This window comes from Mustela erminea, chromosome 13 (assembly GCF_009829155.1).
Source record: "Mustela erminea isolate mMusErm1 chromosome 13, mMusErm1.Pri, whole genome shotgun sequence".
Taxonomy (NCBI): domain Eukaryota; kingdom Metazoa; phylum Chordata; class Mammalia; order Carnivora; family Mustelidae; genus Mustela; species Mustela erminea.
In genome coordinates this window covers 12762089-12875300 of record NC_045626.1, presented here as the reverse complement: position 1 = coordinate 12875300, position 113212 = coordinate 12762089, and the positions used below count along the sequence as shown (strand labels likewise).

The window sequence follows — 113212 nt, the reverse complement described above, 5'->3', positions numbered from 1 at the left end:
ATTGCTCTGCAGCAATACTTGGAAAAAAATTGAGTGAGCATATATGCACAGATACGTTTCTGGACCTTTCTTCTGCCCTATCCTTTGGCCAAATCACACTTAATTATTTAATGACAAACACTCTCCAAGAGAGTTTTGGTTATTTTTGGCTTTCTGAATCAGCTGGTCAATTTTTTTGAAAAAACAAAACAAAGCAAAAAACCCCAAAACCCAGAAACTCCTGGGATTTCAACTGAGATTACAGTGACCAATTTTGACAGAATCGACATCTTTGCAATACTGAGTCTTCCAAACCATAAATGAAGCATAGTCTTCCATCAATTTAGGTCTTCCCAAGTTTCCTGGATTATGTTTGGGGGGAGGCTTACCCATCTTTCATTTTTACTAGAAATGTGATGTTTTGGGTACTCTTTCAAAGAATACACTTAAAATTTTTTCATTTTCTAATTGTATGTTGCTAGTTTATAAATAGTATTTGATATTTTTCATAGTCACCTTATATTCAGCAATTTTGCTATACTCACCTTTAAATTCTTATAATGTGTGTGTCAATTCCTCTGTGAATAATTTTATTTTGTTTTGGGTCTTGAAACTTATTCAGTTGCGTTGTCACATTTGCTGAATTCATCTTTTTTCCCCCCTATTCTTTCTTCCAGCCCTGGTTCAGTTTTGAAGGGGAGCAGTGATAGTGGGCATACTTGTTTCATTTTTGCTCACAAAGACAAAACTGGTTTTCCATCTCTTTATTTCCTCTATTCCTTTCTATCTATGAACTCTACTGAGGAATGTGTAAGAGGAACATATCCCTGGCTCAGTATGTAAAGCTGACAATATCTCCCACATTGATCTATCAGTTCTAAATGTTCCAATCTAAATCTCCAGGGAAATTTCCATAGGCCTTGGAAAAACTCATCTAAAGGAGATTGTGTGCAAGAATTTCCAAGGAATGTTTAGAAAGCAAAAACAGAGAGAGAGCTTGGGATAGATATGAAGATGCGTGGTCTTGGTTAGCTTCTCTAGAAGCAGTGCTGCAGATCGGAGTTCTTGTTCAGGGAGTTTTCTGGGTGGGGAGGAGAGGAGAGGGTTTCCTTGAGAGAAGCAGGACAGGGAAGGGAAACCTGTTCATCAATCATGTCTCAGCTACAGGCTGGATTCACTCTGATCCTGTGGCTGAAGCTCTGGAGGACAAATTACACTACGAAATGAGTCCTGTTTTGTCGCAAGGGGACTGTCCTGTCCTTTTATATCTTTATGCCAGTGAGTCACAGCTGAGGTGTGCCCTGGCTGGGGGTGGCGTGCTGCATGGCTCCCACTTGAACTGTCAGCCAGAATGGCAGCCTGGTGACAGGAGCACTGGCTGGCAAAGGGAATCTGCTTGGGACCCAGCAGCAGCCATTACATTAAAGGCTTGAAGAAGAAAAATGTCACATGCCAATATCAGTCACAGATGTGCAGAGGTTGTGTCCAAACTTGGGATAGGTGGGGAACCCCTGAGTACTCTGGGTCAGGGCTTAATTATTTTCATGTCCTCACTTGGAAGCACTGGAACTACTTTTATGGTTTCCAAGTGTCAATGTATTTTCTACCGTTGGGACATTTTTGATACTGGGAGGAGAGAGCTGATGAAATAGTAGGTTGGGGAGGGGTCCAGCCATCGGAGGTTGTGATGACATTGAAGATTAGGTTTAGGAAGAACAAGGATGAGAATCTGTAACCAGAGGGGGGAATTTTGGAGGTCAGTAATTTCCAGTAGGAGCAGTTCCTGGTGGTGATGACACCCAAAGGGTGACCATGTATGTGGATCACAGAGGAGAGGGAAGGGGAGGGTCAGGAAAGTGTGAAATGCCCCCAGCATGGACTGTGAAGATATACAGAGGGGTGGTGGGGTTAGAGAAGATAGGAAGAACTTGTGTGTGCAGAGTGGTGGGTGGGGGGAGATATGCTTGGGGAAAGAAGGGGTAAGTCTCTAAGGGGAACACTGAAGGTGATCAAAGGAAGAAATGCTTCATGCGGAGCAAGTGCATGGCACGAGGCATGGGAACCTTGCTTCCTGAACCCAAGATATGCGTAGCGGTCTCAGGGAAGAATGTGGGATGTGTGGTCCGGAGGGGAAAGCTAGGCCTCCCTGTGAAAGTGTCTGGTAGAAATGCATTAGGACAAAGCAGATGTCTTGTGGAGGTAGCTGGGCCATTGAACAGGGGATCTAGGGTCACAGAAAAAGAAATTAGAAGACAAATACTGATAGGGATGTTCAAACATAAAGCATTATTGCCAACTCAAAGATTTCATACCATTTAAAAAAACCCAACATCTTCATTTCAATGGCATCCAGTCTTAACTCCATAACCACGTGCTGATTCTTTCCAAATCTTACTCAATTGGTGTATCTCTCAGTGACAATGAGAAGGTAAAATTAATTAAATACTGTTTTGAGTTTGCTTAAAGAGCTATAATCAGAATATTAAAAAACAGAAGGTGAATTGTGAATGTTGAGATTGGCACATATATTACCTGTGCCCTTAGAAGGTGTATCACTGAGCTACTTCCTTTGGCAGACTTGCAGGTGAGAGGGAAGAGTTAAGATGTCCTTCTATGATTTGTTTCTTGGAAAAAATGACAAATCTTCATACCCTTTACCCAAGACTAAAGCTGAGAATAGTCCAAGAACTGTTTATTTTTTTTTAATTTTTATGTCAATTCATCAATTTTTTATGTCGATTTATTTAACATACAGTGTATTAATATACAGTTTCAGAGGTAGAATTCAGTGACTCATCCTTTACACACAAAACCTAGTGTGCATTACATCAGGTGCCCTCCTTAATGCCCATCACATTCCCCCACCAATCTCCCATCTAGGACCCCTTGGTTTGTTCTCTATAGTGAAGAGTCTCTATGGTTTGCCTCCCTGTTTTTCTCTTGTTTTATTTTTCTTTCCCTTCCCCTATGTTTATCTGTTTTGTTTCTTAAATTCTCCACATGAGTGAAATCATATGATATTTGTCTCTCTCTGATTGACTTATTTTGATTAGCATAATACTCTCTAGTTCCATCCACATCATTGCAAATGGCAAGATTTCATTCTTTTTGATGGCTGAGTAATATTCTCTCTCCGCCCCCCCTACACACACACACACACACACACACACACACACACACATCACCTCTTCTTTATCTATTCATCTGTAGATGTACATCTGGGCTCTTTTCCATATTTTGGCAGTTGTGGACATTGCTGCTATAAACATTGGGTTGCGTGTGTCCCTTTGAATCAATATGTTTGTATCTTTTGGATAAATACCTAGTAGAAACAGTGTTTCTTAAATGGATTAGTAGAGACAATAGGGATACCTCTGGATTAGCAGAAAATAACTGGGATTTGGAGATGTAATTTATTGATTATTTAAAATAGTGTTGCTTTCCTGAAATCAGGGAGCTTGTTGGATGTTTATGAATTATTGGTCCTTAGCCCAGTGTTTGGTACATAGTAGACACTCAGCGAATGTTTACTGAGTCAACTAAAATGAGGGATTTCATAATTCGTGGAAAGAATGCTTGGGAACAAGAGTGGTGGGTGGTGTGTATATGTGTGTGGTCACTGCCTACCCCAAATTTCTCACTAATTTTTCTGGTTCTTTTCTAGCAAGATAGCTTCCTTTCATTTTCTTCTTTTCATCTGATATCTTAAAATAATACAACTGCTAAGTTAACTTTATTGCAGAGACTGGGCTTGTCAGGACGCAACCTTGTACACCCACGGTAAGTAAAGTATGCATTAAATCAGATCTTCGTCAAGCTATAAACCAGTGGTTTCCAACCTTGGCTGCACATCGTAATCACCTGGGGTGATAAAAATTCCAATGTCTTATTCTCACCCTAGAAAATGCTCACTTAAGTTGTCTGGGCATTGTTTTTGTTTGTTTGTTTCCCAGGAGATTTTAATGTGTATCTAAGATGGAGAACCAGTGCTCTGAACAATTTTTTCCAGAGGATCCCTAAGAACACTGGGGAGGAAGGCCCTTTCATAGTCTTTCCACCTGGGCCAAAATTCACTTGACTTGGCCATCTTGGTCCTGAGTTGAGCTCCTGCTTTTAGTCTTATTTTGCTGTCTGGTTGATTTTTATCTCTTTATACTTGGAATTCCAAAATCCTTTTTTTTTTAAATTTTATTTATTTATTTGACAGAGAGAGAGAGATCACAAGTAGGAGGAGAGGCAGGCAGAGAGAGAGGTGGAGGAAGCAGGCTCCCCGCTGAGCGGAGAGCCTGATGTGGGGCTCAATCCCAGGATCCTGAGATCATGACCTGAGCCAAAGGCAGAGGCTTAAGCCACTGAGTCACCCAGGCGCCCACCAAAATCCTTTATAAGGGAATTCAAGAATTTACACTCTATTCCTCTACGTCATAAGGTGCACCCTTTTTGAGTTCCCAGAACAATTAGCTGACAAGTGCATAACTTTATGGCTACGAGTGGAAGAAATAGGAAATCCAATCCTCAGTTTTGTCAAAAGCCTTGTATCCTAATTTTTATTAGGGAAATCGTCATTGAGAAATCAAAGGTTGTTTCACTGGAAAGGCAACAATAATGACTAGGGAGAGGCAGAGAGAGCACTATAAATTTAAGATCTCAACAACTCATGTTACATATGTTTCCTGGTTCCTTGTCAGCCACTCTGTCTCTTCAAAAATCAGGTAAGTTCTTTCTTTGGCTTTAGCTGAAGACTTCTGTGTTTTAAGAACACTTGAGGTTTGTTGATTTGAGAGAAGTAGTTTTGTTGTGCATAGTTTTCCTTGGGCTGGTTTTATTTAATGCAGAGCATACACAGCCATGACAGTGTATCTTCATCTTGTTTGACGGTAAGTTAATTCATTTTATTTCTCAGTTAACTTGCAAGGAATTCCCACAAGGCAACTTGGGGGTTTTAACAGCAGATGTAGAATGCCTTAGCAGGGATGGGCCCTTGACGGCCCAAACCCTTCAAAGTATTTAAGCTTGCAAAAAATTTTATTCTGCATTAATCTCATTCTTGTTTTAGGATTTTTCTGAAAGCCTTTGTAAATTACTTATAACATAGCTGGTGGGGAAGAAATTATAAAGCGTGTTTTATTTATTTATTTATTTATTTTTAAAAAGATTTTATTTATTTATTTGACAGAGAGAGATCACAAGTAGGCAAAGAGGCAGGAAGAGAGATTGGGGGAAGCAGGCTCCCTGCCAAGCAGAGAACCCGATGCGGGGCTCGATCCCAGGACCCTGAGACCATGACTGGAGCCAAAAGCAGAGGCTTAACCCACTGAGCCACCCAGGCGCCCCAAAGTGTGTTTTATTTATTTTGGTAAATATTAATTGCTCTTCAAAATTATTTCTTTTTGTGTGAGATAACGAAAGTAATATGAACTCATGGTACAAGCCTGAAACAATACAGAAAAGTATAGAAGAGAAAACGCTCTCGCTCCTACTTAATAATCCACGGCAAAGAGTTTTATCTTTGTCCCTCAGGGAAAGTTCTGCCCAGAGTCAAGTTTGCATGCAGTTAGGGATTGGGGTTTCAGAGAATGAATGTAACATGCCATTCGCTGCACTAGATCTCAATCTTGAGAAATAGAAAGTATTGAGGAGCCAGTATTGGCTTTATTATTTTAAGGCTGGATTGGAGAACACTGCTTGGACCTGAGGTCGGCAGGGATTCCTAGGCCTTCCCCTGGTCTGACCATGGGCCAGCAGCTGGACAGCAAGACAGGAATAGGCAAGGCCTGGGCCTGCCCGGGGAAGATTAGCACAGGAGGAGGCAGTGGGCAGGCAGATACAGGCAGGCTCTGGGAGAGGACAAGAGAGAAGGAAACCATTTAGGCGTTAACCCTGCTGCCTGGGGAAATGAGAACAGAAACACTGTCTGCTGCCAGACTGAGTCACGTCTCCTGCTCAGAGAAGACCGAGAGAGGGGGGAGAAGCTGACTGCAGTGAGTTTTCCCTGGCAGGGTGAAAATCTCTATTTTTTGAATCACTGCAGGGAGGGGAAGAGAAGCAGGAAGGGCTCCTCTGATAGAAAGCAATTCAAATAAGTGAGATGTTCTTGTTTGGTTTTTGACTGTTGTTCCAGATCTTGCTGGAATCTTCATGGATTCGCCTGGTGCAGCATACACTCAGTTTGGGTTTAGTCTCTTCCAAAAGCTGAATAAAATACAAGATGGCAACATTTTCTTTTCCCCTGTGGGCATTTCAGCTGCCATTGGCATGCTCGTCCTGGAGGCCCAAGAAGCTGCCTTGGTCCAGTTACAGAAGGTAGGGAGGCTCTCACTGCTGTCCCACACGGGCTGGTTGCTGGGGGCAGCCAGCCAGCGTTACTTTGAAATGGGGTTGGGAAACCGAGAATGCATATGAAGACACAGAGCAATTTCAGATCTGTCAGGGAAGTCCTCCTCCTTCTCCAAATACCGCCATGCCATCTGCTCTCTGGTGCTTGAAATTCCTTTGAGTGGGGATTGATGTGGCCTTGTTCAAAGTCATTAACCTCATAATTAAATATAGAGTGTGAAGAACAGAACCTTCTGGAAGATGTTGCGTAGTCCCCACTGGGCCATAAATGACACATCAAATGTCAATACATGAATGGCCAAACCACTGTGGGAGAGATCAAGGGGCAGTTGAGACCTTTGCATGATTTTGCAAAGGAGAGAAATATGACCTGTTTACCACTGATGTTTCTTTAACATTTTACTAATTCTGTGTGAGGATTTCTCTGTTCTGACCACAACCAGACTATTTTCTGTCCCTTCCAGATGCTTTTCTTTGAAAAAGACGCAGAGGGCTCAAAAGTCAAAACTGAAGAACAAATGGTGAGGAGACAGGTGTTGCAACCTTCAGGATGGCTGCTTCGTTGATGTGGGCTCCCTGGGAAAATGTGTAGGAGAGCTAATAGTTTATACTTATTTTTAAGCAATTACAAACACTGCAGCCAAGTGGGGTTGCTGGTATTTTACAATAATACACCCTTAATATTAAGGGAGACTTTTAAAAAAAGATTTACTTATTTAGAGAGGGGGAGAGAGCACGAACTGGGGGAGAGGCAGAGGGGGAGGGAGAGGGAGAGAAAAAGCCCACGATGTGAGGCGTGATCTCAGGATTCTAAGATCGTGACCCGAGCTGAAGCCAAGGATCAGATGGTCAACCGACTGAGCCACCCACGTGCCTTGAGGAGACTTTAAAGCGCTTTGACCACTCTGATGTTAAGTGTTCATAGACTGCAAAGTCCCTATGGCAGTGTGAATGGGTTTAAGAGTTAAACAGATTTGAGTTTAAATCCTGACCCAGTGACTTAATAGCCATGCTACCTTGGGCAAGTTATTTTCTTTGAGCCTCCATGATGTGTCCAGTGGAGTATCTGGAACACACTGGTGACTCACCTGGTAATGATGGTGGTGGTAATAGGCAATGCTATTACTACATTCCATTTTTATTGTAAGCCCCTTATTGATATTTTATTTTAAAAATATATTAGCACAGGACCACTGACTTCTTAGGGTCTCTTCCAGCTCTAGGGATGTAGTATTCCTTACCTAAAGAATAATATGCTCAAATGTGGGGAAGTTCATTGGTCAGGGCTGGAATCTGGAGATGGTTAGAGGTCTCAGGAGGGGCACATCTGCCTGACAGTAGTCATAGCTCAGTCCCCGATGCTCATAAAATCATAGCTCCAATCCCCAGCAATATGAGCTGTTCATTTCACAGTCCCACATGGCCAGGTTGTCTGGTTGACTTAGTGGCATATGTGGAGAGTCAGGCTTCCTCACAAAATTTGTGCAACCAAATTGGGTCACAGAGCTGCTCCACTGTCCACTCAATCAAGAAACACAGTTGTTTTCAGAGCCTTCTCCCTCTCAAGTATAGTAGCTTGTACAGAACCTTTATGGGAATTAGAAAAACAAACACCCCATTGGATAGGTGCCCACTCCTGGCTTGGTGATGGGGCTAAGTGTTGAATTCCAACTTTGTGCAGGTCACAAACTGTATGGCTCTGCATAGCAACTCTGTCCATTTCTCAGGATTTTTCTGTGAGCCACAGAGGTACAAAAAAGAATAGAATTACTGACTGAAAGGATATTAGGACTGGGGCCTGTCTTGGAGGCCATCCACTCTAATCTCCTTTCTTAATAGATGAGAAAACAGATGAGTAGAATGGGCTGCCCAAAGATATGCCAGATGTACATTTGATTATATTACATGAATTCAGAGTATTCTGAGCTTTGCTTTTAAAAACTGAATTTCAAGATTTTAGTAGGAGATCTTGACAATTTTAAGATTTGTTGAAGAAAAACTGCTCCACTACTCACACTTCTGACACCAAATGTGGTTTTTTTTTTCCTCCTCACATTAAATAATTGTGATATTAACTGCCTGCAGTCAGAGCAGACCCCAAACATTAAGGGCTCCATTCCATGAGACTTGTCCTACTTCAGATGCCAATTGCAAGGAAGTGAGTTCCCAGATTACCCACACTTCTCTCCAACTTGGCTATAAATTGCAGGATCCCATTACCCCCTACTTAGGTTTGATAGTTTGCTATAATGGCCCACAGAACTCAGGGAAACACTAGTTTACTGTAAAGGATACAAAGGAACAGGTAGATGAAGAGTTATATAGGGTTAGGTCTCAAATTGTCCCAAGAGCAAGAGCTTCTATCCTTGCAGACTTTGGAGTTATCACCCCCCGACCCAACACATGAATGTTAAACACTGTAGTTCAGGTTTTTTTATGAAAGCTTTATCATATAGGCATGATCAATTATTAGTTCTGTCTCTAGCCCTTCTCCTTTTCCTGGAAGATGGGAGATGGACCTGAAAATTCTAAGCTTGTAATTATGGTTTGGTCTTTTCTGGTGACCAGCTCCCCCTGCACTCCCCCTTGAAGCTGTTCAGGATCCTACCAAGAGTTGTTTTATTAGAACAAAAGATGCTCCTATACGAGGAAATTCCAAGGGATTTAGAAGTTCTGTGTCAGGAACTGGGATCAAAGAGCAAATATTAAAAACAAAAGATGCTCCAGGTACCCCTATCGCTCAGCAAATTACAAGGCTTAAAAATTCTGTTAGGAATTGGAGAAAGAGACCAAATATACATTTTTTAATGTAACAGATGTAAAATATTTTGTTAATTTTTATATATTATTTTTGTTGAAATAATATATAATACTTATATATTATATTAATATATAATTATGTATTATAGTTAAATTGAAAGGATGTTTAGATAGATTTGGTTGGAAAAAAATATAATATTAAATTTGATTCCATCTGTTTCTTTTTACTTTTAAGAATGTAGTTATGGAAAATCTAAGATTATATATGTGGTTCACATTTGTGCCTTGCATTGTTATTTCTATGGGACAGCAATCGTCTACAGTATATACCTGGAAGGTAGGGTTTATGTGTGTTTGACTTCATTAAATATTAACAAATTGTTTTCCAGTGGAATTATACCAATATCTATTCCACTTAGCCGTGTGCATTGGCCAATCTCATACAATCGTAGAGAGAGTGGGACCTGACCCCACTGGCTTTGAAATCCCCAGCATTGATATTCATGTACAGTTGACCCTTGAATAACATGGGGTTGAATGGCACAGGTCCACTTAGATGAGAATTTCCTTTGGATAAATGTAACACAGTACTATAAATGTATTTTCTCTTCCTTAGGATTTCCTTAATAACATTTTCTTTTCTTAAGCTTACTTTATTTTAAGAACACAGCACATTATACATATATATGTATACATATACATATGTAAATATATGTATATACATATACATATATTTATTTTGATTTTGAAGATTGACGAGATTGACAAGACAGAAGAAATACATCACCAATTCCAAGAGTTTCTGGATGAGATAGGCAAACCCACTAGTGATTTTGAACTAAAAATAACCAACAAGCTATTTGGAGAAAAGACATACCTCTTCCTTCAAGTAAGTTTTGCTGTGTCCACCACATCTGTGAGTGGTATTCATGAAGGGCCAATGGCCCTTCTGTGACTGTGGGTCCTGAAGACATATTGCCTCAGCTGATGGCCTGGTTTAGCCCATATCACCGAGTGTGTTCCCCTGCCTGTTCTCCAGACATCCATACCGTTTGGGAGTTTCTTTTTAATTCTGGCAGTCTAATTCTGAGTTTTGCCTTAACCCTATTGCACCTGCAAAAAACATGTATGGAAGTACTCAAAGTGATTTGCCTGGGCCCCAAATTCCCTGCTAACAATATTAGTTATCTTAATGTAGAAACACATTTATTTAGATATGTAAGAAATATATAGATTGAATTTTCGACCTTTGTATTCTTTCTCTGTTCCTCCTGAAGAAATACTTAGATTACGTGGAAAAATATTACCATGCCTCTCTGGAACCTGTTGATTTTGTAAATGCAGCGGATGAAACTCGAAAGAAGATTAACTCCTGGGTTGAAAGCCAAACAAATGGTAGAGTATGGATCAGTCACTGAACATAAAACACTTCTTGAGTATCTGCACTGAGAGAAGACCTGAGCTTGACACTGCATGTGGGGCCAGGCTGTACAAGATTTGGGGAGGTGAAGACTTGAGATAAATTTTTCAGAGTTAGAAGGGCAGCACTGGGCACGAATGGGAGAAGACCCTACAGATGGTGGAATGGTCTCAGCAAATGGGAGGTTGCTGAGGGGCACCAGAGAGGCACCAAAGAAAGCCAACTTCTTGGAAACACATAGTGGAGAATGATTTGCATGAGGTTGTGGATCATGGTATCTTTGGGGCTCCTGAAACTGGACTCCTGTCTCTGTTGGGTTCACTTCTTTTCCTTTATATTTGATCCTTCCTTTCTGAATCTGGGTCCATAATTGGAAATGTCACAGGGTTTATCCTTTTTCTTTGTCAAGTGAGAAACTTTCAGTCTCTTCCCATCAAGACTTGCCTTTTACTACCTGTAGCTGGGGCTGCCCAGGCTTCATCTCCACTTGAGCGTTAAGCAGTGGTGATAAAAACTTTCAGCCTCATCCACAACAGAGAGCTTGACAGAGCCTTCACTTCTTCCTCCCTCTTTATCCCCTAGCATGAGGTAAATGCTCAAGAAATACCAGATGGGACTATTAATACGGAAATAGACCTTAGGGAGCAAGAGCTGATACTTTAGTGTTAGAGTTTCAGAATACATTTTTTTAAAATTCCAGTTATTAGGAAGACATTATTATTTTGCAGTCCATTTTTTTGGGTCTTTATACTTAGTCCAAAAAATGAAATAAAATTTGAAAGAGCAGGAAAAAAGAGGGCCTGTCAAATGGTTGATTGAAGGCAGTATTTAGTGTGGAATAGACTAATCCCAGGGATAAAAACATTAGCACCTTTTCCAGTAATAGAATAAATCTCTAAGTTTTGGGTGGTAACTATATCAAATGGGTAAAAATAATAACAGGTAACACTTACTAAATTCTTCTTAAGAGCCAGATAACTGTAAGTGCTTTACACATATTAAGTCATTTATTCCTTGCAAAAACTCTATGAGGCAGGTTTTATTCCTGTTTTACAGATTTGGAAACTGAGGCACAGCGAGCTTAAATAACTTGTCTGAGATTCCTCAACCTGTAAGAGGCAAAACTGGATGCTAACAGAGGCAATCTGATCCCAGAGCTTGAACTCTTAAACATCACACCTCAATTTATCCAATGGGATAAATAGGAGATGGGCAAAGTGAGAACCTCCCTACGATTCTGCCAGCAAACCTGTTGTCGGCAAGGCCTTCAGGTGCTGACCTGGCTGAGTTTTTAATGATGAGTCAAGTCCATCTGCATCATATCTGCCATGCATAGCACTTGTGATTTTGAAGATGGGCCAATTTTTTTGTTGTTGTTCGTTTGCAGAAAAAATCAAGGACCTGTTTCCAGATGGTTCTCTAAACAGCTTCACCAAGCTGGTGCTGGTGAACATAGTTTATTTTAAAGGGCAATGGGACAGGGAGTTTAAGAAAGAAAATACCAAGGAGGAGGAATTTTGGCTGAATAAGGTATGGTCCTTTATTAATTTATTGTGTTTATACATGGAATATAAAATCTAAAGTCATATTTGAGCAAATGTGGTAGATGGCAAAGGCGACTCTGAGGCTCTGATCTTTAGCATTGTTTTCTGTTGAGCTAATTATTTTGCTAAGCTAACTTGGTCATCTTATGCCTCTTTTGACATGGCATGCTCTGCTACTTTGTTGCAGAGTACAAGCAAATCTGTGCCAATGATGACACAGTGCCATTCTTTTAGCTTCAATTTCCTGGAAGACTTACAAGCCCAAATTCTGGGGATTCCATATAAAAACAACGACTTAAGCATGTTTGTGTTGCTGCCCAATGACATCGATGGTCTGGATAAGGTAAAAACCTTGTGTCTTCCCAATCTTACTTTCATTTCCTGAAGCTTTGAATCCCAAAGCTAGTTTCTAGGTAAGCCTGGAAACAGGACTTCTGATAGGGAGCTGGCATCTGGCAGTGCCAAGCAGAAAATATCTCTATAGATGGATGTCTAAAAGAAGCATTAGATGGTATCAGGTTTACTGGAAACAACCAGAGTTAAAATACTTGGGGATGAGCTAAAATGAACAGTTAAGGTCATATGGGAATTCTAAAGATCAGCCACCTTTCTGAGAAATGGTTGATCTCTATGCACCTTTTTCCTAGAAAAATTGCTTTTGCACATACAGCAAAGTTTGCATCCTGTTCAGCAGGCTATTAGACCTCCTGAATTTCTGTCTTGGGCCATTAATTTCTTTTTAAAGATTTTAATTTTGGGGGGGTCAGTATTAGGTTTACAGCAAAGTTGAGAGAAAGGTACAGAGATTTCCCACATATCCCCTGGCCCTACACATACATAGCTTCCCTCATCATCAACATCACTTATCAGAATGGTAATTGTTTTTAACCAAAGATGAACCTACATCAGCACATAATCATCATCCCAAATCCATAAGACCTTTAATCTTGAACCTCTTGATTTAGTTTTTTGATTTAAACTTAGACTAAGATATCACTTAGAATGGGTCCAGTACATGGAAGTACTCAATAAATGATAGACACTCTATTATTATACTAGATGTTGTTCTGCTGCTGTGAAACATCTCTAGTAGCATTATACGTTGGAAAAATTTGGGACAGCAAAATGGCAATTTATATGAAAGCTTTAAGAGTATTTATACTCTGACCCCCAAAATCCCAGTTGTGAGGATTGCCTTAGAGAAATAATTTGAAAGAAAAAAACTGCCTTCCTCACTGAAATCAGTAATTTCTGCCTTAAATACAGTAGGATACCTAGTTTGAAATTTATCATCATCATCATTATCATCATTATTTTGGGATCTACAGTATCTATCAGCATCAATCATGCTGGATACATACTAGAAGACTGTAAAGTGAATGGATGAATATTTGGCAAAATTTATGAGCTTGATGGACTTATTATCCACCCGTTTGAAGATATTCAGGAGAGATACAGGCTTGTGAAAAGTTTACATTTAAACAAATAACATGGACATTCAAAGAGATTGCAACTATGTAAAAAATATATATAATATATAAATTATTTTAATTATAACATTTTACTTATATATAATTCATATAAATATACAACTTAATATAAAAAACTGTATATCATATATTCAAAGAAGACTACAGGGGAACAGTAAAAAATGAAATAATATATAGTAGATTGATAGAATAAGAACTCATTTCTCATCTTTAAAAATTCATTTAATACTATTGAGTTCTCACATATACGCAGATTATTTATTTATTTATTTTTAAAAGATTTTATTTATTTATTTGTGAGAGAGAGAGAGAGAGTGAGCACAGGCAGACAAAGTGTCAGGCAGAGACAGAGAGAGAAGCAGGCTCCCTGGTGAGCAAGGAGCCCGATGCGGGACTCGATCCTAGGACGCTGGGATCATGACCTGAGTTGAAGGCAGCCGCTTAACCAACCGAGCCACCCAGGTGTCCCTCACATATACACAGATAATTTAAATAAAGAAGTATAAGACAAGTGCCTGCTATATAAAGACGAGAGTCTAGTGAAATAAAATTTCTATTTTTATTTATTAAAATTAGTAATTTCTGATACAAATCAGTGTTGCAGTGTTTCAACTTTGTATTGATAACGTATCACTTTCCCCTCCCCTTTTTTCTTAATAGATTATAGATCAAATAACTCCAGAAAAATTAATAGAGTGGACAAGCCCTGGGCATATGAAAGAAAGGAATGTGATATTGCACTTGCCCCGGTTTGAAGTGGAGGATGGTTATGATCTGGAGGCCGTCTTGTCAGCCATGGGAATGGGGGAAGCCTTCAGCGTGTGCAGAGCTGACTATCCTGGGATGTCCTCGCACTCCAGGCTGCACGCACAGAAGTTCCTGCACAGGTCCTTCGTGGTGGTAACCGAGGAAGGCACGGAGTCTTCGGCAGCCACCAGTGTGGGCTTTGCTCTCACCTCAGCGCCAGGTTGTGAACATTTTCATTGCAATCACCCTTTCCTGTTCTTCATCAAGCACCAGGAATCCAACAGCATCCTCTTCTTTGGTAGATTTTCTTCTCCTTAGGATAGTCATTGCTTTGGCAGAAAACGAGTGGTGGGGTATAATTGAGACTATGGAAATAGCCCAGCCTTCAAAAATAAATTGTTTTACTTGCTTGCATTCCAATCTTACCATCAAAATCAGTGATTTAATGACTGTAATAGGGTGCGTTGTGTTTATAATTGTCCTTAAAAGTAAAATGTCTTTCTGTTTGTGCTGTGTATCAAGTGAGTTAAATCAAGGCTCATTAGTAATTTCCGGTTGATTTCTTCTGAAAGTAAATCAACCTCTTGTAGTTTCGTGCACGGATGGTGAGACACAGACTCTTCAGTAAAGACTATGGACTAATGTTTCTGGGAGTCGCTCTGGTTCTAATTGTGTGACATAATATACAAATAAAACAATAATTTACTCAATTCATGTGTTACTCTCTTCTTTCTCAGCAAATAATGTGGCCAACTGCACAGAATTTAGAAGCACATTAGCAAAACATAAAGCTTAAAGCCAGAACAAAATAAAACAGTGTATCAGACAAAGAGGATTCCCATATTTTTACCCTCTCTTCTATGGAGAGTAACTTATCTGTTGTCAGTTGTGGAAGCATTTTGATATTGTGAAACAAATGTGATTTTGAGAAGATAAATATTATAGGTGATCACTATTTGTACCTGTCACTTTTTTTAAAAAATATTTCTTTTCAGCATAACAGTATTCATTGTTTTTGCACCACACCCAGTGCACCACGTAATCCGTGCCTTTCTAGAGTTTCATTCAAATGGACTCATATAGTATGTCCTCTTTCGTGCCTGGCTTCTTTGGTTCAGCACTGTGTTTTTGAGATTCATCAATGTTGCTGAGATACTGGTAGTTTGTTGCCTTTTATGGACAGAGAGTATTCCATTTTATGGATAAACCACATTTTGTTTATCCATTTACCCAATGATGAGCTTTTGTGTTGCTTCCAGTGTTCGGCCATATGCATAATGCTACTAAGCAAATGTGTGTGTGTAAATCTTTATACAGACATATGTTTTCAGTTCTTTTCATTTAGACATGTAGGAGTGAAATTGCTGGGCCATATGAGAAGTGTATATTTAAGTTCCTAAGAAACTGCCAAAATGTCCTTCATGTTTCACTCCCACCAGCAACATATGAGCATTTCGGTTGTTCTGCATCCTCACCAAGGGTCGGTGTGGTCAGTCTTCATTACAGACGTTCTAGAGGTGTGTTGGTATTATCTCATTGTGGTTTTAATTTATGCATTTCCCTTATGACTAATGATGACAGGCATGTTTTCATGTGCATATTGGCCATGGGGATATCTTCTTTTGCAGTGTCTGTCCAAACTTTTGCTCATTTTTATTATTTTACAGTTATGGATTTCTAATTGCTTTTAATATATTCTGAATAAAAATTCCATGTCAAATATACGGAATGCTTTTCTTTCTTCCTTGTCCTCCTTCCCCCAGGATCCAGTTCATTCTGTCTTAGGGAGATGGTCCTGAGAGTGGTGGGTGCCATCCTGTGCTAGAGGAGGGAGGGTCTGAGGGCCAGGTGAGGCTCATGGTGGGATGAGGGGGCTAGGGCACCAAGCCCCTGGAATGCCCTGAGGCTAGGCAGAGGCCTGGAGGTAGCTGTAACAGGCTGTGACAGGTGCCTCTGCTGCCCAGAGTAGAAGGCATGGGGCTGGGAGTGGGTCATAGACCCAAGCCACACGGGTACCCCAAGAAGCAAGGCATAGGGTCGTGTGACACAGAACGTGACACTGAGGCACACAGCTCATGAGGCACAGGCCAGAGGGAGGCCTACCCCTGGCCATACACCTGGACAGAATGGTGGTGTCAGACCACAGGGGACACATGGTACCACAGGACTCGATGGCCACAGGTGACTGACCCAGACCGCACAGTGCAAGGGATAGGGAGAGGGGGCCGTTTGGTGGGACTGGTCTGCAATCATAAGAAGACAGCAGGGGCTGGGCTAGAGGCACCAGTGCCCCCCCCCCCCCCACCGCCCCCGGCAGAGACCCTCTGGGGCTCAGTCAGCCCTCCACACTTGCCTGAGTTCCACCTCATCACAGATGACCAACAGGACGGCCACGTCCCTGTGGTCCCAGCCCAGGCCCAAGCGGGGGTCACTACCCTTGGAGAATGCCTCAAGCTCTTCCTCCCTCACAGTGCGCAGGCGCCGCCCCATACCTCCAAGCTTCCATGCCCCGCATCCGGTCCCGAGCATCCCGGGGTATGTTCACGCGAGATCTGGGAGCAGCGCGGGAGCCTCGCACGGGTCAGGGCCTCGTGGAGTTTTCTCTTATGTCCCCGCTGCGCTGGGACGTGGTGACTTGTCCCCTTCCACCCTTTTCCCCACAGAATCTCCATGACCCCACGAAAGAATCCTCTGGATTTGGGGTTGGAGGAACCTCTGGTAGTGAGTGGACCTCACTGTGATCTCCAGGAGGCGCAGGACCACCTCAGCCTCGGCCCCAGAGCTGCTGGCAGTGCTGTTGCCAGGGCGCCAGCGAGTGGCTGCCGAGGGATGGAGCATTGCGACCTGATGGCCACTTTGGGATGGAGCCACGGGACCCGAACTGTTGGCACGTGCAGTCCCGGAAGCCCAGGTACACCAGTGCAAGCGGCCCGCGTAGCTGCAGCTGCCTCTGCGCGTGCTCGGGGTGGGGAAGGGGTGCAGGATGCGATGCCGCCTCCAGGCTTCCTGTGGGGACAGGGCATGGGGCCTCCTGGCTGCCCTGCCCGCTGCCAGCCACCTTGTCCTGGCCAGGCACGGAGGGGCGGGGCGAGAGGAGAGACCAGCGCCCCCACAATGGGATGGGTTACGTTTTGGTGAATTCCAGTTCACTACTTTTTCATCTTTTTCGTTAAGGGCTTCTTAGTGTCTCCCCCTTCCTCACTTTGGTTTTACTTAAGAAATCTTTGCCTATTTCAAATTTGCTGAGACTACTTGTGTTTTTTTCTAGAACTTTTATGGTATTAGCTTTTACATTTAGACATGTGATTTATTTTGACTAAGTCTTTGTCAAATAAGGGTTAAGGCACTTTTTTTTTTCTTTAAATGTGGATATTCAGTTGTTCCAGCATCATTTCTTGGAAAGGCTATCCTTACCCCAATAATTAGTTATCTTGGAAACTGTGTGACATATCCATGTGTGGGTCTGTTTCTAGGTCCTCTGTTCTTCCAGTAATCTATATATCCATTATATGCCAATACCTCCCCATCCCTGATAACGGTCTTGTCCTGAGGTTTAATTTGTCTGATATTAATAATATAACAACTCGGGCTTTCCTGTGACTAATGCTGGCGAGGTATTTTTTTTTTTCCACCCTTTCATTTATCCTAGATGTGTCCTTATAGTTTAAGTTTTTTTCCCCCCCAGTAGACATCATATAATGGGGTGTTGTGATTATCTTATGGAGGTAAAATGGACCTTTCTCCAAAAAAATTGAGACTGATAATACTAGGCCCACACCAAGATTTATTACTCCAATAAAGAGACTTTCTGGGGAGAGGGTGGTATGGTCCCAGGCTTCAGTACCAGGAGGGCTTTTCTTGTGGTTAGGAGTTGGCCCTGGATGAGAGTCCCTGCACATCAGGGCTTGCTTTGTTTACACTTCTTGCGGGTGCCAAGGGAGGGAGCTCAAGCGCTTTCTCACCAGCTAACAGCAGCTGTGGGGTCAGAGGGAGAGAGCCCTAGGCCTTGAATGCTGTCAGCAGTCCAATACCAGAAGTGGAGCTGGGCTCTTTCTTACGTTGGGTCTTGCTCTTTTATATAGTCTGACAATTTCTGTCCTTTAAACAGAATATTTAGATCATTAGTGTTTGCTATAACTATCATTGCATTTGGGTTTAAATCTACTATATTGCCATTTGTTTTCTGCTTGTTTTACTTGTTTGTTGTTTCCGTTTACTGACTGAGAGTATTTAGTATTACGCCTTATCTCCAATATTGGCTTACCGGTGGTTGCTTTAGAGTCTATACTATGCATATTTAAGCCTTCACTGACTGTCTTCAGGAAATGCCGTATACATAATTGTTAATGTGACAGCTTCAAGAGAGAGTACTTCCATTTTATCCTCTCATCTCTTTTGCTATTGTATGGACAGATTTTATTTCTCGGTTTCTTATAACTTAAAATCCTTTTTTTATCCTTTTTTTTAAATCCTTTTTTTTTTTTTTAAAAGATTTATTTCAGAGAGAGAGAGAGAGAGAGTGTGTGCACATAAGCAAGAGGGGCAGAGGGAAAGGAAGAGAGAGAATCTCAAGTGGACTCCCTGTAAGGCATGGAGCCTGTGGCAGGACTCAGTCTCAGGACCATGAGATCAGGACTTGAGACGAAACCCAAGAGTCAGTTGGAAGCTTATCCGACTGTACCACCTAGGTGCCCCTATTTTTCTGTTTCTTATAAACCCAGCAATAGATTGCTATTGTTTTTTGCTTTAAGCAGTCAATTATCTTTTAAAAATGAGTAAAACAGAACCTCCTTTCTTTGAAGTTATAATTATCACACACATTTCTTTTTTTTAAATTTTTAATTTTTTAAATTAACATACAATGTATTATTAGTCCCAGAGGTACAGGTTTGTGAATCTCCAGGTTTACACACTTCACAGCACTCACCATAGCACATACCTTCCTCAATGTCCATAACCCCACCACCCTCTCCCTACCCGCCTCCCCCCAGGCAACCCTGAGTTTGTTTTGTGAGATTAAGAGTCTCTTATGATTTGTCTCCCTCCCGATCCCATCTTGTTTCAGTTATTCTTTTCCTATCCCCCAAACCCCCACATTGCATCTCTACTTCCTCATATCAGGGAGATCATATGATAGTTGTCTTTTTCCACTTGATTTATTTCGCTAAGCATAATACCCTCTAGTTCCATCCACTTCATTGCAAATGGCAAGATTTCATTTCTTTTGATGGCTGCATAGTATTCCATATTGTGTGTGTGTGTGTGTGTGTGTGTGTATCTCACATCTTCTTTGTCCATTCATCTGTTGACGGACATCCAGGCACTTTCCATAGTTTGGCTATTGTGGACATTGCTGCTATAAACATTTGGGTGTACGTGTACCTTCGGATCACTACATTTGTATCTTTAGGGTAAATACCCAGTAGTGCGATTGCTGAGTTGTAGGGTAGCTCTATTTTCAACACTTTGAGGAACCTCCATGCTATTTTCCAGAGTGGTTGCACCAGCTTGCATTCCCACCAGCAGTGTAGGAGGGCTCCCCTTTCTCCGCATCCTCGCCAGCATCTGTTATCACACACATTTCTTTTACTGTCCTGTGGCAGGGTTCTGGTGGAATGAAGCATACTCTTAATAATTGTGGAAAGTGTTGGGGAAATACAATTAAAAATAAAGTCTTCTTTCAACCCAGAAATTCTCTTGACAGAGGTAATAGAAAAAGAAGACACTTTTGTTATTGAATAAGCATTAAACCAGGATGTGATGCATATCACAGGCAATTTGCTAAGAGACTGCGAAAGCAGAAGGGAATCACATCCCGTTACATATCCAAGCAGATGTAAGGTATAACGACGGATTCCGAAACAAGAAACACTAGTCCTCATGGAAGGGGACTTCAGCCCCATTTGTCACACATAGTTCATTCTAGATTCATCTGGGAATTGGGGAGACCATCTGTGTTAGCTAATTGGCTTTATTCAGAGGAAAACCAAACTTGTCCTATCTTTAAGATGGGAGGTAGTTTTTGAAACCCGGCCTCTGACTTAGTGCCTGTCCTTCTACAGAATCTGGGAGATGGTGCTGGAGCCCATGAAGTGTACGTTTCAGAGATGCTTCCCAGGTCCTCGAGAAAAGGCATTCCTCAAGCAATGAAGTTAACGAGGCTTAATTAGTTTTCAAAAGGATATGAAGTCATTTCAAAGAGGAGAAAGTACTAGAATTCCAAATTTTCTTAGAGTAAATGTTGTGAGAAAAAGGAAAGGAGAGGAATCTCTTACTGTCAACAGGAAGAATTAAGCCTCTTGTTTTTAATTTGTATTTGTCCTTGGAGTTGTTGCATTGACTTTGTGTTTTTTCACTTTATATTAGAGCAATTAGCCACAATCTGATTGTCACAACTGTCTCTTAAAATTTTCTGTAAAACAATGTGGTTATTAATATACTTTCAATTCTCTTTTTCTTTGCACTCATCACACTGTTTTCTTTATTATTGTGCTTATTATCTTGAACTGGTATTACCAGATGTTTGGAAATAGTATCCACCAAACTCGTTTATTAGAATTACAGAGCATAGAAAATAGCCAATCTTTGGAGACTGTAGGATAATTGCAGAGTATACTGCTCTATTTAATACGAGTCATGTCTTACTCTAGCAGCAGGTATTTATTTTGTACTTGGTTCCTGTCTGATAAATATGTATATTAAAGCAAATTATGATACTGCTCTAAAGCTATACTAAAATCATACTAGATCCTTTAACATATTAATCATAGTTATTGTAAAATTCCTCTATGATCGTTCCTACATCTGCATTATGTCTGAGTCTGGTTCTGTTGATTGCGTTGTTTCTGAACAGTGTGCTATTTTCTCCTTTGTGAGTGTTTTGTAGGTATGCATGTCTCATAAATTTTTATTAAATACCAAACTTTGTGTGTAGTACAGTAGAGACTGAGGGAAATAGCATTTATGTCTGGAAATAGGCATGCCTCTTCTGCTATGCAGTTAGTGTGAAATATGGAGTCTTTCTAGGCAAGATTTGAACTGAGCTCGGATGTAGTTGCTGTGATTGTCTTCAGTGCAGTCACGGCTTAAATTCCTGTAGGGTTGTCTTGTGTTTAGTTTGGAGGCGCGATTGCTGGAAAGTTTTTTCCGTGTTTTTGCTCCATCCTCGGCTTCCAGTGTTCCTATGCATCTTGACCTCAGAGAGGGTCTTTCCGCTTGCTTGGTGCCAGCAAGCCTGGGTTGAGAAGGGTGGTTTTTTCTCTCCAGAGACCGGAGGCCTCTCATAGTCCCCATATAGAAGAGGGTTTTTTCCCTTTTCCCTTATGGAGTCCACTGCTGCTACTGGAGTGATGGGGTTTGCTGCCTTGTCTCAGTGGCTAGTGCCTTTTGGTTCTAGAAGAAACAGGTGTGGCTTTTTGCCTGTTCTGCTTGTGGCAGCCATGTTCTTCCTGCAGACCCCCACCACTGAGGATGCCCTGCCCTGTCTTTCTCTGGAAGCCCCAGCGAACCTCTGCCATGAAGACCGAGCGAGTATGAACTCCCCTTTCGTCTCTGGCTCCCAGGGTTTGAGCCCTTGTGCTGTTCACACTTGACCTTTAGTACTTGTCTGAACATCGCTTGTCCTCCTCTGAGTTGTGCCCCAGGCAAGTCAGCGCTGTGTCTGTCTGTCTCTTCTTGGATGTGTTTGTCTTTCCTTAGATTTCAGGCTGGGTGATTCCCTTGCAACTATAGTTCTCTGATGAGTTCAGGAATTTCTTCCTTGTCCAGATTTTCCTGCTAGAGTGGACCAGCACTCTCTCTGGCTTTCTTTTGTCACAGTGGAAGCTGGAGGTGTGCCATTCCTTGAGATACCCGTCTCCTCCGTGCTCCTGAGCCAGGCCCAGGAAGTTTCCTGCCGACCCTGCGTGCTTTCCAGAGAAGGCATGCTGTTCTCTATATTCAGAGTGAGGCTCTTTCCTGGGGGGAGTGTGCTGCTGCTAAGCCTGGGCATTGCTCTTCTTGTTGTTCTCACTTCCTCCAGGGCTTCCTGTGACCTAGCTGCTTTCCTCCTCTGCAGCCGTTACAGGAATTGTGAGGCCGCGAGTTGTACCTGCCCCTAACTACTGAAAAGGGAATTTACAGATGTTTCTATTCCTTCCTTCCTTCTTGCGTTCCTTCCCCTCTCTCCTTCCCTCCCTTCCTTCCTTATAATTCGCACAGGAGAAGTGGGAGTAAGATCCCGATATACTGGTATATACTGGATACTGATTTCCTTTTCTGTTGGAAATCCCATTTTAATTTTTTCTGTTCTTTCATTGACAAGATGAGTATCTCATCTACAGCTTGATCTGTGAACTTAAGCAACAGGAAGGAGTTCTCAGGGATAGCTAGATAAAATTTATGGTGTGATTTCCTTTATAAATCAATATAGTGATATCCCGGGTTTTGAAATAAGTAAATCAGACAGTTCTGGGTTTGGGTCATGTGAAATTCTTCTCCAGGAAGCATTTTTTGTTTCTCCCAAACTATTCTACCCAATCCAGTCCTCCCAGAGTACTTGGTGAAACTCTTTTATACTACCAGCTGAATTGTATTATTTTGATATCAATATATTGTATATATATTGATTTTTTTCTGTATATACGAATCTCCACTGCTAACTGTAGTCACGTTTGCATGCTCAGCATATAGACCAGTGTCTGGAAATGCAAGTGCTCAAAAATCTGATCAGTTCCTGGTTCTTGCACATCTTTTTTTTTTTTTTTTTAAAAGATTTTATTTATTTATTTGACAGAGAGATCACAAGTCGGCGGAGAGTCAGGCAGAGAGAGAGAGAGAAGCAGGCTCCCACTGAGCAAAGAGCCCGATGCGGGGCTCGATCCCAGAACACTGAGATCATGACCCGAGCCGAAGGCAGCGGCTTAATCCACTGAGCCACCCAGGCGCCCCTCTTGCACATCTTATATCCAGTGTTCCTTCCACCGACTTCTTGTGGGAGTAGGGAGACCGCATCTAATGGCGACTTATCAGTGAAGACTGTAACTGTCCTAAAGAAGTGGAAATGTTTAAATGCCACATAATCTCTTTGTTGCGAGCTACAGTATATTCAGCACGGGGCTTGTTGATGATGCCAGGGGTAAGTGGGTTTGCGAATGGATACCCTCCGGCTTATGCAGTCAGTGCTTTCTGGGGACAGCAGATCAGGATAACAGAAGGGTGGCAGCATGACATGTAGCATTAAATTGATCAACCCAGTGGAGGAAGAAAGCAAAGTGATGAACCCTAGTTTGGAGTCAGGAAGCTGGTTTCCGTCTCATCTGACCTGACTGTGGTCTCAGAGAAGGCAGCTTATTTCTTTGGAACTTTGTTTTTTATTGCTAGTGAACAGAATTATATAAATGATCTCTAATATCACTTCTAACATTATATGGGTGCATACTCCCTATGAAATTATCTTCTGTCTAATTATACTGGAAAATCATTCAGACATGAAGAGGGATTTTAGCAACAGAAACAAATTTTGTTTATGTCCATTTCTGAGTCACTCTACGTGCCAGCTTTAGGATCATACAACTGAATATAAATCTGGGCTTTGGAAATAGGCATATGGCCTCAAGCAGGTTAGTTCATCTTTTTGGGCTTCAATTTCTTTCTTTTCTTTTCTTTTATTTTTTTGAAGATTTTATTTATTTATTTGACAGAGAGAGATCACAAGTAGGCAGAGAGGCAGGCAGAGAGAGAGGGGGAGAGGAACAGGCTCCCTGCTGAGCAGAGAGCCTGATGCAGGGGTCAATCCCAGGACCCTGAGATCATGACCTGAGCTGAAGGCAGAGGCTTAACCCACTGAGCCACCCAGGCGCCCCAATTTCTTCATTTTAAAAATGAATTTAAGACTTTCTACTTTATTGAGCCATTGTGAGGATAAATGGAATACGTGCTTATTAAAGATCTAGAACACGGCGTGTATCCAGCTGATATTAGCTGCCATTTTTTTTGCCATCATATCACCAGTACCAGCACCAGCGCCAGAACCACCAGCACCAGGAGCAGCCACAGCAGCATCCTCTAACTTTGCTGGGAGACCAAAGCATGGCCAACTTGTCCTTAGCCACCATATCGGAACCTAAGCTGCTGTTTCATTAGCTCTAAAGTGTTTTTTGGATTTCATGTAGAGCAGCAGTTCTCTCCCTTGTCTTACATCTCTACATCAGCATTTGGAAATGAGTGTTCCAGGGCACCAATATGTGTATTAAGCACATCAGGGGTTTTTAAAAGTTCTGGATCACTAAGTTTACACTGATGAATCCCCTGGATTTTAAAAATATTTGCTTATGATACTATATCTGTGATGCATTCTGCATCTCCAAGCGGATTTTACCTCACTGTCATCAGGCTTTCCAGGATGTGTTCTGAGCTGTCTCAGTGTGCATTCAAGGTCATTGATGTGCTCCTCTTGCAGTGGGCATAAGCATTACCACAGAGAGATGAAAATGCAGATAGTGCTTCATTTGTCGTGCGCAATTTTTTTTCGTTTCACTTTATTCTGACCACTTAAAGTGGAAGCTGTTGTTTTTCTTAAAATTATTGTTAGATAAAAACTTGAGGTGAAAGAGTCCTTCTTAGGGAGAAAACAATTGCATTATTAGTCTCACGTGAAATATGAATCATCTTGGGCAATATTTTGGATTATGTGTGTTGCTGGTTTCCACCTATTTGGGTAGACAATGATCAGGAGCAGAGACAATACAGTTTTAGATATTATGATTCTAGAAGACCAGGGACTATCCCTGGGTTTCTGTGCTCTGAGACAGCCCTGTCCTCTGGGGAACCACACATACACAGCCACTTGGGAGGGTAGAACCCTCAGTGAATTCTGGTCTCTTGTGTCTTTTATAAAACGTCTTTCTGAACTTAGAAGTTTGCCTTTTTTATGGGATCCTTAAGCTTTTCAGATTTCTAGTTTTCTGATTGCCCACCAGCTATTTTCTGACTGATCTCAGCTACTTCCATGGAATATGTTGCATTCATACTGCTAGTCTTGTTCCAGACCTTTAACTCTGCCTTGGTCATTAAGATTGGGGCATTTCCTTAAGTTCTGGTCCACTTGTGTTCTGAATTCAGTTCCCTTATTCTGGCTTTTAGGATGCTTGGTTTATTTATTTATTTTTGGGTCACCCTGTATATGAGAACCTACCATGTAATCCAGGATGACATATTGTAGGTACAGAATAATTGTTTGTCGAATGGCCTACACTATGCTGCACACAGTGAGACAGATAACACATTTTTTTGATGTTTATTATGTCTTTTGTAATAGAAATACAAATGAGTTCTTATAGAACAAATGATGGGCTCCCAAGTGACTTAGGGAAATGACTCAATCATCCATTAATTTTTTACATAGTCGCTGGCCACCTGTGTGAGCTCCCAGGTGTACAGCATAAGTAATCCTGATAGATGCCCCATTCTGATAGAGTCGATAGGATTGTACTTTGAGGGTTTTCCCCAGAAAAGGATGATACCGTTTCATAAAGGAAGAAGGTATCTATACTTCCATTGATAAACAGAAATAGTTGGTGAGGCGTGGCTTTCATCTTTGACTATTGTGAAAATTGTATGCAAAACTGACACAAAAATAGCTTTACATTTTAAAATAATATATTTTATCTAATGCTATGTAATGGAAAATTGTCTAGAAATGAATTTTCTCATTAGACTCTTTCAAATCTCAAATTAAAATTAAAATTTGGTAATTTTTAATGTCTTGATCAGTAAAGGCAGCTTGGAGATCACACATGGCAGAATTTTGCTTTTTATTTTGTAGTTTCATGATTCTTGTTGCTCCATATGACAGGAATACTGGTATGTAACTAAATAGGGTTAAAAATATATGAATAAATTGAGAATTGGCCCAAGTTGCTCTTAAAAACATATGTAATTTTTTTCCACCCGAGTACTTCCAGAGGCAGTAGTCACTATGTTTTGTGCAGTTCTGTTCCTTTTTCTCCTCTGTCCACTCTTTTGAGCCATAATTTACATTAAGCAAAATGCATACACTCTAAGTGTACACATCAGTGCCTTTGAAAACATTAACACTTGGATCGCCACCAGCTGATCAAGTTGTAAAGCAAGCATTCATTCCACCAGAAATTTACACCAGACTCGTTCACCATCAGTATCCTCTCCAGCTTCAGCCCCAGGAAACCACTAATCAGCTTTTTGTCACCCCAGGTTGGACTGCATATAGGTGGATTTACTTACATTATGTGTTCTTTCTGTTCCACATCTTTGGCCCAGCGCGGTGTGGGGAGGGTTCTCCAGTGCTGCTGTGGGGCTCAGTAGTGTCTTCCTCTGTACACCCGAGTATGGCCCCACTGTCTGTTTATCCATTCACCTGCTTATGCAAATTGGAGTTATTTCGAGTTTTTGGCCCCTCTAAATAAGGCTGCTGTGAACATTTGTATATAGTCCTTCTGTGGACACATATTTTCTGTTCTTTGGGGTAAGTATCAGGGAGTGGAGTTGCTAGATCACATGTCAAGTAAATGTTTATGTTTTATTAGAAAATTACTAAACTGATTTCCAAGGTGGTTGTTCCTTTCTGTATTCCCCACCAGTATTAAGATGAAAGTTCATATAGAGTTTCATAGAGTTTTTTTTGTTCCATATTCTCTCCAACACTTGATGTGGCCAGTTTTTAAAATGAAGATCAAAGTTTTGGCCACTGTATGAGTTGTGAGGTGATGTTCTGTGGGGGAGAATCCTTGAAAGCATATAAATATCCATTCCTTATAAAACTTTTAATTTTATCATTTGTTTATTTTATATCAGTATAGACTCATTATATTCTGTTTTATTCAGGAGTTAGAATGTATTACTTAATAAAGTAATATTGAGTTGTCTATCAATTTCTCTGTATATGGCCACAATATGGAGGTAGTTGGTTCTCTGGCCTTAAAATATGGGCAAAGCTTTTCAGTTCTTATAACTAGTTATCAGTCATGCCCTCTACTTGACCTGACCCGAATGCCTTTGGGCTTTTTTCATATATTGTTTGCTCTTATAACATTCCTTTAAAAAACCCAGCTCAAATCACAATAGCCAAACTATGGAAAGAGCCTAGATATCCATCAACAGATGAATAGATAAAGAAGATGTGGTGTGTGTGTGTGTGTGTGTGTGTCTCTCTCTCTCTCTCTCACACACACACACACTCACACACACACACACAGTGAAATATAATGCAGCCATCAAGAATGAAATCTTGCCATTTGCAATGATGTGGATAGAACTAGAGGGTATTATGCTAAGCAAAATAAGTCAGTCAGAGAAAAATAATTATCATATAATCTCACTGTTATACAAAATTTAAGAAATAAGACAGAGGGTCATAGGGGAAGAGTGGAAAAAATAAAACAAGATGAAACCAGAGAGGGAGACAAACCATAAGAGATTCTTAATCTCAGGAAACAAATTTAGAGTTGCTGGAGGGGAGGTGGGGTGAGGGGATGGGGTAGCTGTGTGATGGGCATCGGGAAGGATATGTGTTGTGATGAACACTGGGTATTATTTAAAACTGATGAATCACAAACCTGTTGCCCCTGAAACAAATATTATATTAATAAAAAAAAAAACCCAGCTAAAATAACAAGTAGTTGAAAGTTGCAATCTAAAGGGATTCCAACAATCAATTCTTCAACCCCCCAAAACATTATACAAGTTTAAAGTTCATTGAATCATTAGAAATTAGTTCACACCCGTGGTGGCATTCTGAGTTTATTTGTTGCTTAAAATTTTCTTTTAAAATATACTTCACAGTCCCTGGTCCTGGGGTTAACTTCTTATCTTCTCTTTCTTTTCTTCAACCTCATGAGGTACCCCAGTGCCTGTTGTTCATCAAAGCAACTGCCTCCCACCTTACCTTCCCTGCCCAGCCTATTCACCACATGGTTGATAATGTTACCTACTCTCTCGCCAGTCTGAGTTGCCTTGACCAAATCTCATACTTAGATGGGGCAAATATTTACTTCCTCTGCTCTGTTCTTGGGCTGCTGAATCCTGCTGAAGAAGACTTAGACCTTGCTCAGATCCTCTAAAGTTCAGGTTTTATGAAATCAGTGGGGATTCAGTACTGAATGAGAGGGATTTGGACTGAACACAGTCCCTTAAGCAAAGCTGTGTTCTAAAAACTAAAAGTTGTCAATACCTGATGTTTGTATATTGACACACTTCGAAGTCAGTTCTAGGCCCTCCTTTCTTATCACTTTATACACTCTCCCCAGGGTCTGTTCTTGCCCTTAGGTGCCTTTTTTTTTTTATATGCCTATATGTGGCTACAACATTCTGTTAGATAGCATCATTTTATTTTTTTTAAGTTTTTTAAAAAACTTTTTGACATAGAGAGAAAGAACGTACAAGCAGGGGGAGTGGCAGGGAGAGGGAGAAACAGGCTCCCGCTGAACAGAGAGCCTGATGTGTGGCTTGATCCCAGAACCCTGGGGTTCCAACCCAGGACCCTGGGATCATGACCTGAGCTGAAGGCTTATGATTAACTGACTGAGCCACCCAGATACCCCAGATAGCATCACTTTGTTAATTGCCTGGAGGTGATTATATTTTCATATAATTTTCATTTGAGATACATTTTTAAAATTTTATTTTATTTTATTTTATTTTATTTTATTTTATTTGAAAGAGAGAGGGAGAGAAAGCATAAGCAGGGGGAGCAGGGAGGGGGAGGGAGAAGCAGGATCCTTCTGAACAGAGTCTTACACGAGGCTTAATCCCGGGACCCTGAGATCATGGCCTGAGCTAAAAGCACATGCTTTGTGTGTGTGTGTGTGTGTGTGTGTGTGTGAACATTTTCTTTTATTGGGCTTTATATATATAATCAATAACGTCAGAGTAATATGTAAATATCACAGTACAAAAAAAGGAAAATATAAATGGATAATGCTTTTACTCCATGAAAAAAATATTTTAGCATCTTAATTTAATTTTATTTTTTTCATGTTCCAGGAGTCATTGTTTATGTACCATACCCACTGCTCCATGCAACATGTGCCCTCCATAATACGCACCACCAGGCTCAGCCATCTCCCCAACTCCCTCCCCTCCATAACCCTTAGTTTATTCTCAGAATCCACAGTCCCTCATCTTTCATCTCCTCTTCTGATTTCCCCAATTCACATTTCTGTTCCTTCTCCTAGGTGCCTTTTTTTTTTAAACCATGTTTTAGAGTTCCTGAATAAACATGGTAAAGCTTATATTAGGCATGACACGTTTAGAGCTTCAGATCATATGCGGCATCTGAGCTCCAGACTCCTTTATGTTCAAGTGCATCCATTTGAATGTCTCAAAAGTAATTAAACTTCAGCAAATATAGACCTAAACCCAGAATATTTTCTTCTCTCCAAAACAAAATCTTTTTCCATTCAATCCACTGGGAAGGCCAGAGTCTCGGACATCATTTTTGGCTTCCATCTCTCATTTCTGTCCCATATGACATGTTGCTAGAATCCTGTGCATTTTACTTTCAAAATAATTCTTACATATCTGTTTTCTTAGTGCTCCTCCTGACATTCTATTGGCTTACTAATTAATCTCACTGTGTCTGCGCTGTTCTTTCCTCTCATCTGTTATAAGAGCCAGAAGTATATTTAAAAAAATACAGATATGATGATCTCATTCTCCTCTTTGGAGAACAAACAACTGAAACCTATAAAGGCTTTCTGTTTATTTTAGGGTAAAATAGGAAGTTGTTAACATGGGCTGCAGAGCTTTTCATGGTTTGGTACCAACCTACCATCAGCGTTATGATGTTCTACTCCTACTTTGAATTTTCTTTTTTATATGACAATATATTTCTAAGTTATCTTTCCTGTGTGTGGTAGGCCAATTTGTACTTTATTGAAAAGAGAAAAAGCAACAAATAAAATGAATAAATAATTGCTTTATTGATAATATATTTCATAAAAGAAATTTAGACATGTAAGTGTTCCAGATATCACATAATTCAAAAAAGTGAGGGTATCTAGGTTAATAAGTTTGAGTAGTAGGTATGATTTTTGAAATAGGTGATATGATTTTAAATTTGGAAAAAAATAGAGAGTTTAAAACATCCTTTTATCTTATGTTGAACATTTTGTCCAAAGGGGAATTACCACTGGGAGATGAAGTAGGTTTACATGTGTTTATAGAAGGGGAGAGATAGACAGATGTGCTGTTTCAACCATTACATTCTTAGTGACTATGAGATTGGATTGGAAAAAGAATTAAAGAGAAGCTGTTGTTTCTAGCAGTCTCTATACTGGAACAGCTGTGAATTTCCTCTTAGTAGCAGCAGGGTAGTTGCATCTAAGGGGAAGAGACTCTGCCCAAGAAGAGGATGCTGTTGGTCTTATTGTGCCTGATGAAGAACAAGAAAGGGTGATCGCAATGGAAAGGGTGAGTTGGTGGTGATCCGACATTAACAACTACTGCTGTAGAGCTGGCAGCCTCCGTGCCCTCTTCAGTCACCTCCACAAAGGACTTGTGTATGACTTTAGATACCAGGAGATCCTTTGTCCCTGTCATGCCTGAGAGGTTGGCTCTCTGTGGATTGAAGACATCCACCATCCCCAGGGCTGTCAGTGTGTCCTTGAGGTCATAGGTCTCTTCCACTTTGAACCGGGGTAAGTATAAATCCACATAGTTATCACGCATGTTCTGTGAGCTCGTCCATTCTATTAGTTTCTCAGCGGTCAGTTGGTCTTCAAGCTACAACAGTGGAAGAAAAGAAACAGCTGATGTGATTCTCATTGGATGTCAGACACGATTTATTTAACATTGGGTTGAATCGTAGAAAACTTTAATTTAAACAGTAAATGCAAATGCAGAAGATTCAGTGTATCACATCTTATCTGAGTAGGCAAAAATAACATAATCATAAATACGTATTTTACAATTGAAAAATGCATTATGTATTCATGACTGTTATAAATAAGCATAAATGTGCAAATATCTATACATGTGTATATATGGATATATATGCACATATATGTGCATACAACAGAATTATTAAAGTTATTTTGTAAGAGATGAACTGTTTCTATTTTTTACACCCCCCACATATGACATGCATCTTTTTCAAATGGACTTCTCTTGTTAATATCCCTGTGTACATAATTTTGTACATCCTAATTGAAATAATTTTTATTATGTAGGCACTACTTTTATTCCTTTTTCTTGCTTGACCTATTTGTAAATATTTCTTATATAGATATATATTTCTCTAATTGAGTTTAAATTGTTACACAATACTACTTCTAAATTGATATTCGGTGTATATATTTTTACTTAATATTTTTAATCATTCACTATGTATCAGTCCCTAAATTAAACTATTTGTAATACAAAGATGCGCCAAAATTTGAATTTTTCAATGTGTTGAGCCACTTCTGTCCAAAAGCTTTTGCCTTTTTGGATTAGTTACTTTAGGTCAAAACCCCCAGGACTGGGCTCCTGAGTGGCTCAGTGGGTTAAAGCCTCTGCCTTCGGCTCAGGTCATGATCCCAGGGTCCTGGGATCGAGCCCCACATCGGGCTCTCTGCTCTGCAGGGAGCCTGCTTCCTCCTCTCTCTCTGCCTTTCTCTCTGCCTACTTGTGATCTCTGTCTGTCAAATAAATAAATAAAATCTTAAAAAAAAAAAAAAAAAGAAAATCCCCGGGACTGGGATTCCTGATGTCATTGATAATGAGGATTGCTGAGCTAGAGTCTGAATACTGTTATGACCCTTCACATGTATTGCTGTATTACTTTCCCCGAGGATCTCCAGGTCCACGTTAGCACTGTATTTTGGGTGCGGCAGGTTCACTGTGACTTTAGCAGTAAGACTGGCTATTGGAGTCATTGGAAGCTGCCATGTTTGGAAAGTCCTGACTGCGCTAGTCCTTACTGCTTAGATCTTTGCCTTTGGTATTTTTATATATTAACTTTATTATAACAGGTTTAAGAGGAAAATGAAAATCCCCTCACACACACCTTTTTTTTTTTTTTTTCTCTACTCTGAGCAGTGAGGCTCCAAATGACTTTTGAGTTCTTAGGGACAGAATACTTCCAAATTGAAAAGTAGGCATCAAGATAAATATGTTTGTCTGTTATCTACAAGACCACTGTGATTTGATATTTAAAATGTACCTTTTGTTGTTTTAATTTGCTTCTTTTGTTTATCAGTGAGCTTGCAAATATTTCCATGTGTCACCTACATATGAATGTTCATTTCCTTGTCTTCAAATAAATAGACTGGAATATATTAGAAGTTCTTATGGTTGCAGAATGTTAATGTGTGTGCCTAGATATGTTTCTTCTGAACTGACATTCCATGGTTTCATCAGAATATTAATGGGACCTGTGATGTTGAGATTTTCTGTATATTTTTCCATATGACACTGTGATATTTAAGATATTTACTCTTTGGGGTACCAGATTCTCCTTAATAATTCTTTTTTAATACTTTATACTTGAACTCTGTTAGCCACCACCACCAACCTGTGAGCATTACTTCAATGAACAGCCTATACAGACATTGTACTACTAGGAATTCAGGCAAATAGTGGGAAGAACTGGAGGTACAAGATTTTACCTTCTGCAGACCATCCACTTCATCTGGCAGCAGCAATACCATGCTTAGATCTTTGCCTTTGTATGGTATTTCCAGGATCTTGGCTTTTATGTCCTCCAGTGAGGTGAACTTAAAAACGTTGACTTGTTTCATCATTTGTACAGGTTTGCTTGTATCCTGGGGTAATTAATGTGGCAAACAAATATCCAGGGGAGGCATCAGTCAAAAGACGATAATACTATTGAGAATACCAAAGACATCCTCCTTCCAAAGTTTTAACGTTCCATTTATGAGTGTGTTACATTATTATAAATAAATTACAATACCTTGTTCAGCCAAAATTCTTTTTCCACAGTGTTTCTTTTATCAAATTTGTTGTCCCACTGTCCTTTGAAATAGACGGCATTCACCAGAACCAGCATAGTAGTAAACTCAAGGGAGTTTTTGGGAAGCAGATCCTTGATTTTTTCTGCAAAAGAAGGAAAGTACAAGTGGTTTGTCTGGAAGATGTTTTGAAAGTTACAGTGGATCATTAATTATTCACACAAGTCCCCACTTTAGGGACTGTGAGCAGTAATTCTCGAGGTGCAGCTTTCCTTGTGGCACCAGCTTGATGGAGTCACCCTTGCTGGAGACACCCCTTCTTGTCTCTGGGAAGGGTGTTCAGATTCTCTGTCTAGGGTGACTTCAGTCATCTCACACAGAATATGCACGCATCGATTTCAGCTACTCTTGCAGCTCCTCCATTCCCATCCTCGCTCTCTCCCCGAATTCTTCTGCGCCTTCATTCTTCACTCCTCCCTCTTCTCTCCCTTTGTTTCTATTTTTTCAGCTTTGGGCTTACTGCTCTGAGGAACTAGGGCTTGAATTTTCTTTAGGACAAAGGGCATGAGCTCCGTCACCTGAAACACTGCCCTGTGCTGTCAGACAGCCCAGTCCGTAATTGTCTTCCTCTCTATTCTCCACTTTGAGAATTTAAAGGAAGTGAACCAAGATGGGGTCTGAGCAGAGCCTTGGGATCCACAGAGGTATTGTCATCCATGGCCATGAGCAAACACAGATTGCCAGCTGTCTTTCTTTGTAATTGTCTTTCTTTTATACCTCCTGGGTTCCCATGTTGCGTTCCACATTTACCTGAGCCATTCCATCATCTGTAGTGCCCTCCTCCAGCCTCTAAGCAGAGCCACCTCCCTCAACCCACTGGCACCCCGTATGGTATCAAGAACAGGTTTTATACACACCAGAGACTAAAAAAAAAAAAAGTGGCTTTTATGGGTGATCTCTCATACCATACCATGAGTTTGGCTTTCCACCCAGGAATTAATCTTCTTACGACTTTCTTCTGGAGCATTCTTAAAATCAACAGATTCCACACTGGTCAAGTAAAATTTCTTAACATTATCCATGTATTCCTTTGACATGGGAAGGAAGGAAGGAAAAATTAAGAGTAATATATCCATGACTATATATTCCCAAGTTAGTTATCTTCAATCTTGACAAAATATGGTACAGGAATCTGGACCCTGAAGAAATCTACATTGTCTTGCCCATGTTTATTTTATACAGTAAGCGTGTGGGTAATGTGAAAAAGAAGTGCAGGCTGGTACAAGAATGAGGTCTTTGAAAGGCAGTACCTTCTGGACATAGGCTGGGGCAGAAGAGTCTGTAGGTTGCACGCTGCAAAGCATGATGCTCTAAAGGAGATGGTGGGCTTCTGGGACTCCTCAGCAGTTCTGCCAGTCCATAGGGTTCTTGCTTTTACTCATATCTTCTATTCTGGGCACTCAGTATTCCCTGACACTTTCCCAACTTCCCATAGAGACTCCAGGCCTGCCCTCTCATCAGTATCCCAGTAGCCATACATTTTCTAGGTCATTGCCCACCAAAATTTTCACTGTGTGACTGAATGGTGTCAGATCATTGGGGGCATCTCATGACTTCCTTTGCAGCTGAACATCCTCTTGGGTTATGAAGTAATCCCTAAACCCACACTTTATATTGATGGATTACCCAGTTCTAGGACACGTCATTTGGTATAGTTGAGGCAAGGGAATCTTGTACCCTGTGTGAATGCTCTGCCTGTGGGTCAGCCAGGTTCCTCTGCCTCAGTCTCTCCCATTTGGTCATTGGAGGACATCCCATTTGGTCATTGGAGGACATAGGACCCAGGATTCAGATTAAAGATGTGGCAGGCCAGATGAAACTTACTTGAAGAAACTGATAATTTTTTTCTCCATAGAGCTTGTTGGCGATGTTCAGTTCATTTGCATCAGTAGGTTTCTTTAATTCAGTCAGAAGCTTTTGAAATTGATGATGTACATTTCCCAACTTTTCAACCTTCAAATATAAAAAAGTAGGTTCACTGCATTCTCTGTCAATGGAAATAGAAATACTAACCCCATGTAAACTGTTAGATCCAAAGCTAAAGTTTGGTAGTCCCACAGATGATATTCGTTGTTATTCCCTGATTTTTGGTGGATTTACTTAAATATTTTTCAGAATCCTTACATTCAGTCCCCTCCAGGAAATTCTTTCTTCCAGCTTTGAATAATCTAATCTTTTCACTTTTTAACTATAGATATTGCATGATTCTGCCATTGGATTTTCTTTTAATTGGTATAAATAGGTTAAGTTTCCCAGCTAAACTTAAGGTCTTTAAGGGCTAGAGGCACCTTTAATTTTAACAGCCATTAATAGTATGATAATATTGAATTTATATATTTCAGTTACATTATGACATGAAGCCCTTTACTGTCTTAGATTATATTTCTTCTAAGACCTGTTGACCATGATCTATGGCTCTTCATTAATGATATCATACTCCCAAGTGTAGGAGCAGCATGTGCAGTGGTAAGGGCTTTACATTGGTATCTCTGAGTCTTTAATCCTATTCAGGTGGAAACAAGAAGCTCAGAATTAAATCAACTTTCCAAAGGGATGCAGGTAGCAGAGTCAAGTTTTCAACACAGGTCTGTCTGAATCCAAAGCCTTCTGTTTGCTCGGTAAGGGTTTTGGACCTTAAGGCTATAACTATGTATCTCATGTAATCATTTTCCAAAATGTGCTTGGATGCAGAAATCCCACTTATGAATTAATTAAAATTATATTATTTTAGCAATAGTGTTGTGATTACTGTAATTATTATTAATCTACATAATAATACATAAAATTTATCAGGGTTTCCAGTAATCTAGGCTCTGTTATAATGTTTTACATCTGTTTGTATGCATTAAGACAGATTCTTTTATTACTCCCAGTTTACTGGGATGGGGTCACTGTGCATCAGAGCGGTTGTGTCTTGTTCATGTTCCCTGTTGGTGAACAGCACAGCAACCAGGAATTTGAAGCTCTTTAGGCACAGTGTTGATCTCCCCTCTGGAGACAAAAATATGAAATATATAAGTATGTAATATGAAATGAGATTCAACTCTGTCCAATGTATTTTACATAAGATATTTCTTAAAAATTAGCTTTTCACATATTATCTGAAATTCCTAAATTAAAGTATGACCATCTTGAATAGGCAGTTTTCCTTCTAGACCCAAGACTCTGTGACTCACATGGTCTGTTGTAGTTCTTCCTTCTGTGTTCTCTGTGACTTCATTAAAGTGAAGGGCCTGGAAGAGACAGGAAGTAAGTGGGGCAAGAAAACTACTCAAAAGGTTGGGAGATAAAAAAGGAAAAAAGAAAGAACCCAAATCCAAACAAAACAAAACCCCAAACCAAAATCAAACCAAAATACTAAACAAAGGAAAAAGAGAGAACTTCAGTATAAGCATTTGCTCCTTGAAAAAACCAGACACTACAAAGAATCCTGTGTCATTATTTATTGCTGAGAAAACATGAAATGTTTTGTATGTTTAAGTCAGTGCATCACTTCTCCCATTACCCTTCCCTGTCAGTCTTGCCTCTGTTTGTTGTGCGATTGGAGGAGTTCATCCCAGCTATCAGAGTAAATGCAGGCACGGGAAGTGGATGGGGCAGAGCCCTGGGGAGGACATGTGCCCCCTACGGGTCTGTGCACAGCGAGTCATGGGAAGGCTTGCCCAGTCTCCAGTGCTGCACAGCCAGATCTGTGGTCATCTGCATGCAAACCAGCCAAGAAATCAGTCTAAGCTGGTCAGTGTATAGCAAGTGGACACCTACCATCTCCATTTCGAATGCAGTGTTTTCTTTGGCTCCTAGGTAGGTCATGGCTAATGCTGATACGATGGAGAGAGGGGAGTAGAAGATGTTGTCATCCTTTTTTGATGTTTTGAACTGTTGGAACAGATCAAATGCGAAGTGGGTGTTTGCTGCACTGAGTGAATTCATGGCGACCTTGGTGAGATCTGGAACTCTAGGATAAAGCATAGATTCATTTTATGACTTTACTGAAGGGAAGTTTAGTCTGTAATGAACTTTTCTTAAAAGAAATGACTTATATTTGGATTGTGAGATTCTGGCAACTAAAGTTTTTCTTCTACTTTTCAAGCCTCTTTCAACATACTTGTATTAATTTCATAATTAAATGACTGTCAAATTACTAAGTAAAAAAAAAGCTTTCGTGAAAAAGTAATAGAACATCTTTATCTTTCTTCTGTCACTGGCAGTACTAGGCCTGGGTAGGAAAGGCTTTAGTACAGACCCCAGCACAGAGGTAGAGCCAGCTCCCATGAGGCACCTCTCTGCCTTTTCCTTCCGGGTTCTTTGCGAGTCAGAGACTCTCCTCCCCACCACATGTGTGCCTAAGGGAGCATTTGTTTAATCAGAAATAAATTAGCTAAAGGATAAATCAAATGAAGGAGATATTTCAATTTTACCCCAGCAGAATAAGTAAAATACAATCACACAGATTGAGATAGATGCATGATAGAAAAAATGCCATTGCCATTATTTTCAGAAGTGATCTCTGTTATTGAGCTGGAGCAGCAGGAGGCACATACCTGTGTTCCTGGAGGAAGCAGAGGTGGGCAGGGAGCCTGTCAGCCTATGTGTGGTGAGCAGTGAACTCCTGAATATATAGCTCTCTCCTGCCACCTTCTAGTCCTTGTGATCAGTATTTCAAGTAAATCAACTTTTGATTTCTTAACCAGTCTAACCATCATATGAATCAACTCAAAATATTTATGAGAATAAAACATGAGTATTCTATTCCTGTACTTCCTTCTCACCTGCAGCAAAATACTGCAGACTTGCCATGGTTGGCTCTCGTGAAAGGCAGCTAGGTGTCTTTATAATACCAACGAGGACAGAGTTACAACTTCCTCACTTGGCCCTGCCACATCCACCTGGAAATTATCTTTGGAGAGGCTTTCTCTTGGATGTGGATGTTTTTAAGGTCCACTTCGAACATAAACAGTGAAAAAGCTTATATTTTCTAAACTTCCAAAAGGACTTCTTCAACCTGTCAATTTCCTTAGTAATTATTCTGTATAACCAGGAAAATAGCTTGGGTTCTGTCTAAAGTTGCTACTGATGCAGTGTCTTAACAGTCCACGGAGAACAAGAACCTGTTGCCTTTCCCTGAAGTCTGTACCTTGAGAGGAGTCCTCCTTGTTACCATCCATGCCCCCTTGCCACCGGTCCCAGATTTTCCCTGTTTTTTTTTTTCTCTTTTTCTTTTTTTAAGATCAGTGGGAAATTCAGTTATCCTTCAGTGTTAACATATTTGCAGGGGGAAGAAAGATGGATAAAGACAGGGAACATCTTGTGTGGCAGCCTTCTAGTTTTTTATATAAATATGAATAAAAACAAATTGAGCTCCAGAGTTGTGACATTTCTCTGTCACTTGCCCTTTAGCATGCCAGCTTCACAGTCATGGACTGGGCACCATATTCAACTGCTTGTAAGAAAAAATGAGACAAAGGTGTTTCTTGAATACCATGGTTAAGTCTATCAGGAACTTTATTCTCTTCATATACATGACGTTCCCACAGGTACAATCATATAAAAAGCTTGACTCTTACCAAGCAGTGATAGGTATTCACCTATTTACAACTTTTACAACTTATTAAGGCAGGTCTCTTTGTTATCTCCATTGTATAGATGACAGAAATGAGGCACAAAGCAGTTGAATAAAAGCTCAGGTGTCTGCAGGTATGAATTGCACAGGTGAGATATCAGGCAGATTAGCTGGCTCGGGAACCTGCATGTGTATTCACTACCATAGTGGATATTAGACAGACTCTGGGCACAGACTCTGGGTTTGAAACGACATACCTCCTTGTTTTTAAATGCAAAGAACCCTTTTCTTCTGTACTCTCAAAAGAGGTAATGTCCTCCTACAAAATCAGAAAGGGTAAGATACAATCAAATACCAAGCTCCACAGTCACCAGGAGAGAAGGCTTGTCTTTCAGATGCCCTTTTAGGGCTCCATCCTGGACAGCCAAGAACAGTGAGTGTGGAATGATATCTGGGTGATTTCCCCTGAGCGCGTGAGGCTCAGAGAGAGAGAATCAAATCAGGCCCAATGCTCCCTTTCCCCAGACAGCTCTGCCAAGCTGGGATTTAGTAGAAATGAAGAGGAAGGGAAGGAAAAGAGGCAGACAAAAGAAAGTTTTTCCCCAGAGTACATTGTGCTCTGAGGCATGGCTGTGGCTAGTGTGAGGGTAGTGGTTACGGGGCATCTAGCTCCACACCTGGCCTGCCCCGGGGGTGGTGGATGTTTGTACCATGGATCAAATTTTTAATTGAGATATAATTCATCTACTAAAAGGCTCACTTTTTAAAAATGTAATAGTCACTAGTTTTTAGTACATTGACAAGGTTGTGCAGCCATCGCCATGATTTAATTCTGGAACAGCTTCACCACCCCACAAAGACACTCCTGCATATCTCTCCCTTACCAAAGTCTCTGGAAACCATGAATCTACTTGTTCTATGAATCTGTCTATTCTGGGTATTTCCTATAGATGGAATTGCATGACATTTTGGCCTTTTGTATCAAATTCCTTTCACTTAGCATGGTTCATCCGTGGCATAGCACACTGTAGCATGTATTTCTTCATTCGACTAATGTTCTATCATATGGGAACACCACTTTCTGTGACCCACTCCTATGTGAACCTACATTTAGGTTTTGTTCACTCTGGCTATTATGTATGATGCTGACATGACCCTTCATACAGAAATTTCAGTGCAGATATATGTTTTAATATCTTAGTTATATACCTAGCAGTGAAATCAGTTGTGTCATACAGTAAGTCTGTGTTTGATTGTGATCTGCCAGACTGTTTCCCAGCGGCTGCGCCATTTTATATTCCCACCTGAATATGATGGGTTTAGGTACGGGAGTTCTGATCTCCAGCATACGTCCCTAGCACTTGTTGCCATAGTGGGTCCTGTCTAATACTTGCCATGGACAGAGTGTTTTGTCTCAGCACATCCTGAGTTCACAGGAAGGTTCACCTACAACAACGTCCCAGAAGCACAGAGGGGGTAGACAGGAGTTGGAGGGTGAATGGGAATTTTGTTTCTAAAACTGAAAGATTTTTTCTGGCAGATCTCCTTACCCCGCTAGGCCATTCTGCTCTTAGGTGTCTTCTATCCCTCTGTGTGTAATGAAGCCCCGAGTGAGATTGTTACTTAACAGATCCCCAAGTTGAAGCTGGGTGGAGGTAAGGAAGGAAATAGACTGTTGGGGTTTTAATAAAGGAGTAGGTCCAAAGTCAGAAGAAAATGATGACAAAGCGACCCACAAACATGGGAATAGGAGCTTTGTACTGAAGGTTGTGTCATTGGCCATTGTCACCAGACAGAAGTATGGGTTCCTGGGGTAGGAGCAGGAGGGGTTTCTTTGGGTTCCAAGAGAAAGGGACCTGATCTCGTAGGACAGAAGCAAGAAGCTCAGGCTGGGCGTGGGAGGAAGAAATTTGGTGATAAAGTGGTATAAATTGACCTTTAAGGGAACTTCTGACTAAGGCTGAAATTCCCTGAGACTTAGCTGCTAAGATTTGTCATGCAGAAGTAGACTCTGAGGACAAGGGACTAATTATAAGGGCCAGGAGTTTGCTTACATTTAGAGAGAGCTTGGGCTCAACTGAGAAATATTTTCATAAATTTCTTCTGTTCCCCAAAAGTGTTCCTGCCATGCAATTGACAGTATTATGACATTCTGATATCATATGGTGTCACAGATCACTCAGCCATTCTTGGAAGTTTTTACATGTGATTCCTTGCCAACTTGTGTCTTTGGCTGTTTTCTAAATAATACACCAACATCATTGGTTCCAGGAATCCAGAAACCCAATAAAACTTAGAAGGAACATACACTTTCAGGAACCATCATGCTATTTCTCATGCCTTTATAGATTGGTTAAGAAATATCTCCTTGGTTTTCCTGAACCTTACTTCCTTGTGAAGGGTGTGACTTGTTAAATTTCAAATCCTAGGGCAATTTTATTTCTTCTTTCTTCTTACAAAGTATATGGTGTGTCTCTTTACAAGGAAACCGGTTAGTGGAGAACAAGAAGCATCCAATGGTAGAATATCTGCCAATTACTTTATCCTCTGCAGAAACAGACATAGCTATATATGCATTGAGTATCATAGAATGAGGTTAGCCAGCTTTGTAAAAGAGTTTCACAGAGGAGAGCTCATTCCAGTAAGATTTATACAGACATTAGTTAGGGAATTGGTCTCCTGTGTAAGTATATCGTGGAAGACAGATTCATATGAACTCCACCCTTTCTCCCATTCCCACACTTCCAGCACCACCCAGGATAGTCATCCTGCTTTCAACCAAATCTGTAACTGTTCCTTGTTGTTCTCTTATAACTCCCTCCCTGATTCATGTGGGCATTCCTGTTCTTTTGCCAAGAAACACCAGTGCAGGCTCTCCCCTTTCCTCTTCCTCTTTGCTTTAAGTGAAATAATGGGTGTTCCCCATGACTGCATGTCCCTGGATCTTTTCTCAGAGGCAGCGTCTCACTCCCCCATCTTCATACCATGAAGCCAGGAAACTTGGTCTTCTCTTTCTTTTATTTCCACTGCCTTTCTAGCCATTGTTTTTCCTGTCTTCAGTGCCCTGTTTTCACTTTTCAGTTGTGCGTGTATGTCAACATGTGCCAACCTACCATCTTGTGTGTTACTCCTTACTATTCATTAAATCATCTGTAACCTCTTCACCCTTTTATGGTTTTAGCTCTTCATCCTAAATGCTTCATCCTAAATACTGCTAAACCCAGTATTCCAGGTTAACTCAAAATTTTCATTTCATTGTCAACAAATGGAATATATTCCTATTTTATTTTACATCTGTTCTAGTTGAAGCTCCTTCTTTGTGAAAATCTTCTCATGCCTTTTGCCCTATTGGTCACTGGATTCATGCTGTTTCTTATCTATTTGAATATGCGCTTTATATAAAGTAATATTGATTGTTGATGCCATCTCTGGAGTACAAATGGAGAGAAAAATTCTAGAAGGCTGAAGAAACTTGAGTACATGGCATGTGGGTTTGCTGGGGATTTTATTTTGCTTTTCCAGTTCTCCTCTACATTCTTTCATCCACCTGTAGGTTCCAGGAATCTCAGTCATAGGGTGACATAATCAGCGTCTTGTTCTCTGACAGATCCTTGCATTTGGCCACTGGGAGGCAACAAGTCATCCAGCTTCCTCTCAGCTAGGCTGCCAAGGGATGGTTGCATTTCTTGACCAAAAGCCACAGATGCTATTGGGCAGCCTTTTCTAGCTCCACCTGTTTCCTGAATTTTGGTATCCACTCCTCTTACTATTTAGGTCTAGGGGTGGCGGTGTCTCCTACTATTGCTTGCCTTGTGCTATTCACCATTTTTTTTTGGCTTCTCTTAGCTCTGACTATATCTTGAAGAATTTATTCTTCAACTTTTCTGAATTATCCACTTTGACTGTGTCATTTGTTTTCTGCTAGGTCCTTGGCTACTGTAGTAAGTAAATTATTTCAGGAAAAATATCTTCAAGTGGAATTCTGGAATCAGATTGCTCATCTATTGAGAAACACATGTTGAGAGGAAATGGGACACTGGCATATGGCATATAGTGGCTTCAAGTTATTTCTGATGGAAGCAAGACATGAAGCGCAGGTGGAAAACAAGGTGTTGGTACATCAGGTGGCTGTGGTGGCAAGTTGCTGTAACCACAACAGTAGTTTTAAAGATTGTGGCATCAGCTGCTTGCTTATGATGGGCCTGGGAAATTCATTCCAATTGAAATCTGAAAAACCTCTTCCATGGATCTTGACAAGTAAATACTGAAAGCTAGAACACATTTAGAATGATAAGATGCTTCATCTTTGGGGACCTAGGTGGCTCAGATGGTTAAGCATCTGCTTTCAGCTCAGGTCATGATCCTGGGATCCTGGGATCGAGTCCCACATCTGGCTCGCTCCTTGCTCCTTCTCTCTCTGCCTCTGCTTCTTTCTCTCTGTCTCTCATGAATAAATAAATAAAATCTTAAAAAGATGCTTCATTTTTCTAGGAAATGCAATTAAAATAACAATGAAATTAACATGAGTAACAATGTTTAAATGCTTCGGATTGGTGTGATGTGGAAGAAGAGAGTTATTGTTGAAGGGCTGGTGAAAATGTTAGTCAGCTACTTTGGGACTATTTGGTGGTATGTGTTTCAGATGTCTTCAGATGTCTTCTGATGGCCCCTTATCCAGTCTTTGACTAGATAAGGTGAATTTTCTGAATTATTTGTCACTGTTGACTCATCTTTCTTGGAATTCTGCCTTTAGTTCTCCACATCTCTGACCCCTCCCCACTGCCACCCCTCAGATCCATGTCCTCTTGGGGGTCTTCAGCAGGCGCTCCCTCTCCAGCCTACCTAGGCCATCTTCCCACTCTAACTTCTTCAGTCCATGAGTTCCCTGGTCCATTTCTCCCAGTTTAGGACTTTCTCCTCTCTTCCCATTTCATAGTGCCATTCATAAGCCCTTCTTTTTCATTAGTTTTGGGTTGATATGTATCATTTTGATTGATTGCTATTTTTACATAATTTTAACCAGCCCTATTTTAAAATTTCATTCTGTACCTTTTAATCTTATCAGAAAAATTAACACTACTTTCCCTGTCTTCTATTATAAGGATCTGTTGATGTTTCAGTAGAACAAATGTGTCTTTGGAACACAAGGAAAGATTGTTCTTTCTGTGCACCAAATCTAGCAGTAATCAGGAATAACCAATTGTTGGCTTCTTATATTTGGCTAAATGCTTCTTGAATGTGCCTTCGTTTTGAATTTAGGGATGGTTACATAATATGTTTGACCATCACATTTTTAAGGCTCCTATAGTGACCCATTCTCTGGGCAACGGGTTCTTTGTTATTTTCTGTGACCTAGTGGTAGGCTAAGTGAGTGGTCTCCAGCACAGTGCCAAAAGCAGGGGCTTACTAACAAGGGAGGTTTGCCTAGGTTCCTTTACATTTGGGTGACAGGTGACTTGATACCTCCTACCCTGAGCCAAAATTCCAAGGCCATCCTATCACCATATACTTCCCGTCTTATTACCTATGGAACAAGCCTCTGAATTCCTGGAATGGCCCTGCCTTTAATATCTGTTTCTCCAGGACTGCCAGGAACAGTTATCGCTCCCTTCAGTTTCCCAATTACCCAAGCAGGATACAGTCAAGTTATAGTAATTATATACTACTGCACAAGAAACTCCTGACCTTACACTGTTAAAACAATGTCCTCCCTACACTAGGAGGATCACTTGACAGAACTGTTAATTAATTGTACTTTATGTAAAAGAACTATTCCTGGAATCCAGGGCATTAAATTGATTTTGGTCAGTATTAATTTGATTTACAATGTTATTTCAATGATGTTTGGAAGTATCTGTACTTCTTTGAAAGAATTTGTTTTAAATTCTTGAAATACTTGATGCTTGCTTTGTTAAATTAAGATAATTCAAAAATGTAGGCAGGAAAGTACAAGAGGGAACTTCTCCACTCTCAAGGAGAGGAGTAGATTCTTAGGATTGCCATCATAAAGCACCCCATACTGTGTGGATGAAAATGACCAAAATTTATTCTTTCACACTTCTGGAAGCTAGAACTCTAAAGTCAAGATGTTATTAGGACCACGCTCCCCCTGAAGGCTCTAGGGCAGAATCTTTGCCTCTTTCAGCTTCTGGTGACTTCTACTGTTCCTTAGCTTGTGCAGTCAGTCTCTGCCTCTGTCTTTATAGGACTGTTTTCTCTGTGTGTCTCCTCTCTTCTTATAAGGGCATTGACCATTGGATTAGAACTCACTCTAAGCTAGTATTACTTCATATTAACTAATATCTGCAGAATTTCTATAAATTAGGTCACACTCTGAGACACTTGGTAGACATGAAGTCTCAATGGGGTACTTACTCAGTTCACTACAGTTAACCCTCCCATTAGCTGAACCAACAACTTTTAATAGCTGAGTAGAAACCATCTAGCTATTTTTTCATAAATATAAAACATACTTGTATCCGTGTGATCCTTAATAAGCTTGAACATCCTAGACACTGGGTAATCCATGGACACCAGACTGTACTTCTTCATGATTATCTACTGAGGATGTTGGGGCCAAGAGTGTATGTATTAGGACTGACACAGCAAGTGGGAAGGCACTGGCAGTAGGAAGGACTTTCAGCAGCCTTGAAGGACTAGCCAGAATGGATATCAGGCAACTGAGGTCAGGGCTCCTGTGGTGCTTATTCAACCTAGGCCTCATGAAACAAGCTTAGAAGGAGCTGCACTCTGACTTCTCCATTGTTTTTTGGACCACTTTCGATGACAGCAGTTGAGAGACCCTGGAGGCCCTAGTTTCAAGGGTAGACACTGAGAGAGTAGTAAAGGAAAGTAGCATGCCATGTAAGTAGCCCTTCCCAAAGCTTTATAGGAGTGCTAGTTCCAAAAGCAAGATGTGTTTAATGATGGATCACTTCTGACTTAGCCCCCTTGGTCGGATGGTGTGTGTGGCATGGTTAGAGGATGAGAGGAAGGGGGCAAGCAAAGAGAGGCTGGGGAGGAAGATTATACATGGGGAGAGTGTGAGTATGGAGGTGGGGAAGGAAGGAAAGACAGAGAAGGAAGGAAGGGAGAGAAGGAGAGAATGAATGCCACTAAGGAGGACAGTGAGTCATGGAATCTTTACAGCTGACTGTTCTAGGGAAGAGATGCTTCCCCTAACCCAAACATCTTCCAAAACAGTGGTCTTTAAATTTGAATAAAACTAAAGGTGCCCTCAGAAACTTTTATATGAGAATTTCTAAATCTCAAATGCATGTGTTCTCCAATGCTTTTGAGAATGTCCTGTGTTCCCAGGCAGATTTCCCAATTCTTCACATTTCACAGAAGAAAAGCAAACTTGTTACCTACCACAAATCTAACTACAGTGAGATATCCAGGAACAACAAAGACAAACTTTTAATGATTAATCAAGATACTACAGGCCCACCCATAAGGCTTCTGCATTCCCTGTAGAGACTTCTATACTGTGAAGACCAGAATGTCAGAAGGGAAGTATTTTAGCTCATATTGAGTTGTTCTGAATTAAGAATATTTATAAACGAAGTCAGGGTGACAGTGGAAGTAATGACAATTTCTCAATACCACAGCTTCTTCAAAGCTTTGACTATTATCAAGATTGTGTTCCTTAGGAGAGCAAAGCAGAAGAGCACCTCATAAGCTACTGAACGCTAAATACGATTTTTCTACTTATTGTGACAAATTCTTTTCTCCTATTCCAGAGACTATCTCAGGCACAAGAAAATACCAAACTAACTGGAATATTTTACTGGGTTATGTATTTTTAAGATACATTAGATAAGATTTATGGAATTTATTTCAGGTATGGTGTACATTATTCAATTAATATATAGAATCTATTTCATCAAATCTCATCATGAATATTTCCTCCTGTGAAAGTGAGTTCTCATTGTATTTCATTTTTAAAAATGGTTAATGGTTAAACCTCCTACTAGCAAAGTCGAAAATTTTGTGTTAGATGCAGAACCAATGAATTTTTAGCAATATACATTTTTATCTTAAGTGAAGAAGCACTTCACTTAAGTTCACAAGTTTTATATATATTTATAAGAGATGCTTCTCCAATTAAAAATAGCTTCTGTATTTAATAGTATTTTTTTGGTGTATTTAATAATATTTCAAATTAAAAATTTTTTCCTCCAATTTTATATTAATAGTAAGTGTAGTGATAGATAATGCAATCTAAGAAAAAGATCTTTTAAACATTTAAAGCAATATGATCCATGGAGAATGTATGTGTAAAATGGTATCCTCTTGTTCTTTTAATTTCCTTGGTTTTGTTTATTGGTGACCTTGCTTATGTTTTCCATGTGCTTCCTAAGTCTGTGAATTTCTTTGCCTTAAAATGCAGGTTGAACTACACCAGAAGTTCTTATGACTGTAAAATTGTATAAATGTGTGCACAGGTATTTTTTTCTAAGGTTTTAAGGAGTTTTCACAGTTTTTATCAGGATATTAATAGGTCAGTGATGTTAACATTTTCTTAATTCTTTTCACATCAGATTGTGATACTTAGAATATTCATGTTTTGCAACATTACCAGGTAGCCAGGTTCTTAAAAATTCTTCTTTAGGCTATGTTTAGAGAAGAAAGAAGATACCATCCAATTTTGGTATTCATGAAGATTATGTTCTTTAAACTCATCATGGAACACCAAATGAGTGAGTACTAAACCATTCATTGCTCCTATGGGAATTATAAGCCTAGGTTCCTGTGAGGCCCTGGTCACAACATTTATGTTAATAAATGAGTACACCTCATTTTAGGTATTTTTCTGCTTATAGATACTCTCATTCAGTGTATGCTGGACATTGATCTCCTGGAAAACTGCACTATAATTAATGCATGATACAAGCTTATCTTAACACATATATTTTCTATGATCTTGGCTTGCATGTCCTCCAGTGAAGTGAAATTAAAGGAATCAATTTCTGTCATCATCTGTGTACATTTGCCAGTATCCTGCGGTAAGTTAATGTGGCAAACAAATGCCAAGTGAGGCATAAGTAAAAAAAAATGATATTTAGATACCAAATACATCCTCTTTCTAAGAGATAAGCTAAGAAAACTTTGAATGAGAAATGAATATCTTAAGTATTTTATTTATTTGAGAAATCATAAGTAATAAGTGTGCTTTAAGTTAAAGTATGTTTTGGTTTCCACATGCTCTTTGTTGGTATAGAGAAAAGTGATTAACTTTTATGTGTTGATACTGTATCCTGCAACCTTGCTGAACTCATTTATTAATTATAGAAGTTTTCTGGAAATTCCTTGAGATTTTCTGTATAAAGTTATGTAATCTGAAAAATAGGGGGGGTTTTCTTTCTTTCCAATATGACTTTCATTGTTTTTTTTACCTTATCAAAGTGGCTGGAATTTCTAGGACTATGTTGAGAAAGAGTTGTTTTGTTCCTAATAAAAGGGGAAAAATTTCAACCTTTCACTATTAAGTTTAATGTTAGCTATAGGTTTTTTGGTAGATGGTCTTTATCATGTTGAAGCAATTTGCCTCTATTCCTATTTTGCTGAGGTTTTATCACGAGTGAGTGCTTGATTTAGTTAAATGTTTTCTGGGTCACTTACTCTGATCATATGATTTTTCTTCTTTAGACCATTAATATGGTGATATGTTTGACTGATGGGCCAATCTTTCATACTTGGAATCAATTCCACTTGGTAAAGTTATATAATTCATTTTATGCATCATTGGATTTGAACTGCTAATATTTTATTGAGGAGTTTTACATTTATGTTCATGAGAGTTCTTGGTTTGTAGTTTTCTTTTTTTTCCTTTTCTTTTTTTTTAGTACTATGTTCATTTGACTTTGCTATCAAGGTAATGTTGGCCTATATAATGAATTGGAAAGTTGTTTTTCTCTTCTATTTTTTTTCTGTTTTCTATTTAGTGGTCAATTTTCTTTAAATTTTTGTTGAAGTATTTTTCATGAAGCCATTTGTAACTGGAGATTCAATGGTTATAAAATGATTCAGATGACTTGTCTTACCCTAGTTTACTAGCTTACGGTTATCATTGAATTGGGTCATTTTTTTCTGAGTTGTCAGAATTATCAATATAAAATTGTTTGTAGTTTGCCCTTATTATGCCTTAATGGCTGCAGGATCTGATAAAATATCCCTTATTTTGTTATTGCTAATAGTGTTGGTCTTTTCCCCCCTCCCCTCCACTTTATAACTTCATTGTTTTGAATTTCAGGTTGTGTTATAACTTTTTTCAATCATCAATGTAATTTATTTATTTATTTAAAGATTCATTTATTTATTTTAGAAAGTGTGAGAGCACTCTTGTGGGGAGGGGAAGAAGGAAGGAAGTCTTAAGCAGACTCCCCACGAGTGAGGAGCCAGAGGTGAAACTCACTTTCAGGACCCTGAAGTTAGGACCTGAGCCAAAACCAAGAGTTGGACACTTAACTGATAGTGCCACCCAAATTCCCCTCAATTATCAATACAATTAAAAAACTAATGAGGAGAAGGGTGTTCATTGTATAATGAGGAGAAGGATGTTCATTGTATAAACCTGTATTTCTGTTGTGTCTATTGGTAGTTGTTCAGGATGGGGCAAGATTCTCTCTTTTATCATTTTCTCTTTGAAAAACTTTAAAGAAGGAATTTTTTACCCTTTAAGAGGAGTAGATCTGCTAATTAAAAATTCTCTTACTCTTCCTGCATCTGAGAATGTCTTTATTTCTCCCTTATTCCTATAGTTTTGTTGGTTATGGAACCAGTAGTTGGTGGGTCTTTGCTTTTAGCAGTTGCAAAAAAAGGGGACACTTCCTTCTGGTATTCATGGTTTCAAATGAGAAATCTGCTGTCACTCAAGTAAGTGTTTTCCTATAGGTAACATGCCATTTTTTTTTTTTTTTTCCTGGCTGATTTCAAGATTTTTTCCCCCCTTTTTCTTTACTTCTCAGAATTAAATTTGTATGTATCTTCACATGTATTTCTTTGTGTTTATCTTATTTGGGATTTATTCAGTTTTTAATTCTGTGGGTTCATGCCTTTTGCTAAATATGGGGTTTTAGCCATTAGTTTTTAGAATGTTCTTTCAGTTCCACTCTCTTCTCTCTCTCTGAGTTTCTGATGGTAGAAATATTGGATCTTATGTTATTGTCTTGAATGTTCTTGAAATCTGTTAATTTTTTTTTAGTCTTTTTTTCTTGGTAAATTGTATTAGTTCTATAAATCTGTTAAAATTGGGTAAATTCTATTAAACAATTGTTAGGTTCACTAATCCTATTCTGTTTTCTCTATTCTATGGTTGAGCCTGTTCAGAAGGTTTTGTATTTTTGTTATTGCATTTGTTATAATTTCTATTTAGTTCTTCTTAATAATTTCTGTTTCTTGAAATTTTCTATTTTTTCATTTATAATTTGAGAATTTGTAATTGTTGGCTGAAGCATGATGTCTGATGTCTGATTTAAAATTATGTCATATAGACCTGTAGCCCTGGGGCAAATAATGCATTATATGTTAATAAAAATTAAAAAATTAAAAAAATTAAATTTTGTCAGATAATCTCACTATTGGTTCTATCTGATGTTGCTGTCAGTTGATTGTCTTTTCTTGTTTAATTCTTATTTTTCTGGTTCTTGATTTGACGGGTGATTTTTTTTTTAAAGAAAATTTTTTTTTATTAGTTTCAGAAGTAGAATTTAGTGATTCATCAGTTGCATATAACACCCAGTGCTTCTTACATCAAGTTACCTCCTTAATGCCCATCACCCAATTATCCCTTCCCCTAAACTGCCTCCCCTCCAGCAACCCTCAGTTTGTTTCCTAGAGTTCAGCATCTATTAATTATGGTTTGTCTCCCTCTCAATTTTCATATTATTTTATTTTTCCTTCCTTTCCCCTATGTTCATGTGTTTTGTTTCTTAAATTCCACATATGAATGAAATCATATGGCATTTGTCTTTCTCTGACTGACTTATTTCACTTAGTGTAATACCCTCTAGTTCCACCTACCTTGTTGCAAATGCTAAGATTTCATTTTGATAGCTGATTAATATTCCATCACACATGCATACACACACCAACTCTTCTTTATCCATTCATCTGTTGATGTACACTTCAGCTCATTCCATAGTTTGTCTATTATGGACATTGTTGCTATAAACAGTGGGGTTGCATGTACCCCTTGAAATCGCTATGTTTCTATCCTTTGGATAAACACCTCATAGTGCAATTTCTGGGTCATAGGGTAGCTCTATTTTTAACATTTTGAGGAACCTCCATACAGTTTTCCAGAGTGGTGGCACCAGCTTGCATTCCCACCAACAGCGCGGGAAGGTTCCCCTTTCTCTGCAACTTCATGAACATCTGTTGCTTCCTGAGTTGTTAATTTTAGCCATTCTGACGGTGTGAGGTTTTATCTCAGTGTGGTTTTGATTTGTATGCCCCTGATGCTGAGTGATGTTGAGCATTTTTTCATGTGTCTGTTGGCCATTTTTCTGTCTTCTTTGAAGCAATATCTGTTCCTGTCTTTTGCCCATTTCTTGACTGGATTTTTCATTTTTTGAGTGTTGAATTTGATAAGTTCTTTATAGATTTTAGACACTAGCCTTTTATCTGATAAGACATTTGCAAATATCTTCTCCTATTCCATAGGTTGCCTTTTGGTTTTATTGACTATTTCCTTTGCTGTGCAAGAGTTTTTTGTCTTGAACTATTGGGGCATTATTAGGTGATTTCTTTTTTAATCATATTCTGGGTCTTTTGGCTATTTTTAAGAGTCTGGCTCCTCTTTAAATCTTTTATTTTACTAGGCCGTCACCCTATTTAGATTTGGCATATAAGCCCTGGCCAACTTTTGTGGGCTATGGTTCTGATGAAAATTTCATTTTCAGAGCTTTTGCTGTGCTGTTTTGGTTCGCTTGATACCTGTTACAGCTGGGTGACTGACAGGTCATGGCTGGTGCCACTTGAAGGGGTGGAAGGAGATTCCTAGGCAGGATCAGGGTGCCTCTAGATGGGACAAAGAATTTCTGAGGCATCTCTGGCTCACAGGGATGAACAACACTTCCTAGGACTGTCTACTTGTTTTGGCAGGATCCTCTTGCTTGTGCTGCCTGGCTATCCAGTGTCTCCTGAAAGGGGAGGCAAGTCCTCAGGTCCCATGGAGAAAGAGAGCACTTTTCTTGGCTGATTATTTGTTTGCAAGACATCCATCATGACCCCATACCAGTGACTTAGCTGTTATTGTCAGAAGGACTCCTGTTTAATCAGGATGAGGAATGAGCATACATGAGCTACATTTTATTATTAGTTTGGGAGTCAGAACTTGCTGGATTTGTTTCCCTTTTTCTGTTGAGTGAAGGGATAAGATGATTTGCTGCCATATTGTTCTCCCAGTCTTAGAGTCACACACTGACTTGCTTTTTCTTAGGGACTTTCAGGGCAAGAGGTTATTATTTTTGGAGTATGCTAATATATTTCAATAAGAAAGGCAGTAGGAGATACCCCAGAATTTCATATAGGATTTATTTGGTCGGAGATAGGCAGCAGTTAAAAGAAAGGAAGATTCAGATGTCAACAAGGTAAAGAAACGTAATTGGTCAAGGTGGAGACCATCTACCAACTGGTTCTAGTTCTAGTCAGGTCCCAAACAGGTATGTCAATTCTAAGCTTTCTTTTTTGTCTTCCGTAATATGAGCAGTTTGACTTAAATGAACTTTGGGGTCTCTTTCAACTCTCATGTATATAAGCTAAAATCCATCCATTTTACTTATAGTTAAGTGAGGGTGACAGGCCAGGTATCAATCACACCCCACAAATATCTCCTAGCAGTTGAAGCATTAGGTTTGGGGAAGACAGGACATAGAGACAAGATATGGTATATCCGCTTGTATCACAAACACAGTGTGATCATTTGTTCACTAATTATTTATTTGTTCATTTGGTTTGTCATCACTAATTAATCCATTATGTTTTATGTGCTTACTCTGGGCCAGTTTTATTCCAGCTTCCGTAAAAGTAAAATGAGACCAATTCTACCTTATGTTGTTCAGCCACTCATTTGGGAATATAGACCAATAAACACACCCTCAGTAATATGAATAAGTAACTTAAGAGGCCAAAATGTAGAATGTGATTAGACTCAATATGCAAGATAGTAGCACCAATTCTCTGTGAAGCTGCCTGGAAAATCGGGGACTATTGTTAAAACACAATAGATCTTAAAGCCTTAGGATCTCTGCCCCCTACCCCCCTGCTTGAGCAAACTCCAGTGATTCTGCAAGCTTTTGTTCTTTAATACATTGAGCAAACATGAACTACCAGTGCCGAGCGCCTCACCTTGTTGCTATTCACTGTGCTGTGTAATTGGATGAAGCAATTCTAGTTTGCCTCTTCCCTGTGAAGCAACCAGTTAGTTCACAGAGCAGTCTTCTGACATCTGCTCCTGGGATGGTTACAGAATCTCAGGATTCAGCACTTCAGAGATTGTCTTGCCTGGTTAATAGCACAGTCTCTCACTTCCTTGAGGCTGGGGCTGGTCCCATCACCTCGGACAAGCATGTAATCAGATAGCCCTTGGCTCTAATCATAAACTCTTAGAATAAAAAGGACCTTAGAAGCAAAATCAGCAGTACCATAAATTAAATTACAAAATATACTTAGAGGGTAAAAAATACACACTTAACACAATAAGCAGTGGCATAGGGTCTTCAAGAGATCTGCTGAACTATGGCCAGCTTCAGCCCCCCAAGTTAGGGTGAGAGACCTACAGGGCCAGGAAGGGGCTATGGAAGGTCCTTTGCTTCAACTTTCTGATTTGCATTTGAACAAAAGGAGGCCTAGAGGGTTTTCTCAGGATTTGCCCAGGTAACAGGACTACTCATTTGATCTCATTCAGAGGGATATGAGAGCCAAGGTCTCCACGTCCTATCCCAGCCCCCTTCTGGAACCTCTAGGCCTACCTGTTCTTTTCCTCTTCTGCTCCAGCTCTCACCACTTCTCCCCCGACCACACATCGCTATTTAGTGTGGAGGCCAAGAAAAACAAGGCTGTACCCACCTCGAGCCTAGCTCTGACATAAGTACAGCTGTCTTAACAAAGCAAAAGCTGGCACCTTGCACCCCCTCTCCACCCGCTCCCCTCTGCTCGGGGTAGTATATGTGAACAAATAGTTAACTCGTAAAAAATCACAGTCCTGCAAGACAGCAGTCTCCCTCCGTTTACAAATGTCCCAGTGCTAAATCTCACTAACAAGGAAGCTTGATAAGAGGAATGTGACCTTCCACCAGGTAATTCCCAACTGTCTTCATGCTAGTGCCTCATTAGAGGGAAAAACAGCCTTGGCTTGATAGTAACCAGGCCTTCAATATCCTGACAGTCTTCTTTACCCCGATAGTCCTTCTGAATATCCCCTTTGTTCTCACCCACCGCCGAGCCCACCCCTCTCTGCCTTTAAAAACACTGACTGTAATCTTGTTCGGGGTCCAAGTCCCAACTCCACTGCATCGGGTATACTTGGGCCCAAGCTTAAGCTTGTCAAATAAACCCTCGTGTGATTGCATCGGTGCTTGGCTCCTGGGTGGTCTCTCAGACACGAAAACTCGGGCATGACATTAGATCCTTTCACATCGACTTCTAGCTTCTCCCACCCTTTTTTGTCTTTCTACCACAGAATTTTTAAGTATCCTTTTACTTATTAAATCAAGTATTATTTTGAATCTTCTTTTATTTTATAGGTGGGCATGTTAAATATTTATATTTATCTCTCCAAGGAGGAGACATTAATTAAACTGCCTAGTGACCTTGCATTTACTCTGTGATTAGAATACCAGCCCTTCTACCAAGCCCTTCCCCCGCAAAGGGCCTCCTGATCTTCTTGGTCCAGATGCTTCCAATCCTAGCCCTGGAATAGTTCTGTTCTTTTTGTTTTGTTTTGTTTTGTTTCTCTTTTCTCTTCTTTCTTTCTTCCTCTTCTCCTCTCCTTTCTTCTTTCCCCTCTCCTTTCTTCCCCTTCCCTCCTCTCCAAATAAGACTTTATTATATAAAAAAGCCTCAGATAATAGTAGCACCTAATACTCACCATTGTCTGCTCTCAGCATTACTCAGTATGCTGGTTGAAAATCTAAAAATAACAGGACAACTGTGTAGTAATTCCCATCTCTCAACCGTGTATTCTCTATATAAGGGTTTCTTTGCAAAGCTGAACTTTGCCTTCACATCCCACTAATACAAGCACCATGGAATGCAGTCTCCAAGGAACATGGATATGGAGAGAGTGGGGCCAGGCCAGGGTGGAGTGCTGATGATTTTTTGAGAGACTGAGAAGGTCAGCAAGCAGACCAGCATGTATGTTCTTAAATTCAGGGCCTGTGGCTGTCAGAGGAGGGGCTTAGTGGAGTTTACAGATACATCCAATATTTCTAGTTTTGATGTCATGGATGTTCCATTTTACTTGAGACCTAATCAACCACTGCTCTAGCCAAGGTCTAGCCACAGAGGCAGCTGAATGTGGACTACAGTTCCAAGACAGAAGTTGCAGTGTCCATAGATGCAAGAGAGATATTTCCTGGGATAAAGGGGAGTTAGCAGCAGACATTAGGCAGCTGTGGAAGAAAGCACTCATCTTCATAATTGATGATGCTGCAATGAGAAATCTGAATTACTGATGGGAACTCAGGATTTCCTGTCATTAATAAGTAACAAGGGCTTCTCTATTACTATTTTTTACTATTTACTTATTTTTTATAACAAGACTATCAAGATCCTCCTGAAACAAGGGTGGAGGAACATTTGCAAAACTTCAGTGTTCCAGTAAGATCAGTACAGTCCAGCTCAGCTGTCCCATAGAGTCACTGCAGGATAGATCCCTGATGGCAGCTGCCTGGTGGTATTCCCTACTAGTTGTGGCATGCTGGAATGGTGCGTGGTGCATAGCAGGTCCTCCATAAATGCTGAATATCCAAGTATGGTTTTTGACAAATTCCTAGGGAGGAAGACTTAAAAATGAAGGCTGGGAAACTCCATCTGTCATTCCTCCTTTTCCATGTAGTCCCATTTGCCAACTAAACGTGGTGCATAAAAAATGAATCTTGGAACAATGAAAAAAGAAATAAACATATTCCACACAATTAGATCAGTTAATCATTGACTCAACTCATAAAGTTCCAAATAGAAGGATTTTGTAGTAGAAAACTAAATTGGCTTATTCCCAGAACAGGCGCAGCATTGCTATTGTAAAAAATTAATAGATTTCTTAATAGAGCATTTTAGTTTATACAAAATTGGGCAGGAAGTACAGAGGGTTCTCTCTCAGTAGTATTCCCTATTGTTGACTTGGATTAGTGTGTACATTTGCTGTATTTGATGAGTGGATATTGATACATTATTATTAACAAAGTCTATAGTTTACCTTAGCATTTACTCCATGTTATACAGTTCTGTTGACTTTGGCAAATGCGTATTATCACAAATTCACCATTACAGTATCACACAGAAAATTTTCAGTGCCCTACAAGTTTTGTTCTCCAGATATTTATCCCTCCCTCCCTGTCTACCTCCTGGAAACCACTTATCTTTTTAGTCTCTATAGTTTTGCCTTTTCCAAAATATCATATACTTGGGATCAAACTATATTTAATCTTTTTTCAGATTTTATTTTTTTCACTTAATCATATGCATTTAAGATTCTCCCATGTCTTTTCATGGCTTGATAACTCATTTCTCTTTAGTGCTAAATGACAATCCATTATATGAATGTACCCCAGTTTGCTTATCCCCTCACCTGTTAAAGGACATTTTTGTTGCTCCAAGTTTTGGCAATTATGAGTAAAGCTTCTATAAATATTTGTGTGTAGGTCTTAATGTGGACATAAGTTTTCAGTTCACTTGAGTAAAAACCTAGGAGTATGACTGTTGCATCATGTGGTATATCTATGTTTAGCTTTGTTAAGAAACTGCTGCTAAAGTATCTTCCAAAATGGCAGTGCCAGTTTGCATCTCCAGCAAGTGAGAGTTCTTGTTGCACCATATCTTCACCAGCTTTGGTGTTGTCAGTTGTTTTGATTATAGCCATTCTAGTAGATGTGTAGCGGTGTCTCCTGGTTGTCTGAATTTGCAATTCCCTAGTGGCAAATAATGTTGAGTACCTTTTTGTATGCTTATTTGTCATCTTCGTGTCTTTTTTGGTGAGATCTTTTCAGATCTTTTGTCCCCCTTTGAATTATATTGTTTGGTTTTCGTATAATAGAGCTTTAAGAGTTCTTTGTATATTTTGAATACAAGTCCTTCATCAGATACGTGTTTTGTAAATACTTACTCCTAGTCTGTGGGATTCTCTTCTCATTTTCTTAACAGCATCTTTTGCAATCCCAAAGTCTTAAATTTTAATGAAGCCAACTTATCAAATTTCTTGCTGGGGTAATGATTTTGGTAAATCATTATTACTTATTATTATTATTATATTATCATATCATATATAGTACCATGTTATATAATTATATTATATTATATTATATTGTTATTATTAAACCCAGAGTCACCTAGATTTTTTCCTATATTATCTCCTAGTAGTTTTAGAGCTTTGATTTTACATTATGTCTGTGATGAGTTTTGAGTTAAGTTTTATGACAAGTGTAGAGTTAGTATCTAAGTTTATCTTTAAAATGATTGTCCGTTATTCCAGCATCATTCGTGGAAAACACTATTCTTTTTCCATTAAGTTACTTTTGCTAACTTTGTCAAGCTCAGTTGCTATTATTTGTATGGGTCCATTTTTGGCTCTTTGTTATGTTCCATTGATATGTTTGTCTTTTCTTTCACCAACAGTACATTATTTTAATTACTGTTGCTTTATAGAAAAATTTGAAGTTAGGTAATATCATTTCCCTCATAAAGAAGACTTTGATTTTCTTTTTCAGTGTTGTGTTAGGAATATGTCAGAACTAGTAGGCAAATAAGTGTTGGAGCATCTAATGCACAGTGTAGTGATTATAGTTAGCAGTTCTGTATTATAAACTTTAAAGTTGATAGGAGACAAGATCTTAATTGTCCCCTACAAAAAAAGATGATAATTATATAGCATGGCAAAAGTGTTAGTTTAGCTGGAGCTACAATGGTAATCATATTGCAGTATCTAAATATATCAACATGTTGCATACCTTAAACTATACAATGTTATATGTCAATTAACAAAAGAAAGAATATGCTTCTCATAGATATATTCTTTTATTAAAAAATATTGTCTTGGTTATTCTGGATCTTTTGCCTTTCCATGTAAAGTTTAGGATCAGTTTGCAGATGCCCACCAAGTAACTTGCTGGGATTTTGTTTAGAAATTCTTGAATCTATAGATCAAAGTGGGAAGAACTGACATCTTAACAGTATTGAGTCTTATCTATGAACATGGAATAGCTCTCTATTTATTTAGATCTTTGGTTTCTTTTGTTACAATTTTGTAATTTTCCCCTATAGGACTTAAAATATTTTGTTAGATTTACATCTATGTATTTCATTTTTGGGTGTGTTAATATAAATGGTGCTTTGTTTTTTATTTCAAATTCTAATTGCTCATTGCTAGTAAATAGGAAAGAAAGAATTGACTTTTCCATGGTAACAGAACAAATTTTTGATACATTTTAATGTTTAAAGCAAGTCACAGAGGAAAGACTACTGAAGGTATGAATATTGAGTTTCACTGAGGGCTACCCAAGATATCCCCACACTGGAGAAGTAATCTTTATACCTGAACTATCAGAGAACTACCAGAGCCTTCTTCCATTCATGCCCTAACTTGTATGTACTGGTGAGGTCCTACAAGTGAATTTCTAGTGTGGGTAGAGGGAGGCTTTGTGGTGAGACCCAAACAGAAAGTGCTAATGATGAAACCCTCACCATGTGCGAAGAGCTAGGATTTGCAGCATATTCCCCAGGTGCTTCTTGACAGTGTCAGGGCCTCTAAGGTTTGGTGACTTCCTTCTGGTTTGTAAATTATGTCGGAAAGAGTATTATTTTAAAAATTAATTCTAAGCCCAACACCCTTCGGGGATGTCTTTAAACTAATTTTGAAGAGGAAGAATAAATAGGAAGTCCAGTCTACTCTGTTACAAGTTGTATTATATGGATAATCAAGATTGTGTGGTATTGGCCGAGGGATAGTCACAGAGATCAATGGAGTAAGAACTGAGAATCTAGAAATAAACCCACACAAATAGTAGCTCAGTAGATTCTTGACAAAGGTTCAGAAACAATTCAATGGAAAAAGGATTCAACAAATGGTGATGGAGAAATTGGACACCCATAAATTCTCCCATCTAAAAAAAATTAAAGAAAAAAGAATCTTACATTCCACATATGAGTGAAATTGCATGGTATTTGTCTTTCTCTTACTAACTTATTTTGCTTAGCATGATACTCTGTAGCTCCATCCACATTGTTGCAGATTTAAGAAACAAAACAAATGAATATAGAGGGAAAAACAGAAATGCAAACTAAGAAACAGACTCTTAACTATAGAGAACAAATTGATGGTTACCAGTGGGGAGAGGGATGGGGGATGGGTTAAACAGGTGATGGGGATTAAGGAGGGCACTTGTGATGAACACCATGTGGTATCAAATGGAAGTGTTGAATCACTAAAGTCTGTATCTAATTTTACATTGTATGCTAACTAACTAGAATTTAAATAAAAACTTGGAAGAACAAAAAAGAAAAAAGAAAAAAGCTTGACCTAAAACCTCATACAAAAATAAACTAAAAATTGACTTCTATTTTTTAAGTATTTTTTTATTAATTATTTTTATTAACATATAATGTATTATTTGCCCCAGGGGCACAGGTGTGTGAATTGTCAGGTTACACACTTCACAACACTCACCATTTCACATACCCTCCCCAAAGTCCATTACCCAGCTAACCTCTCCATTCCCCCACTACCCCCGGCAACCTTCAGTTTGTTTTGGGAGATTAAGAGTCTCTTAAGGTTTGTCTCCCTCCTGATCCCATCTTGTTTCATTTTTTCCTTCCCTACCCCTTAAACCCCCATGCTGCCTCTCAAATTCCTCATCTCAGGGAGATCATATGATAATTGTCTTTCTCTGATTGACTTATTTTGCTTAGCATAATACCCTCCAGTTCTATCCATGTTGTTGCAAATGGCAAGATTTCATTTCTTTTGATGGCTGCATAGTATTCCATTATATATATATATACCACTTCTTCTTTAACCATTCATCTGTTGAGGGACATCTAGGTTCTTTCCATTGTTTGGCTATTGTGGACATTGCTGCTATAGACATTAGGATGCATGCGCCCCTTCAGATCACATTTGTATCTTTAGGGTAAATACCCAGTAGTATGACTGCTGGGTCATAGGATAGCTCTATTTTCAACTCTGTGAGGAACCTCCATGCTGTTTTCCAGAGTGGTTGCACCAGGTTGTATTCCCACCAACAGTGTAGGAGGATTCCCCTTTCTCTGCATCCTTTCCAACATTTGTCATTTCCTGGCTTGTTAATTTTAGCCATTCTGATGGTGTGAGGTGGTCTCATTGTGGTTTTGATTAGTATTTCCCTGATGCTGAGTGATGTTGAGCATTTTTTCATGTGTCTGTTGGCCATCTGGATGTCTTCTTTGCAGAAATGTCTGTTCATTTCCTCTTCCCATTTCTTTTCTTTCTTTCTTTCTTTCTTTTTTAAAAGATTTATTTAATTATTTGACAGACAGAGATCACAAGTAGGCAAAGAGGCAGGCAGAGAGAGAGGAGGAAGCAGGCTCCCTGCTGGGCAGAGTCCGGTGCGGGGCTCAATCCCAGGACCCTGAGAACATGACCAAAGCTGAAAACAGAGGTTTAACCCACTGAGCCACCCAGGCGCCCCCTCTTCCCATTTCTTGATTGGATTATTTGTTCTTTGGATGTTGAGTTTGATAAGTTCTTTATATATTTTGGATAATAGCCCTTTATCTGATATGTCATTTGTGAATATCTTCTCCCAGTCTGTCAGTTGTCTTTTGGTTTTGTTGACTGTTCCCTTTTCTATGCAGAAGCTTTTGATCTTGATGAAGTCCAAATAGTTCATTTTTGCCCTTGCTTCCCTTACCTTTGTCGATGTTTCTAGAAAGAAGTTGCTGTGGCTGAAATCAAAGAGGTTGCTGCCTATGTTCTACTCAAGGATTTTGATGGATTCCTGTCTCACATTGAGGTCTTTCATCCATTTTGAGTCTATTTTTGTGTGAGGTATAAGGAAACGGTCCAATTTCATTTTTCTGCATGTGGCTGTCCAATTTTCCAGACATTTCCATTTGTTGAAGAGACTGTCTTTTTTCCATTGATCATTCTTTCCTGCTTTTTCAAAGATTAGTTGACTATAGAGTTGAGGGTCTATTTCTGGGCTCTCTGTTCCTTTCCATTGATCTGTGTGTCTGTTTTTGTGTCAGTACCATACTGTCTTGATGATTACAGCTTTGTAATGGAGCTTGAAGTCTGGAATTGTGATATCACCAACTTTGGCTTTCTTTTTCAACATTCCTGTGGTTATTGGGGCATTTTCTGGTTCCATATAAATTTTAGGATTATTTGTTCCATTTCTCTGAAAAAAATTGATGGTATTTTGATAGTGATTGCATTAAACATGTAGATTGCTTTAGGTAGCATAGAGATCTTCACAATATTTGTTCTTCCAATCCATGAGCATGGAACGTTTTTCCATTTCTTTGTGTCTTCCTCAGTTTCTTTCATAAGTACTTTATAGTCTTCTGAGTACAGATTCTTTGCCTCTTTGGTTAGGTTTATTCCTAGGTATCTTATTGTTTTGGGTGCAATTGTAAATAGAATCAACTGCTTAATTTCTCTTTCTTCTGTCTCATTGTTTGTTCATAGAGATGCAACTGATTTCTGTGCTTTGATTTTATATCTTGACACTTTACTGAATTCCTGTACAAGTTCTAGCAGTTTTGGAGTGAAGTCTTTTGGGTTTTCAACATAAAGTATCATATCATCTGCCAAGAGTGAGAGTTTGACTTCTTCTTTGCCGATTCAAATGCCTTTAATTTCTTTTGGTTGTCTGATTGCTGAGGCTAGGACTTCTAGTAATAGAAGTACTATAAGTACTTCTAGCACTTGAATAGCAGTGGTGAGAGTGGACATCCCTGCTGTGTTCCTGATCTTAGTGGAAAAGCTCTAAGTTTTCTCCCCATTGAGAATGATATTTGCTGTCAGTTATTCATAGATGGCTTTGATGATATTGAGGAATATACCCTCTATCCCTACACTTTGAAGGGTTTTGATCAAGAAAGGTTGCTCTACTTTGTCAAATGCTTTTTCAGCATCTATTGAGAGTATCATTTGGTTCTTGTTCTTTATTTTATTAATGTATTGTATCACATTGATTGATTTGTGGATGTTGAAACACCTTGCAGCCCAGGAATAAATCCCACTTGGTTGTGGTAAATAATCTTTTTAATGTACTGTTGGATCCTATTGGCTAGTATTTTGGTGAAAATTTTTGCATCTGTGTTCATCAAGGATATTGGTCTGTAATTCTCTTTTTTGATGGGGTCTTTGTCTGGTTTTGGGATCAAGGTAATGCTGGCCTCATAAAATGAGTTTGGCAGTTTTCCTTCCATTTCTATGTTTTGGAACAGTTTCAGGAGAATAGGTATTAATTTTTCTTTAAATGCTTGGTAGAATTCCCCTGGGAAGCCGTCTGGCCCTGGGCTCTTGTTTGTTAGGAGATTTTTGATGACTGTTTCAATCTCCTTACTGGTTATGGGTCTGTTCAGGTTTTCTATTTTTTCCTGGTTCAGTTTTTGTAGTTTATATGTCTCTAGGAATGCATCCATTTCTTCCAGATTGTCAAATTTGCTGACGTACAGTTGTTCATAATATGTTCTTAAAATTGTTTGTATTTCTTTTGTGTTGGTTGGGATCTCTACTCTATCATTCAAAATTTTATTTATTTGGGTCATTTCTCTTTTCTTTCTGATAATTCTGGCCAGGGGTTTATCAATCTTATTAATTCTTGCAAAGAACAAGCTCCTAGTTTTGTTGATTTGTTCTACTGTTCTTTTGGTTTCTATTTCATTAATTTCTTCTCTGATCTTTATTATTTCTCTTCTCCTGCTGGGTTTAGACTTTCTTTGCTGTTCTTTCTCCAGCTCCTTTAGGTGTAAGGTTAGGTTGTGTACTTGAGCTCTTTCTTGTTTCTAGAGAAAGGCTTATATGGCTATATACTTTCCTCTCAGGACCACCTTTGCTGTGTCCCACAGATTTTGAACAGTTGTGTTTTCATTATCATTTGTTTCCATGAATTTTTTCAGTTCCCTCCATGTATTTAAGTTCTTTCCAACTTTCCTCTTGTGATTGAGTTCTAGCTCACAGAGCATTGTGGTCTGAAAATATGCAGGGAATGATCCCATTCATTTGGTACCAGTTGAGACCTGATTTGTGACCCAGGATGTGATCTATTCTGGAGAATGTTCCATGTGCACTAGAGAAGAATGTGTATTCTATTCCTTTGGGATGGAATGTTCTGACTATATCTGTGATGTCAATCTGGTTCAGTGTGTCATTTAAGACTTTATTTTCTTGTCGATCTTTTGCTTGGATGGTCTGTCCATTTCTGTGAGGGGGGTGTTAAAGTCCCATACTATTGTATTATTGTCAATGTGTTTCTTTGATTTTGTAATTCATTGGTTTATATAGTTGGCTGCTCCCATGTTAGGGGCATAGGTATTTAAAATTGTTATATCTTCTTGTTGGACAGACCCTTTGAGTTTGATATAGTGTCCTTCCTCATCTCTTTTTATAGTCTTTGGCTTAAAATCTAATTGACCTGATATAAGGATTGCCACCCCAGCTTTCTTTTGATGTCCACTAGCATGGTATATTGTTTTCTACCCCCTCACTTTAAATCTGGAGGTGTCTTCAGGCCTAAAGTGAGTTTCTTGCAGACAGCATATTGATTTTTTTAATCCATTTTGACACTGTGTCTTTTGATTGGGACATTTAGCCCATTAAATTCAGGGTAGCTATTGAAAGATATGAATTTAGTGCCACTGTATTGCCTATAAGGTGACAGTTACTGTATATTGTCTCTGTTCCTTTCTGGTCTACTACTTTTAGGGTCTCTCTTTGCTTAGAGGACCCCTTTCAATATTTCCTGTAGGGCTGGTTTGGTGTTTGCAAATTCTTTTAATTTTTATTGGTCCTGGAAGCTTTTTATCTCTCCTTCTATTTTTAATGATAGCCTAGCAGGGTATCATATTCTTGGTTGCATATTTTTCCTCATTTAGTGCTCTGAATAGATCATGCCAGTTCTTTCTTGCCTACCAGGTCTCTGTGGATAAGTCTGCTGCCAATCTAATATTTCTACCATTGTATGTTACAGACTTCTTGTTCCATTCTGCTTTCAGGATTTTCTTTTTGTCACTAAGACTGGTAAGTTTTATTATTAGATGACTGGGTGTGGACCCATTTTTATTGATTCTGAGGGAGATTCTCTGCCTCCTGGATTTTGATGCTTGTTCCCTTTGCCATATTAGGGAAATTCTCTATTATAATTTTCTCCAATATACCTTCTGCTCCTCTCTCTCTTTCTTTTTCTTCTGGAATCCCAATTATTCTATTATTGTTTCATCTTACAGTATCACGTATCTCTGAAATTTTCCCCTCATGGCCCAGTAGTTGTTTGTTTCTCTTTTGCTCAGCTTTTTTATTCCCTGTCATTTGGTCTTCTATATCACTAATTTTCTCTTCTGCCTCATTTATCCTGGCAGTAAGAGCCTCCATTCTTGATTACACCTCATAATTCCTTTTTTGATTTCAGCTTGGTTAGATTTTAGTTCTTTTATTTCTCCAGAAAGGGATTTTATTTCTCCAGATATGGTTTCTCTAATATCCTACATGCCTTTTTCGAGCCCAACTAGCACCTTGAGAATTGGCATTCTGAACTCTAGATCTGACATATTATTAGTGTCTGTATTGATTAGGTCCCTAGCTATCAGTATTGCCTCTTGTACTTTTTTTTGTGGTGAGTTTTCCACCTTGTCATTTTATCCAAATAAGAATATGTGAATGAGAGAATACAATAATAAAAAGGTAGCATAGACCCCAGAAAAAAGTACTAACCAAATCAGAGGAGACCCCAAACCAGGGGGAGAAGAAAGGAGGTAAAAGAAATTAAAAAAAATATATATATGTATATATTAGACTGGTAAACAAAACAGAGCCACCCACTTGATTTTGGGTCTATTTTGGTCTCTTAGAAGAAACTAGCTCCAAAAATTTTAAAGAAAGAAAAACTCATATATAAAAAAACAAGGGTAAACATGATGAAGGGATGGAATATGACTGGAAAGATGAAAATTTTAAAAAAATTCTAAAAAAGGAATTGATAAGTTGGTTGGAAAAAGAAAGAAGAAGAAAAAAATAAGGCAGGGGGTGGGGAGAGAATGTGCTTAGGCTGGAAAATAGAACAAAACCCTGTTCTAGATTTAGGGTATATTTTGATCTGTTAGAAGAAATTGTATCCCAAAATTTTTTGAAAAAAAAAAAAACAAAAACAAAAAAACAAAACCCTATATGTACACAAAAAAATAAGATTAAATACAGTGACGGATAAAATATGGCTATAATAATAAAGGTTTAAAAAAAATTTTTAGGAAGGTATCATTAAGATAAACTAGTTAAAAAACATTAAAAGAGGAAAGAGTAAAATTTTAAAAAATAGAATAAGAAAAAAATAAAATTAAAAAATTTAATTTAGGGGCACCTGGGTGGCTCAGTGGGTTAAAGCCTCTGCCTTTGGCTCAGGTCATGATCCCAGGGTCCTGGGATCGAGCCCCACATGGGGCTCTTTGCTCAGCAGGGAGCCTGCTTCCCTTCCTCTCTCTCTGGCTGCCTCTCTCCTTACTTGTGATCTCTGTCTGTCAAATAAATAAATTTAAAAAAATTTAATTTAACTTTGCAAGACTAAAGGATGATGGGGAGAAAGCCTTGAATTCCATGTATTATTTTCTCCTATTTCTGGAGTTCCGTTGTTCTCCTTGATCGGTGAGCTTGGTCTTGGCTGGATGTTATTGCTGATCTTGGGGAAGGGCCTGTTGTAATGATTCTCAAATGTCTTTTCCTGAGGCAAAATTGCACCGCCCTTGCCAGGCGCCAGGTTAAGAAATCTGCTCGAGTTCACTCTCAGGAGTTTTTGTTACCTGAACAATTTCCGTAGAGCTCTGTAGGACGGGAACAAAAATGGCGGCCTCCCAATCTCCAGCCCGGAGGAGCCAAGAGCTCATGGTGGCACTCCTCAGTGCGCCCTCAGAGATAGGGGTCAATCACTCCCGTCTCCCTCGTCTCCAGCCGGGCTCTGGGCTCACCTGATCTGTGACCAAGCATTTCTGTCTCTGACACACAGCCCCCTTTGGAGTCTCCAAACCCAGCAGATTCCTGCCTCCAGAGGAGGAAGGTGAGAGGGCTCCACCCCATTAGCCACTGGAGTGATGTCCCTCAGTGGAGCAGACTTCTAAAAGTTAGGACTTTGTGCTCCACTGCTCTGCCGCTTGCCGGGAGCCAGCCTCTCCCCCTGCGGTCTATCTTCCCGTTGCCTTGGATTCACTTCTCCGCAGTCCTACCTTCCAGAAAGTGTTGTATTTTCTGTTCCTAGAATTGCTGCCCTTCTTCTCTTCTCTCTCCTGTTGAGTTTGTAGGTGCTCAGAATGGTTTGGTAACTATCTAGCTGAACTCCTGCGGCTTGATGTCATTTCAGTCTGCCACTCCTCTGCCATCTTGCCTCCACCCCAAATTGACTTTTAAATATAAAAGAAAAACTATAAAACTTTTAGGAAAAAGATAGAAAGTATTTGGGATCTAGGACTAGGCAAAGAATTTTTAGACATGACAACAAAAGCATGATCAGTAAAAGGAAAAAATTGATAAATTGGATTCATGAAACTAAAAACTTTCACTGTGAAAGTGCCTGTGAAGAGGAGAAGTCAAGTGAAAGTATGTAACAAAGTACTAGTTTCTAGACTATATGAAGATCTCTCCAAGATCAGTACTAAAAACTGAACAATCCAATTAGAAAATGACAAGGACATGAAGAAACATTTCAAGGAAGAGCATATTTAGATAGCAAATAAACACATGAAAAGATGTTCCATATCATTAACTGTTAGGGAAATGCAGACTAAAGCTACAGTTAGGTATCACTACACACTTATCAGAACACCTGAAATAAAAAATAGCCACAGCTCATAGTGGTGAGGATATGGAGGACTAGCTCACTTATACATGCTGGTGCAATGACAAATGATATGGCTACTCTCAAAAAACAATTTGGTAATTTATAACACACACACACACACATGAAAAACCCTAAACTAAACATGAAATTATGACCCCCAAATTAGGCACTATCCCAGGGAGATTAAAAACTTATATTCACATAAAAACTTGTATGTAAATATTTACAGCAGCTTTATTTGTAATGCCTACAACTGTAAACAGCTCAGATGTCCTTCTAGCAGGAATGGCTAAACATACTGTGGGTATTACTCAGAACTGAAAAGGAATAAATTATTGATAAATGCAACAACTTGGATGGAACTCCAGAGTATTACTCTGATTGAAAAAATGGCAATCTGAAAAGATTGCACACTGTACAACTCCATTTCTATGCCATTATTAAAATGACAAAGCTCTAGAAATGGAGAACAGATTAGTGGTTACTGGGGCTTAAGGATGAGGCTGGGGGGGGGTAGGGAGTATTGTTTGAGAAAGGCAACTGAGGAATTCTTATGATGGAAATATTCTGTGTCTTGACTTTGCTAATGTCAATATGCTGGTTGTGATATTGTTCTACAGTTTTGCAAGGTGCTATCTTTGGGAGAGATTGGGTAAAGTATACATGAGAACTCTATATTATTTATTAAAAACTGCATGTGAGTGAGCCTACAATTCTCTCAAAATGAAAAGTTTAATTTAAAATAGAACACTAGGCATGCCTGGCTGGCTCAGTCAGTTAAGTGGCTGCCTTTGGCTCAGGTCATGATCCCAGGGTCCTGGGATCGAGTACCGCATCAGGCTCCTTGCTTGGCAGGGAGCCTGCTTCTCTCTCTGCCTGCCACTCTGTCTGCTTGTGAGTGCTCTCTCTCTCTGACAAATAAATAAATAAATAAAATCTTAAAAAGAAATAAAAATAAAATAAAATAATAAAAATAAAATAGAATACTATTATTAATGTATAATTTAAATGTGGTAAAGTGTCCAAATCAGTCAGTTTAATCCATTTTGACTAATGCACACATTCAGGTGCATGTCCTTTCCCAGGTAATCCTGCCCCAAGAGGAACAACCACTATTGTGGTTTTGATTTTTCTTACTGTGTGTGCTTACCATATGTACTTCCCATAGACCTATGTTGTTTTTGTTCCCTTGGTCTGGCTTCTTTCACTCAGCATAACACTTTTCAGAGTGACGCAGTGTTATTGTGTGTATTGGCAGTTTGTTGCTTTTTAATGCTTTGTAGTGTTCCAGTGTAAAAGGGGCATCGTAGTGTGTCCCCACTTTCTCTTGTTGGACACCTAGTGGTTAGCTCTTATGTTTAAACCTACTGTCAACATTCTTGAAAAAGGCTTGTGGTGGAAGTAATGTTTTCATTTCTCTTGGATAAATACTTTGGAGAGGAATTATTAGATCACGTGGTAGATGCAAATTCAACTTTTTAAGAACCTGGCCCTTTTCACAAAGTGGCTGTACCATTTTACACACCCACCAGCACTGTGAGAGAGTTCTGGTTGCTCTGTATCTTCTTCAGCATTTGGTATTATTCATTAATAACAAATAATTATTTTCTTATTTAAATTTTCATTTGTATTTATTCATTCTAGTGGCTATGAAGCGATGCGCCTTTGTGTTTTATTTTGCATTTCCCTGATGACTAATGATATTGAGCACTGTTATGTGCTTATTCACCATTCATACATAATCTTCAATGAAGTGTTCAAACGAACTCTTTTTTGGAAAGAGTTGCCTTATGTCAGGAAATATTTGGTCATTTATTTCTCTTTAGCTTTTTTCTTGTAGGTGTTTGTGTGTTTCAAAAGTGTGTTTAAAAAGGTGTTTGTGTGTTTTAAAAGTGTGTTTAAAAAGTGTGACCTACACTTTTTTCAGGTGTATGCATGGTGAATATTTGCCCCTAATCTGTTTGCCTAGTTTTAAGTAGTGAATTCTTCTTGGTTTACCTGAGTTGCTTATTATAGTTGAAAGTCTCTTTCTGTGTCTAGTGGAAAATAAAACAATGGCACTGTTGGTTATTTTCCTTGGGTCTGTGCCTCACACTCTTTCCATTTTGTTGCAACTGGGTCTTTGTCAAGAGTAGGAAAGTGCCCTAGGTGTTGTTTTCAAAACTCTTGATTTTCACATGACATGACTCCTTTTGAAAGAGTTGCTTTATGTCGAGGAAAGTAAGAGTTCTAGTTTCACTGAAAATGTCATATTTTTTGGAAATGTCCTGTCAGAAAACTGAAACTTTTACAAAAAAAATGGTGATTGGTTGGATGATTACATTCCAAGGACTGAGGAATCCTAGCTGGGAACTTACAAACCACAGCAAAATGCACCTGTCAGAATATCATTCTCATTTTATATTACAAATCATGTGTAGTTCCAGCCTCAACTGGCAGTCAGTGAGGAAGCATTTTATGTCTTCTTGATCCACTTTTGCAAACCTTCTCCACTTTTCCAAACCTTCACGTCTTACCCTGTCTCAGTCTGAAACACACTCTTTCCCCCTCCACTCAATAAAAAGGTGGACAGTTTAAAAAATTGTTGTTGAGTGCTCACTAAATGTCAGATATTTAGCAAGAAGCATGTCTCTATCCATCAGGAATTAAGAATCTAGACACAACTTTTAGCTCATATACGCATATTTATTTAAATATAAATAGCTTTTTTGCTGTACTCCTGTGTTTGGGAAGGACCATCTCATTTTATGTAAAGTTGTCTCTTTTACCTGCATTGCATTTTGCTGCCTTATATCTCTTTGTGTTGCTTTTCTTATCGACTTTTCTTTCTTTTCTCTAACCATAGCCACTCGTCCATTTTTCTTTCTTTTTCTTTCCTTCAGTACATAACTTTAGTATGCAGATCTGCTTCAAGCTGCCTTATGGACCTTTCTTAATTCTGTGTCTAGTTCAAGTAAATGCCAGTAAGTGTATACATTTACTATAGTGTCTCAGGAAAATGCCAAAGCGGTGGGGCCAGATGAAATACAGAATACCCAGTTAAATTTGAATTTCAGATAATGATTTCTTTAGTGGGAATATGTGCTGTACATAGTATAAATTTGTTCCATATAATATTTGGGAAATGTTTATACTGTAAAATTATTCATATAATTGGTATCCTGTATTTTTACTTGCTAAATTTGGCTACCCTATGAAGGGGGATGGCATAATGCAAGTGAAAATTCCAGAAGTCAACATTCTCTATCCCTTTCCATCTCCCATAACATGGAGAAGACAGTCCCAAAGTTGTCCCTACCATCGCTTCCACGCTCAGCTCCCAAGAACAGTTGACTCAGTCTCAACAGGACCTGGCTCATTTAGATTCCACAGCAAATCTTCTACTTCTTTGTCTTGTACTCATATTCACCCTTCATTTGTTATCTCTATAGACACCACAGATCTGGTACTGGCTCAACTGCTCTTTTAACCTCTTTCCTCTGGGAGGGTTGTAAATATTTATCATTCATTGTTTTTCCCTTGTTGGAATAAGCTAAAGTCACAAATAAAAAGTCCTGCAACTTTGCTTCTTCTAGCATTCTTATGTCACAGCTTCTCTTCAAGGGTGTGTTCTTTTCTAGTATGTTCTGCAATGTATTGTAGCCTAGATTCTTCCCTTAAAGCACCATTAAGGCAACTTCCATTAAGATTACTTATGCCCTCTTGGTTGCCTCCAGGTTCTTTCTTGAAATTTTCCTTTAACTTCTGATGGAGGCCATCATCAAGATGGCCTGCCCAAAGTGAGGGAGTAGCTGGGGACCGAAATCTAGCATGTACTCTGCTCTCCAGCCCATGCTAACTGTCCTAGACTAAGAGGTCCAATAAATAACACTCTTACTTCACCCGAGTCCTGAGAAATATTGAGAGAAAGTTGAAGAATTCAGGCAGATGAAGAATAAAATATTTATTACAGGTCAAGATAGGTTGAAAGACAGGATTAGATATGAGCCAGCAATGGATTCTAATTCTGGGCTGAAGAATTAGACAGACGTGCAACCTAATCATAGAAATTACTGGACCCTCAATGTGGGACACTGCCCCAAGAGGAACCTGGGGTAGGAGGAGAAGACCAGAGTGTGCACTTCCTTTGGATAGCTAGCACCCCCACGAGGAAACTGGCAGCTTTTCTCCTAAACCTACCCACAGGCAATGTCATGAATTAGATGTGTTGGCCACCTGTTGTGGCCACTTTACATGCTGTCGCCCCACTTCCTAATCCAGCGGCTAGTGAGCCTGTCAGTTCTGCACAGGGTTTGAATGCCTTTGTACATTGCAACCTGGAAATACCTTGTTCCTGTATTGCTTCTAGTTCCAGGGCTTTCTGATGCTTTGGCAGGGATAGGCATACTTGGCATGTGTACAAGTACAACCCGAGTTTGCACACACGAGGTCACCTTTGACCGGGGGGATGAAGGCTGGTAGAGTAGATGCTTCCCTCGTTATTCCTCTGTGTAGACAGTTCTAAGATACATTTTAGAAGGTTCATGGCATCAGGTACCAGTGTCTACCTCATTGTATTAGCTTTCCCTCTTTTCCTGTACCACTTTTCTCTTCTATTCCTTGAGATCATTTCCTTCATTGATTCCAGGCCTGCAAGACTTTGTCTATGGCTCTGCTTTCAGAGACTCCAGGGGATGAGACTCCAGGGGATGAGAGAGAGTAAGGAGAGGCAAACAGTGTTATGTTACTGGGTGTCCTTCCACCTGGAAGGAAAGATTGAGTGGAGTGTAAGAACTTCTCTAGTGGGGAAAATAACAGCGTTTCCATATAGACTAAGGGTGAAAAAGATCTTCTTTAATCAGTTCAATTCTTAAGATAGCAAAAAAGCTAAGAAAATTAGGCTTTTTTTTTTTTTTTTTACTAGCTCTGAAAGGAGATGAAAATAAGCTGACAAGGTAGAGGATTAGTTCTAACCATGGATACAAAACTTCTAAGTGATGGAAGCCTCTAGTCAGAAGGAGCTCACATTGGAAAGCACTTGCTCTGAGCAAAAAAACCACCCCTACCCCCAAACCCCCCAAAAATGACTGGACCGATTTAGCACTCTTCTTAGTTCTGTATGATTAGTTGTATATATACAATTGTTTTTTACGTGAATCTTATGGGCATAATGAATATTAGGGCCGTAATTTTAAATATACTTCCTCTGGTTCTTGTGTCTTTCACAGTAGTTGACGGGTGTGTGTGTATGTGTGTGTTTAAGATTTCTTTTTTTTTTTTAGTTTAATTTTTAATTTTTTATAAACATGTAATATATTTTTATCCCCAGGGGTACAGGTCTGTGATTCGCTAGGTTTACACACTTCACAGCACTCACCAAAGCACACACCCTCCCCAATGTCCATAACCCCACCCCCTTCTCCCAACGCCCCTCCCCCCAGCAACCCTCAGTTTGTTTTGTGAGATTAAGAGTCAATTATGGTTTGTCTCCCTCCCAATCCCATCTTGTTTCATTAAGATTTCTTTTTTTAAATGATCTCTACACCTATTGTCAGGCTTGAACTCACCACCTTGGGATTAAGAGTCTCGTGTTCTAACTGAGCCAGCCAGGTATCCCTAGAATGGTTGAGTTTTGACTAGAAGAGAACATACTGCACACACAATATGCAGGAAAATCACTAGCCAAAAGGACTTTCTGTTATCATAAGTGCAGTGTAGTCTGCCATCATAGTTTATGTCTGGCAATCATCTCCCCCTGGGGAGGCTGGGCTGTGTATTACATGGGGAAGAATTGCCTCTGGGAAACTAGGCTTGTCTCATAGTGCTGATTCTGGCTACTGCACAGCCCAAACATTTTTTTTTTTTTTGTCTCCAGCTTTAATGTCTACCTCTAATCTATAATCTTTCTTGCATGGTGCTGAATCATAGCACTGAACTCACTTTAGGTAGGGGTGGCTTGCTGCTCCTACCAAGCTTTTAAACGGAAACCACAGAATAAGTCCCGACTGAGCTCATTGTTAAATCCTTTTTATGGGATAGGAATTACCTGTGAGCAGAAGCTCCTCACAAAAACATACTCCATGCAAGGGAGCTCAGAAAGTCTTGGGGTGAATGGGCCTCAGACCAGGAAGCACCCATCATGGCTAGAGTGTTTCTGTCACAGCTGGGATCTTTCCTATTGAATCACTGTCTCTGCCGTCCATACTGAAACAGCAATCTTTGGAATTTTGAATATGGTGTTGCCAACTTGAATGTTTCCCAGTTGCTCTTTTTAGAAAGACAGCTTATTTTCTTGAATAGAGATTAGGTTTGTAAATGTGTCCTCATTTGCAGGGAAGAACTGGGCACGTCTCCAGAAAGCGCTGGCCATCCCAAGAGTCTCCTGGATGCAGAGCAGCTCTGGGTGGCCTTTAGAGGGACTTCCGTCTCGGGGCTGTCCTTTCTTCCAGGCGGACGTAGAGCTGAATCACTAAGGACACAATGGAAAGGGAGGGGCAAAAGTGAAGCCTTTATATTTCCTCTTCAGGGACACAACTCACATCACACCTGCCAAATTGTCCACTGCACCCTGGAAAGCAAAAAAGGTAAAGAGAAGTATTTCTGTACTTCATTATTTTAGCTATGCTTGTTGTCTTAGAGGAGCAGATAAGAGTAGTAGAATACGGCAGTTGGACAGGTGTGTAATGAAGCAAATGAGCATGAAGATGATTCTTTGATTGAGTGTGGCTTTTGCTGATCTCTTGATGAATACATTAACATGTTTGTTAATACATTAACATTGATGGTGTACATTTTTTAAATCCTTGAGGCAGGCTGACTTAATTCAAACCTCTCATTTGTTTAGCAAAATAGATCTCTGTTGATATTTTCTACTTACTAATAAGCCTTATTTAGAGCAGAGCTTGTTACACATGACTCTGACCTCTGTGTGCTGAAACTTTTCTTAGTTCCTCAGAAGATCTTAACTGCACTGGAGTGGTCTTATTAATAACTAGACATGTTGGAAAGAATGCCTTACAATGTTCTGTTCTCTTGCAATATTTAGTGACAGTATCCCCCTTTAAGATACGTTTCTTCCTCACATTTCCTGAATAGTTCTTTTTTTCTAGAAATCCTCCTTCTTAACCTGGAAGGGCTGCAGCCTTGGGCATCCTTTTACTGTTTTTCTCCCATGAGAGCTTCCAGATGACACATTCCTTTTGCTTGGGAGGGATTTTTCTGTGTCTGAAAGCAGACAGAAGTGTACACTAAAAGAAATTTTCTGCCATTCCCCTTCCTTCTTTGGGAGCTCACTTCAGAGTCCTTCCATGGGTCTGTGCATCTGCAGTAAGGCTCTGTGTGACTTGGGACTTACGTCTTTCATGGTGTCCTCTTTTCTTAAACCAACTGCATAAATTAGACTAGAAGTTAGACTAGAAATTGTAAAATATTTATACTGTTGATTTCTCTAATGCATATTTATTATTGCGTGACTGTGCAAGACATGGATCATTTCACAGGTAGGTTTTCCCTGCCCTCAAGGAGTGCTAAGTCTAGTGAGGAAGACTAACCTATTCAGTGAATAAGAATCTGTATATTCATCACACATTTGTGTGTCAGTGTCTCACAAAGACAACCACTCAGATCTAGAGGAAACAGTCAATTAAGGTTATTGCATACAATCCACTGAACACAAGATTAACGTGGATACTCTGTTGTGCTAACAGCCAAAAGGGTGAAATTTCAGAAAATGGATGATGAAAGTAGAGCTCTTAAGAGTTAGGTTAATGATAGTGAAAACTCTGTCTTGCAAATAAATGTGCCAAATACCAAAGGTCATGCATTAATTCATAGGATATATTCCCAGTAATTTTTGAGAAAAACCTAAACCTAAAGCTTTTCTTCTTGGTGCTATGAATTAAATGCTTGAAGAACTAGAAGATCTTATTGCGAAGTGAGGAAAATAATACCATATTTTAATAACCATTAACTATTAGAGTAAACCTATTGATACCTCGTATCTTAGGCTAAGTTTCTTAATTTTTCTGGTAAGATGGTATCCTTATAAAATAGGGATAATAATGGTGATGCCATAAAAATAAAACCATTTTACCTAAACTAAAGCTTATTATCTAAGTACTATCCAATGGCAAGTGGAAAGAGCATGGATTTCAGAGCAGAGGGGTTGGTGTTCAAATCCTGGCTCCTCCACTTACAGTGTGTGAATTCCCAAACCCTCACTGTCTTGTCTTCAAAACTGGGGTAATATGATCCATTTTGTAGGACTTACATTCTGAATAATGTATGCAGTGCTTGGCACATACACAAAATCTGCAATTCAGTCATTTCCTTTACAAAGTAATCTGGTGTAAAGGGATGTGTGTGTATTGATGCCCATCATAGCTCTTTTGCTGATGGTGTAGAGGAGGAGTCCATTTGGGTGTCTGCCTCTGGGGAGTGGATAGGCAAAATGTGGAAGCAGAAAGACACAGTACTTACAAACAACAGAGGATGTTTCCAGAGAAACCTGGATGAGTCTTAAAAATGTAGTACTCAGTGAAAAATAAATTATTTAATGTAAGCACATTTATGAAAATGAAAAATGCATAAAATAAGGAAACATTTTTAAGGATGTTAATAAAAGGATGTAAATAAAAGAACATACTTTAAACAAATGATAAGTGTTGTCTGTGGAGATGGAGGAGAAAAGAAATGAATTGGGTTGAAGTCAATAAGCAAAGAAGAGAACTGTGGCCCAATGATGGCTGTGCGAAGAAAACCAAGGGGTATGATTACTTCAGTCCTCTATGCTTGTGGTTAAAAAAGAAGAAAGAAACAAACAGATTAATAATAGAAGAGTGCATAGGGTGCCTGGGTGGCTCAGTTGGTTGGGGGACTGCCTTTGGCTCAGCTCATGATCTCGGGGTCTTGGGGTCAAGATGGCATCAGGCTCCCTGCTCAGTGGTGAGTCTGCTTCTCCCTCTGCCCCTCCCCCTGCTCATGCTCTCTCTCTCTTTTGCAAAAATAATTTTTAAAAAGTCTTTAAAAAATAAAAAAATTAATGTAAGAGGGCATGGCTCACATAGGTGATCTATCAGTATATCCCCGCATCCTTTCCCTGGGTGCCTCCCTAACTGTAGGGCTACTTAACTCTTCTATAAAGGCAGGCTTTTTATAATGACAATGTGACATAGATTTAAGAAGAATAAAGTTTACATTTACTTCTGAATCTGAAATTGCCTTCTAGATCCTGACCCCATTAGCTAACTCTATATACTGAAATGCAGAATGCAGTATGAAGAGAGTAAGGTTTGGACATGCTTCATTATTGGACCAAAATCAGTTTCTTATTAAAGCAACAAAATAAAAAACTTTCAAGGATGTTATTATCATTAGACCTGTTACAGAGAACTCTATTACAATTAACTTGAAGAACGGAGTTCTATTAAAGGTATATGCTAATATTTTCATTAAATAAGATTAGTAAAACTTTTGTGTTATGTACCTTTAAAAAAAGCTGTCGGGAACAAAGAGAAGTACAGTCCAGGCTTGTTATAATATAACTTTTAGGCTCTGTTATACTATGCTGGGTGGTCTGATGAATGGAATAGGTAGCGTCTAGTCCTTAATGATTATTTTAGGAGAACCAACTTCAATTATAGGGATGTGTCATCACCATTTTTTTGCCATATAAATTTGGTGGGTTATTATTTTGAAAGTCCATGAGTGACATGTTTCCTTTCAGTCTCTCTCTGCCTGAGAGGTGCTGAGCTGTGCACTCTCCTCCCTGCCCCAGATCTGAGGCCTTCACCCTAGGCCTTGGCTTTGTTTGGCTCATAAGGTGCAAAGCCCTATGTTTTAGTGACAGGTGTGACACTAACGCCTAAATCAGTAACCCAACAGTGTCACACCCCAGAGAACACACTTCCAGTGAGCTCAGCTCAGATATGTACTGTCTGAAAACAAGGCAAGTTAGTAACTAAAATAAATATACCCAGGTGGCGATAATAGCCTGGCTGTCTGTCATAACAGCCTGGAGAATATAGGCCTAGACTTGGGTTCTACAAGAGTGCACAGCTATAATCTAGAAGATGAGAGGAAGAGGAATGAATTTGTTCCATATCGCTGGGGGACTAAATGAGGGAAAAAATGTAGCTGGGCTAGAAATGTGTGAGTGTGAGGTAGGTAGGCTAATTGGTTCTAGCAGACATGTGTATAAAGAAATCCTGAAAGAAATCCTGCAAGTAACAGAACATTCAGTCAAAACGAGTTAAAGTATAAGGAAACATCATCTTACACGACAAGAAATCCCACGGCAGTACAGATCCAGGACCAGTTAATCCGTCTACTCAGTTAATCCGTCTACTCAGTTAATCCGTCTACTCAGTTAATCCGTCTACTCAGTTAATCCGTCTACTCAGTTCTGTCCTCCTTTTCACTCTGCCATCTGACTTACCCTTGGGCTGGCTGCGTCACAGTCACACAATAGCTGTCCTGACAGTAGTCATGTGAAGACAAAACAGCTCTGAGAAAGAGAGGGCTGGCTTCCCCCGTGAATCTTTTATCAAAGGGAGGCCTCTTCTAGAAGCTCTGCCTCTTCTGGAGGCCTCTTCTAGAAGCTCTGACTTTTGTCCTTACTGGCAAAAATCCTGGCACCTTCAGATCTTTAAAATTCTATTTATTTCCCCCCAAACTTGAGTGAGGAGTAATTGACAAATATTATATATTTAAAGGGTACAATGTAATGATTTTATACACATCAACATTGGGGAATGTTTCCCAAGATTACATCCTTCACCTTACATAGTTAACTGTTTTTTTTTTTTTCTTTTCCTTTGGTGAGAATGCTTAAGATCTACTCGCCCCAACTTTGTACTACACATTACTGTATTATTAACTGTGGTCACCATGCTGTACATTATAACCTCACAATTTCTTCTTATAACACCAAGTCTGTACCTAATTAGTCACTAATGTGGGATAGAGAATTATCTCAATTGGCTTTAGCCAGTCAAGTCTTGCTCCTGGGGCATGGAGCAGGCATGAAGGTGAGAAGCCGTCTCTGAAGTACATGGCTAAGTGGAAGTTGCTTCATGAGATCTGTGTTTTCTTACAGATCCCTTCAAAGAAGAAGGGAAGGGAAGAGCTGAACAGCAGGCATTCAGTTTTTTTTACTGAGCCATCTAGGGAGAATTTGAAGGTATCTGGAAATAGGTGTTCTCCTCCTCTGAGGCTGTGAAGGTAGACAGTCTAGTGGGACAGCATTTTATTTGGCTGAGCTTGTGTAACTTGAAAATTTTTCTTCTTCTTTTATTTTTAACATTTTATTTATTTGAGAGAGAGAGAGAGTGAGCGCAGAGCGGGGGACAGAGGCAGAAGGAGACGGAGAAGCGGACTCTCCGCTGAGCTGGGAGCCTGATTCAGGGCTCAATCCCAGGGCCCTGAGATCATGACCCAAGCTGAAGACAGATGCTTAACCAACCGAGCCACCCAGGTGTCCAAGCTTGAGAATTTTTCTGTGCAAATTCCAGGATGAGGGGGTGTCTGATGGTATGGACGGTAAGAACACAAGAACCTAATTCCTTCTGCTCTTTTGTGGCAAACAACTTTAAATGTACACAAATTGTAGTGAGACAGCTTTGAACTACTGGTCGAAAGGAACAGAATCTTTATTCATTAGAATCTGCAACTAATCCCCACCTCTGTCATTTACAGATTTCTTGAAAACTAGAATATGTAATTTTTCATGAAACAGTGTGCCCAGACTCTTAAATTCATGAAATTAAGTAACTGAACCCCATAGATTATCTGTATTTCCAAGTAATATTCTTGGATTTTTTTCTCCCATCTGTTCTCAGATAGTGCTGGGCATAAAATGGATTCCCTCAGCACCGCAAATGTTGAATTTTGCCTTGATGTGTTCAAAGAGCTGAACAGTAACAACGTGGGAGATAACATCTTCTTTTCCCCACTGAGCCTGCTCTATGCTCTAAGTATGGTCCTCCTTGGTGCCAGAGGAAACAGTGCAGAGCAGATGGAAAAGGTATGGAACACAGCTAAGATTTCCCTGTAACCTAGAGGACTTCTGTGTACCCCTGTGGGTCAGCCAGATGCTCACATCCTTATACCAAGGAAATTCTGCCGTCTTGTGAAAGGAGAAACGTTTGGGAAAATCGTATTTCTTAAAATGAACAATGGCTTAAATAATGCAATAGTGATAATACAAATATCATAACGCGTATAACACAGTCCCTTCCCTTCGGTGCTCTCATGCTTTCATTTCTGCAGTTTACTTTTTCAAGATTCATAAATGACAGAGAACATATGTGAGGTACATAAACCTTAATGACACTTTAAAAGCTCTCAAGTTTTTAAAAAATATTCATGAGGACATTTGAAGCTCATAGGAGCCCTGTGTAGCAGGTAGGGGTTATTATCTCCCTTTTACAGAGGGCGAAGCTGAGAGAGACTGAGAGAAAAGGGGTGACTTTTCAGGTTACATAGGCTGATATCCAGTGATTTTTCCATTTATATATTTTTAATTACTATGGAAAATCTCGATAAACATCACTTAACTACTCCTAGAGGACTCACATACCATATTATTGTTTGCCCTTTATTTCTTTACTCCATATTTGGATGCAATTTCATGATTTTCTTGCTCTCAAAATAGGTATTGTACTGGGACACCATGTAATGTTTTACATGAACCCCAGATGGTCACTGTCCTAGTGAATGGCCCGAGACTGGTGGGAGGGGGCAGAAGAGCCTCGTGGACAACAGCTCCGTCCCTGAAGACTGGCAGATGGTTGTCAGGGAACATCTCTCGAGCTCATGTTCCCAAGCGTGAAACGAGATGATCCTGTCCACTTCTGACGCTGCTGAGAGGCTCAGTAAGATGTGGAGGCTGGGTTCAGCACTAAGAATATGACTGAATGGTAGCAGTTACTGTTGGTCTTTATCTGAAACGGAGAAACAGACGCTTGTAAATATTCACTTTTATAGACTGTATGTTGCTTTTGATGCCCGTCGATCCCTGTTTTTCTTTTCTAGGTGCTTCACTTTGATCATACTTCAGAGTCATTAAAACCAGAGTTCAGGGACTCAGCTAAGGTATGATAATATCATTGCTGTGCTCTCAAATGCTCTTTAACATAAGAGCACCAAGAGATTATAGTGCAGGGGTTGAGTAACAGCCTCTCTTCGGCCCTTAAGGGACTTAGCCCTGTCTCCCTTGATCCACTCCTTTGGTCTTCCCGATAATTGCTATGGCCTATAGAGTTTACATAATGATAATAATGTTAATAATGCTGATAAAGTCCCTCAGATTTTATCATACCATTTAGTGTCATCCTTGCTCCAACTTTCTGTTCTTTTATGGACTCTGCCATATATCTCCATATGGGATTGAGTCTGCCAGCCTCATCTATGGAGTGGTAGATTTTTTTCAGTGGGGGCACTGAGAAAGGACACTGATGCTTTACCTTATAGTTAGTCCCCAGGAAAATAGGGCCTGATGTTGCCCAGCCTACATTGCCTGGGACCATGATACCTGCTCTTTTCTAGTAGGAGAATTCCTTTTGAAAGCCAAATTGTATAGAATTCACATATGAAGATGGTTGTGTTTCATCGTGATTGAGAAAACACGTGAATGCATATAGGTTCACAGAATACTTGCTTCACAGAACTCCACCTGTGAGGAATTGAAGCTCGTAGTTTGGGAAACTTTTCTTTAGGGAATGAAGGTGTACCCCTATAATGTCCTTGAGTTCAGATGCTTCAGAGCTGTAGGTCTAACAGAATTGCTCCTATGATGGGTGAGTAAGGTCCATTCAGTGAAGACCCATTGGGATCTCTTTTTGAAAACTGGTGCTTTTGGATTAACCCACTGAAGCTAGCAATTGCTTATGTGTTTTGCAATAGCTTACAATTCTGCATACAATCTGTGAGTAAGGTCACAGCGTGCTGAGATTATTGTGCTAGAGGAAATCTAGAGAAAGAACATGACTTCAACTCTCCAACTCCTTGTTTGTTCGTATTCTCTACGCTTTTATTCAGAGGCAGTCATGCTCTCTACTTACTGTTTTCATGTATGTATAACCCTCTGATGGCAAGGAATCAAGCAACTTAATACTCTATTCTTTATTTACTGATGCTTCAGTGCAGCCAAGCTGGAAGGATTCATTCAGAGTTTGGAGTCTTAATCTCTCAAATCAACCAGCCAGACTCTAACTGTACCCTCAGCATGGCCAACAGACTCTATGGGACAAAGGCAATGGTGTTCCATCAGGTACGTTCATATGGAATGCTGGGCCAATGCTGTCTCAGCATCCTCTAACTATCACACCATAAAATAAGTAAAGAGCAGGAAGAGCCGCGTGACATTCATCTTTAAGAGATTAAATTTGAGCTGACTTAGAGTTTCAGTGAAATGGTTTTGCCAAACTCTCATTTAAAGTTGTGAAATATCACATAAAAATTTTATTTCCCCCAAAACCACCAAAGTTGCCCAAGAAGCAAGTTCAGGGAAGAATTACAGATACACACTCACACATGCCATGGGGAGACCTGGCTCCCCATTAGACCTCAAACAAGCAAAATGTACTCACTCTGGTCCTTACTTGGGTAATCACTCTAGATCTCAGTTTTCCAATCTAGAGTGTGGGGCGGTAACTCCCATTTGTCGGCTTCGAGAGATCAGAGTACTGCAGCTTGCCTTTGTGCTTTGAGTGTTTTAGAATGAAAAATGTCAATGATATGACAGAAGAAACAACCAAACATTTCTGAACATTCCTTTTGGAGAGCTTTTTGATTTGTTTAAATCCATTTGTTTTATTAAGATTAAGTACATATGGATTTTGCTTTCTTGCAGACGTACCCACACGAACTGCTTTTGTCTCTGTGTTGTAGATTTTAGAAAACACAGAGCAGTAGACTTTGGCTTCCCTTACACTATTTTTTGTGTGATTGCTCTTTCTTTTACAGCAATATTTAACTTGTTCTAAGAAACTCTATCAAGCCATACCACAAACTGTTGATTTTGAGCAGTCTCCAGAAGAAACGAGGAAAACTATTAATGCTTGGGTTGAAAGTAAAACTAATGGTAAGAATAAGTCCCACATGTGTCTCCAAACTTTATTTGCACTGTTTTGATAGGCTGCCTGAGTCAGCGCTAACAAGGAAGCTGAGTGAAGTCCTGGACCCAACCTAAGCAGGTCAAGAATGGAGGAAATGGAGTATTTTGGAATATTTGTAAATATCCTTTACAATCCTTTCTCCTAGTTGGGAGCTAAGCTCAGTGACTCTGAGAATAAGAACACTATTTCTACTTCACAGAAGTGTTGTACATTCTGCAATTAAATTTAGTTAAATTTAAATCTTTCACGATTTTAAAATAAACCTTCTAATTATCAATTTTTTTAAAAAATTGGCAGGTTAAATGTTGAGATTTAAAGATGTGTCCATTTCATTATTTAAAAATATCTAGTTAAGGAAAGATTTAAAGAAAAACAAGTAGAGAGAATACTATAACGAATCCTTATTGACCTAACACTCAGTTGCAGGATTTATTACCTAAAGCCAATCTAACAGCTATACCCTCGCGCTTTTCCCCTTACCTCTTCCAGGACAGAGTCCAGAAACCATCTTTTTTTCTTTTTTCAGGTTGTTTCCTTTCAAAAATATAAGTTATTTAAAAGAAAATACCACTGCATAAGATGGGATCGGGAGGGAGACAAATCATAAGAGACTCTTAATCTCACAAAACAAACTGAGGGTTTCCGGGGTTGGGGGGGGTGGGTCGAGGGGTAACGAGAGAGTTATGGCCACTGGGGAGAGTATGTGCTGTGGTGAGTGCTGTGAAGTGTGTAAGCCTGACGATTCACAGACCTGTACCCCTGGGGCTAATAATACATTATATGTTTAAAAAAAAAAAGAAAAAAGAAAATACCACGGCACCATTATTTAATCTATAAATTTAAAAATAATTATTTAATATTAACAAATAGGCAGTGAGTTTTTGTATTCCATCAATTGTCTCTTTTTTTGTTTGAATCAGGACCCAAATAACATTTATACATCGCAGTTGGTCAGTATGTTTCTTACGTCTTGATGTTTGAATTAAACTTTCTTGATTGAAATAAATATAGAGAAATTCACACATTCTATGTTTGCTGTTCAGTTGAATTATCACAAAGAAAATCATCACAGAAGTGAATGCCCTCAGGTAACCTCCCTCCACCGCTGCCAAGTCAGAGAAATAGAAGGGCCCACTCCACGGCTGCTCTTGTGTCCCCTCCCAGAAACTAACCCACCCTATTGCCAAACATTAAGACTTCTCTAACTTCTTTACTGTATATTAGTTGTGCCTCTTTAAATATTTCATGTAATTAGAATCATAAAGCATATATTTAGAATTTTTTTAGGTTAACATTTTATTTGTGAGAGTCATCCATGTGGACTACAGGTTGGCATGATTTGCTCATTTTCACTGATACCAGTTTTGTTCTCTGAAAATACCTAATATATTTATCCATTCTACTGAGTCTTAATGAACACTGGGACATTTTTAGTTTAGGTCTATTACGAATAGCACTGCTATAAGCATTTGGATACACCTCTTTTGGTACATATATTGTATGTAATTTTTTTGGATGGACACCTTGGAATGGAATTGCTGATCATAGGTATATATATATATATATTCAATTTTAGTAGACATCGGTTTTCTAAAGTGGTTTGCCAATATACTTGCCCAAGCAATGAATGAGAGTTTTATTTATCCCTCAACTGTGCCACCACGTGTTAGTCTTATTAACTTTAGTCATTGCAGTTAGTTTAATTTTAATTTACATTTCCTTTATAAATGAGATCATTGGAAATTTTTCATACACTTCCTATCTTCCTTTGTAAAGTGCCTATTTGAATCTTTTGCCCATAGGTAGGGATGGTTTGTCTGTTTTTTTCTTATGCATTTTTAGTAGGAGTTACTGAATACATGTGTTGCAAGTAATTTCTACCATTTTGTATCTTTCCTTAATGGTGCCTTTGATGAATAGAAGTTTTTAATTTGAAAGGAGTAAGATTTACCAATCTTTTCCTTTATAGTCAGCACCTTAGCATTACTTTTAAATAAACCTTTGTCTACTCCTAGCTCATGAAAATACTTTTATACGTTATCTACTAGAGCCTTTATTGTTTCACTACAGTCAAGACTCATTTAAAAAAAAAACAAACCTCATTCCACTCCATATGGATATCTAGCTGACATAGGGGAAGAGGATCCTTTCACCATTACATGGCAATGTAAACTTTATTATAAGTTAGATGACCATATATGTGTGGGTCTGTTTCTGGGTTTAGTGTACTCCATCTGTCTATTCTCACGAAAATACCACAATTATGGTGGCTTTACAATACATCTTAATAACCAGAAGTGTTAAGTTCAATGTTAATCCTCTTCTGGGGCTGCCTTGACTTAGCTTCTTGGTCTTTTGCATTCCATATTCATTTTATTTGAATATAGTTGAATATAGTTGTTAACAATGTTAACATTAGTTGCAAGTTTACAACATAGTGATTTAAGTTTATACATTATGCTCTGCTATGTCCACCACAAGTGTAGCTACCATTTGTCCCAATTCCTTGCTATTACCGTATCCTTGACTGTATTCCTTATGCTGCTTTTTATTCTCTTGACTTATTCATTGCATAAGTGGAAGCCTCTTTCTCCCTCTGCCTCTCCTCTGGCAACCATCAGTTTGTTCTTTGTATTCATAGGTCTGATCTGCTCTTTGTTTGTTTATTCATTTGTTGTTGTTTTATGCAGTCATAAAAAAGGATGAGATCATGCCATTTGTGACAACACGGATGGTCCAGAAGGTATTAATGCTGAGTGAAATAAGTCAGACTGAGAAAGGCAACTTCCATATGATTTCACCATAAATGGAATCCATACACCTTTTTTAAAGTCAACTTGTCGGCTTTTGTTAAACATACTGGTTGAAATTTTATTTGGAATGATATATATTGAATCTATAGATTTGGGTGTCTTTATAATATTCAGCTTCCAATTAATTTCCATGAAGTTTACTTCTGTTTATTTAGGGCCTCTTTAAATTTTTTCAATGACTTTCTGTATTTCTCTATGTTAATGTCTTATATGTATTTTGACAAATGGTTTTCAGATATTTGAAGTGTTTACTAAATTTTAACTAGTGTCAGTTATTTCAAATTTTATTTGTTGTTGATGTAGAAATATATAATTGACTTCTGTATATTAACTTTGCTGAATTCTCTTAATTCTAGTTTATATATTATTTTAGATTATCTATAAATACAATCATTTCCTCTTCAACCTTTCTTCTTTTCTTACTGGTTAGTGCCTGCTGTTGAATAGAAGTACTAATACTGGGCATCCTTATGTTATATCTTGTTTCTGGATTTATATCTTGTTACTGAATGGTTTTAATAATAAAAATTTAAGTGTAATGTTTGTTGCAGATTTTTTAAAAAATATTTTATTTATTTATTGGACAGACAGAGATCACAAGTAGGCAGAGAGGCAGGCAGAGAGAGAGGGGGAAGCAGGCTTCCCACAGAGCAGAGAGCCAGATGCGGGGCTCTATCTCAGGACCATGAGATCACGACGTGAGCTAAAGGTAGAGGCTCACTGAGCCATCCAGGTACCCCTGTTGCAGATATTTTTGTGAACATTTTTTTCAGATTAAGGAAGTTTCTTTTTATTTCTGTTTTTCTAAGAATTTTTGAGACAAATGACTAACCATATTATATTAAAGCCTTTTCTATATCTATGAGCTATGATTCTCCTTTATTATGCTAATTTAGTGCATAGTGCATTACATTAATAGATTTTTTTAGTGTTAAACCAACCTTTTAGTCCTAAGATAAACCAAACTTGGTCATGGTATATTGTACTTTTTGTATATCACTGAGTTTGATTTCTTAATATTTTCCTTAGAAATTTTACACCGGTGCTCATGAAACCGGTGCTCATGAAAGAATTTGAACTTAGTTTTTGTTTGTTGAAATATTCTTGTCAGTTCAGGTACAAAGTTATACTCACTTCATGAAACTAGTTGGCAAATGTTTCTGCTCTTTTTCTAATTTCCAAGAAAGAGTTTATGTGAGGTTAGTGTGCATTTTTCTCCTTTAAATGTTTGGAAGAATTCACTGGTGACCTCTGTGCCTGGTGTTTTCTATGTGGGAAAATTTAGAGATTTGGTTTCTCTAGCATATAGAGGTCTACTTATATTTTCTTTTTTTGTGTGTGTAAGTTTTTGAATTTTCTTTCAAGAAATATGTCCATTTTATCTAAATTTTCATCTGTATTATCATAAAATTGCTCATAATAGCCTTATATTATCGTCTTTATGACTTTTGGATATATAATATTGTCTTTTATTCCTGGAAATATAAACTTGAATTTTTTCTTTATCTTAATTAGCCTTATTATAGATTTATAGTTTTTTAGTCTTTTCAGAATTGATTTCTATTTTCTCTAATATAGATTTTTTATTACCTTAATATTTGTGATTATCATTTATTTCCTTATTTTTACTATCTTGGTATTATTAAGTTGCTATTCTTTTTCTAGTTTCTTGAGATGAATAATTGATTTTCAGATCCTTCTTTTTTAATGTACATATTTGAAACAATGGATTTCCTTTTAGGTGTCACTTTAACTCCATCTCACAATTTTCCATTTACTTTATTTACATTATTACTCAGTTCAAAATGTTTTCTAATTTTCATTGAGGTTTCTTCTCTGAATCATGGGTTATTTAAAGGTGCTCTATTTCCAAAAATTTGGAAATTTTCTAGTTGTTTTTTAGTTACTAATTTTTATTTCAGTTCTTTTGTAGTCAAAGAACATAGTAGTTCAATTATTTGAAATTTATTGAGACTTTTTACAGCAAAACATGTTCTGATTTTGGTAAAATTTTCACGTGCACTTAAAGATAATGTCTATTCTTTACTTATTGGGAGAGATATTTTATTTATTTATTTATTTATTTATTTATTTATTTATTTATTAAAAAGATTTTATTTATTTGTCAGAGAGAGAGAAAGAGAGAGTGTGTGCACAAGTAGGCAGAGTGGCAGGCAGAAGCAGAGAGAGAAGCAGGCTCCCTGCTGAGCAAGGAGCCTGATGCAGGGCTCAATCCCAGGAACCCGGGCTCATGACTAGCTAAAGGCAGCACCTTAACCAACTGAGCCACCTAGGCATCGCTGGTAGAGATATTTAATTTTATTGCTGGTAGAGATATTTAATTTTATCAGGCCAACTTTGTGTTTGCATACCCTTGCTTAGTTTTTTGTCTGCTTTTTTTTTTTTTAAATCATTTACTGAAAAAGCTGTATTAAAATCTTCCACTATGATTGTGGATTTTTCTGTTTCTCCTTTTTGTTATGTGCAGTTTTGCTGTGCATTTTTTGAAGCTGTATTCAGCTTTCCTTATAGTTCTTGCCAGGGATGTTGATCTGTCATAAACTGCATTCTTATTGCCTGAAGACATCTCTTTACAACGTTTTTGATATTTTAATAATTTCTCTTTTGTTTTTTTCTTAATTTCCCCACCTTTTTTTTCTTACAGAAAATTCCCTGAAGGAAACAAATATTTGCCTGCATTGTCTTGTAGTCCAGGTGATGATGACTACACCTTGAAATGTCATTTCATGATTTCCTCTGTTGTTGTATTTCTCATAAGTTGGAAAGTAGACCTAGAAACTTGTTAAGATTCTAGTGGTTTTTGCTTATGTGTTTGTTTTTTACTTTTGACAAATATGCTTCATTGGAGGTGCTGTGTTTCCATCAGGAAAGAAATAATGTCTGGGTGCACTCCCTTTTTTATGATGTTAGTATCCTTTGATGATAATTGCCTAGGTCCATTATTTCATTAGGAGTTATAAAGTTGCAGTATTCTAATTCTTGCATTCCTTCTTTATAAACTGGAATATTTCTATATGAGAAACTTCTCCTCATAAATTATTTGGTTATTCTAAGTACAGTTCATATGAGAAAAACAAAAAAAGAATACTGAATTCTTTCTCTTTAATACAAGTTTCAAAACTACTTTTTTTTTTTTAATTTTATTTATTTATTTATTTGTCAGAGTGAGCACAGGCAGACAGAGTGGCAGGCAGAGGCAGACGGAGAAGCAGGCTCCCGCTGAGCAAGGAGCCCGATGTGGGACTCAATCCCAGGACGCTGGAATCATGACCTGAGCTGAAGGCAGCAGTTTAACCAACTGAGCCACCCAGGCATCCCTCAAAACTACTTTTTATTCCTTCTAGCATCCTTCAAAGATAGAGTTTTATTTTTTTTAAGACTTATTAATTTATTTGAGAAAGAGGGGAAGGCAGGGGAGAGGGGGAAAGAGTCTTAAGCAAACTCTGCACTGAGTATAGAGCCTGATGTGGGGCTTGATCTCACAATCCTGAGATCGTTCTTTAAACCAAAACCAGGAGTCCATTGCTCAACCATCTCTACCACCCAGGTGCCCCAGCCACTGAGTTCTGTTTTTAAGTATCCTAATTTTAAACATTTTGAGATGTTTCAATTTATTTGCCCCTTTTAGTCAGGAGTCATGTCTTTATATTGGCTCCTAAGATCTTTCGACACTACCCTGCAGAATTTGATTGCTTTCTCACTTTTCAATTTGACCAGGGTTCCAGGCTCACGTCCTGTTCTTGACCTAGAATTACTTACTTCTCAAGGGGATCCTGAATCATTTTAATGAGTAATGATACTTAGAGACCATAAATCTGGGTACAAGAGTACCCATTGAAACTGGCTTGGTTATTGTTTATAGGACTTCTCAGTGAATATATATATATATATATATATATATATTCATATATATATATTTTAGATGAAATACAGCATAATTTCTTACTGATATGACCAGTTCAAGTACAGATTCATAGGATTTTTACTTCACGCCCCCTTTTTATATCTATTTCTCTTTTATCTTGTGTCAAAAATTCCAGATTCCAGTGCCACCAAAATTATTTCAAAATCACATCATTTAACATAAGTATGGTCTCAAAGCAAGAATACTAATAAAATATAACAGTATCTTAAGATATTTTTTTCAGTTCTTTCTGTCCTTAGGCTATATCTACCCAACTAGAGATGTACCAATTACCATGTTGAAATAATCTGTCTCTGCGTGGTTGTGCCATATTATCATTGTACCAATAGTTTCTGAGGTTGAAGAATGTAGACAATCATATTCCTTCATATAGGAGAGAATTAGATTTATTGAGTAACAATATTAGGGTGAAATAACAAAGTATTAACATTAAAGTATTAGAGCTAATTGCATTTATGAGGAACATGTCAGTGATATAAATACTTTTCTGAGAATAAAGACCACATTTCTAACATATTTGCATCTTATTATTTCACTTACCAGTGATAAACTCTCAACAGTATTTTCTTGATTGGTGGATTGATGTTATTCAAGCTTAGTAATAGATGAGCAGGTTAATATGTATTTATTCAGTTCTTTTTATTAAGTTGGAAAATGCTTAGAAATGTCTACAGATTTTTCAGATCTGTTAATTTAATTAGAACAGTAGTGGAAAAATTAAGCTTAGAGTCTAATGTTCTGGATGTCCCTATGTTTCCAATTGTAAGATTATATTCCAAAAATGTTTTATAAATTGCAGTGCACCAGAGTGCACCAAGAAGGCTTGGGTGTTCAATCCAATTGGTATAGCTGATTGTATATTTTGTATAAATTCTGATTTTCAGGTATGTATTTACTTTAAGTCTTGGTATATACTTGAAATACACTAATTGCTAGGACATTGTAAGAATGATCTTTTGAATACTTAAAATATTTAGGTGTGGTGAGGTGTTGGCAAGTATAAAGCCTGATAAATATTAGAAGGAAGCCATAAGAGATTATTAATATTTTTTAAATAAGCAGTAATGTATAGAAAAGCATTGGGTATAACTAGGTATAAGACAAGTTGATCATTAGTTAATATACTAAGTACTCCCTAGATGCCATCTTCTGATTAGAAATGACAAAATATTCAATTCTTGGACATAAACTTCATTTGACAAGGATAGTCTTGATGGCCAGGAGATAAAGTAGTTCTCCTGGCATCTCAAATTTATAACTAACCTTAAAAAAGAAATGGTTCCAAATTTCTAGTCACTATTCAACTCTGTTATTAATAAACCCAAGTTCAAATCCAAATACATTATCTGGGTTTTTTTTTTATTATTATTATAAGGAAAAGTCACAAACCTCTTTGGAAAGGGAACAATCGACCCTTCTTGTGTAATGGTCCTGGTGAACGCCATATATTTCAAAGGACAATGGCAAAATAAGTTTCAGGAAAGAGAGACAATTAAAAGCCCTTTTCAGCTGAGTGAGGTAAGTATTTTGTTTTCAGACTAATGACAATTTCCAAAGAATGCAATAATCATTTAAGGACAATTTAGAAAGTTTTAGTGAAAATACTGGTTTAGGTTTCCGTAGGTTTCTTTGTGTTTTTTATGAATTTTATTTTTATTTTTCCTCATGAGGTGACAGTAACCTTTCTCACAGGCCACCTAACTGGAGCCTTTGGACACTGGAGCCATCCTGCAGAGAAGAGAGCCTGCTCTCTCCTCACTCTTCCCCTATCCACGCATTCTCTCCACATATGCCGTGGTTATTATCTCAGCACAATAAAACTATCTATACGGTTTTTCTCCTAGACAGTCTCCAATTGGATTAAAAAAGAAAATGATCCTATGATGTTATTTTTCCATACAAATCACTTTAGGTGGTAATGTTGGCTTTGTTTTGAGAAAACATTATTGTTATTATATATATTACTATACATATGTATTTTATATACAGATAATTGTATATATCATTTGAGCTAGTTAGGCTCTAACAATGGCTTATTTTAAAATAAAAAACAACCTTTGCAAAGGGAAGTAATAAAGGGTTACTTTATTGTTTATATTTTCCCTATGCCTTTAGTGTTTTTTATTTTATTTTATTTTATTTATTTGAGAGAGAGAGACACACAGCAAGAGAGGGAACACAAACAGAGGGAGTGAGAGAGGGAGAAGCAGGCTCCCTGCCGAACAGGGAGCCCAGTGTGGGGCTGGATCCCAGGACCCTGATTCATGACCTGAGCGGGAGATAGACGCTTAATGACTGAGCCACCCAGGCGCCCCATCTATGCCTTCAGTGTTAATGCAGATATTCATGTTAGGCAAAAGAATCAGTGTATATGCATGTACAAGCATATATGTAACTATTCTACCTAATTACAACCTCTTTTTAAAAAATAGGGTAAAAGTGTGTTTGTGGAAATGATGTATCAAACTGGAACATACAAATTAGCCTTCATAAAGGAACCGCAGATGCAAGTTCTCGAGCTGCCTTATGTTAACAACAAACTAAGCATGATTATTCTGCTTCCAGTAGGCACGGCCAGTCTAGAACAGGTAAAGAATGCTAATGTGCAGAGAACGCATGTGTGCTTGAACCGCCCTGCCATATATGTGTACCCTGTGACAGTGTGCTCAGTCCCTAATTCAGTCACACTCTGGGTTCAGTGGGATTGCCCCAGGAGCTGTGAGAGGGAGGGGGACCCTGGTCCCTTCCTTCAGGACAGTGTATTTTGGGGGAATAATTTATTCTTACACCCAAGAGAGCACAAGGAAGCAAAAGTGCCATCTTGTACAAGTACCACACCTACTGGTTACTTGACACTTGGGAAACATCATTCCGTAGTAATGAAATTGTAATGCGACTTAGGGTCTTAGGCCACAGAAGTCTGATTACGCCATCTTCCCTCTCAGGAGCAGTTTTTCCAGCCCAGTTATGACATGCTTGAGCTAGCCACTCTTATTAGCATCCTGGTTTTGTGGGGGAAATGAGTGCCACAGCCACTGAGAACAGGACATGGTGGTGGCAGGAGTTTGGGTCTAACCCCCTATCCCTGGCTGCAGCCAACGCTGCCCGGCACAGAAGCATGCAAGCCACTGACCCGAGTGACTACACTTCTACCCCGGCCTTGCTGGGTCTTCCCAGTGTTCTGCTGGAGTGACAAACAGTTTCTTAGGAGACCAGCCGTGCTTCTGGGATCTTGGGGAAGCTGAGCTATGCCCACAGCTGGGATGGCCACAGTCAGGGGTTTCTAAGTCAGGAAGGAAGTGCCTGCTGGAGATTAAACAGTATGGCAAATGGGGGGGCGGGGGGGGGTAGGGAAGGCTCCTTGAAACAACTGAGTTGGGATGTATGCATTTGGATCTCTAGGAAGAGAAGCATGGCCATGGCCACGAGAGCAGGTGTGATACTGGTGTGGCCAATTCAGAGGGGCTTGGACCTCTGGTTGCCTGCGGTGAGCTGCCATGGGAAATTATTTGGAGGCAGATAGCATTTTGGAAGCAGTTCAGAAGTGGTCTTTATCAGCTTGTGGTACATTCATTTATTTGTTCATTTATTCATTCCGTACCAAACATTGTTTACTCTATGTTGAGAATTCTAGTGGGTTCTAGAACACAGACAAATGTGTGGTTTCAAAATATGTGGTTACAAATATCACATAACAAGTGCCATGATAAACTCTGGTGAAAGTCTCATGTAAGCAGAGAGAGTAGAGAATGAGGAACTCGGGAAGGCTCCTAGGATAATCTCAGTGCCTCACTGGAAGAGTGGAAGTTGAGTAAGTGGAACAAGAGTACTCTGTTGTTCTAACCAGAGCAGAGAGCGCATGCAAATGCCCTAGATGCCTGAGGCCCCGAAGTGGATTCATATCATGAAGTCATGGTAACTTGGATGAGGGAAGATGAGGATGAAAGGAGAAGACAGGAAGAAAAACCACCTTTACTTTATACCTGATGGTATATCGTCAGGATGGAGAACAGGTGGCCCAAAGTTTTCAACTTTCATGGTCAAACGATGGGGTCTTAGATGCCATTTTGGAGCTGTGGGGAGGGCTGGCTGGAGGGTTTCAAATGCCCAAGGGGAGAGCTTACACACGGTTATGGCACTGGGGGGAGGATGACAAGTGGGATGTGAGGCTGCATGGCTAGGTGGGAGCATGAAGGGGCGTGTAGAGCTGAGCTTCAGGGCTGTAGCAGAGGAGGGGGGAAGCAGAGCAGAGCGAGTGGATGTTGGCGTCACAGAATCCAAAGTTCATAATAGAGGGTGCAGCGAAATGTTTCACGTTTGGGAACCAAGAGGGAGTGGTGAATTCACCCAGGACATGCAAGGACTCCAGAGGCCAGAGAGGTAGTGTAGGTGAGGCCTACATGCTGAGGGAAATAAAGCAGAAGACTGTAGGATACGCATTTGAGACCTTGACTTAGAAAACGTGGATAAAAGATAGTAGAACAGGGAAGATGTGGCTGAGTGTGAGATTCTGTTTCTTTTTTCCAGATGGGACTGGAGCACATTTTCAAAGTAGAAAAGAAAGCAAGCAATACATTGAATCATTCACACTGGGACTTATAAAACAGATAGCATTTAATACAGAGAGCATGTGTTTGGCTCATGCGGACTCATCTGTGTTTTGTCTCTCAGATAGAGAAGCAGTTGAACATGAAGACATTTTACGAGTGGACCAGCTCTGCTAACATGGTGGAGAGGGAAGTTGAAGTACACATCCCCAGATTCAGGCTTGAAATCCAGTATGAGCTAAATTCCCTGCTAAATTCTCTAGGCATGACAGATATCTTCAGCGAGATCAAAGCAGATCTTTCTGGAATATCACCGCTTGATGGCCTGTATTTATCAAAGGTCATCCACAAGTCATATGTGGATGTCAACGAAGAGGGCACTGAGGCGGCAGCAGCCACTGGGGACAGCTTCCTCGTGAAAAGACTCCCCATCCGGGCTCAGTTCCTGGCAAACCACCCGTTCTTGTTCTTCATAAGGCACAGCCATACCAACACCATCCTCTTCTGTGGCAAGCTCGCCTCTCCCTAAACAAACAGGCTTGAGCAAGGTGCAGAGTCATAGAGGAGGTGCAGGGACAAACCCATGACTAAAAGCAGTTCCTCCCCCCACACCTCTGTACCTCACTTTGCTCATCTGCAAAATGGGCTTATGGTCTCTCTCAACTTATACCTTGGATTGGTGAACCTTAAGATTATGGAAATCATGGAAGAACATTTACAAAAAAGATCCTCTAGTTCTCTTGTCTTTGGAGCCTCATTTAAGTGTTATCTGGGTGACATAAGTCAATGAGACTAATTTGAAAGGGTTCAATTTGTTTGACTTGTATATATCCATGACCTCTTGAATAAGTGACCAATCTACTGCCTTCAGAAAACCAATTTCAGGGCTTCAACTTTGATGGGATTTTTAAATATTGTAATTTTCCTTGTATTTATCGATGCATCATGAATTTTACTTCAAAATTCTGTATTCGCTATAATAAATACATAAAATGCTTTCAATTCTTTAAAGATTTTTAATATACCACAGCAATTAAATGACTTATAAAGGGAGACTAAATAAGGAGAAGTCTGATTCAGTGAACATTTTCATGGGCTTTTTGGTCAGATATTTTCAGCCCTTTGAATAATAGATTTTCTCTTTGCCTCTTTCTCCCCGTTCCTTGTTCCTTCCGTCTTTGCTTCATTCGTTTTCTCTCTCCTTCCTTCCCTCCTCCCTCCTTTCTCCTTCCCTTTCTCTCTCTCCTTCCCTCCCTCTTTCTTTTTTCAATAATGCAGTGAGGTATAGTTCAGAGTAGCAAAAACCAGAAATCAGATTTTTATTAAAAAAGGATTTTTATTTAAGACATTTGAAAAAACTTCTTAAAGAGAAGTCCTTCTTGTTTTCTATCCGAGATGACACGAGGTAGTAATCAGATAATAATGGCCATGATATATTTACTGCTTTCTCGGTGCCCTCTTGGTAAGTACTTCCTTCCAGAACTCTCTTAGAGATGTGAGCAAAGCAGAGGATCCCCTCAATTCTCCCTTCCCTAACCTGATCTTGAAAGAGGCAGTCCAAAATCAGCCAGTGCTTCCCTCCTGAGATGCTGGGACACCCTCTTTTACCATTGGCAGGGGTGGCAGCTGACGATAGCTTTTCTTTCACATCAGGGCACTGAAGGAAGGGGCTGACTTTACTCTCTAATAATAAAGATGTTATAAAGTAGCTGTCTTGCTGTTTGTGCTCTCCTAGTGATCCTTTATAAGCCACTTTGGCCTACTTCACAGAACACCCCAGTGGTCCTCAGGCACAGGAGTATTTAGCTGTGGTACAGTGGAGAGACTTGAAGCAACAGTGATGGGTGGAGAAAAATAAGAGTTGTCTCTTGGCATCTACTTCTCATTTTAAACATCCTGAAGAGACAGAAAATGGAACCAGTCCAGTAAATGCTGGGCCCTTTGACATGAACCTGGCATGGGCTATGCAGGAGCATGGAGGTATCACTTGGACCAAGCACCTTGGGCGTGACCATAGCCGAGCTGCTTGGCACTCACGTGGCAGCCTCCATCTGTTGAAAAGACTCAGAATGACTGCCTACTCCCAGGCTGCAGTCATAGAACCCCAGAGTCCTCTTCAAGGAATGGGAACTGAGCGTATGGTCATCATTTAGAGTCAAAGCAGGGAATACTTCTCACAGAGGGGCCTTCAGAAACACCAGTGTGAGTCCTGGGCTAGGAAAGGAGGGCTCAGAGAAACAGCGACTTAATCAGCCTCCAAGAGCACAGCTGGGAGGTGTGCTATCGTCAGGATCCTGAGCCTCTTTGTAGGATGGAGCCAAGAGCTTTTTAGGGCACCCAGCCTGGGATGGGGAGAGCACAGCTATTTTCACTCTTCAAAGAGCTAATGTTATGTGTAAAAAAAAATACATACTATATATATGTATATATATGTGTGTGTGTGTATATATATGGGACCTGGATAGAAATTTATCCAACGAAGACATCCAAATGGCCAATAGATGTGTGCAGAGATGCTCAACATCACTAATCATCAGGGAAATGCAAATCAAAGCCACAATGAGGTATCACCTCATACTTCTTAGGAAAAGGAAAGAGAGGACAAGTATTGGAAAAGATATAAATAAAAAGAAAACTTCTGCACTGTCAGTGAGAATGTAAATTGGTTCAGCCATTACAGACCCCAGTACAAAGTTTCCTCAGAAAATTAAACATAGGACTGCTGTATGATCCAGCAATCCCATTTCTGAGTTACATATCCAGTGAAAATGAAACCAGTATATGGAAGAGATATCTACACTCCCATCTTCATTGCAGCATTATTCTCAACAGCCAAGACAGGAGAACAACCCGAGTCCATCACTTACAGCCTTGAAACTATTCAATATGACACCGCACTGGAGAAGACATGTCCTTATACATCTGTCTAATCACATAGGATGTACAGCACAAGGAATGACTCCTAAAGTAAACTATGGATTTTAGTTAATAACAATGTATCTAATTAATTACCAATTTAACTAATAATAATAATAATAATAATAATAATAACAGTATTGGCTCACTGATTACTGTAACAAATGTATGACATTAATGCCGGATGTTAATGATGGGGAAATTGGGAGGAACAGCAAAGGAGGTAGGTGGGAAGTCTTTTTGCTTAATTTTTCTATAAACCTAAAATCACTCCAAAAAACTTAAAGATTAGTGATTGGGAAAAAAAAAAAAAAGAGTAGGGAGGAAGATCTCCTTTACCTGGATTTCAAAAACAAAAAATTCTCTACTTTTTTCTTAGATGTTTTCTGATAGTCTTTCGTTTTCATTTCTATCAGTTTTAGTCCCTTTTATACTTAAAAGCTCTTCTTAGTTTGCCAGTGGTCTTTTTTTCCCCTTCTTATTTCAAGAACACTGAGCCTCCAGATGAGTGTTTGGCATATACAATGTCACAGTGACTCAGATAGAATTGCTGCTTTCCTAACCACATTTACATCCATACCTCAGTGCACAGGGAAGCACTGAATAACATCAAACCAGAATCTGAGTCATTGTGCATCAGTGGGGCATAGAATGTCAAACTTCTCTTGGGTCTCTTTGCTCTGAGTGGTCTCTGCCATGTGAAATTGCTGCAAAATTAAAAGGCAAAGTGAAAAAAAATCACCCCTGGATAGTGGTCTGGAGATAGATTTGTCTGTGTATTATTTACTGGTAAGTATAGCTTTTTCCCTTTACTTCATATCTGTCATTTTTTTTTTCCTCAGAAATTTTCAGGAGCAAAATGGAATGACAGAAATGAAGGCTTAATGGAGACTACCTTGGAAAGGGGAATCCCCGCCCTCAAACTTCTGTATTGAGGAATCTAGCTTCTTCTCCCTGTGCTGTCCTTGAAGTGCCTGGATTAATGGTGACTATACTCCTGGTATGACCGGCTCAGGCCTGGTTTACCTCTGTTGCCCTGGTGTGCTAATCAATAGCTTCCTATTTCACACTCCGAAGTGTCGTGGTTTGGATGATTTAGATGATTAGTTATATGGCTTTCCCACCTTAATGCCACTGGATTTATGTCATGGTTTGAGGTCATCCTATGGTGTAAGTTACCTAAGGCAACAGAGAAAGAGCTGCTGGTAGGAGGCTCTGGTTCTTCCAGTAACAACAACACTAATGCTTGACCAGCTCTTGATCTCTGCTTTAGTGTCCCATGTACCTTTGATTCTCTTCCAGTAAGAACCATCCCTCTTGCTCTGAGATCTTCTGGGGGGAGTTACTCTTTATATGTCTTATTCTGAGAAAAGCTTCTCCTTTTATTTCTTTCCATTGTTAACATTTGTTTCTTCTTTGTGTCAGTAGAGGAAACAGAGCTCGGTGGGGTACCCAGCCTACACTCAACCAGACCCAAAGGACAAATACCTCCAGCGAACACCAGATCTGCTGCCCAAGAGTGAATCACTTTAAAAGGTTTTTGTCATTTCCTTATTCATTGATACCCTGGTTCATTTCTTGAAGAAATATTTCTTGAGCACCTACTAAGTTCTAGGCCCCATGTCAAGCCGTATGTATATATATAACAACTACCAAAAAAGCCTCAGTACTTGTCTTCATAAATAGAGAGGACAGACTTCAGAACAGTAATGGCACCTGGGTTCTGGGCATTGAGAGAAGCTGTTATGGGCAAGGACAAATGATGAGGATGGGGTTATGGATGGAGGCCTCCAAGTGGGGAGCACTATATCCTTTTCAGGGAATGAGGACTTTCTTCTGAGGAAAATGACTTGATGAGATTAGCATTTTGGAAACATCACTTGGGCTTCCAAATGGCCATCTTTATAATGGGAAAGATGCGTTATAAGCTACATAAAATATAACACAAAGGAACATTTTCCATGTTAATAATCATTTTGGCAGAACTAGAAGAGTTTAGAGGTGTGGACACAATGATAGCTCATGGTTTATTTTATTTTGTTATATGTAGATAGCATCTTTGACAATTTAGGTGTGACAATGAAGGCGCCAATAAGATGCTTAATTGGGTGATGGAATTGTCCAGTAATGTGGATGTGAGTCAGAGTCACACTCAACAGCTCTGAGATGGCCATGCCAAGAATCCCCTACCCTAGTCCCCAAACATCTTTGACTATCAACATGGAAAAGACTATGTGTTAAGAGGTAATAAGGCTGTTGGCTGACATTTACCAGACTGGGATTTGGCAGGGTTTCCAGGTTCTACATGTGATCTATGGATTTGTTTTTAAAATACTGCTTTCTATGAACGAAATCTTTATAAGGTCTTGTAGAGCGTACACTGAACTAACAGACTCTGCACTTGATCTCACTGGTTATTGTGGGTCCTTCAGAATCCCACCTCCTTCCATTGTGCCCCAAATCCTCTCTGAGATTCCCTACTATTCCCTTCCTTATGGTTGGCTCAGTGTGGAACCTGCTACCCTTTCTGGTGCCACAGAAGCCACCTGTGATGTTGCCGATAGGTCCACAAAAGTGCCACCCCCTGAAAGGGCCATTTAAAAAAAAATCTTTTTTTGCTGTCTCAGTGCCAATAAGGTCTAGAGCATAATAGTTGCTCAACAGATATCAGTTGAATCAATTAATTCCTTAAATATTTCAATGTTCTGAGCATCCACTATGTTCTTGATCTGGAAAGCAAAGAGCATTCATTGGTCTGAGCAAGCCATGCTGGATGGGGGCTAATGCAGTGAACTTAGCCCAGAGCTCCTCTGACAATTCTAACAGGATTGTTCTATAGTTAAATGAAGGTGATCTCAGACTACAATGTGAAAGATGTTTTGTTTCTGCATACATAATTTCTTCTGATCAGGAAGATGAAACAGCCTATAAACTCTCACATGAGATGGTTTAAGATATACCTGGTGTGGAGCTGGGTTCCTCAGAACATCTAAGCCACAGATTAAGAGAGTCAGTTACCACTGAGGTCAGCTTACCCACTGCAATGATGCTCACAAGTGGAAGGGAAAGTTCAGACTGTCTGAGTGTGAGGTATTCATTGGGAACTGACTAGTTTAGTGGTTGCCAGCTTGTGAGACTACCATTCAAATTAAGTGAGATTGTTAAGGATGGTCAAGAGTCTTCTGGCATCTCCAAAATGAAGTACCACAGTGTTATATAGTGTAGCCAGATTTTCCAATTACAGCTAAATTTTATTCAGCTTTTACACTAAGTTACAACCTCTTTGTTAGCCAGTATGTCTTGGGCTCCTCCTGGTGGGTGAGACAATAACACGAAATACATGTAATCTGTGCTTGTGGGAGACCATGATGACAACAATGGCAATAGCAATGAGAACTAACACTTACTGAGGCATTATTATACGCCAGGCACCATTTTAAGTGTTTACCAATTTGATCCCCACAAGTGTATGGGATGACAGTGGGTCACTTGGACTGGAGACTTAGAGGATGTCATTAACTTGCCCAAGGTCCTACTTAGAGCCAAGATTTGAGCCCAAGTAACTTGACTTTAGTGTCTATGTTCTGTCCTCTGCACCATTGTTATAATGGTACTTGGTACTTTTGTGAAAGTTGGAGGGAGGGTTAGATTGGCAATTTAGAGGCCTGGGTTCTAACTCTGCTTCTGCCACAGCTCCTCTTTTAAAATCTGTAGTCCCTAAGCACTGAGCTAAGTGACACCTGCTTAAGGGCTGTGATGTGTTGCTGCAGCTCCCTATCCCATCACAAGATGGCAGAGTTGGTGGCAGGAGGGAGCAGAGAGTGTGGTAGATGTACAGTATCCTTGTATCCTACTGGTGAAGTAGTTTATGGGCTGTTTCAGTCAGGCAATATAAATATTTATTACATTTATACTCATTAAATTTCTTCCAGTTTGTATTTAATAGTTCCATTTGTCCTCTCTAATTGTTCAATGTATACAGTATCTACAAAAGGAATATGAATCAGATAGCAGGGGGTTTGGCTGCCTTATTCATGACAATGACTAGAGAACAGTATCTGGCCTATCGTCAGGACTCAATATGAGATTTTTCTTTTCCTTTTTTCATGTTGTAAGGATTCATTTTCCTTTTTGTTTTGAATTAATGTTAGCGTTATAGAAGAGTTGCAAGCTTATCACACAGAGTTGCCTTATATCCCTCACTCCATTTCCCATAGTGTTAACATCTTACATTTCCTTAGTAGAGATATCACGAATAAAAAATTGACATTGGCACAACCTTATTAACGGAACTACAAACCTTATTTGAACTCTACCCATTTTTTCCATTAATGTCTTCTTTCTGTTCTGGGATAATACTCAGGGTTTCACCTTGCATTTAGGTATTATTTTTTCTTAGTCTCTTCCAGTCTGTAAAAGTTTCTTGGTTTTTCTTGGTGTTTCATGATTTTGGCAGTTTTTATTGATCCATTATTTTACAGACTGTCCATTAGTTTGGATCTGTCCAATGTATTCTCCCAATTGGAGTGAGATGATGGATTTTGGCAAGAAAACCAGAAGAATGATGTTATGTCTTTGTCTGTGCACCACATCTGGGTGTTCATGATACTGATATGTCTTATTGCTGGTGATACTTACCTTGAACACTTGGATAATGTGATGATTGCTACATTTCTCCATTGCGAACTTACTTTCTTATACTTTTGTAGTTAATAAATGCCTTTGAAGGGAGTTTTTGGACATAATGCAAATCTTGTATCTCCTCAAACTTTGCCCACAAACTTTAGTGTCTTTTAGTAATGCTCTATATTACTCTGTTATCCATTTGGCCAAATTGCCATACTCTTGGCTTTATTTTTCTTCTTATGTGACTCCATAGTACCTACATGGAGTATGGATAAGAGACAGTGGAATGTACATATAATGTGCATCTACTACTTATAGATTGGTTCAGATGAAGAATTTTTTTACTGACGTATCATTAAATTCCCCAACTGGACCTCTATAGACCCCACTTTGGATATTTTTTAAGTGAGAAACTATGCTCTGAAAAAAATATTGGATGCAAATTTCAACAGTAATTAGTGGAATAGGATCTACACTCTTAAATCCACTGAAAATATAGAGACATTGTATTTGTAAAAATTTACCTAGGGGTTGAACATTAGAAATTGTACGTGATTATAAAGGAAAAAAAAACTCATTAATTCTTCCCTTAAATCTAAACTTTGTTAAGATTGTGCCGATATTCTTCTGAATTTTTCTATATGTATACACATATATTTAAATTTCTATTTTAAATAGGATCATATTGCATATGTCATTCTAAACTTGATTTATGTACTTACTGTGTTAAATAACTCTTAAGAGCAGTACAGTATTCATTTACAGGATATAGCAGGATTTATATAAATAATCCCTTATTATTATTAATTTTCAGTTGGCTTACTTTTAAAATTTTAAATATAACAGATGATAATTGGAGATAATATTTGAGGGTTAATTGTCCCCTTATATCCACCTTCTAGTCTTTCTATGTACACTGCCTTCTTTAGGAAAGAGTATGCTATTGAACAATGCTGAGGTTCCTCAATGGATTTTCTAGAGCACAGCCCTGAAAGTCAAGTTTTGCTTGCATATACCCGAATTTGGGAGAGTAGGCTCTTTAAATTTCCAAGATTTGACTCTAAAAATGCAAGGGGCAAACTGTGAGAGAAGCAGAATATGCAGTTAATTTGCCACACGTGTGTACACCTTTCTGTTGAGTACGTATATAGGGCTGAAACAGCTTATGCGCAGACTTGTAATCAGTTTTAGCAGTTTTTCCGCTTTATATTACCACCAGCAGTGTCTGAGAAGTTCCTGTCAAGTCTTTTGCACATTTGTCTATTGGATTATCCTTCCTTTTATTATGGATTTGTAGAACTACTTTCTGTATTTGCATTACAGATATTTGTCATAAATATTTATTGCAGATATCTTCTACCAGCTTCTGGCTTATCTTTTCATGCTCTTGAAGGTGTCTCTTTGATGACCAGAAAGTTCTTAATTTTGATAAAATTGGTTTAATCAATCTTCCTCTTTATAGCTAATGCTTATCTGTTCAAGAAATTTTTGTCTAAACTAAGTTAACAAAAATATTCTCCATTGTTATCTTCTAGAAGTTTCTATTGAATCATTTTCTATAAGAACTATAATCTATCTGTCTAGAATCTATTTTCATGAATGCTATGAAATACAGGTTAAATTTCCTTTGTTTGAAAGAAGTATGAATATCCATACCCCCTCTCTCTTCTTCCTCTGCTTAGTGGTGTTTTTGTTTTAAATCAAGATCAAATTGGTTAATCTGTTTCTGTCTTCTCCATTGTGCCCTGTTGGCCTATCAGTCTATCCCTACACTAATACCACTCTTAATTTCCCTGGCTTTATAGTGTGACATCTGCTAATGTAAGGCTCCAATTTTGTTTTTATAGTTCAAGGTTGTCTTCTTGGTCCTTTTTGTTTTTATATGCGTTTTAGAATTAGCCCATCAATTTACAAATACACACACATAAGAAGTCACTGGATTTTGTTTGGAATAGCAAAACAAAACAAAACAAAACAAAACAAAACAAAACAAAACCTATGGAAAAATCTTGGGGAATTGACACATTTCCAATATTTAGTTTTCCAATCCCTAGCATTTGTTCTGCCATTTATGTTTTCTTTCATGTCTCTTCATTACATTCTTTTATGATCTTTGAGGAGATCTTGACCATTCTTTAATTTTTGGATCCCTTTATAAATGTCACCAATATTTATATTTGCTAATTCAGCAATGCAAATGTCAGGACAGAAGATGAGATTCAGAACCATGGACAAGCCTTCTAGGGAGGACCCATTTCTGTACTGTCAAGTCTTTGTTTTGATTTGTTTGTTTTTGCTTTGTTTCTTTTGGTGACTGCTATTTTTTCAAAGCCTTGAGGTAGGTGCAGGATCCTCTGTGGACAGACATTCAATCCATTTTTGGGCAGAAGCACCCTGTTTTATTCACCAATTTGTAACAAAGCCACCCTGGGAATTCACTCTTCAAACATTTTACCAATAGTATCTTAGCATAACTTCCGATCCCCCTGGTTTTTAAGACCATTTTAGTATGCAGCTACTTTAAGGCATATGTATCTTCTCATGTCAAGAAACCTCTTCTAGGGCCTTCCCGCCCTTGTATCCTTGTTCCACTGGCGCTCTGCTTTCCACTTCCACCAGTCTGCAGCAACAAGAGAGGACCCACATGAAACCATTCTCTTTGGTCATGCCACTTGCTTATCTTCTTTTATTTCTTTCTTCTATTTTTGTATCCAGGAGGGAGTGATGGGGCCCTGCATTCCCCATCACCAACTCCCTTTGAGTCATTGCTTCTCATGATGGTGATTTACAAGTGAGCTCTGTATATCTTTCCTTGATGTTTCTGGAACTTAAAGAACTCTCTTCCCTATCATTAGTGATGTACTTTTTCTCATTAAAATTTTTAATATAATTTCCACTAAAATTTTATTGGGGATGGGATGAAGGGGTAGGAATTAAATGTTTTCAAATCTCATCTTTCCCCACAGCTTTAAAAGTGTTTTACTAGTCAATACATTAGACTATAGTGAGCCATATCTTCAAATCTCTTCTGCCTACTTATGATGTTGAAAGCCCTTAAGAAGGGACAAACCCTTTTCTATAAAATTAGAGGGAAGTCCAAGTCCAAGTTTCTCTGGGAAAGTGATGCTGACAAACTGATTCAGATTAAAAAAGAAATGGCAAATATAACTTCTTTTGTGGTAAGAACACCTTTTGTTAGTAGTGAAGGGGTCAAAACAGAAGGGAGGTTTGGAGGACTTGGGGCACTTGAATGGGAAGGGATGAAGAAAAGGGATATACTTTGTACCCTAAATCTAGACTTGGCAATGTGTCTGAATTTTCCTTGATTCGTAGGGGTGTGTGTGTGGGAGGGTGGGTGAGGGGATTCATAGGATGTTCTATCTTTTTTTTTTAATTTTGTATTTAAAAAAATTTTTTTTTAATTTATTTTCAGCATAACAGTATTCATTGTTTTTGCACCACACCTAGTGCTCCATGCAATCCGTGCCTTCTCCAATACCCACCACCTGGTTCCCCCAACTTCCCACCCTCCGCCCCTTCAAACCCCTCAGATTGTTTTTTCAGAGTCCATAGTCTCTCATGGTTCATCTCCCCTTCCAATTTCCCTCAACTCCCTTCTCCTCTCCAACTCCCCTTGTCTTCCATGCTATTTGTTATGCTCCACAAATAAGTGAAATCATATGATAATTGACTCTCTCTGCTTGACTTATTTCACTTAGCATAATCTCTTCCAGGCCTGCCCATGTTGAAAAAAAAGTTGGGTATTCATCCTTTCTGATGGAGGCATAATACTCCATAGTGTATATGGACCACATCTTCCTTATCCATTTGTCCGTTGAAGGGCATTTTGATTCTTTCCACAGTTTGGCGACCATGGCCATTGCTACTATAAACATGGGGGTACAGATGGCCCTTCTTTTCACTACATCTGTATCTTTGGGGTAAATACCCAGTAGTGAGATTGCAGGGTCATAGGGAACCTCTATTTTTAATTTCTTGAGAAATCTCCAGACTATTCTTCAAAGTGGCTGCACCAACTTGCATTCCCACCAACAGTGTAAGAGGGTTCCCCTTTCTCCACATCCTCTCCAACACATGTTGTTTCCTGTCTTGCTAATTTTGGCCATTCTAACTGGTGTAAGGTGGTATCTCAATGTGGTTTTAACTTGAATCTCCCTGATGGCTAGTGATGATGAACATTTTTTCATGTGTCTGATAGCCATTTGTATGTGTGTCTGATAGCCATTTGTATGTCTTCATTGGAGAAGTGTCTGTTTGTATCTTCTGCCCGTTTTTTGATATGATTGTCTGTTTTGTGTGTGTTGAGTTTGAGGAGTTCTTTATAGTTCCTGGATATCAACCTTTTGTCTGTTTTGTATTTTTTATTAACATATAATGTATTATTATGGGATGTTGTTTCTATAAAGGACTAGTGACCTTCAGGTAATTTATTATATTATGCCATGCTGCCTACTGTTGTTACCCTTTCTACCCTGGCAGTTAATCCATGGGCCAGGGCATCCAATAAGATGGACACTGAGTATCCCCAACCCAGATAAATGGAAATTGAGAATAGAAGTGGTTCTGTAAATCAATGATGCTGGCGTTATTTAACATGACAGGGAAGTCTCCTTATTTCAGCACACAAACACTCTATCTCTGTGCTCATGGGGCCATGGCTGTATTTAACAACAAAGGCAGAGTGACAATAATTTTGTGACGTAGGATTTTCATTTTCATTTTCCATACAGATCACGGTGAAATGTAAACACGAAGAGTCTTTTTCTAAAAGATAATTTGGAAAATGTCCAGGTGTGTAAGAAGGGTGTTTATAGTCATGGCCAACCAAAAATACTATTTGGATCACAATTAATTAAGTGCATATTTTTCAAGTGCTTACCAGATTTCTTACAATGTGTTCAGTCTTTGGGATTTTAAGGCAGCATGGCTTGCTTCCTGTGCTCAAGAAAATGTTTTGTAGGTATGACTTAGAAGTGACTATATAAAATTATATATATATATTGGACTCTGAAAAACAATCTGAGGGGTTTGAAGTGGTGGGGGGGGTGGGAGGTCGGGGTACCAGGTGGTGGGTATTATAGAGGGCACGGATTGCATGGAGCACTGGGTGTGGTGAAAAAATAATGATACTGTTATGCTGAAAATAAATAAATTAAAAAAAATTTTTTTAAAAAGTGGAAAAATTTAGTAAAATATATGATAAAAACATATCAAGAAAGAAAGAAATCAATATGGGCTCAAGATAATATGGAAGATGGTAAATATGGGGGATTTGAGGTGGTCCTTGAGTAATAAGTAATATGTAAATAGAAAAATCTTATAGGTATGGTTCTCATACATCCTGGATTTTCCAGGGCTTTCTCAGTCAGTTATTACAATAATAACTACAGTTTTGAATGCATACTATCTACTAAGTACTTTGTATATGCTACTTATAATTCTCTCACCATAAATTTCCTAAAATTCTCCCCACTTTTCAAACAAGCAAAGCAAGCAAGACATAGAGCTTGCCAAAGTCATGTGGGTACAAGGTGAGGAGCTGGAATTTCCAATCCACCGCACCCTTCTTTATTCTACCATGAGATACGCGCTTCCCAGAAGATGTATCCTGATGTTGGTTCCAAATATATGGTCTCTGCTGTATATTGCATTGTCACCATTTCTCCAGAGTTGCACATTGCCATCTGTTATTGGCAAAAGCCATTCATGTGTTGCAAGCTTATCCTGAGATCGGGGATTTGAGTTAATGCGTCTTTCAGAGACACCAATTGAACTCTAGATGACTGTTGTGGGAATAGCTGAAGCCCAGGCATTTGGTCAGTCCTGGGCACCTTGTGTGTGCCCCTCTTGGCTCTGGCTTACCCTCTTGTTTATCCCCTCCCTGAGTTCTATTCTGCTGGCTCTGATTCTTGGCTCTTAATTGATAACCTGCTCTGCATCCAAGTTCACATAGTCGAGATGGGAATGCGAAAGGGAAGTCTTTAGAATGTTTTCTTTCTGTGTTTGGTTTGGTTTACTTGCTCATGATTAAATGACAGGACGAATACAGACACCAAGACACTGCTCTGGGCTTCCTGCCGAGCAGGGGGCTGGCAGGTGCCTTCCTGAGGTGGACAGGGAAGCCTATTTGGTGTGCCTCCTTAGTGACCCTTCCATGATTGTCTTCATAGAGCAGCCTGGGACGGGGGAGGGCTTCTGTGCATTGCTCTCACCACTGCTGCTATTGTCACCAGGCTGTCTCTCAAGGGTTGAGCCAGTGGGAATTCTGGGCAACTTTCCCTGAACCTTGGCAGAGATGAGGGAGGAGTGAGGACTCAGGAGGGAGGAGGCAGGAGGAAACTGAGTCCAGCAGTGCAGGTGGCAGAACTGCAGTGGGAGGAGGTAAGTAGCATTCTTATGCATGATGGGTTATTCTAGAATGTTCTCAACACTCTAAAAAGGATTGACAACCTGAGGGCTGTCCATGTGAGCACCCATCTGCTTTCAGAGTAGCAGCTTTGCCTCCAGCATCTGGGCTTCTGGCAGAAGCAAGGCAAGTGCCTTGCTTGATAAAACCATAGTCTCCTGCGCGTCCCTGAAGGAATCATCAACTCCCCTCTTCACTCTCTATTCTCTGCAGGGTTGTAGAATGGTTTTAAGATTAGGATGACAGTGGATGGCAGCCTCTATCACATTGGCCAATTTAGTAGATATAAAAAAAATTAGCATTGTTCTTTACGTGAAAAACGCCTACCAACTACTGAATAAATCTAAGCTTGTAGGAGATAATTTAGATATCGAATATACTGAATGCTTTCATCTGGGCTTCCTATCCCCTGGGCATAACAACAATACTTAATAAATGTGAGAATGAATGAATGGAAATTTACGAATATAGTCTTGTGTACCTTTTTTTTTTTAAATAGCAAATGTTCTAAAACCCTGATGTCAAGTTGCATGTTGCTCCCAGATCCCAAACAAAAGCTGGAAACAGTAATACATGATGACAAAAAATTCCTCCCCAAATCTGCTAGGTGTTAGACACTCCCTGTTGGTGATATTTTCATTATGTCAATGATATTTGGCAACTTTAGCAACAGTGGGGAGAGGCTTGCGCTTGATGTTGTTGTTTTTAGGAATATTTTTGAGTACTTGACAAACTTACAATCAAATATTCTCAAAAAAAACCCCAAAAACCAAAAAACAAACAAACAAACAAACAAAAAAAACACAGAGAGAGAGAGAATCCAAAGCTGGGAGCTTTAGAATTTCTCTGTGCTTTAAATGTTGTCTTCTACAGTGATGTATAGCCTGACATCTCTGCTCGTATTTTTGCTCATAAAGATGAACTAGAGTGTGGGCTTCTCAGGGGGCCTCCTAGAAGGTGCGACACAGAGGAGAGGAAGGAAAAGGACTATTACAATTTGTGAGGCCCTAATAATTCTGTGGTGAGAACAGAAATGGTAACAACAGGAAACCCTGCATTTAATCACAGTTGCAACTGGGAGATTTTGATCCAAAGTCTGTGGTAGCGTTTTCAGTGCTAACGGTATTAGTAGAGAAGTTTATATTTATATTGATAAACAAAATAGCATTAATTCCTCGACAGGGATGAAGTAAAACTATTATGGAAGTTTTTCTTAAAAAGGAGGTATTAAGTCTCTCATTTGTCTGAAGTGTGCTTAGAGAAAAATGTGCTTAGAGATCATTCTACATGGGGTAGAATGAAACCAAAATTTCATACTAGGGAAGTGTGCTGTTTAATTCATGTTTCATGAGTGAAGACAGGGTCTGGGTTTGCTCCAAAGCAAACACAGATTTCCTCCTTTATTCTTTGAGAACTAATCTGGTTATGTTTTCCTGTCTGAACTGGGTTGTGTTGGCACAGGGGATGCTGCCTGGAACACCAGCAAAGAGATAAGAGCTCCACAAGTGACATTTTGTAGGGACAAACCCTATAGTCTTAGAATGTTCCCCAGGATAAGGATAAGGCTGGTCATCAGGGCCATCCGGAGAGAGGCTTGGAGCCCCAAGGACAGTGACTCTCTGCACCTGAGCCCTTCCCTCTGGCTCAGTCAACCTCCCTGGCTTCTCTCCTTACTTCTGTTAGATGGAGTTTGTCTCCTGGAAAGCCTTCTGCAGACACATCTGCTCCCCCAAAGCTCTTTCCAAGTATCTCCAGCCATCAGAGGACATAGACTACTAGGGGAGAGGCAGGAAAAATGTCTTAGGAATTTCCTCCCGCCCACAATGTTTTGACTGAAGTGTTGAATTGAGGTGACATTTCATGCCATAGTTAGAGGCTTCCTAGGTTCCCCCCACAACTTCTGAAATAATGAAAGAACACTTTATTCTTTACTGCCTCTTTTTTCCTCATTTCTCCCCACACTGTTTTGTTTGTTTTAAATTTTTCTTTTCCTGTGAGCAGTTAGGAAATTTTGGGGTTGGAGGAGTCATGAATAGGAACAAAAATCAGGGATAAGATGAGAAGGATCTGAGTTTCTTTCTACTGGTCTCTTTGGCATACAATTAGCCTGTTTTCATGGCAGACCGTGGAGTTTGCGGGTTGACTGAACGAAATTTACTGGCAGTTGTATCATTTTAAAGGTGAGTTAATGAGGCAAGCAGTGCTTAATAGATGGACACTTTGAAGAATTTTAAAAATCTTTATTCAACTATGGACAGGAATTGTATCACCTCACTAATAAAAGGATGGCGGTATGTAACACCATTGTCATGGTTGAACAGTGTGTTATTGCCTATCATCAAAGGTGGAAACAAATAAGGACAGCATTCATTGAGATAAATATTTACACATGAACCTTTGAAGTTTGAAAGTAGGATAGTGTTCTCTGTGCACAAGATGTTGTGCAATGAGAGCAGGCCTCAGGGGATACAAAGTAAAGACCAGAGCTGTTTTCTCATGCATGCTGCTACCTGTTCAGGCTCAGATTATGAACTTTACTGTGTGCCAGGTCTCATAAAATCATTATGTGGGGTGGGTGCCTGAAATGTGTTAGCAAAGTGGTTGGAAGTGTATTTTCCTACAACTTGATCGTGACTGGCCATTTCTGTCCATGGGGCATGGACAATCGATTTATGAGTGATTTGCTCCCAGTCACTCCGGGAGGACCCACAGAGGGTCCAGTGACAACACCACAGTCTTAAGAGTGATCCCAACCTGTCTCTTGTTAAAAGTTGTAAAAGCCACGCAGCCATTCATCTCATATGACAAAGTGGGTCTGGGCTTCCACTGCATCCCAGTGGAAATCAGGGTGGAGGATAAATGGAGGTTCCTGCCTCTGTGGTCAGTAATTTTTGAGGAACTTGTGAAGGAGATTCTGTGAGAGTAGAAGGCATTAATAATCTTGACCAGTTAGACCTGGCACTGTGGTTTCCTCCAAGACTCCTGTCCTGAATTTTAGATTTTGCCAATCATTTCCAGAGTCTTGGTGGAGTCTTGGTGGACTCAGTGTGTGTGTGTGTGTGTGTGTGTGTGTGTGTGTGTGTGTGTACCTGGAAAAACTTACAAGGACTGGTCAGTAGCTGTCAAGTGACTGTTACTGATCACATGCATGCGTGCCCACGGAATAATACTTGCCCTTAATGTGAGCAGTGCTCTGTGATCTATTTTATTCTATTTGTCCGTTCTCATGTGTCCTTATACTACTGTATTTCATTTTTAAAAAAAGATTTTACATATTTATTTTGTGAAGGAGCGGGAGAAAGATGTGGGGAGGGGCAGAGGGAGAGAGAACTTCAAGCAGACTCTGTTGAGCGTGCAGCCCAGCGTGGGGCTCAGTCTCATGACCCGGGGATCATGACCTCAGCCATAATCAAGAGTTGAATGCTTAACTGACTGAGCCACCCAGGTGCCCCTCATTTTTTTCTTAAATGCTGATGTCCACCCACTAAATGTATTTCATTTCCCCAAGCTGATAGTAATCTACAGTTTGGAAAGCGGTGTTCTAGGTGATACAAATGTTACTGACTCTTGCCTACCAAAACTGATGGCTAGGAAACAATATATTTTCCTTTACATGGAAACATGACACAGGGACACAATGGAGATCACTCAGGCCTCTATGGACATGTATATCTTTTTCCTTCCACAACTGGATGGATCATTTTAAAGTCCCAATTTCCTTCTTATTTCGTTACCTAGCTTTTCTCTTCTTCCCCCCACCCCCAGTCTGTTTTCTTTCTTTTCTTTTCTTTCTGCCTTTGACCAGTAGCTCCACTGGTCACTTGAAGGGCTTCCATCTCTACTGTCCCTGAACCCTTGTGTGTGTGGCTCTGGCTTCTTTTCTGTCCGTATAGGCCTGATCAATTCTAGTTTTCACTCCTAGGTATCTCTGCTCCCTCTCGTTCTCCATGAACTCTATTTTGGGGTTGTTCAGATAGCATCTCCTTTTAAACTTTGGGCCCATTGAAGGCAGGCACAGGGTTATTTTAAATTTACCTACAAGACCCAGCATCTAATAGGCTCTTGATGCAAATTTGTGGGGTGAATGAGTAGATGAGTGGAACTATCTGGAAGGGGAAAAAGCCACTAAATGAAGGATTTGAACGGGCAACCTTCCTAAAATAAGCTCTATTATCATTCATATTCTTCTTTTGTTTTGTGCAAATGCCAAAATGCCCATGGAATTTCCTTCTGAAATAAGATAGTGAGGTTTTTCTCTTATTTCTGGTGGTATAGTCTGTGTATCTTAATTTAGATCATACCTGCCCAAGACTTATTCCACTATTATTGAATTGGACTTAGAGATTGTTATGTGCATGAGTATGTTTATCAAGTGCTAGGAGACACAGGGGCCTCCTAGACATGTTTATGGGCTGAAAGAAAATGGGACAAGATTGTATACATTAAGGATCTTAGCTTCAGGCACATTCATGAAAAGCTGCATGTGCCAAGGATCTAATTTGCATGGTTTTCATTGGCATGGTTTTCAGTTGTGTATGTTGGCTATCTCAGCCCGTGCATGTGGTGATGAGTGCATGTAAGCAATCACACTTGTTCTCCAGCAGATCAAATATCGAAGTGGAATTTTATGTTGACTCAATTTAATTAATCCCATATCTGTGGAATATAATTTATTTTACCAATGTTTAGTTAAAATTTAACTTTAATATGGTTGATGTATTTCAACTGACTCAACAAGGGAAAAGCCACTTCTCAGAATACTCAGGAACACAAGGAGCTTGTTTAGTCTTCTTTTATTTCTGTGATTTCTTTTATTGAAGGGCTCTTTTTCGTGTCTTCTAGGATACTATGGTGATACAACAGACATGGACATTGCTTTCATGGAACCCAAAGTGTAAAGGAGAGACATACATTCAACAAATACATAGATACATAGTTGTGAGCTCTTAGAAATACTAAAGGGAAGGTCTCTGAGCATAGGAAGGAGGACCAGGTTTAGATTAGATGTTGAAGAAACCTCTTTGATGAAGTGATGTTTATGCCAGGTCTTTCATTCCTGGTGATGGAAACCTATAAGAAATTTTTGAGGCAGAAAAAACTAATTCTTTTAAATAATTGAAATATCACTATATTGGAGCTTAGGGAGTGCATTAGGTTCCTAGAGCTGCTTACCAAACCACCACAAACATTGTGGCTTAATTAAAGCAATGCAAATGTATTCTCTTACAGTTCTGAGGATCAAATTCTGAAATCAAAGAGTCAGCAAGACCAGCACTTGCTTTGAAGGTTCTAGGGAAAATCCTGGCTTGCCTCTTTCAGCTTCTTGTGAAGGCAAAGATTAATAACGCCCTTATTTTACATCTCTTTTTAAAAAAGTAATAGTGTTCATAGCATTTGGGTGTAAAGAGAACAGATTTTCAAAACCACAGAACAAGTGAATATCAAGTGTACCAGCCAAACTCAGATCTCTAAGACTCCAGTCCTTGTTACTCTGACATCAGACTTTCTTGCTACTTATTTTTTTTTTTTTCTGAATAGCATAAATAATATGCTGACAAGTGGAAACAAGTAAGACATCTTCTAGAAAGTAATTTGGTCACTTGACTAAACTGAACTATATATAGGCTTTCTATTGTTATTAAGTATTTAAAATTTTTCAACCTGAAGTGATTTTATGTTTGGAATGGTCTAATTTTTAATAATTAAAAAACCGGTAGTAGTCCACTTTAAATTTATGAGTGGGTCTAAAAAATAATTTTATTTAAAAATAATCCTGGTGAAATCACAGCAGAGTTAA

The 113212-nt window shown here is 39.1% G+C and overlaps 3 protein-coding genes across 11 annotated transcripts; 2 read left to right on the top strand and 1 right to left on the bottom strand.

Moving 5' to 3' along the window:
• Window positions 1–5306: 5306 nt before the first annotated feature.
• SERPINB13 (serpin family B member 13) lies at window positions 5307–15962 on the top strand. 5 transcript variants are annotated; one of them, XM_032311145.1, is made up of 8 exons: window positions 5307–5335; window positions 6101–6282; window positions 6780–6836; window positions 9836–9964; window positions 10353–10470; window positions 11883–12025; window positions 12227–12382; window positions 14190–15962. In XM_032311145.1, the coding sequence occupies exons 2-8, from the start codon at window positions 6118–6120 to the stop codon at window positions 14592–14594; spliced, it is 1173 nt and encodes a 390-aa protein (XP_032167036.1). In that variant the 5' UTR covers window positions 5307–5335; window positions 6101–6117; the 3' UTR covers window positions 14595–15962. The 5 variants fall into 5 exon arrangements, with proteins under 5 accessions (XP_032167036.1, XP_032167041.1, XP_032167037.1 ...); XM_032311146.1 differs by lacking the exon at window positions 5307–5335 and adding an exon at window positions 5915–5960; XM_032311148.1 differs by lacking the exon at window positions 5307–5335 and adding an exon at window positions 5919–5979.
• Window positions 15963–17146: 1184 nt separating this feature from the next.
• SERPINB11 (serpin family B member 11) lies at window positions 17147–94465 on the top strand. 5 transcript variants are annotated; one of them, XM_032311142.1, is made up of 8 exons: window positions 17147–17187; window positions 78862–79046; window positions 80057–80116; window positions 81165–81293; window positions 81989–82106; window positions 90275–90417; window positions 91332–91487; window positions 93571–94465. In XM_032311142.1, the coding sequence occupies exons 2-8, from the start codon at window positions 78879–78881 to the stop codon at window positions 93973–93975; spliced, it is 1179 nt and encodes a 392-aa protein (XP_032167033.1). In that variant the 5' UTR covers window positions 17147–17187; window positions 78862–78878; the 3' UTR covers window positions 93976–94465. The 5 variants fall into 5 exon arrangements, with proteins under 5 accessions (XP_032167033.1, XP_032167032.1, XP_032167031.1 ...); XM_032311141.1 differs by lacking the exon at window positions 17147–17187 and adding an exon at window positions 17308–17410; XM_032311140.1 differs by lacking the exon at window positions 17147–17187 and adding an exon at window positions 73578–73608.
• On the bottom strand, window positions 30407–37813 carry SERPINB3 (serpin family B member 3). The gene is made up of 8 exons (XM_032311151.1): window positions 37783–37813; window positions 37004–37196; window positions 36418–36474; window positions 35066–35194; window positions 34152–34269; window positions 33184–33326; window positions 32879–33034; window positions 30407–31013 (listed from the first exon to the last, which is right to left on the bottom strand). The coding sequence occupies exons 2-8, from the start codon at window positions 37169–37171 to the stop codon at window positions 30612–30614; spliced, it is 1173 nt and encodes a 390-aa protein (XP_032167042.1). The 5' UTR covers window positions 37172–37196; window positions 37783–37813; the 3' UTR covers window positions 30407–30611.
• Window positions 94466–113212: the final 18747 nt, after the last annotated feature.

Coding starts and splice junctions, on each gene's coding strand:
- SERPINB13 (XM_032311145.1), top strand. CDS start 6,118: ATGGATTCGCCTGGTGCAGCATACACTCAGTTTGGGTTTAGTCTCTTC. Junction 9,965..10,352: donor AGACATACCTCTTCCTTCAA/GTAAGTTTTGCT, acceptor TTCCTCCTGAAG/AAATACTTAGATTACGTGGA. Junction 10,471..11,882: donor GGTTGAAAGCCAAACAAATG/GTAGAGTATGGA, acceptor GTTCGTTTGCAG/AAAAAATCAAGGACCTGTTT.
- SERPINB3 (XM_032311151.1), bottom strand. CDS start 37,171: ATGAATTCACTCAGTGCAGCAAACACCCACTTCGCATTTGATCTGTTC. Junction 34,270..35,065: donor AAAATTATCAGTTTCTTCAA/GTAAGTTTCATC, acceptor CCCATGTCAAAG/GAATACATGGATAATGTTAA. Junction 33,327..34,151: donor GGTGGAAAGCCAAACTCATG/GTATGGTATGAG, acceptor CTTCTTTTGCAG/AAAAAATCAAGGATCTGCTT.
- SERPINB11 (XM_032311142.1), top strand. CDS start 78,879: ATGGATTCCCTCAGCACCGCAAATGTTGAATTTTGCCTTGATGTGTTC. Junction 90,418..91,331: donor GCCCTTTTCAGCTGAGTGAG/GTAAGTATTTTG, acceptor TTTAAAAAATAG/GGTAAAAGTGTGTTTGTGGA. Junction 91,488..93,570: donor GCACGGCCAGTCTAGAACAG/GTAAAGAATGCT, acceptor TTTGTCTCTCAG/ATAGAGAAGCAGTTGAACAT.